Source organism: Lynx canadensis, chromosome A3 (assembly GCF_007474595.2).
Source record: "Lynx canadensis isolate LIC74 chromosome A3, mLynCan4.pri.v2, whole genome shotgun sequence".
NCBI classification, from domain to species: Eukaryota; Metazoa; Chordata; class Mammalia; order Carnivora; family Felidae; genus Lynx; species Lynx canadensis.
Window position 1 is genome coordinate 4,204,775 of NC_044305.1, and position 141,051 is coordinate 4,345,825.

Genomic DNA, 141,051 nt, shown 5'->3' on the forward strand with positions numbered 1-141,051 from the left:
CCGACCCCTGCCCGCCTCCCCTCTGGCGACCATCAGTGTGTTCTCTGTAGTCAGAGTCTGTTTCTTGCTTTGCATCTCTCTCTCTTTCTCTCCCTCTTTTCCCCCTTTGCTCCTTTGTTTTGTTCCATTTATTTATTTATTTTAGAGAGAGAGCGTGTGCGCGCAGGGGAGAGGGACAGAGGAAAAGAGAGTGGGAATCCCAAGCAGGCCCCACTCTCGGCTTGGAGCCTGACATGGGGCTTTATCCCACGACCCTGAGGTCACGACCTGAGCCAAAACCAAGAGTCAGACGTTCAACCAACCGAGCCACCCAGGCGCCCTCGCTTTTGCTTTTTAAATTCCACCCATGAGTGAAATCGTACGGTAATTGCCCTTCTCTGGCTTATTTTGCTTTCGCACGCTAATTACTAGCCCCATCCGTGTCCTTGCAAATGGCAAGCGTTCTTTCTTTTTTGTGGCTGAATGCTATCCCTGTGTGTTGGTGTGTGTGTGAACCACATCTTCTTTATCGATTCATCAGTCCATGGACATTGGGGCTGTTTGCATAATCTGCCAACTGTCGACAGTGCTGCTGTAAACCTGGAGGAGCACGTATTCCCTTGAACTAGCGTTTTCGTATCTGTTGTGTAAAAACCTAGCAGTGCCGTGCTGGATCATGGGGAAGTTCTCTTTTTAACTTTTTTGAGCCACCCCAGACTGTCTCCAGAGCAGCTGCCCCGCGTTGCCTTCCACCAACAGTGCAAGAGGGTCCCCGTTTCTCTGCATCCTCGCTGACACCTCATGTTTCTTGTGTTGTGTTTTTAAACTATAGAAAAAATTACTCTTAACAGATTTATGCAGAGGAACTACCAGAATACCGTGTTGATAAAAGACTAACCCCAAACTTGATATCAACAGTCCCCTTGAGCCTGCTTCACTGAGCCCCGTAACAGTGAAATACCATGTTAGGAAAGTACTTTGCCTTCCTCCAGAGGCGTGCTTCGTGAAGACGGGAGCCACATCTGCCTTGGTCACCGTGATCTGCTCTGGTTCTGGTCTAAAGGAGGCACTCACCAAGTTTGCGATTAGAAAACAGTTCCAAACAGTGTTTTGTCAATGGGCTGCATCACAGAGTTTATTTCCAATCTACCAATTTGGGGTGGTTTTTTAAATTAAGCGGGGTACCTGACTGGCTCAGTAGAGCATGTGACTCTTGACCTTGGGGTCGTGAGTTCGAGCCCCACGTTGGTCTTAGAGATTACTTAAGGAAATAAAAAAAAAATTATAAATAAAAAAAAAATAAAGTGTCTTGGGTCAGACTTTAAAATCGCAGGGTCTGGGGGCTCCTGAGTGGCTTAGTCGGTTAAGCATCCGACTTGGCTCAGGTCATGATCTCACGGTTCGTGAGTTTGAGCCCCATGTCAGGCTCTGTGCTGTCAGTGTGGAGCCTGGAGCCTGCTTCCGATTCTGTGTCTCCCTCTCTGCCCCTCCCTTGCTCGTGCTCTGCCTCTCTCTCAAAAATGAACGTATATGTGTGTGTATATATATATATATATATGTATATATGTGTGTGTGTGTGTATATATATATATAAACAATAATATATATAATATAAATATATTTTTTGCAAGTTCTGGAGCCTGACTGCCTGGATTTGAATCCTGAGTCTGCATTTTTGGCTGCGTGAACACAAACCAAAGAAATTGTTTGGCTTTTTTACTCCTCAGTTTCTTCATCTGTAAAACAGGATACGAATAGCCCCTTGCATTATTCCTTGAAAAACACCTAAACCAGGGTGGAGCAGGTAGCACAGTAGCTGTTACTGCAGTCACGGACCACTGATGTGCTCATGCAGTTCCTAGTCATAATTGTTTGCAATGACCGATTGTAACAGTAAAAGATTTAAAAATTTTAGGGGCGCCTGGGTGGCTCACTTGGTGAAGCGTCCAACCTCGGCTCAGGTCATGATCTCGCAGTTGGTGAGTTCGAGCCCCGCGTCGGGCTCTGTGCTGACAGCTCAGAGCCTTGAACCTGCTTCAGATTCTGTGTCTCCCTCTCCCTCTGCCCCTCCCCTGCTCACGCTCTGACTCTCTCTGTCTTTGAATGATAAATAAACGTTAAAAAAAAAAAAAGATTTAAACATTTTAATCTTGAAATTTAGGGGTTTTCATTTTTTTTGGAGATTTCTTGTTTTTTAAAAAATACTTGTGGGGTACCTGGGTGGCTCAGTCGGTTAAGCGTCCGACTTCAGCTCGGGTCACGATCTCGAGGTCCGTGAGTTCGAGCCCCGCGTCGGGCTCTGGGCTGATGGTTCAGAGCCTGGAGCCTGCTTCCGATTCTGTGTCTCCCTCTCTCTCTCTGCCCCTCCCCCGTTCATGCTCTGTCTCTCTCTGTCTCAAAAATAAATGAACGTTAAAAAAAATTTTTTTTAAATAAAAAATACTTGTTTTGAGAGCGAGAGAGTGAGTGGGGGTGGGGCAGAGAGAGGGAGACAGAGATCCCAAGCAGGCTCCATGCTGTCAACACAGAACCTGATGCGGGGCTCAAACTCACGAACCCTGAGATCATGACCTGAGCCAAAATCGAGAGTCAGACCCTTAACTGACTGAGCCACCCAGGTATCCCAAGGATTTTTCTTTTTAAATTTTTGGTTGAAATGTCAAGAATATACAGGATGACATGGGATTGTAATGTACAGCATGGTGAAGATAGTTTACTGTCCTGTATTGTGTGTTTGGAAGCTCCTGAGAGGGTAGGTCTTAAAAGTGGTCATCACAGGAAAAGAAAGGTTTTGTAACTATGAGTGGTGTTGGATGTTGACTAAACTTCCTCTGATGATGGTTTTGGGATATATATACATATATCAAATCATTATGTGGTGCACCTAAAACGAATTCAATGTTATGTCCGTGATAGCTAAGTAAACAAATTTAGAGAGAATAGTGTAACGAACCCCCATCCGCATCACTTGGTTTCAGCACATATCCAGTCCCAGCCCGTCCCGTTTCGCCTCTGCCCCCGTTGGTGACGTGCTGTAGCTGGGTCGCCCCGTCTGCCAAGATCTCCTCCCTTCCCAACTCCATGCTGGGGGGGGTGTACTACTGGGAGCGATGGGCGTGCTTACGTCTCGGAAATTGGCAAATACTTCAGACCAGGACTCCCCCCCCCCCCCCCCCCCGTGCCAGGGAGCCTACCATTGGGCCGTTACCGGCACGCCCTTGCTCCCTCTCCCACCCTGCCCTCCACCTGGCTAGATTATCTGGGAGCATCGTTATTTTCTTTCAGTGGGTACACCTAAAAGATTAGAATTCCTTCAGACCTTTAACTCTAATTCCCTGTCACATATAAAAGAGTTCGCATGGGGCGCCTGGGTGGCGCAGTCGGTTAAGCGTCCGACTTCAGCCAGGTCACGATCTCGCGGTCCGTGAGTTCGAGCCCCGCGTCAGGCTCTGGGCTGATGGCTCAGAGCCTGGAGCCTGTTTCCGATTCTGTGTCTCCCTCTCCCTCTGCCCCTCCCCCGTTCATGCTCTGTCTCTCTCTGTCGCAAAAATAAATAAACGTTGAAAAAAAAAATAAATAAAAGAGTTCGCAGAATTTTTTGTAGAATGTTTTTAATGTTTTATTTATTTTGAGAGAGACAGAGAGAGAGAGAGGGAGGGAGGGAGACAGAAAGACTGAGGATGAGCAGGGGAGGGGCAGAGAGACAGGGAGACACGGAATCCAAGGCAGGTTCCAGGCTCTGAGCTGTCAGCACAGAGCCCGACGTGGGGCTCGAACTCACCAACCGGGAGATCATGACCTGAGCTGAAGTCAGACGCTCAACCGACAGAGCCCCCCAGGCGCCCCAAGGACTTCCTTCTTTTTTAAGACTGAGTAGTATTCTGTTGTGCGTCGGTGCAACATTTTCTTTATCCGTTCATCTCTAGACAGACTTAGGTTGTTTCCTTGTCGTGGTTATTGTAACACCAGTGAACACGGGAGAGTAAATCTCTCTTCAAGATACTGATTACATTCCTTTTGGCTCTCTGCCTAGAAGTGGGGTTGCTGGATCATGAGTTCGTTCTGTTTTAATTTTTGAGGTTTTCCATAACGGCTGTACCAATTTACATTGCCATCAGCAGCGTACAAGGATTTCCTCTTCCACACATCCTCATCAACACTTACCTTTTTACCTTTTTGACAACAGCCGTTCTGATAGGTGTAAGGTGATGTCTTATGGAAGTTTTGATTTGCATTTCTCTGGTGATCAGTGATATTGAACACCTTTTATATACCTTTCGGTCATTTGTGTTTCTTCTTTTGAGAAATATCTATTCATGTCCTTTGTCTATTTTGTAATTGGGTTATTTGGGGTTTTTGCTATGCTTTTGGATATATATTTTGGGTATTAACCCCTTATCAGATGTATGGTTTGCACATACATTCTCCCATTCCATAGGTTGGTTGCCTTTTCACTCTGTTCATGGTTTCTGTTGCTATGCAGAAGGCTTTTAGTTTGATGTCATCCTATTTGTCTCTTTTGTGCTTTTGCTGCCTGTGCTTTTGGTGACATCCAAAAAATCATTGTCCAAACCAGTCTATAAGCTGTTCCACTATGTTTTCTTCCATTAATTAGAATTGCTCTTACATTTATGTCTTCAATCCATTTTAAGTTGATTTGTGTATATGGTGTGAGATAAGAGTCCAATTTCATTCTTTGGCATGTGGATATCCCGTTTTCCCTATACCCTTTAGTAAAGAGATTGTCCTGTTCTTCATTAGTACTCTTGTCAAAAATCAATTGACCATGGATGTGAGGATTTATTTTGGGGCTCTCTATTCTGTTCCATTGGTCTATATGTCCATTTTTATGTCAGCACCATAGTGTTTTGATTACTGTAGCTTTGTAATATGTTTTGAAATATATTTTAAAGTGTGATGCCTTTAGCGTTTTTCTTCTTATTCATGATAGCTTTGATTGTTTTGAAGTGTTTTGTTCCACAATAATTTTAGGACTTTTTTTCTATTTCTGTAAAAAATGCCTTTGGGATTTTGCTAGAGAGTACATTGAATTTGTAGATAATTTGGGGTAGTACAGACATTTTAACAATATTTATTTCCCAGTCCATGAACATGGGATGTCTTTCCATTCACCTGTGTTGTCTTTAATTTCCTTCATTAACATTTTATAATTTTAGTGTACCAGTCTTTCACCTCTTTGGTTAAGTTTATACATAAGTATTTTATTTTTTTTGTTGTTGCTGTTGTGAATGGGATTTCCTTCCTTCTTTTCTTCTTTCTTTCTTTCTTTCTTTCTTTCTTTCTTTCTTTCTTTCTTTTTTCTTTCTTTCTTTTTCCTCTTCTTTTTTCTTTTCTTTTTTGCCAATGTAACATTTTTAATACCCAACTTTTAATTTTTTTTTAATTTTTTTAATTTTTTATTTTTTTAATTAAATTTTTTTTTAACGTTTATTTATTTTTGAGACAGAGAGAGACAGAGCATGAATGGGGGAGGGTCAGAGAGAGGGAGACACAGAATCTGAAACAGGCTCCAGGCTCCAAGCTGTCAGCACAGAGCCCGATGCGGGGCTCGAACTCATGGACCACGAGATTATGACCTGAGCCGAAGTCGGCCGCCCAACTGACTGAGCCACCCAGGCACCCCTATACCCAACTTTTTAAACATAAGGCAAAATAGTCTTAGGCAGGCAACCACTGCAAAATTTTTAAATGTCCATGGTGATTACACAGGTACGGATCACATGTAGTATTTAGTGTATGGTCAAGCTAATTAAAAAGAAGTCAAAAACAAAGTTAAAGTTAAGAAACAATACTGCTTTGAAAAGCTTCTGATGTTAATTTACTTCTGGACAAATAAGTGGGAAAAGCCATCAGTAGGAACCTATTTTAATTTTAGTCTCTATCCTTAAAATTGCCTAAAAGTTCTTAGAACACAGAAAAACTAAATTTGAATGCATTTGTAATAGCTTAACAATTTATGTGCCTTATATTAAGATCCTTTAATTGAATGTTTTGAAATCAATCATAATTCACTGCAATGATAAATCAGAAAAAGGAAGCATTTTTAAACGGCATGTTACTATGGCCTCGCCAAAAGTAATTATCGATTAGTAACAACACATACAACAGATTGAGAAACTAAATGCTCTGCTATATACTTTTAAGTATTTTGTCAGACTTGAGAAATGTTTCTGTCAATAACATTCATTTCCCCACAAATGCAGTTCTTTTTTAAACAAGAAAACAGTTCTTTCTCTCCAGATTTTTTTGTTTATCAGTGCAAAGTGAAACAAAGCAATCTCAGTAGAAATGGCTTATTACAATGTTATTTTAGGGGCGCCTGGGTGGCGCAGTCGGTTAAGCGTCCGACTTCAGCCAGGTCACGATCTCGCGCTCCGTGAGTTCGAGCCCCGCGTCAGGCTCTGGGCTGACGGCTCAGAGCCTGGAGCCTGTTTCCGATTCTGTGTCTCCCTCTCTCTCTGCCCCTCCCCCGTTCATGCTCTGTCTCTCTCTGTCCCAAAATAAATAAAACAAACAAACAAACAAAAAACAATGTTATTTTAGAAAGGCTTATGCTTCAGAATGTACTGAAAGATACCCAGTCCAAATCGTGAGAATCATCACCTTGATGGCTTCTCTGCGGCCACCTTTGTCTCTCCCCGGCCTCCCAGGGGCTTGTCAAGAGAGGCCAGCCCCAGGGGCGCCTGGGTGGCTCAGTCGGTTAAGCAAGCGTCTGACTTCAGCTCAGGTCATGATCTCGCAGTCTATGAGTTCGAGCCCCGCGTCGAGCTCTGTGCCAGCAGCTCAGAGCCTGGAGCCCTGCTTTGGATTCTGCGTCTCCCTCTCTCTCTGCCCCTCCCCTGCTTGCACGCGCACGCTCTCTCTCTCTCTCTCAAAAATAAACATTAAAAAGAGAGAGAGAGGCCAGCCCCTCATTCATATCACTTGCAGAAGTTTCTCATCATGTCTTGTCAACTTGTTGAACATCTAGATTCTTAAATAGCTTGTTTCATCTTTTTTTCCCCCAACGCTTGTGTTCCTCTCTTCCGAGCAGCCTTTTTATGTTCATACTCCTTTTGATTTCCAGCGCAGAAAACGTCCTTAATTTGTTCCTCATCGACACTAGGAATGGGTTTCAGGAGATTCAGGAAAACGCCACCTGGTCTTCAACCAGCGTGCATTGTGGAAAGGCCGCCATTGAGGCGACTTCAGCGGTTTCCATCAGAAGTTCAGCTGACCCTTTGTTCCCCAGTCAGCCTCACTGCTTATCAGATCTCTCTTTGGTTTCTGCAACCTGAATGAAATTTCATCAGCCACTTTCTCTTGCAGATCGTCCTCTGCGATCTCCTACCGGCCTTGATAGTTCATTTCTAGTCTGTCCCCCAGGCTCTCTTTAGCAGGTTGTTTCTGTGTGAGATGACCTTGCCCATTTTCCTCTTCCTTTGATCCTCCCCCTTTTTTTTTGCCACCATGCATGTTTTCATCTACATGTTTGTCTAATTCTTTTGTGTATGTTCTTGAGATTTCCTCTTCAGTTTCTTAGCAAGCAAGTAGTTGTAGGTCTCTGATTGTCTGCCTCTGACAGTAGCAGTCTCCGTTCCCAAGATACCAAGTTCAGTGGCCACCGCATCTTGAGTCTATTCTTGTAGCACAGCACCCCCTGTGTTGTTAACCTTCTTTCCTCCAGGAACAGCTGGTTTCTGGCTTCTGAGGCCAAACTGAAAAGGCCTCTGGTGTGGGAGGAGAGTTAAAACATTTCTGTTGCTGGGGCGCCTGGGGGGCTCAGTCGGTTGAGCGACCGACTTCGGCTCAGGTCATGATCTCGCGGTTTGTGCGTTCGGGCCCCGCGTCGGGCTCTGTGCTGACAGCTCGGAGCCTGGAGCCGGCTTCCGATTCTGTGTCTCCCTCTCTGCCCCTCCCTTTCTCATGCTCTGTCTGTCTCTCTCTCTCTCTCTCTCTCTCTCTCTCTGTCAAAAATAAATAAACGGTAAAAAAATTGACAAAAAAATTAACTTCCTCTTTGGATAGTTTGTTGTTCATGTAGAGAAACGTGACTAATTTTTATGTGTTGATTTTTAATTTTGCAAGTTTGCTGAATTCATTTATTCTAACAGTTTTTGTTTTTGAGTCTTTAGAGTTTTCTACATACGTGAATCCAGTCACCTGCAAACAGAGATACGTCTGCTTCTTCCGTTCCGATTTGAATGACTTTTACTTCTTTTTCTTGTCTAATTGTTCTGCTACAGTTTCTAGTACTATGTTGAACAGAAGTGGCAAGAGTTAGCATTCTTGCCTTGCACTGGATCTTGGAGGACAAAGCTTTGAGTTTCCCCCCATTGATTATGGTATTAGCTGTGGACCTTTTTCATATTGACCTTCACCGGGTTGAGGTGAGTTCCTTCTGTACCTATTTTGTTGAGAGTTTTTATCGTGAGTGGATATTGAACTTTGTCAAATGTTTTTCTGCATCAGTTGAGATGCTTACGTAATTTTTTATCCTTCATTTTGTTAATGTATTGTATCACATTGATTGATTTGCATATATTGAATTATCTTTGCATCTTAAGGGGGTAAATCCCACTGGGTCATGGTGTATGATCCTTTTAATGTGCTGTTAAGTTTGGTTTGTTAGTATTTCACTGAGGATTTCTGCATCTGTGTTCATCAGAGATATTGGCCTGTAGTTTTCTTTTCTTGTGGTATCCTTATCTGGCTTTGGTGTCAGGGTGATACTAGATTCATAAAATGAGTTTGGATGTCTTCCCTCTTTCTCTGTTATTTTGGAAGAGTTTAAGAAGAATTGGTATTAAATCTTCTTTGAATCTTTGGTAGAATTCACCCATGAAGCCATCTGGTCCTGGGCTTTTCTTTGTTGGGAGAGTTTTGATTACTGATACAGTGTCCTTCATTGTTATTGGTTTGTTCAGGCTTTCTGTTTCTTCTTACTCAGTTTTGGTAGGTTATATGTTTCTAAGAGTTTATCTACTTCTGCGTTATCCAGTTTGTTGGCATAGAATTGTTCATAATATTCCCTTATAACTCTTATTTCTTTTTTTTTTTTAATTTTTTAATGTTTATTTTTGAGAGACCAGAGAGAGAGAGACAGAGCACGGGAGGGACAGAGAGAGGGGGAGACACAGAATCCGAAGCAGGCTCCAGGCTCCAGGCTCCGGGCTGTCAGCACAGAGCCGGACGCGGGGCTCGAACTCACGAATCACGAGATCATGACCTGAGCCGAAGTCGGACGCTTAACTGACTGAGCCACCCAGGTGCCCCCATTTCTGATTTTTTAAATTTGAGTCTTTTCTCTTTTTTAAAAAACAAAATTATTTTTAAGCAATTTCTGCACTCAAGTTGGGACTCAAACCCAGGACCTCGATCAGAAGTCCCTTGCTCCACAGACTGAGCCAGCCACATGCTCCGAGTCTTCTCCCTTTTTTTCTTAGTCTGGCTAAGGGTTTGTTGCTTTCGTTTATCTTCTCAAAGAACCAACTTCTGGGGTTTCTTTCCTGTTGTTTTTATATTTGATATATGTCTGCCCATATCTTATTATTTCCTTTCTTTTGCTAGCTTTATGCTTAGTTTGTTTTCTCTAGTTCCTTGAGGTGTAAAGTTAGGTTGTTTATTTTGAGATCTTTCCTCTTATTTAATGTAGGTGTTGATCACTATAAACGTCCCCCTTAGTACTCTGTTCGCTGCATCCCTTAGGTTTTGGTGTGTTGTGTCTTCATTTTTGTCTGTCTCAAGGTACTTCTGAAATTCCCCTCGGGGTGCCTGGCTGGCTCAGTTGGTGGAGCACGTGACTCTTGATCTCAGGGTTGTGGGTTTGAGCTCCGTGTTGAGTGTAGAGGTTACTTAAAAAGAAAATCTGGGCCACCTGACCTGGGTGGCTCAGTTGGCTAGGCGTCCAACTCTTGGTTCTGGTACAGGTCATGATCTCGCAGTTTCGTGGGTTTGGCCCCCACATCGGGCTCTGGGCTGGCAGCGTGGAGCCTGCTTGGGGTTCTCTGTCTCCTCCTCTCTCTGTCCCTCCCCCACTTGCACTGTCTCTGTCTCTCCCAAAACAAATCAATAAACCTAAAAAAATTTTTTAAAACAAACAATAAATAAAAATCTTAAAATTCCTTTTAATTTCCTCTTTGACCCCAAAGTCATTCAAGAATGTATTGTTTAGTTTCTACATATTTGAATTTTCTCATTTCTTACTGTTACTTAGTGATTTCTAGTTTTATTTCATTTTGGATGGGAAAGACACTTAGAATAATTTTGGTCTTCTTAAATTTGTTAAGATTTGTTTTGTGACCTAACATTGATTTATCCTGTTCCTGCTCAGAAGAAAGTTCTGTATATATCTGTTAGGTCCAGTTGGTCGATAGTATTGTTCATGTCAGCTGTTTATTGACTTCCTGTCTGGATGTTCTATCTATTGTTGAAAGACTACTGATTTTTCATGTTGATCTCATAAACCTGTTCTTTACTACATTCTTACTTTTTAGTAATTTTTCTGTGGATTTTTTTGGGGGACTCATGATACTTACATCATTTGCAGTGAAAGATAAAAATAGAAGTTTTACTTCTTTCTTTCGAGTTCTCAAGCCTTTAATTGCTTTCTTTTGTCTAATTGAATTAGTGTGTATTTCCAATACAATGATAAATAGTATGGCAATATGGCATCCTTGCCTTTTTTGTTTCTTGTTCCTGACATTAGAGGTTCCTGCTTGTTCCTGCTTTTAGAGGTTTCTCATTAAGTAAAATGTTGGTTTGGGGAGAAAAAAATTTTATAGATATTTAATATGTCTATAGTAATTGGTTGCATAATCAATTATTAATATAAATAATATATTTAAATATAATTAATATATTTATAATATTTAGTATGTTATATAAAACATGTAGGAGATAAAGTATGTTTTAGGTACTATATATGCACATATACGGTGTACTATGTATATTATACAGAGATATATATATATAGTATACATGTAGTCATTACATTAAGAAGGCACCCATTGATTACTGTTTTATTGGATTTCCAAAAATATAAATGGGTATTAAATTTTGGCACATATTGCTGTTCTGCTAATATTGAACCAACCTTGCATTTGTAGAGTACATCTCCCCTAGGCATGATGTCTTATTATTTTTTTTTAATTTTTTTACGTTTATTTTTGATAGAGACAGAGCATAAGTGGGGGAGGGGCAGAGAGAGAAGGAGACACAGAATCCAAAGCAGGCTCCAGGCTCTGAGCTGTCAGCACAGAGCCTGACGTGGGGCTTGAACTCACAAACCATGAGATCGTGACCTGAGCCAAAGTCGGACGCCCGACTGAGACACCCAGGCGTCCCAGGATGTATTATTTTTTAAGTGCAATACTGGATTCTGTTTGCTTCTATTTTAAGATTTTCACACTGATACCATAAGTGAGATTGGTCTATAATTTTATTTTCGGATGCAGTGTTTGGCATGTTTTAGAATCCATGTTATACTTGCTTTACAATAATAACTTTGAAATTTTCCTTTGGTTATACTCTGGAATAATTTAAGCAGCATTAGAATTATTTGATCTTTAACAGTTTCGTAGAATTCTCTGCGAAACGACCTGGGTCTGGTGCCTTCTTCCTTTCTCTCATTTCAAAGTATACATTTGTTAAGTATGCAGACTGAAATCTGCATGAATCATAGGTGTATAGCTCAATAAATTTTCTCACAGTTGTTTAATCAGCAGTTAGGTCTAGAAACAGATGCCCCCAAAGCCTCCCTTATGTTTCCTTCCACTCACTGCCTCCCCACTCCAGCAAGAGCCCCGAGCCTTCTTGTCATGGTGCTTCACTAGGCTCTGTATTATGGTAACTGATTTGCTTAGAATTTATTTATTTATTTATTTATTTAGTCTCCCCTGGGGTCAGTTTTGAGATACAGTGTTTTTTCTGGACAACCGTCTATTTCATCTAGGCTTTCAAACTGATTTACATAGAATTCTACAAATTAATCTCTTATGATTTGAAAGTTTCTTCCTGTCTTCTTCCCCAATCCTTAAAAACTGCAGGAACTCGATATCTTTCTAGATGTTCCTTCAAGGTCTGTGCCACAGAAAATTATCAATCGTGTGTGTGTGTGTGTGTGTGTGTGTGTGAGATATTGTTATTAAATATATATTTTTCTGTCTGCCCAGCTACCTAGCTACTTATCTAGTCATCTAACTATCTTGCTCTCCAGGCATCTGTGTGTATTTCACATGGTGGAGAAAATGGAAGGGCAGCTACAAAGCATTTGCGTTCCTGATTAAAGAGGGAGTTGGCTGGACTGTCTGTCCCTGTCCTCTCTGCCTTGGGCTAAGATGTGATACCGTCTTGTGAGCCTGAGAGAGAAGCCAAGAGAATCGTGGAGGCCTTGGCCTGCCATTGATGAGCTGCTTAAATAACATCAGAAACCACCCTCAGAATTCTTCAGGATTCTTGTGAAGCGAGTTACAAGCCTCTTTTCATCTGTGCCACTCCAGGTCAGGGGTCTGTTATGTGCAGCCGGACACATTCTTAACCGATACAGAGGATAAATGGGACAAAACCAGAAAACTTGAGTTGTTCATAGTATATGAGTGTTTAATTAAGCACAGAAAGATGATCACAGAGACACCAAATCCCCTAACTCGAAAATAGGAACCTGGGTAGCAATCCCTCAAATTAAGTGCTTACTGCAGTGACGTTTTTAGTGTAACTGTTGTTAAAGGAATAATTTGCATAAATTATTCAAAGTGTTTTAGATACCGCTTTTCACAATTTTGTACAGTGGGGTACAGATTGGGTACATCTTGTACAGATGATAGGACGCATCCTCAAAGGGTTTCAAAGAGATTAAATGAGATAGTCCACAAAAAGGGCCTAGGACAGCACTTAATCCCATGGGTAAGTAACCCATAAGAATTAATTATAATGTGTGTTTTTTTTAGTTTTTTATTTATTTAAATAATCGCTACACCCAATATGGGCTTGAACTCATGACCCCCAGGTCAAGAAATGCATGCTCCACCGACTGAGCCAGCCAGATGCCCCAATTATAATGCTTTAATAATCAATATTAATAAAAAATACTGATGTTAGCTACTCATATATGGATGGCTAGCCCCTTCTCATCTTTTGCATTCCCATAAGAAAAGTCACCTCCCTCGAGAGGCCCTCTCTGGCTATTCTACCTCAAGTGGAATCCCTCCCTAAATACTTCCCATTCCCCATTTGCCCCAGTCTTGTCGTTAGCTCAGAGATGTTGTCACCATCTGGAATTCTTTTGATTATTTATTTAGTAAATGTATGCCTCCCCTGATAGAATAGAAACCCCACGAGAGCAAAACTCTCAGTGGCTGGCTGAGGTCCCACACGGGATCCCCATACATTTGTTGTATAAAGAGATGACCAGATGTCCAAGAAACCATTAGAAGAGAATGCCATTTGACATAGAAGGGTTTTGCAGTGGTGATCATTTTGGGGGTGTGATTTTGCCCACATTTAAATAAAAATGAAGATGGATAAAGATCACGCTCGGGGCGCCTGGGTGGCTCAGTCGGTTGAGCGTCCGACTTCGGCTCAAGTCGTGATCTTGCGGTTCGGGAGTTCGAGCCCCGCGTCGGGCTCTGTGCTGAAGGCTCAGAGCCTGGAGCCTGTTCGGGTTCTGTGTCTCCCTCTCTCTCTGCCCCTCCCCCATTCATGCTCTGTCTCTCTCTGTCTCAAAAATAAATAAAACGTTAAAAAAATAAAAGAAAGATTATGCTCAATTCTAGACCCTCCTCATATTAGGCCTCATTGAGGGCTTGGTGGTTTATTACTATGTTTTTATTTATTCTCTAAAAGGTCTGTAGTTATATATAGTCTATGTACCTTTGGAAAGTGGTATCTAAAACACCGTGAATAACAAAAGTGATACCTAAAACATTGTGATTAACAAACTGTTACCTGTAGAAAAATAGTTTGTTCTGCATTCAAACAGATGTAAAATTCAGCTGAAATTTTAAAAATGAATGGCTACTTGTAATCGAAGATTTAAATGAAATTCTTCATAATTATTGGCTTTCTGAAGATCTTAGATTTTAAAGTAGCCCTCTACAAGTTATGTTTGGGGCCAGCTCAGAGGGAAAACAGAAATGGGAATGTTTTAAGTAGAAGGAGTAAGTCCTGAGGAATAGAAGGAACCCTCAGACACATTTGAGTGACTGACAGTGGCCCCACAGCAAACCTCTGAACTGGTGGGAGGGCAGGAGTATGTCCAACGCCACTCTCTGAGGGAACAGGACCCCCTCCCTGCTCCATCACCAACCCATCTGTCCCATGACCACCTGACTGGCTCTGGAATCCAGGAGAGCCCTGCAGGATTTCCCTTTGGGGTCACAAGTCATGGACTCCTGACAGCTGGCATCCTGGAAAGAACAAAGGAGACCTTTCCCTCTTTTTTCTGTATCTTCTAGAAGGACAGTATGGTGTGGTAGTCAAGCAGTGGGGTTTGGCTACCCGAGTTTGAAGCCCATTTTCCCTGTTTACTAGCCATGTTTCTTGTAGCAAGGTGCTTTGGCCTCTCTAGGCCTCTGTTGACTCCTTGGTAAAATGGTGGTGATGGCCAAAACAAGCTCATTGGGCAGTGGTTGGCACATAACAGGTACTGGATAATTGTGACTTTTATGACCCTCCCTCTGGAGGTCATTATAAAGTGTCTGCCAGTGTGGACCAGCGAGGGGGGTAGGGTTCTGGGGTATCATGTTTTTGGTGTAATTGCTCTATGGCCTGAGGATTTGTTTGCTAATTTTGATGGATCTGTGGCTAGTGTTACGGTAATCTTATGTGGATTATTCAGAGAAGGTTCTGGGATTTCTACGGAGGGGGCATACAGGCAGCCATTTTGGAAGAGTCGGTCATCTTGGTGGGATGTGGTCTTGATGGCTGGTACACAGGTTTTAGTTATGTATTTGGAGTACTTTGGAGGATGATGGGGATTGGTGGGCTGGTTTTTGGCCATATTTGCATAATCTCTTACGTAGATTGCTGTTAATTTGGGGGAGTGTGTACTAATTTGGGGGGGCTTTTGAGGGTTGTTTTGCGATTATATCTGCATAGCATACACACAGTTTTTATGTGGATGGAGTATGACATAGGAAGCTTTCGAAGGGTTTATGGAAATAGGTTATTTGCTACTTTCTCTGCCCTCCTTGGGGCTTATATTTTGCTCACTTCTGATGAGCTATGTATGCTAGAGGATTAATTTGGTTCGGATTAACTTTACCTGGAAAATAAGTGGAGTTTTGGTCTGATTTACAGAATCAACTTAATATTTCATTTGACCAGTTTCAGAGGGTGCAGTGGTTGGTGGTGCACTTCTTCCCGCTGCTCCAGGAAGCAGTGCCGGGGGGACCACAAGCTTAAGGGATGAGCCCGGGGATGAAGATCAAGGGGGCTCCAGTGGACCCCAGGTTCAAGCCACGGTTCATTATAGCTTTAATGAGTTTCATGTGGGGGCCTATGAAGGCTGACCACCCCCACCCCCAACAACGCAACTTTGTCGTGCATTAGGAGACTCCCCGTTTTTCCTGATGTTAATTGTGTCTTCTTTTTTAAACTGTATGTTCGCATACTTTGCATTTCTACGACTGTTGATTAGCTTTTAAGAGGATTGTGCTTATTAGGGAAATCAACTCTTTGTTAGAGATCTTCACCCAGTCTCCACCCCATTCATATTTTGTTTCGTGTGATCTTCGTATCGTATAGTCCACCCCACCCCCGTGGCTTTTGGATATTAGGTCATGCTTAGGCCTTCTACAAACCAGTATTTTAACTGTAAAAATATCCTTTTTCAAGTACTTGTTCATAAAATTCCGGCTTAAGTTTCCCCCCAAATGTTTAACCATTTGTTTCAAAACCGTTTCTTTCTATTCGATGGCTCCCGTTCCATCGTGTCCCCAGCTTCGAGGGATAACCGACAGAATCGTTAAGATACGTAAAGTGCACGACGGGGTGATTGGCTCCGGGCCCACGTCGCACACCGTCTCACGAGTAACCCCACCTTCCCTCGTGCATTGGCAACACTGACTCCCTCCCATCTCCCCCCACATAACTGAGTCCATATCCTCCAGCTAGCCGGGGAGCCCCAGACCTGACACCCATTTCGGGGAGACTCCAGGTCCAACAGGCACACTGTGAAGACATGTACGAGGGAGGTTGATCGAACGGAGAAGGCGGCCATCGATGGTCAATGCCGAATTCTTTACACTGGCTAATGGTTTTGTGTGGGGCCCGGGCTTGGGTCCAGGGCAGGGGTGGACTTTATCTGCAAATTGTTTTCAGAAACCCACGTTAGGTTAACGACTTCTGATACGTGGTTAAGACCACGAACGAGGGGGCTTTTGCTCGAAACCGTAAATAACTGGCAGGACTCACATCCTTTTGCTCACATTTAATTTTTATTTTGAATTTTTTTAATGCTGCACAAGACAATATTTATTTATTTCATTTATTTCTTTTATTTCATTTATTTCTTTTATTTCATTATTTCTGTTTGCTGCTGTTATTTTATTTACTGAAAGAGAGAGGGAACTTTTGTGGCCTTTGTTTTTTTTTCTTTTTCTCTGTAGGCCGCCTTAAGCTTTCTAAATTTGGAATATTTAAGCAAGCTGAAGGGAAGAGGGGGTTTCGCAAAATCACTTGGGGGGAAAAGGAAAGGCTGCGTTGTTAATCATGCCCTATGGTGGGTGATCAACTGCGTGTACAATTACGTTTCACTCTTAATTGTGCTTAAGGCTTGACTTAAATTTGGGTGTTCCCTTCTTAGAGCAGCTCGTACTGACGAAGGTGCATGCGCTGAATGATGTCACGGCAGTCGTTGAACACACGGCGGATGTTCTCGGTGTCCACGGCGCAAGTGAAGTGGGGATAGCAGTAGTGACGCCCGTCTCCACTGGCAGTGCTGATTCTCTGTGGCACAAACACAAGACGACACGGTCAGACCACACCGTCCCCACCGTCGCCCGCGGGGCACCTACTACAGACTATCGACCGGCTACCGAGGTTCCGCTAAAGTTCACACCGGTCCTTGTTGAAACCAAAGGGAACTGGAGAGGTCAGTCCCCACGTTTAAGTCAGTCAATTCACACCGCTGAGAAAAAGAACGAGAGAGAACCAGAGAAGGGTCTCTACTCACCAGAAATTCGTCGCGGATGAAGTACTTGGCCCGGGTCACGCGTGGGTCCTCTCCGGGCTCGGGAGTAGCTACAAAGAACAGAAAAATCGGGGTAAGGTCATTCAGCGAGCAGAGCCAGAGAGCTGGCATCACCGGGGCCCCTTCATTTCTCCATAGGCAAATAGGCAGAAAGAAGCTTCTCTTGCTTCCCTACAAGCTCCCTTAGAGTCTGGGGGCGGGAACGCAGAGAGGCTTCCTTTCTTCCAGAGGTTGTTCATTGAGGGGACTCTTAAACTCCACTGGCATGAAAACCCTCCGGGAACGGACACATCCGGCATATTCAGGAGCATACAGGCCCCGTGAACCCGAGAAGGGCCCGGCCCTCGGCAGGAGGTCGTACGTACCATCCTCGGGAGTAGTGTAGCGAGCAAATTCTGGAAAGTAGTCCTCAATTTTCGATTTTCCAGCGAGGACTTTCTCAGCGAGCAGGTCTTGCTTGTTGAGGAACAGGATCACGGAGATGGTGCGCAGCCATCTGGCAGAGAGGGTGCAGGTTTAAGGTCCAGGAAAAGGACGCACTAAGGGGTTGACGCACTTGCACGGGGCCTGGAGATCGGGGACAGGACCCCGGGGTGAGAGAACTGGGAGAAGCCGGGGGGCGGGGCACCACACACCTGTTGTTCCAGATGCTCTTGAAGAGGTTCAGAGCCTCCTGCAGGCGGTTGGTCTGATTGTCCTCCCGAATGACCATGTTGTAGCTGCTGCTGGCCACCACGAAGATAATGGCAGTCACATCTGCGGCCCAAGAAAGCAGAAGCAGTGTGGGTTAGAGGCGAGAATGACCTTTAACAGTCAAGAGAGCGGAGTGTCCCCAGAGCAGAGCTCCTCGCGGCCTGCGTACCGTTGAAGCACTGGATCCATTTGCGGCGCTCGTCACGCTGGCCACCCACGTCGAACATGCTGCGGGAGACAGAGGACACCCGGTCACCCCACAGGGCTGACACCGTCCCGCCACTCTGCTGCTGGCAGGACAGAAGGAAACGCGTCCGTTCTGAGAAGGGGATCGTTCACTTACTGGAAGTTGACTTTGTCCACCTGGAACTTGGTCTCAAAGATTCCAGAAGTCAGGACGCGGCAGCGAAGCAGATCCTAAAAACAAAACCCGGGTCAGTGGATCTCACCAAATCCCACTGGAATATTAACAACCGCCCACTGGGCGCAGAGATCCTGACGAGCTTGGAAAGGGGGCTCCAAGTCCTCTGATTCTGAGAACTCTGCATACCTGGTCACTGGGCACGTAGTCAGCCTGCTTGATGACATCGATCTTGTCCAGGAAGCTGGGAGGAAAAGACAGACACACCGGCGTGTTCCAAGAGCTCATGCCGCATTTGCCCGCAATTCCCGCCTCGCTGTACTGTTAGTTGAGCTCAATGGAAACGGCGGTGTCGTAGTTAGGCGCAGGAAGTCAGTGGGGGCTTTGTCGTTCACGCTTAGGCCTCGACGCCTATGAGGGGTTAGTGCAGGCAGCGTTTAAGGTCAACCTATCTGGCTGGTAGATCTAGGGACCAGGAAAATGGACTCTCGCTGAGGGGGGCCCCGGCCTACAGGGAGAGCACGGGACGAGCGCAGGGCTGGCTCTGGTCTCAGTTCTGCGCCCGGCAACCGGCAGAGGGCCCGAAATCAGGCCTATCTGAGCTTGTGCCGTTGAGAAGGACTAAAAATTTAAAATTTTCAAGTTATCTGGCCTTGACTAAAATGACAAGTAATTCAAAAACTGTATGCTGCCCCACTTCATTCCACTTTTTTTGGGTAAAGAGTAAAATGGCACACTTAAAAGCAGCAAGGATTTTCCCCTCCAGGGACTCATGAAAATGAGATTGTTTGAATTACTCAGAATGGGTATCCCTTCCTCCTACTTTTTAAGAATCTCGCTTATTAAAAGAGAACAAAGGAGGCGGACACAAAGGGCCCCTTTCTGCCCTAACCACACCGAACAGGAAATAAGCACACAGTGCCCTTCCGTTCTGTTGGGTCCATGAAATACAACACTCCAGATAGGGGACTTTGCGTTTTTCAGAAACCTCACAGCCATCCAGGTTATGGATCTTCCCATGGCAAGGGTCCTGCACAGCAGAGGGGCTCAGAGCCCCAGAGCCCATCATGCACGCTAAGGAGGCTCTCCGTGAGGAGCAGGCAGTAGCCACAACTTTCTTCCCAAAGCAAGGATGGTCCTGCCCGTGTTGCTTCACTGGGCACACCATTAGGAAAACTAACTGTGGAAAGATTGGGGTCATTGAATTAATATGGAAAATTAAGTTTAAAACCAGGGGGTTATTTTTGGGGGGGGGGAGAGGGAAGGGGGCTTGGAATTTGTTTTAAAAGTGGGCTAATCAGAAAAGAAAATCCCCGAGAGAGAAAAATCTACTTAACAAAATTCTGTAAGTTTTCCCCCCCCCCCTTCCTTTTTACCACTTTAGAGTTAGTCTGGCTTAGAGGATATACTAACTTGCCCAATCAGTCCTACATTAGAGCACCAGTCCAGAAATAGCTCCCCAGCCGCCCTGGCCTCCAGCACGTTGCCATGGCAACAGAACCACAGTTCTATAAATAGATCATCAGCACCAAATCTTGTGAGAGAGACATCTGGAGCCGGGCCAGCCAAACCCCAGCTCAACAAATAAAAATAGGCAGCTTAAGAAATAGTCAAGGTACCCGTATGGCAACCTGAACATAAAGGCAGTTCAACCAGAAACATGCTGGTCAGTGTGCACAGAGGGCTGTTCCAATCATCCCGCCAGGGAAGACATTTTAAAAGTTTTAAGCCATGTTCATTCCACAACCCCCCCCCCCCCACCAGTTTCCTTAAAACTTTCCATAAACGGTGCAAATGTTGCCATTTTCTGATAAACTTGCAGGAGCAGTTTAACGTTGCTTTAAAAGAAAACTTTTAAATGGTGTGAAATAGAAACAAAACAAAACAAAATGCTGGCTAAATGACTGTTAATGAAACTGTCACGCCCTCCCCCTTCCAGAACACTGAAAGCTGGGAGGGTTAAACCCTCCTAATGTTGTACCTGTACTTCTGACTTGGATCCAAAATACAAAACGCAAACAATTCCAGGATTTCCATTTGTTTTGAGTTACTATAATTAGCACTTCCAGCTTTCAGTTCAAACTTTTGAGAAAATCAGGGACTTTGTTGCAGAAGTGGTAGGGGGTTGGGGTCACAGGGACTGGCCAAGATGGACTGTTTTTCTGTCCTTGAGAAAATACACAGATTTGCCTGCATACCCAGCCATGAAATAGCCCTCTATGTGACAAGTGGAAATAATCCACTGTGCACTTCCTATGGGAAGGCGGGACCAGGGAAAGATAAATTGATAGGTTTCACAGACCCTACCAAATGCCTCTGTGATTTGCAGATAACAGGATTCTAGGGAACTTGCTGTTTGTTTGCTGCTACCTCTTCCTGCCTCCTATTTATTCAACTGGTATTCACAATAAATTCCTCAGTAATGCAATTTCAGCTTCTGGTGAGCCAGCCTGGAACCCTGGTCCTGAGTACTTAGTATTTTCTACATAACAGCAAAGCCATTTCTGAGTTTCAGCTACCTATAGAAGAAAGGTTGAAACCCCACAAATGCCTTTTGCCTCCCCCACCCCCCACCTGCCCGGTCACAAGACACTCCAGCTTCCGAATATTTTAACTGCGACCCCTTAGCATGTTTGTGCGACGGCAGCCAACAAGCAATGTTAAGAATTTTTTTTACGGCTCTGACCATCACGTATTCGCTATCTAACATTTACAGGATGAGGGAGGTGGTAAGCTATTTAAAAGGCAACTTTCCAGGTATGTGTTATCATGTCCACTGGAAGGGGGGACAGAGAAGCACCCCCCCCATAGGGGGAAGCATCCTTGAATCGAAGCCCAGTGTGGATGGATAAGGATAGGACATGGAATTCAACACAAAACCTAACTCGACTAACTGTAGTCACTTAACCTGATGGCAGAAATAGCAAGGCAACCGCTAGCTACCGAGGAGGGGGGAGGTATGTTTTTGTCCTCACCATTTCCCTAGGTTTTTAAATTATAGCAATAAAATACAGCATTTTTACATTATTCAAAGTACGAGAGCTGCCTGCTCTTTCTAAAAGCTTGGAGGTCAATCCAATTAATTACCTCAAGCTAATTAATTCCGAGCGTCACCTTTTTGCAAGTAATTATCATTTTGCTCTAAAAGGCACTAATTGTTTATATAAAATAATGTCGCTGCACTAAAAAAGTGTAATTAAGGGCTTTATAGAATAAATGACTCCAACTAGAACTTTCTAAGTGCAGGTGAGAATGACTGGCTGGCCTCTGTGAACGCAACTCTTCCGCAAAGAACTTGACAAGCGGGAGTAGAGGCTTCTAGCACTTTCTTAAGGCGTGCCCGTCCCGTGTGCGGAGGCAGGAGAGAGGTTACTCACTACTGGGCGCAGTCAATCAGCTGGTACTCGTTGGAGCGCTCATAGCAGGCACGCACTCCTTCGTCCTCCCACAGAGCCTTGGCGTGCTCGTAGAACTCCTGAGACACACGAGAGAGAGCACCGATGAGCTTGTGCCCAGGCCGTCACCGCGCCACCCCCCTAACCCCCACGCCACAGTCCACAGTCCACTGTGTGACCAGCACGGGGTGGGATTCCCAGTTGAGAGCCAAGTTAACGACTTCATGCTCAAAAGGATTTTCACTCAATTTGCGAAACGTAATTAAAAGCCAGAGTAATTAATTCCTGCTGTCTCTTCTTGTGAATTACGGGTCTTGGGTAGTTCTCCTAGGTGTGGTTTTTTTTTGGGGGGCGGGGGGGGGGTGGTGCGGGACATAGTCACCTACCGAATAATTTTGCTTCTTTACACAATTGCTTATATGGGAAAGATATACATTAATCTGCATTAGGAGAATATGCCAAGAAATGATTCAGTGTTGTGAAAACAAGATATTTCATTTGTAAGATGTGCTTGGGATGAAGTTCCCTTCCAGGAAAATTTGAATTTTACCAAAAAAGTAATATGGTTGGGAACCACTGGCAAACGTGGCCCTGTCAGTGCCTGTCCTTTGGGAAGGGTCCTAATGGGAACAAAGGAGCAAATAAACTGTGTCGTTTTAAATTGCAATCGGTTATGATTCACGTGTCATTTGAACACATTTTTAATTCTATGGGGGCAGTCTTCCCTTACAAGGCAAGAGAGGGTTTTTCTTCAGTGTGAATTCAGCCAAGAGAAGGATTAAAAGTAGGTAGGGGACACAAAGTTCAGATGTCGGCACGACTGATAAAAGGTTACTGTTCTGGTGCATTTTCAATAGGCTGCCATTTTCCCCTCTATTAGAAACACGCATTATGTATGTTGTTCTTATTGCTGGAGTTTTCTTCAAACACGCTATTTAAAAAAAAAAAAATTCACCTAGCCATACTTATTAATACTGCTTCCCTGCTAGCGTAAGTTTGCAGCCAAGCCCATTTAAAATACACAAACACAAATTCCCAGGAAAGCCTGACAAAAGGCAACAATAACTCATTGTTCTAACTGTAGACAAGTCTTTTCCTTCTGGGCCTTATAAACTGGTGCATCTTCCCATCTTGTTTCCCGTCCCCCTCTTATAAACTACTCTTCCCCTACAGAGGGGTCAAAACGTATGTTTGGGTATGGCTCCTTCTGTGTTCCCTAAAAATAGTTCTTTATGGAACAGAGAACCTTTGTAAACAGGGTCCTGCACATCAACCAGGATGGGCAGAAGAAACTCTCCCAAGTTATAATTTAGGTGAAAGTCCTTTCTTTTCTTTTTTTCAAAGGAAAAAAAAAAAAAATGAAAAGGTTTCATCTGCCCCAAGGCAAGCAGATTTTAGAGAAAAATAAAAAGAAAAAAAAACCTTAATAAAGGTCAAATAGTAGACTGTTTAAAAAGGAGAATGTCTTCCATTTATAAAACCCAGGGCTCGCACTTCACTTCTGCATTCCTTGGTATCTTTGGATACTTTCATTTAACTGGACAATTAGCATTTGTGTGCCATATTTAACATACAGTTTTGTTTGTCACAAGACGTGTACGAGGGAATAATTAAGGCTGCCACAGCTCACGACATTTTCCTTTATAAAAACCTACAATCCAAAAATAAATAAAAACGTTGAAAAAAAAATTAAAAAAATAAAAACCTACAATCTAACGTCGTGAGAATAAAGTGTGATGCTTACTTGTGGGGGGGGGAGGGAAGATTTACAAGGGGTGACAGAATTCCACTCACCCATCTTGAGCAAAGCCCTAATGATGATTAGGATTTTGAGCCCTAACGGAATTCACTTTTTTTAAGAATCAGCATCACAGAAATGTGTTCGGCCCGAACTGTGGCTCTGACACAGGTGTGCCGATTTGCGATGCACAGGTGACCGGTCACCAGAGCTCATCACCCTGTGCTGCCCACTGTACAGGGGAGGGGGCAAAGGAATGATTCAAGAGCTTAGCTTACGGGAGGGAAATCAAAGTCGGGCACGTTCATCACGCTCAGAATGTAGTCCACTCTGAACTGGTTCTCAGGGTTGGCCAGCTCCACGGGGGGGACCAGGTTGCTCATGGCGGCCACGATGGTCTGAAAATGATTTAGCAAAGCAGTCAGGGGACAGCACTATCTGAAAGGGGAGCTAAGAGAAGAACGAGACAAAGGACCCAAACACATACTTCGATGGCCTCTTTCAGGTTGTTTTTGATGTCCTGCACTTTGGTTGCCTTCTCACTACAGTGGGATTGAAAAGAAAAAGAAATCATATTGCATCACGTTGGCAAACAGCATCTCTTTAGTCAAGATATTCCAACTAAAAGCATAGTATTCTGTTCTTGAAAGACCTGCGGATTCAGATCTGTACAGAGCGGAGGTTCCTGAATAAAGGTGGTTTCAAATTATAACCTCCCAAATGTGTCCCGAGGACACGCCCGATTGGGGCAGATTAGCAGATTGGCATCGAGACAAGAATCAAGGCTACTGTACCAGAAGTCAGACCTGGTTCATGGACTATTTCAGATGTGGTTCCAGTTTTTTTTTTTGAAGCCCCCATTGCACACCAACACTTCCTAAAAGGCTCCTCCTGGCCCTTAACATCCCTGTGTGTGTGTGCGCGTGTGTAGGGGGGAAGAGGGTGATGTCAATCACATACTAGGGAGAAAAAGTTTCATGGTTCTTCTTGGGGCTTACTTGGTCACTGGCTTAGTATACAGAGAACCAGTGAATGCAGATGGTGAGATTACAGATTCTGAGGCTTTGAGGCCATTTTTATTAAGTCATCATGTCAGTCAGCTGGCAACGACATTCCTAGGTGATAATATACATTGGTCCCTCAATGTAAATAGGGATAAAATGAGATTCTGCCCCCAGAAGTCTGTATGGTCTGGGACTCGTGTGCTGGGGTGGGGGGTTGGAGGTTAGAGGTTTAGTGGCCTTTTAATTATGACCCGAATGTAAGTCATATAGGACATGGTGATCTTTATTCAGGGTCACTGGGACCATAAGTAAAGGTCACACCCTTTGGCTTCTGGGGTCCCCTGGAGGAATGTTTACACCCAGTTACATCAACTCAAGTGCTGTAGGGGTCTTCCGGCAACTGTCCTTCATTGGAGACACGACCAAAGAACATTCTAGAGTTTGTGTCTTCAGGGGATAAAAAGGACCTCTTGCTTGGGGTATAAATCTTAATACACCCATTGCCTCAACCTTGTGGTGTTGGGTGGGGGGCGTGGAACCAATATTCAGGACATACCTACGGTGTACTGAGCCCCGGGACAAGACAGCACGGTCACGGGGAGGTTAAGGTGCTCCCCCCCTCCCAGAGGAAACTGAGGCTGAAAAGTGCGCCAGAGGCAGGAGAGGGGACGGGGCTCACTTTTCCTTGCTGTGTATAATTTTTAAAGAAAATGTCAAAATTCCTCATTTTTGACGCTTTCACTTGGTTGATTCACCAGGAGTCCCAGCATGGAGGTAGAAATTAAACCCGTGGCCCCTCAGGAGCAGAACGCGACAGTGTGTTAGTGTAGGGAAGACGCGGAGGGGGAGTGACAGCAACCGCAGCCTGGCAGCATGGTTAGGAGTGCGGAGTGGAGAAGAGAGCTCTCGAAGGGGGAGGGGGGCGGCCGTGTGCTCGCCTGCCAACAGCTCTGCCCCCGCCTCCGAAGATCCCGCTCGTGACTTTTTTCAAGGAGCTGTAATAGCTAGCATTAAGTATTTCATTCTTACCAAAATAAAGATCTGCCTATTGATCTGAGGGGTGGGTCCGCACTTCCTGATTTCATTTCCCCCGTTTCCCAGGCAGGGTCAGCCCGCTTTCTGTTAAACTGGCTTTGGAGCAACTGCTTTTAACGTCAGACTAAAAAGCTGGTTTACAGGTGTTCTTATCAGTGGGGGAGGCTGGGGGTAAAAGACCGTGCCAGGAACCCCCTCACGGCCACTTACAAGTGCTGGGAGTCAGGAGAATTTGAGGAACAGGCAGGACAGCAACAGGGGTCCTGCAAACCGCGAGCATGGCATCCATGACCCGATGACAAGGGTGCCCCTGGCCCCCAGACTCCTGCTTACTGCGGCCACCCTCCATGGAAGGGGACGGGAGCCCTGAGCCCTGTGGGACCTTTCTGCTCGTGTGTGTGCACCCCTGAAGCTCATTTCTGAAATCAGGAACCATGTCCAGACTTGGTGCTAGAGTCTGAGTCGGTTACGTAGACGTCAGAAATGTTGAAAGGATGCGTGTTTGCCCCTAATGTTCGCACACAGGCCCAGGTTTACCTAGAACCCCACAGGACAAATCCCATTCATTAAAAACGGGCTCCATTTCCATGGTAATGAGAGCCATTACGTCACCCTAGCTTTCAAGGTCCCACAGTGGTTAAAATTAGAGATGTCCGGGTATTAACTACCCAGATGTACATGGAGCAAGAGGAAAGTACTTCCAGAAAGGAGGTTCTTTCATTCAGTTTGATATTTTGGTCTAAGTAGTAGTATGATAATTGGAAAACTTCCAGTCTTAAATACGGATATTTTGAGAACGTGTTCAGTATTCATCTACGTATGTGAATAGGTGTGGGAGTAGATCAAGTATAAAACAGCTAAAAGAGAAATCTAAAATCTAATTCGGGTGTGTAATACTAAAACATAAAATTCTTCCATTGAAGCAATTACTATGTAGATGGAGACATTATACTGGGACTGGCAGGTTTATCATCATTTTTACTATCGCTTAATGAATTTAACGTTGATTGTGAAATTCAGAGAGAATTCCTCAGATGTCTCTAAACTACTTAACAAAGCCAAGTTATGTATCAACCGCTACAGTTTTGATCTGATGGATTAAAACACTGGGTGGGGCTGGAAATGCTTTGGGGACGTGGCCCCCTCCCTCCCCCATGTCCATGAAGCCTGTCGCCTGGGGTTTTATTTTAAAAGTCCCTTCCCTCCCCCCCTTCAGCTAACCAAGTGGTGGGGGAAGGCTATGCTATATTAAGTTTCTTTTGGTCCTACACCTTTCTCTTTGTGCATTTGTGGGAAAGGACAGACAAAAGAAGACAGAAGACAGACGCAGGATACAGGGATTGCTGAAACATGCAGAGAATTTTTATTTATCACGTATGTTAATACTTCTATTTACTTGCAGAACAGAGTCACAGATAGAAGTGCAGGCAGGTGTTAGTAGGGTTCAGGGGTCTAGCACAGCATCTAGTACAGAGTCGGGGGGTCAATATGGGCTTGTCATAGTTCTCAGATGCCAACTTTTGGTACAGTAAACTGTCAATTAGTCGCTTTTATGTAGATGCCTTTTTTTGATTGCTGTTACAACACTACATTTTTGCCAATTAAGGATTTCATTCCATTTTTTTTTTTTGTGGTTTTGTGGGGTTTTTTTTTTTGTTTTGTTTTGTTTTGTTTTGTTTTGAGTTATCTTTAGAGGTTAGGTGGTAGGGCCCCATTCCCCTCCCCCCCACAACAGAATAGTATTCTTATTAGAGGTTCCTAAGACCAGGCAATTCCAGCATGCAAAGTGGGATAGCATAGCCGGGAAGAGGAGAAACTGTAGCCACCATCTAGGGATAATACATTCTAAAAGAAACAGATGAACAGACATGTGTAAGTCACTTTGTCCACCCCGGTATCCTTTGCCCCGCCCCACCCCGGCCACAGAAGCTATTTCTTTGAGATGCCCTAGGCTGGGTCAGTCGGCTCTGCGTGTTCTCATGAGAAATAGCTGAGCTGCGATGGCTACCTGGCATGCGTGTGCATGTCGGCGTGTGATGGGCAGCGGGGATGTAGGAAGTGAAGAAAAACAAAACTGATAATGAATGGGGAAAAAAAAAATAAAAAGCGGATGCCATCATGAATTACCTATCCACTGGCTAATGCAAAGTGCCTCTGGTTAACATACATTTGAGAAGTTTTAAAAGATCAGAGGCTTTTCGAGACCATTCTTAACAATGACCTCCTCAAGGTGCCGAGGTGTTTTTTCCCCCCTCCCCAAATTATAGACGGTGCAGCACCATGTATCTTAATAGAGGAAAAAGATTTTTTTTTTCCTCTCCGAAAAGTCTGAAATTTTAACATCAGACCAAGCAGCGGGTGGATGGAATTTAGTCTAGTTTTAAAAACGAGTAGCCAATTCAAATGGAGAGCTGGGGGGTGGGGTGGGTGGAGAAACAGAAACCATATGGAAAAACACCAATACTCGAAATCTTAAACTGATCGTCTAAAGCTGAAATCTGTTAACTTTCCCCCACCTGGATTTAATTACATTTAAAGGATGGCCAGAAAAAAAAAAATTATGTTTTGCACTGCACTTGCTCCGAAATGTGAAGAGATTATGTGTCATGTGCAAACATGTATACCAAGATGGCTGATGGCCCTGAGATGAGTTTTGTTTTCTCCCCGGGGCTCTGCCCTCAGTTTCCCAGGATGATCTTCATGTTTGTTTGTTTGTTACAAAGTTGTTGTGGTTTTGAATGTGCCTACCCATCGCTGTTGCTCCTGGCAGCCTGCGGGTCCTCTTCGCCGCCCCTTTTAAAGAGAGATTGAAAGCTCACCTAATCTGCAAGGCACCGCAATTTCCCAAAAACCCCACACAGCCTCTCTACATTCCTAAACAAACGGTCACCATCCTCCCGTTAATTCTTAGCCGCCTTTCTGGCTAAGTTGCAATGTCCACTGAGACTGCAGGCCGTGGAGGAAAGAACACCACACCTCTGCCGCAGATTAGCCGAGCCCTCTGGAGACTCTCCGGTAGGGTATACAGAAGGGACGGATAATTATTTTCTTGTGCTTTCACTAAATGTACATGCATCAGGGAGATAAAGCAGTGATTTATCTCACAATTCTTTGGAGAACAGAGCCGCGCATAAGGCTCCTGGATTCTCCCAGATCTCAATCTTTCACCATGTTGTATCTGAACACACAAAGGCAGAGATACGGGTGATTTTTGCCCATGATTTCCTGGTGCAGTATTAATTTCCTCCCTTCTTGAGGTCAGGGAAACTACCTAGGAAATGTTTTTATTTATATAGACTCGTTCCTGATAACTGTCATCAATTAAAACTATGTCTGAACTGTGAGACAAAAAAAAAAAAAAAAAAAAAAAAGAAAAGAAAAGAAAAAAAGAAAAAAAAAGTAAAAGAACAAAACTCACTACACCTCCAAAAACCAAACAGAACCCAACAAAACAAAACAAAACCCAATCTTCATAAGTGGTAGGAATTTCTCCTTGAAGGTAGGAAGGGCAGGACGGCTAAGCGTTCTACAGAGTTTTTTAATTGATTAGCTTATTAGCTCAACCAGTGTTAATGGCACTCCTTCCCCCCGCCCCCCCCCCCTGCCCTGGCACTAAATGTAAGGAAGAGTTAGCTTTGAGTTAGGAAAATCCGCACTTGACCTCTGTATTTCTGAAGGTCAGATTAATAGTACACCTTACTCTCAAAATGTAACCAGCACGGCAGTCTGCGGATAGTTAAGGCAAATCTCATAGCTTAGCCCAGCCCTAACAAAGCGCACATTTACGGGAGCGAGGAGGAGAAGGCCCCTGCACCACGCAGAACACCCTTTAGTGGATGGATGTCACCATTTCATAGGGAATTCCTAGTGAAGAAGGAAACCGCTTTTGTTGCAATACCGCAGTGAGGAAAAAGAAAAAAGGAGGCTCAGTTGAAGGAGATAAAAATAAGGTTTCTAGACTCACACGAAGAATTCCCCTGTATGTCACTTCCACGGGCTAAATTTAACGTCCTCAGAGATTACCTATGGCTTCCTCTACAAGGCAGGCAAACTGGGAATGTCGCTTCCTCTTTTTAAAAAGAAAATAGAAAAGAGAAGTTCTGGTTTAAATGCCTCATGTGCATTACAGACTGGCTCGCTAAGGGAGGAGAATCCTTGCTCTAAAAATTAAAAAACCGTAGGGCAGTCTGTAGAGTAATAAAACCTTAAGTAAATTATTGCAAGGATGTCCTATCTTCTACTGGACTCGAGCTAAGGTAAACAGTGGCTGCTGCATCCTTTTAAAAATGCTAGCTAGCCATGTCCAGTTTTAATCAAAATATTTATCTAGAGGGTACATGGTCAAATCATTTTTGCTTAACTAGCCTCATGAAGAAGCACTCCCCGGCAAGAATCAAGGGAAATAATTATGCAAGGTTTTTCTTTAAATTACAAATTCACATAGCTAAAAAGTCGGTTTCTGGCTTTTTGTTTATCAACCGATGGCAATCTCTGGAAAGAGGGCTTTATTGAAGGGTGTGTCAGGAATTAAGAGCTGCGAGCGAGCTATTCAATTAACCGCCTGTATATCCATATTGATAACGAGCCATTCATAAAACTGGTAAAACAGCCCATCCTTCTGAATTCGAGGTTCAAGGATAAAGAGCATCCTAAACGAAACCTTCCATTTGTATGTGTGACATCATCCTTAGCCCCGATTATGTGACCTAAGAAATTCTAGAATGTTCCATAAAGAGCCGCCTTCAGGCGCAGTCCTTGTACCTCTGAAAGGTGAGAAAATTCATCTTTGTTTGCCTGGTGCTTGGTGCATAGTAGGTGTCAGTAACTGCCTCTTTATTGGTTTGTTCTGGGGGCTTTTGGCGCATAACTGAATTAAACTATGCGACCTTGACTCAATGCCCCCCCCCCCCCATGAAACCAAACTGAGACAAGTTTTCAACTGAATCCAGGTTTAAGAAAGGGAATGGGATTGCTAAGCAGCTAGTAATTGTAAACTAGTGTCTTCAGGTGTTTGTAAGGTTAACCGCTGTCATCCAGTGAGAACAGAGGCGGGCAGATTTAGCTCCTTCTGTTTCACATGGGAAGGGCCCATCTGGGGTCCGGGCAGAAAAAGCAAATTCTGAGGGTATTGAACGCTCCCTTCTGTTTGCATGTTTTTCATGGCAAGCGTGACCCCCCCCCCCATTCCTTACAACCCTAGTACACGCACTCTCTTTTCATCTTTATTCTCACTGTGGTATTGTCACATTGTCCTGTACCAAGATGCCTCGAAGGACTTTTCAAAGGCAAAAATGCCCCTTGACCCAGCCGGAATACCTAACTCCCAGTCTCCATCTTCTTTCTCTAGGCAAGACTACTGATTTTTAGAAAGGGAAACAATGATTTGCCCATAATGTTAATTTCCGGGGGGGGGGGGGCGGGGCGGGGGGGAGGACGGTGAGGGAATGAGGAATTATTAACAAGGGCTGTTTCCTTCAACTTTGTTTTCATGTGAGAATATTACTGAAACAATGTCCTCCCTAATAGTTTAATACATCCCGCAATGGCGCATTGCGCTGAAATCTGCTGGGGGGGGGGGGGGCGCTTCTCTGCAGTGGTCAGGTTGCCTGAAAAGGGGGGTGGTCACAGCAGGTGTCAGCTATGTCAGAGACCCACTGCACCAAAATTTGGGCAGGTCTGCAGCAGACCTGTCATGGGGCCAGCCAGGTGCTCTCTCCCTGGTGGTGGTGGGGGTGGGGGGGGATAGTTTTACAACAACACTGGTGCTTTATTATTACTTTGATTATTTATTGCTGCACCAAAGAGTCTAAGGGGGGGGGGAATCTCCAAAGAGCTCTTCCCTGGATTTTCTCCTATGTAGGCTGAAAAAATTAAGTGAAAATTGGCTGCCCAGCCCCCAAAATCTACCTAAACTTCCTAAAGGTTAGTATAAAACGTGTTAATCTCATTGTGCCCCAGCACAGAGTTGACACTTACTCTCCATTAAACCCATTAACATGCAGAATCCTCATTTGCTTCACAATGGTGCTTTTACCAGATTCTCCAGCACCTAGAAAATGAAAGTAAGTCTCAGGTTATGAGGGAGGCATTTTACACACTTTGGGCAGGGAAGAGGGCTGCCGCGTTTTCCACAGAAGCAGCACGCAAAAAAACAAACAACACAACAACAGGAAACACAAAAACACCAAACAAACAAAACAACAGACTTGCAATCTTCCTTGACATTTTGACGCAGAGAAAACGAAGTAACACGTCCAACTCTGTGTCTACCTGCAGTGTTTTCGCCATCACAGTGACAAGAATTAAAGGGCTTGCTGTTTTCAGGGTTTTGTTTTCTTTTGGTTGTTTTCAAATTTGTGGGATGGGAAAGCAAGGGGGGGGGGGCCAAGACAGGATGACGCAATTTTGTCATTTGAGGGGGTGGGGGGAGAAACTTGGAAGTCAAAACTGAAACTGAATAGCATTCACTGGTGAAACATACACATACATGTAGATAGCCACAGAATTCCCGGTTTGTCAGAGGTTTCATGGTTAAAACACCCAGGATTCACAAACAATGCCCAGACACCGCTGTCTTCAGCTCACGGACTGACGCAGCATTTCCCTCCCGCAAATTTTCACAATTCAGCTTCTTTAATGGACAGCTTTTCTCCCCTCGGGCTACTCAAAAATCAACCCCAACCCGCAATTTTCCATTTATCCTCCTTTTCCGCAAAGGGTATCTTCCTAAAGATAAATTCTCTTTGGATACAACCACCATGTTGCGGGGGGTGGGGGGGGGTGGAAAATGGAAGACCATCCAGTTTATGTCATCTTCTCGAAAAATACATTTTGGTATCAAATATAGTGCTTGAAAACGACCACATTCGCATGCAGCACCAACTATGAAAAGTGCTGTTTAAAGGACATGACTTTAATCATGAGGGAGCCACTGGATTTTCAGATTCCTCGAGCCCTTCTCAACTAAACAGTAAAAAGGAGCACATGCCTCCATTTTAAATCACCTTTCATTTGTAAACATATATTTTATGGAAAAAGCACAGTTCCACCCAGCAAGAAGGAGGATTGCTATTTTTTTCATTCTTTTTTTTTTTGCAAACGTATACTCTCTTGAACAAGTACTGTGTATGTGAAAAATTTTTTGCCCTCCTCCCACACAAATCTGTTTGGTTTTTTTTTTTTACCCCCCCCTTTTTCAGTTTTAATTTTATTAATTGTTTTTGTTTTACTGCCCAGAGGGCAAAGCATTCCTCCTTCTCTTGCTTTTTCACAAGGCTGTAATCAATATCTGTAAAAGTTAAAATTAGTTTCCACAGAAACATTGATTTCAAAGCAAACACTCTATCTTAATGAGCCCAAGTCTAATAAATTAAAATATTAAAGGCACTATTAAGAGATTCCGTGCAGAGAATACAAGGCATTAATCAGAACCTCCAAATTCTTCTGTCAGAAGTGTTAAAATGTGCACCACCTCTCTCTTACAGGCACAGATTTGTGCCTCAGTTTCCACATTTATGTCATTAAGATGCATTTTGGGCATCATGAGGTTTCCTCTGGGGGGGGGGCTTATTAGTTTGGTTGCAGACCCCCCCCCCTGCCAGAGGCTATCAATCAATCATGGTAATATGTAGCCATATAGACTAGGACACCTGGGGAAAATGAGCCCACAGGGATGTAAAAGGTGTATTCAGAGTAACAGTCTCAAATTAAGTGGAGACTGTTCACAGAGCAAAGGTGTTAGAAATTTAAGGCACTGTTAAGTGTCACACTTGTTTCTAATTAGTATTCAGGTAACAAGATGGCATTCCCAGGAAAAGATTCTAGACTTTTCCAAGCCGATACTTTGAAATCAAGTTATATGCATATTAATATTCACATAGCATAATTCTACCTTCAGAAGCTGTAGGCAAGACTTCAACATATGTATCATTTAATTATTGAAATTGCAAATGCAGAGAACACCAGACTTGTTTCCACTTAATTAATTTTCTGCTTTATATAAATCTGGACCCAGGAGAACAAAGAGGTGACCCATCCAGAAACAGCAAACCAAGCACCACCACAAAGGAAAAAATCGGCCTTTTACGTTTTTATTCTTTATAGTCAAACTGTTTTTGAAGTGCGACCATGAACTAGGGTTTAACCTCGCAAATTCACAAATTAACTCAGATAGCCAAATTACTAAGGAAGTGGAAAACTTCCATGCTAATTAATGTTTGTGTCATTCTTGTGGTCATTTCAACAATTTCTTTTGTGCTTATGTTTCACTTTGCCTCCCCCCACCCCCATCAGCACCTTTAAGAAAAAAGGAGAGGCCATGTCCTTATAGTTAACAACCCCCACCTCCCCGCCTTTTTTTTTTTTTTTTTTTTGGCCAAAGAGGAAAAACCGCAATCAAGAGAAAACCCAAAACCAAACAACCAAATGTCACTTGACAAACAACTAATTAACGTCTGCCCATCTCCTTCCACCTGGAAAAAAAGTCTTCTCCTTAAAGCGCTCTCAATGCCCCCTCCCACCTTGGGAAGGACAAAAAACCAAAACAAACACAAAAAAACAAACAAAAAAAACCCCCACGCCATTTCCAGACCAAGAAGCCATTTACAGACAAATGTCATTTTCCAGTTCTGATTTATGAATGTCTTTTTTTTTTTCTTTTTCACAAAGCACTCTCAATGTGGCCAACCAACAGGAAAATGTGTGTGTGCGCGTGTTAATGGTGTGTGTGTGTGTGTGTGTGTGTGTGTCGTGGGGGGGGCGGGAGGGGGCTGTGCTACAATTAATTCTCTTTGCTTTTCAAAAAGCCTGCATGTCTGGAAGGGGAAAAAAAGGTCATACTGTAAAAATGACGTGTCATTTGGTTTCACTGGGCACTTAGCGTACTAACTCCTTTTTTTTTTTTTTTTTTTTTTTTTTTTGGGTCTCATTTTATTTGATTCTCCTTCTCTTCCTTCCACGGCCGGCCCCGGCCCGGGACACGTCTGCTCCGCGCACACAGTGTGTCCTGCCCGAAACGCACCGAGTCGCGCCCAGCGGCCGCCGCGCTCCCTCCTCCCCGCCCCCCCCCCCCACTCCGGCGCCACGACTCGCCCGCGCCCCCTCCCCCTCACTGCACCACCTTTACCACTCCGATCCCTTCCGAGGGGCTGATGTCACCCGCCCCCCCCCCCACTCTCCTCGGCCACTTCCCTCGCCACAGCCTCCCCTCGGCGAGGTCCCCTCCGCCACCGCGGCGCCCCCCCCTCACGTCACCCCCTCCTCTATGGCCCCTCTTTTCTTCTCCCTCTCCCAACAAATCACACACCCCACGGAGGCGGGTCCCCCTCCCTCTGCCCGCCACCCCATTTCCTGTCCCCGAAACCCTCTTTTTGTCGCAGTCTCCCGAGCCCTGTGGGGCTCCCCCTCCCCCTCCCCCTCCCCAACATGCACCCAAACCCCCGGCGTCGTGTAGGCCTCGCGGAAAACAGAGAGAGGAAAAAGAGCAAGGGGGAGGGCGAGAGAGAGAGAAACAGAGACGGAGAACGGGCGGGCCGGGGGAGGGGGCCCCGCGCCCGCGCCGCCGCGGCCCCCCGCCCCATTTTGAGCCCCCCCCCCGCCCCCCCCGCCCGGCCGAATCTGCGCCCCGGGGTCCCCCTTCCGGCCTCGCCCCCCAGAGACAGAGCCCGCGAGCGGGCGGCGGGCTCGGGAGCGCGCGCCCGGGGCGGGGGGCGGGCTCGGCGCGCGCGGCCTGCGGGGCGCCCCGAGGGGCCCCCGGGCCGGGCCGGGGCCGGCGCCCCCCGCCCCGCCCTTACCCAGCAGCAGCAGGCGGTGCGTGGCCCGGTAGACCTGCTTGTCCTTCTGCAGCTGTTTCTCGATCTTTTTGTTGGCCTCGCGCTGCGCCTTCTCCTCGTTGCGCTGGTCCTCGGTCTTACTGTTTCCGAGGCAGCCCATGGCGGCGGCGGCGGCGGGGCGCGGGGCGCGGCCGGGCTGCTGCGGCGGCGGCGGCGGCGGCGGCGGGGCCGGGCGCGGGCGGCCTCACGCGGGGCCGGGAGGGCCGGGGCAGCGCCGGGCGGGCGGGCCGGGCGCGGGCTCGGCTCCTCGGGGAGGAGCGCGCGGGGCGGTCTACGGGGCGCGGGCCGCGGAGCGCGCGGGGAGGGTGGTGGCGGTCGGACCGAGGGGAGCGCGTCGCTCCCCGCCCCTCGAGCCGAGGCCGAGGGGGCTGATGGCCGCCGCCGGGCCGAGGCGGACCAGAGCAGGAGCTGCGGGAGCTGCTGCCGCCGCTGCCGCCGCCGCCGCTCTTATTGCCTCGGCCCGGGCCCGCCGCCGCCCCGACCCAAAGCTTTGCAGCGGGCGGGGGGAGGCGGGGGGAGGAGGAGGAGGCGGCGGCGGCGAGGGGGGTGGAAGGAGGAGGAGGAGGAGGAGGAGGAGGGATGAGGAGCAGCCGCGGCAGCGGCCGCGGCGGCGGGGAGGGCGGGAGCTGGCGGAGGGAGGCGTCCCCCCCCCCACTCCCCGGGTGCCCGGGAAGGGGGGGTCCCTCCGCCCGCGCCCGGCCCGGGACGGGCCGGGGAGCCGCCCCCCCTGCCCCCCTCCCCGGCTCGGGCCCCCGGGAGGGCCCGGCCACGGGAAAGGGGGGGGGAGAGGGGGCGGCCCCGAGCCAGTGACGACCCCTCGCACGACGCCAACGCTCCACCCCCCGGGCCGCGTAGCCCTTGCGGCCCCCAAGGCCGAGCCCCCCCCCCCCCTCCTCCCGCGGGCGCCGCCGAGGGGCCGGGGTGGGCGGAAGGGGAGGGAGCGCCAGCCCGAGCCCGGACTTCGGAAAATTTTCGAAAAGAGAGAGACACAGAGAGACACAGAGAGAACCAGAGAGCAGGGAGTGTGGAAAAAGCGAGGCGAGCACGAACCAAAGGACAGAGCAACCGAAAAGGAAAATGTGTCCAAACACATACACAAATACTGAATAAAAATCCACACGACACAGCGATGGTGGTTTCTGGTGGGGGCGGCGGTGGCGGGGGGCGGGGGGCGGGGGTCTGACTAGATGAGCCGCTCGTCGCGCCCCCGGCGCCGGGCGCCACTGCCCGGGCCGAAGGCGCCGCTGGCCCCCGAGCGCCCGCGGCCTCTGCGCTTGGCGCGGCCGCCCAAGTAGGAGAAGAAGGCGCAGCCCAGGAACACTCGGAAGCAGCAGGTCGCGCCGAACACGAAGCCGCAGCCGCGGCCCTGCTCCGTGCGCTTCTGCAGCAGGAAGTTGAGCACCCACGAGGGGCTGCGCACCGAGAAGACCAGGAAGACCACGAGCGGCAGGTGGGCGCTCAGCGCGCCGGCCTTCAGCGGCCCGGGCCGCCACACGACGCCCCCCACGCGCGGCGCCGTGTAGTAGGCGTCGTCCTCGTCGCCCGAGTCCGTGTCCCACGCGGCCCAGGCCCTACTCGTGCCCCCGCCGCCGGCGCCCTCGCCGACCCCGCCGGCGCCCTCCGCGGCGCCCTCGTCGGCGGCGGCGGCGGCGGCAGCGGCGGCGGCCTCCGGGCCTCGGGCCTCCTCCCGGGCTTCGGGCGCCGTCTTCTTCTTCTTCTTCTGCATCTTCTCCAGCTTCTTCCTCTCCTTCTCCTTCTTCTTCTCCTCTTTTCTTCGCTGCTCCAGCAGCTTCTTCTCCATCTTCCTGCGCTCCTTTTCGGTCAGGAACTTCTCGGGGGGCGCCTCCCGCGCCGCACTCTTTGGGGTCCTCTCGGAGTCCCCGCTCTTCCGCGGCGCGAGCGGCTCTCTCGGCTCGGCCAGCGCCGCAGCCGCCGCCGCAGCTTCGGCAGCCACCTCGGCCGCAGCCGCCGCCGTCTTCTTCTCGCTCTCCGCCGCTCGGGCTTTGATCTTCATGGCCATCTTCAGCATGGTGGCTCGGCCACCTCGGGGTGCCGGGCTCGCGCCTGGCCCGGGCGCCCTGCTTGCCCCCGGCCTCGGCCTGGCCGGACCCCGTGCGCCCCGTGTCGGGGGGGAGTCGGCTGCGATCCCCGCCGCTGCGCTGCCCCCGGGGCCGCGGAGCGCGGCTGGCCCGGGCTTCGGGCTGCTGGGCTGGCTGCCTAAGAGTTAGCGCCAAAAAGGATGAGCAAACAAAAAAAAGGGGTGAGAACAAACCAAAAAGCACCCAACAACAGCGAGAAACCAAAAAGCACCGAGAAATGTCAAACAACTCAAAAAAGAAAAGTGCAGAGGCGCGATGGCACGAGTTTGCTGTTACCCTCAGGCGCTCCTCGGTTTGGCTCTTGGGCACGCCAATGGAGAGGAGAAAAGAGAAAAGAGAGAATTGGGGGGTGCCCGGCAGGCGCGGGGCAGGGCGGCGGCGCCGGGGCGCCCCTGCCCCGTCCCGGCCCCGGCGGCTCTTGCCCCGCGCCGGGCGACTCGCACTTCCGCGGGAGGCCACGGTGCACCCGGACTTACATGTGAGTGAGATGCACTCACACGCAAGGCAGTGCCTGCCTGCCTGCCTGCCGGCCGGCCGCCCGCCGCCGCCCCGCGCCGGGACAGGGGTTCGCTCCAGCCGGCGCCGCAGCCCCGAGCCGGAGAGCCGGCGAGCGAGCGGGCGAGCGCCGCGCCGGGCCAGCCACCTGACGCAGCCCGCTCCGCGGTGCCGACGCGACTGAGTGTCCCCGCCGAAGACCGGCGCTCCTAACCAGCCCGATGACGCCCCAGCCTCTTCAGAGGACGGACCCACAGGGGCGGCCCCTATAAAGCGAAGGGGAAGCCGAAAAATCGGCCCGCCGGGGACGCGCCCAAACGGGCCGCCGCGCACCCAGGGGGTGCGGGCCACCGTGCGGGTGGTGCGGGTGTGGGCGGGGGGCGCGGGGGGCGCGGCGGCGCTGGGCGCGGGGCCGCCCAAGGCGGTGGGCGCCGGACCCCGCCTCCCAGACCTGCCTCCCAATTTTCGGTGAGTGGTGTAGCCCTGGGCGGCGTACAAAGTGTGCGACGGCGGCGCTTACCCCTGTTGCGCGCCTCCTTACCTCCAGTTTCCCGGTTAGCGCGCGCGGGGACCGCCACCCCACCCCTCCCTTCCCCAGCGGCGCGTGCCCGTGGAGCTAGGTGTCGGCAAGACTAATTAATCGCGACGCCTGGAAAGGGTTTCGCTCTTGCGGTGAGAGGCGCTGTGCGAGCGCAAAGCCAGCCCTACCGCCAAGGAGCAGGAGGCGGGCGGCGCGCCGGCGACGAGCGCGCGAGAGCCTGAGCGGCGGTGGCCGGAGGCCGCAGAGTTGGTGCGCGGCGGCGGCGTCCTCCCAGGCCGGAGGGGTGGAGGGCCGAGGGGTGTCCTGGAGGCCAGCGGCCCGGCCCGGGCACTGCGGGGGAGCCCCTGCAACAGACGGAGAAGTAGTTTATTGACCACGAATTTGTTGGAAAACTCTCAAGTGTCCCCACCCCAGGACGTGGTAGGAGCGCACTGGGGTTCAGGGCGGCGACGCTAAAGTTCCTCAGAGCCGTCGCTCACTTTTCCTGGGACCCTGGATGAGTCACTTGCTGCCACATGGGTGTCTGCTTGGGTACAGTTCATTCTTTCATTCATTCATTCATCCATTCAACAGGTGGTCGGGCCATGTGGCCCACCTGGCGCCCAGGTGATAAGGCTAATAAGACTCGGCGACTGCCTTGGGTGCGTGGCCGGCCTACCTGCCAGGAAACCCAGACGGGCAAAGTGGTCACGAAACTCTCTCCCTTACTTTTGGCCTTATCTGACTTTCTCAACAGTCAGGAAAGCGTGGGGTGGCTAGGGAAAAAGGAAGGAAGGAAGCCCACCTGTAAACGGAAACACGCTTAACATACCTAGGGGTACCGGGAGGGGTGGGGGCTGTGGATCCTTCCAGAGGCCTTGAGTACACTGTCTGTAACATTCCAAGTTTTCTTTGAAAGCAGAAGGACACTGTTAACCATTCAACTGAACTACTGAAATCCCCCTTTGCCGAAAAGTAAGAAGAGGTGGAGAGAAGGAGAGGTTACCTATTATTTCTCTTGGCCCCGTCAGGTAACACCTCTATCCCTGCTCTACAAGGCCCCCCCCCCCTTTTTTTTTTTTGGCTCTGAAAGACAACGGAGGGCAACGCAAAGTCGCTAAAGACCCTGGGCACGAAGAACAGGAAGCAAAAGCCGCTCCGGACCCTCATAACCTGCAGCTGCTAGGCCTCCGAGGGCCTCCGACCTTCTCCAACCTCCGCGAACTGCTGAGCGCGCCTTCCCACCGCACACGCACGCAGACGGAGCCACGTCTCCCATCACACTTCCGGCTGTGGCCTGGCCTCCCTTCCACCCCAAAATGCACCTTCTTCTGAAAAGAGCTCCAAAGAGATATGTTGGAGGTTAATGCTTTTCCCCTAAACCCAAGTGGATGAAGATGGTAAAGGGATAGACCCAAATGCGCCTAGAGGCCGCTTGGACGGGAAGGCCTCACGGGCCAGGATTCCGCGGCTTTTTGAAGGGGTCACGGCTCACTCACAATCATTCACCGACTAGCCCCGAAATGACTGGTTATCTTCCCCTATTCAATAAAAACTTCTTGATTGAATTCGACGAACTGATCGTCATTTTTGAAAACTGGCAAAGACGGATAAGGAGGAGGAACAGGCCAGAAGTTTCTGTTACGCTCCATTTGTTCAAAAGCATCTTCCTTCCTGCTTCGGATGTGGCAAAACACAAATACACTGTATTTAAGAGGAACAAGCTAAAGGGTAACCAATACAGACGGCCTCCATACTTCTGCCAGTGGCTACACATCACTGGGGTGACTCTACTGCTGAGTCTCCTTATTTGGAAATCCTGGAGCTGGGTTACCGTCTCCCCCCTTCTCGATAAACATCACACCTGAACTCTGAAAGGGGTGAAGCTGTCCCATGTCACACACAGACACATATTCCAGGCAAAGGCACAATGGGGGCTATTGTCCCAGAAACGTATCCAGCAAGGTCAGGGCTTCACTCATTTCGACTTCTAACCCAGCAGGCCACCCTCCAGGGGTTTTTGTTTTGTTTCGGCATAGGCTTCACCTATATGGCGTTGTGGCCGCTGGCGGACACACAAGGCATTTACTTTGTAAATAAATGACAGCAGGTGGAATCAAGGGTTTACAGGTAAGCAAACGGCACCGAGCGCCCTGAAACACAAGCTCGTTGTGGTCTGTCCGGCTTTCTGTTTTCACCCAACACAAACGGAAAGACGAGATTTTACTTAATTGGTGTGGTGAGCTGACACCGGCTATAGTTTTCCGTCTTGCATTTGACCTACCCCTGGCCTTAAAAGTTTTAATTTTTAAAAAGGGCTTTCACATTTGGAGGCCACCATGCGTGACCTTTTCATATGAATTAGTAATTTATTCTAATAGTTCGTTGCCATTTTAAGGACCTGGTTTACGCTTTGAAAGTACAAGCCATCCATTAGCATGATTCTTGGAACAGCTCAGACTAGAGTTTTGTTTTGTTTTGTTTTGTTTTAATGGAGGGGGCCTCTCGTGTGGCTCAGGGAGAGATGGAGGTCGTGGAAACTTCAGGCTCCAGAGAGGAGCAAAGGGCCAGAATGTCCTGGGCATCAAACGTCCAGGGAGGGCACAGGTCCCTGGCTCAGGTGACCTGCTTCCTTCCAAAGCCAGCAAATTGGGATGACGCACCCTTAACCTAAAACACGAGGTCTCCTAATGATACAACTGGGTGAGACAGACGCTGTCACATGCTACCCAGAGCGACGGCCTAGCGACAGGTCCTTCCAACGCCACATTTGACGGCGAATTCACGTGTCCGAGTTTGAGTTTTGTGGTCTTGTAAGCTTCGTATTTACGGATGGATGTGTTCCTTGGCTCTTTTACATTTTCCTGTCCGAGCAAGAATGCCTTGTCTGCTTTTAGAAGCAACAGACTCACTATAGCTCGGAATCGTGAAAATATTGTTACACTTAATGATGTAATTCAGTTTTTGGACAAGGGTGTTCTTGGCCTTTCGTCAGCTGGGGTCATGGAAAGAGCCCAGAGAAAATATAATAATATTTTAATAGCCTAGGAAACAATAAATAGGTTTCCACTGAAACAGAAACCTCAGCTATAAGATTTTAATAGCATTTAATGCCTCCACACAGTGTTTTCGGTCTTTAAGGCACCTTCTGCGCTTTATTTAAGTAGAATCAAATTGTTGCAAACGGATGTGACATGAAGCCTGTGCCGTACAGATGTTGAAAGTGCCGCACAAGACCCAGGGAATCCCTGCTAAAGAGGTTCTATCGCTTATGGCCACAAAGTTCTTAAAATCTAACCTAGCGATGACCCAGGGCATTTTTTCTTGTCATATTCCCTAGTTAGTGACTTCAATCACAGTGTACCTCTCAACTTGCGTTCTAGATGACACATGATGTTCAAGTTAGTAAAACTTCACCTCAGAAGATTCGAAGTCAAAGAATTAACTACCTGCCACATGAACACTTTCCCTCTTTAGTTTCCGTTGACTAATTCCAAAACAATCTGTTTCAAATTTAAAACACAGCTAATCCAAACGGACTGTGGGGAACACCCTGGCCAAAGTGTTTGGACCCAATTCCTCGAGCCAGTGCGTTAAGACGCCATTCAAGCATCTATGGTAGACCACGGTGCACAACTGTGAAGGCACCTGGGATTTTCTGCACCTTCATGGAACTTTTTGGACTCTTGATGAGTGGGGCCCCATTTACGAGGGGAGCTTTCTGGTCTCCACGGATGCCCAGTCGCCAAGGCTGTTAGTGCCTTCCTCCCAACATCCCCAAGAGTCCCAGAGTGGTTGGGAGTAGACTTTTAACAAAGCCACCACCGACCTTAAAAGGCGGAACCGGTCAAAAGGAGACTATATGCTTTACTTAAGTTTATTTATTTATTTTGAGAGGGAGAGAGAGAGATATCAAGCATGAGCAAGGGAGAGGCAGACAGTGAGCCACGGAGCACCACATGGGACTTGATCCCGCGAACTGCGAGATATGACCTGAGCTGGAATGACGCCCCCCCCTCCTCTGTTCCTTTTAAAACTTAAATCTAGGGGGCTCCTGGGTGGCTCAGTCGGTTAAGCACCGGACTTCAGCTCAGGTCATGATCTCACTGTTGGTGGGTTCAAGCCCTGCGTCGGGCTCTGTGCTGACAGCCCCGAGCCTGGAGCCTGCTTCGGACTCTGTGTCTCCCTCTTTCTCTGCCCCTCCCCCACTCGTGCTCTCTCTCTCTCTCTCTCTCTCAAATAAATAAACATTAAAAAAAATTTTATTTTTTATTTTTATTTATTTTTTTTTCAACGTTTATTTATTTTTGGGACAGAGAGAGACAGAGCATGAACGGGGGAGGGGCAGAGAGAGAGGGAGACACAGAATCGGAAACAGGCTCCAGGCTCCGAGCCATCAGCCCAGAGCCCGACGCGGGGCTCAAACTCACGGACCGCGAGATCGTGACCTGGCTGAAGTCGGACGCTTAACCGACTGCGCCACCCAGGCGCCCCTAAAAAACATTTTAAACTTATATCTAAATAAAATGATACCCATGGTAGCCTTGACTGAAGATTCTAGAGGGACACGCTTTGGACTTGGGGCACAATGACATCAAACAGAGACCCATGGATCCACTGACTGGAGTTTGTCATTGGGTTTAAAGAAAAAAAAAAAAGAGCTGTACAAGTGTTAACTGCTTGAGAGCAGGAAAATTAATTCCCCTAAACATAAAATATTTTTAACTCCCCGCGGGGGGGAGTTTTTTCTTGAGGGCCAAGGTAATGGCAACGCCTGTGGCTTAGAGCTTTTGCGTTGGCCATGAGGATGGAGACTCATCCAGGATGGGGAGTGACGGAAGGAGGGCCGGCTAACTTCTGTTTTCATTTTCGAGGTGCCTTATTTAAGTGACATTTTGATCCAACATCTTACTGAACAAGTATCGACAGGAAGAAACAAAACGCCAGTTGGCCCAATCGATAGAGTGGCATCCTAATAAGACCTCCTCAGATTTTAAAGATTTTAGGTTTTTGCCATCACGTTCAATTCTTCAAATTTAGCCCCCTATAATTAAGAGTTTAGATAGTCAAACGCTCTGGCTTCACCGGGTAATAAGTTTCCTTTCATTAAATGCTGCTTTGGCTTTTTTTTTTTTTTTTTTTAATTTTTTTTTTTCAACGTTTATTTATTTTTGCGACAGAGAGAGACAGAGCATGAACGGGGGAGGGGCAGAGAGAGAGGGAGACACAGAATCGGAAACAGGCTCCGGGCTCTGAGCCATCAGCCCAGAGCCCGACGCGGGGCTCGAACTCACGGACCGCGAGATCGTGACCTGGCTGAAGTCGGACGCTTAACCGACTGCGCCACCCAGGCACCCCTGCTTTGGCTTTACCTACGTACCAATGCAACGACTTCGAGATACAAGTTTTCCATCTCGGGTTTTACTTGATCGACCTACCAACGGAACGTCGGCGACCCCTTTCAAACAGCCTTGCAACTACCGACCAGCCTGTGTTTCAGATGCCCGAGGTTCTGGCCAGGCCTGGGCACTGGCCTTCCCCGCTGGAACCCCTCCCGAGGCTCACTTCTACCTGCTGTTGGTAAACCCTGAATTAAGCAATTAATGGCACATAATTAGTCACGTGTCTACTTCATCTAGGAATGGGTCTACCTTTTCATCTTCTTGCGTTTGCCCACACACGTTGAGACTGAATTAGAAAAAAATGCGTAATTATACTTCAGGTCCACCTATCTGCCCGGGTTTTTATTTTGAGGGGGCACAAACAGCCTGGCTCCCAGACGGGGAAGGCGGCCTTCTGCTCTGCACTGAGGCTCCAAGCAAGCCCCAGCTCTCCTCCCAGCCGCCCCCCTCCCCTTCCCCCCAGTCTCCATTCAGCCACCATTTGGTGAGATGCCCAGGCTGCACCCCCGCCCTGACACCCTCCCTCGGGTGCCGGGGTCTGCAGGGGTGCACCGCGCCCCGCCGGCCTGGCGGGAGCCCGCTCAACAGCAGCACAGCCCTATTGGCACGGTGGCTTCCCCAGGTCTTTGCCGACCACTGAAAGTTAGGAGGAGAAAACCGTTTGGCCAAAGCATCGGCCATTTGCCCCCGGTCTGGGGATCAGATGAAAAGGAGAGGTTTCCACGAGCTCCAGACCTCAGTTCTACCCGCAGCCGAGTCTCGGGGGTCTCTGCACGCCGCCCGGGCTGTGAAAGCTGCTGGGCAGCTTTCTTGAACATTCCTGCCTCTCCGTTGCCTGAGTCCCTACTACCTTCTCAGATTACGGGCCCCTTTTGTGCTAATTACACTGAAAAAATTGAAAGAATGTCGCTGACTTTACAAAGAACACAAAGCAGGATTGCCTTAAAACCTAAATATAGCCGATTTCTTTCAGGAGGCGCACAACTAAGCTTTCACGACTTGTACCGCGTGGATTAATTGCAGATGGCCCGTTCATTTATTAAGACCCAGGTGACAGAAGGGCCCAGCGATCGGGAGGACAAACTGCTTTGGGGGTCCATTTACATAAAATGAGAAGATCGGATTATTGATGAACCCCCCCCCCCACACTTCCTTAATTGTAAATTATGACTTGCCAACGATGGCAGGCTAATGGAAGCGACCGCGGAAAGAAAAGAAGTTGGCCACCTGGAGAAAGCAATACCTGTACTATGCAGGTAAAGGCATCGATGAAATGAAAGTCTAACTTCTCCCCCCTCCCCACCCCGGGGGAAGGCGGTGGCTGCAGCACAGCAAGAGGATGCGGGTTCCACTGCCCCTGTTCTCTCCTATGTGGGAAGCGACTTGTACAAGCCAGCATTGGGAAGGACGAGCTATCCCTGCAAAGCCAAGGGAGCTATGGGTTAGACCGCCCCCGCCCCCCCGCTCTGAAATCCCCTAAGGGTTAATAGGTGAACAGTAGCAGCTTGGAATGATTTATTTTTCTAAGGAACATTAAATACTGAATTGCTCAGGCTGAAATAATGCCACAGCTGTGCCCCGCAGGGCTGGATTTTGGACACCGGCTCGAGTGACAGGTGTACTTAATGAATGCCCAGCTTGGCTGAAGTGGTGCCCCACTCAGATTTTCCCCACCGATTAATTGGTAGGGGAGTCTGGAGCCAGCCAGGAAAGTGCCTTTCGCCACAGACACAGAAGACCATGTGTGCTCAGCCATCAACAAAAACGCCAGCCTCGGGGTGGCGGGGGGGGGTGGCGCGCGGAAAATGGAGGCATTGCTCCCTGAACATAAAACAAGAAAATCCGGACCCTGGAAGGTGGGGAAAAGACAAGGTGGGGGCCGAGAGAACTGATCAGGACCAAACCCTTCCAGGTTTTCAAGCAAACAGGTCTGTCCTATAACCGCCTCTTGGGAGGGTTTTAGCAACCGAAGCGAGCCCGGGATTCTAGGAGACGTGTCACCAAAATTGGTATTATTAGAGCAAGTGGCACCAAGCTAGAAACACGGAGTCTAATCTGCAACATACTAATTATACCTATTTTTACCCCAGGGTTGCAGTGACCTAACGCCAAGAAATGAAATCTCTAGAAAACTAGCCCTTCACGTGTACGAGACGCAAACACCTTGGGGGTGGGGGCCGCGGGGCATCGGCTCCACGGAGTCCGTGGGTCCCCTCTGGGGTGAGAAGTCAGCAGTCACCTGCGAAGGCAGCGGATTTTCATGGGAACTTGGCAGCAGTGGAGGAAGCCAAGTAAGGCTCTAGACCAAACCTTGGGCGTCCTGGTCAGCATGCTGGTTAGAGGGCCACTCTGGAATGTCAGTCTGGCCTGGGCACAGGTGACTACTCCCACGGGGTGTCCCGGTCTACAGAGGGAAGGAAGGCGGCCAGGCTTTTTGTCGAGCCGACATGGATCCTTCACAAGGCTTTCCTTGGTCCGTCCCCCGTGTGCACTGGGCCCCTGTCTCTTGGCAAGATGGGGCTGATGGTAGGGGACCAGCTCCAGATGCTGTCACTTTGGAGACTGGTTCTAGTAACGCTGCTTCTAAGAAGATGGTGGAAGGTGTCGAGCGGCTGAAAGCAGTGTCAGGCTTTTTCGCTTCCTACCCTTCACAGGTAATCTCTGCCTCGTGAGCACCGGGATTCCCTTCATAATTGGCTCCCCAGAGCTGGATCCCACAGAGCAGAGCCGTGAAAGAACTTTTCCAAGGAAGCTGATATAAAACTTAGTTGGGACCCAAAGACCTCTAATCCGCAAGTTAAATGGGCACTTCGTTTACTCACAGCCACTAAAAGCATCCCCAAGTCTAGGAAAACCTAACTGACCCCCAATTCCTACTATGATGTTATTAACCCAGTGCCTCAGGGGGGCGCCCCAGAGCAGGGTAACTGAAAATCATTCTCAGCCTTCAAAGAGAGTCTCTTAGATGGTTTGCTATTAATTAGGTCAGCAAGCACTCTAAACACATCATTTCAATGAGCTGGCTGAATGCAAAATGTGGGAAAACCAAATTGTTGACTGACGTGATCCCCAAGGACACTTAATGTTGGAATCTTAGATATAAAATACCTGTGTATTCCCTTTACCTTACACGTTCTTAAATGTGCTAAATAAACGTGTTTTCCTCAACCTGGCGTAACGTCACCACGTTATCTGCGAGATTTACTGACGGTACAGAAAGCAGAGAGGGGACTCGGTAAAAAGAAAGGAAAAAGGACCAAAGGAGGGAAGCCTGCCGCAAAAATTCTCGTCTCTAAAATGGATGCCAAAGGCAGGAGATTTGGGGAGACAAAACACGCGTCGCTTCTAAAACATGTAAAGCCAAATAGCACGTCTTGCAAATGAAAAAATTTTTAAAAGCTATAGCGGCACGCAAACCCCAGGGAAACAAACGAGAAAAATCACTCTCATTTATCGTAATTGAACCCGTGCTTAACCTTCCTTCCAATACCTGGTAATTCTGTGAAATCACCCAGCTGTCACTCTCTTCCTTTCAGAAACGTGACATTGATTTGTCCGGCAAACACCCATTATTAGAATTCTGAGGTCTGCCTAATGGGGCTACTAATAAATCTAAGTCATCAATTTTTGACCTTTTTCTCCTGAAATTTGCGGTATGTGGTAAACTGCTGAAAACACATTTTCAAGGTTCTGTAACTCTGACATAAAAATAAAGGATCAAGGCTGGGTGGTTCTGGGGGTTTGAGCACATCTGTCCTGCGCGCACCCCGGAGGGAAAGGAAGAAAGACGGGTTAGAGACAGTATCTGGGGGTAATAGCAATGCTCCGCTCTGGGCTGAGCTGTCTGCAAATAGAAATGAAATCCACAAGGCTGCAGCACACAAGGGAGGTGTGACAAGGCAGCCGGTACCCTTCCCCTGCCTCTCCTCATCCCCTTCCTCCTCCACCTGCCTGGCTGTTTACCGCATTGAAAGATCCGGGGGGGGGGGGGGAAGACAACAACGTAGCCTGGAGAGTCTAAATTTGCTATCCACAGGAGAAAGAAAGAAAAGGAGAGAAGATTGATGATCTTGTTCTGGTTTGGGGGACCGTGAGATAAAAGGAGGGGGGGGTGTCAGCTTTTTTGAGAAACTGAATCATGGACATTTTTTTCTTTTTCCATAAAAGCTACATTTCTCATCCTTATTATTATTTTTTTTTTCCTGGTGGGACTGAGCTGGTTGTAACCTAAGGCAAAACAAGGGCAGGCGTGACTTCAGCTTCCTCTAAATTCTAAGATGGCTGCAGGCACCAGACAAATCTTGACCTCGATGATGATGTTGCCGAGAGCCAAGTCATAAAGATGTCTCTTGCACCAGCCTGCCTCCCCGAGCCGGGCTGTAAGGACCGGCTTGCCACTGCACCCCCAGCGTCCCTCTGCAGACTTCAGATGGCCACGGCAGAGAAAGCAGGACCCTCCAACACCTTGTTCATGCCCCGTCTTCCTCATCCCTCAGAACGCAGCCTCGCTTCTACGGTCTCTTCCCTCTGGTTCCAAAAAATAAGTTGATCTACGGCATTTGGGATGTGTTGGGGTGAAGTCAGGGTAGGTGGTTGGATGAGCTGTTCCCCTGAAATATTCAGGCAAACTGGCTGTCTGTAGACGAAACAGCCAGATGCCTTTTCACAATTCCATTTTTGACCAAATCCTTTGGACGCTTCAGTGTGAAGAAGACAAAAACTCAAGTCAAGAAGGTCACCAGAAGAGACATTTGGGGGCAATAAGAAGTCATAGGATGGTGGAAGGCGTTCCATTTTCCTAGCAATGAAAATCCGAGTTTTCAGATTGTGGTGAGTGACTCAGAATTTGCCAGAACAGAGCCATAGCAGAAAGAATGGATGTTTTTAAGGCTTACATTGTTCCTGTTTATTTGGTGTTGCTGTGGCCAGAAAGTGGCTCGAGCCCTCCTTTTTAGCACTGTATAAAGTGTAAATGGTCTAAATTAAGAAGCCATCTAATCCCAACCAATATTGATTCTGACGTGAAAAACGAGACCAATTCTCCAGATAGGATTATGACCACCATGGCTTGACATTAACCGATCACTTCACTGTGTTTCTCAAAAGAATGGGATGTTTTCCTTTTCCGAAGGGCCCATTTCTTTCAAAGAGGGGATGAAATCCTCACTATGTCTCTCTTCTGACGTTGGAAAGGCACAGTCTCCCACAGTGGGCTAGCCTGGACCCCCCCCCCCCCCCCGCCAGCTTCTGTATCTTATCTGTTTTCTTTTTCTCTTCCAAGCTATAAAATAAAATATCAAACTACCCCAAGGTTTGTAAGTCAAGATACTGTCCTGGAATGTTTCTCCTTGCAGACGAAACTGCCGGCTCCTAATATTATTTTCCAAGCAAAAAAGGGAGGGGAATGGGTTTCAGCATATTTTTCTAACGTTCTCCCCTCAACTGGCCCATTGAAATCAGCAGGATCATGGCGCCTCCACGATCCACCTCTGCAGCGGGCAGAACCGCCGCGTGTCTAGCTAGAGCAAGGATTTGCATCTCGGCTTGGGGAGACTGCGCTTGTTCTAGGGGAAGGAGGCATCTCAGCCCAGCCTGCAGTACCGCCTCACCATTTCCAGACCGCTGGCCCCTCCTCTAAGATTCTGCACATGTTGCATTTCGCTTGTTAATCCTCTTGTTAAGTGCAAGAAATAAAGTGGGGTTACTTGTAAATGTCCATAATTCATCCACCACAAAGCCCTAAGTCCGCGTGTTTCATTATCTGCTGCCCGTTAATAATCGTCAACATCGGAAGTGTCTCCAGCAGCATGCCAGTTTTTAGTGAGGGGGATAAGGAGCCCAGAAAAATCACAAATTGTTTGGGGGACGTCACCGCAGAGGGTGCCTCCTGGGAGGGAAATAATGCCCATCGGTGTTTAATTCAAGGCCGAGGGGCGCTTTCGGCAGCGACATCACTTTGAGCAGAGACACTGTGTAATTCAGTTACACAAAAGCAGCCTAGATGAGCAGGTTCAAATCATCTCTCCTGTTCTGTGTGATTCTGTGCTGGAGGCTCAGGAAGCTGTCTGCTGTGTACGTTGCAGGGCATGAAAGAGCCCTAAAAGGAAGGAGGGAGGTGAGAGGTGGCAGGAAATCATGCACCTTCCGGGTCTGTTTTCTCTTTCCTCTGCTCCCTTCATCCCTGGGGACCCCGCAGCTAACCTGGATGTGTTTTGCTCTTCTCTAGCCTACGTCCTCATTCACAGGAGCCGAGGCCATATGCAGCTGAGAGAGTCTCCTTTTCACTTTTGTTTCTCTCTAAACGCTGCCAGACTGGAGTCCCAGGGCCACCTTCAGGGGGTGCAGCAACCCGCTTGCGGGGGGGCTCCCTATGGGTTCAATGCCTAAGGTCAGGGCGGGGATTACAGACAAGCCCAGGAGGGTGGGAGGGGGGGAAACGGGGCTCCTTCCCTGATTCTTGCCTGAGCCAAATGAGGGCCAACACCTGCTTTGCTGACTCTCTCCTCACTCCAAAACACGGCCTCTCTGCCCATCAGAGAGCATCGGTCCCCGGCCCTCCCTGCGGCGCCAAGGCCCTTGCTCGTCCATCCGAGTCACGCACCTGACTTTAAAGAAAAACATTATTTTCAGCAATGGGGTGTGTGACCGCTCAAAATCCCTCCCCGGCTTTCAAAGCCGGTGGAGAAGACAGGCTCCTCGGGGTGAAAGTCACAGCTCACCCGCATGGAAGGGAAGGCAGAGGCCACCCCCCAGCAGCTTGCTGAGCTCTGTCCTGTGGGCCCTTCCTATTCACACTTCACAGCAAGGCGTGACCGGGGGGGGGGGGGGGGGGGCTGGGGAGGGGCCCGGGGGCCAAGGGCAGTGGGGCGCTCCCCCTCCCGGAGCATCCATCACTGGGTGACAGGCTCTGCAGCCGGCACCCTTCCCTTCCCCCCGCCCCCAGCCTCCTCTGTAAAAACCAAAAACCATCTTGTTCTTTCATCATAATTAAAGTGCTGTCAGGGAAAATGGCATGGCTGATTTTTGCCGCAGTTGAAATGACCCCCTCATTTCTCTTCTCTCATTTGCTAAAGTGGTCCTTTCTCCGCCAGAAATCAGACCCTTCGGGGATGGAAATTTTAGCCGGAAGCAGAGAGTTCGAAGCAGAATCCTAACCTTGGGGGGGTGGGGGGGAGAGAATCGATGTTTGGAGCGGCCTCTCTCTGCGGCAAGGTGCTGGCGAAGCCATCTTAACGGGCAGGACTGGCGGCCGAGGCTACCTCTGGGCTCCCATCCACGCGGGCTCCCTAATTACCAGTCATTGTCAGGGTGCACAAGCCAGCCGCATTTGGAGGCTAATTCTCCCCGTTGACTTATCTAAGGGGCAGGAGGAAGCTGTTTGGGAGGAAGGTAATAGGTTCTGGATCTGGGAAGATAAAATCCAAATGCCTTTCACGCTCACAGGGAAAGCGTGACTGCGTATTTAATACCGTCCTCGGCCTGCGTGTTTGTGTTTGAAATAAAGCTGTAACTTACACGCATAATTAAATGCCCTCCTCCTCCTAGCCGAGCGCCACTGAGCCGCTGGGTGACACTCCTTGCCTGTCACGGACACTGCAGTGTTTAGGGCTCTTGCTAAAGTCCTGGCAATGGCGTCTCATGTCATTTTGTGAGAATGTCACTCTGATCCCGTCGGCCCTCACAGAACTTTCCGAAAAGAGCATTTCAGGTAGGGTATGCGTCGGCGTGTGAGAAAACAAAAGAGGGCAAAGAAGGAAACAATGAGGAAGACCAGAAAAAAGGAAAAAGAAGCCAGAAGAGAGAACCCACGGCCCTGAGTAGCTTTGAGCTCTGCCGTTGGAATCCATGACATATGTTCAAATATGTGTTACGTGAGGAAATCATAATATTCATCCTAGCCTTCAACTACTTTCATTTTAAGGAAACTCTTATGTCAGGAGCTTTCAAAATGAGCTTAATTTCCTTTTCCTAAAGATCACACATCTTGGAAGGGCCCCTTTTGAGTTACACTGGGGAGCTTAACTGGCAGGCTTCCGGGTTTCTATGAGGGTATGCTAATATCTGGCAAGTCAAAATGGCAATCCAGGCCTCCCTCCGTTGAATCATTAGTTGTTAATGCATCTCTGAGTAACTGGAAGCTAAGGTGTGAAATCAACCCGAGTGTCACTAAGCACCAGTTTTTCCCGAGGCTGTAACGCAGGACAGTTGGGGGGGCTGTTGATGTCGCATCTCGGCAACAAGGCTGGTTCGGCAGCCGGGTTATTGTCCTGGTCTGGCCTCCTGCCTCTTTGCTCCTCTTCCCCGCCACCCCCGACATTTTTTCTCCCCCTTCTTTTTTAAAGAAAGGAAAACAACCATATAGCACTCGAGCCTTTTATTTCCTGACTGTTCTGTGTGTCATAGCCGTGGACGCTAGAGGAAAAAACACGGGCTTGTTCTTATCGATCTGAGCTGAAATGAGTCAGGCACCTGAAGGCTTCAATCTGGACCTGACTGCCACTCAGATGCCCCCCGCCCCGCGTGCACCCTCCCCCCCCCAGCTGCCAAGCGGAAACCAGCAAGGTCGCGTGGTTGTACCTGGCGAGCTGGGAGGGGAGAGGGACCCCCAAGTCCTAGAGGGTCACAGGGGAAAAAGCCAATTCAGTGAATCCACTGCATTGGGGGTGCTGGGCTGGGGAGAATGGGGGTACAACCGGGACAAGGAGTGAGGAGGGAAGCCCACTGTCCAAGAGCCCCCTCCCCTAGCCTTTCCCAATGCCTCCAGTTAGAATTCTACTTTTCGGGGCTCCATCATTAAAAATGTGGCTCTCTGGGGGCGCCTGGGTGGCTCAGTCGGTTAGGCGTCCGACTTCGGCTCAGGTCACGATCTCACGGTTCGTGAGTTCGAGCCCTGTGTCGGGCGGGCTCTGTGCTGACAGCTCGGAGCCTGCAGCCTGCTTCGGATTCTGTGTCTCCCTCTCTCTCTGCCCCTCCCCCGCTCATGCTCTGTCTCTGTCTCTCTCTCAAAAATAAATAAACATTAAAAAAAAATGTGGCTCTCTGCTTTTTGGGCCTCAGAGAGCTCTTTATTAAAATGCAAATTTCCCTTAAGGGTAGCCCTGTAAGCCTTTGCCAGCTAATGGGATTAACTGAACCGAACACAGCCACCTGCAGGGAGGTAAGGGGGCTTGGGGTCAAATCTCGCGTCTCAAATTTGTCTTTGTCGCAGGCTCATCTTAGGGCGCCCAGAACGCAAAACACAGGCACCCATCCCTGCTTCAGGTCTCTCTGAAAGGGGACTCTGAAACCAGGGCCCAAGTCCCAGCTGTAGGATCAGGGGCTCACTGAAAGTCTCTGGGCCTTGGCGTCCTCCTCTCTTTCAATCAATTCCCTGAGGACAGACGCCGCTTTGCAAGTATCCCGACAGCTCGGTCGGGATTAGCAGAGTAGCATCAGGCTGGCAGTGGGAAAGCAATTGCACAGAACTAATTCATTTATGGAGGCGGCCTCTTGTAATAAAGGACGCTTTCAAAGGAACTTGGGCGACTGATTTTTCTGATCTGGCAAACAAGCTTCGGTTTATGTCCTGAAAACAAGTTTTTGGTCGCGTTGATGGCTCAGTGAGCCCCCCGGGTGCAAACAAGGTCGGGCGGGGCAGGGGTGGGGTAGGGGGGCTGAAACTTAATTCTGTAAACCTGAAATGCACGCATGGAACAAATCCAATCTGTCATCCGGGAGCTCCTTCAGTCCGGTGGTCTTCACTAAAGCGTTTCCCTGGCCTTAGATCTAAAGAAAAGCATCTCTATCTGCAGATACCCACATATTAAAAACAAAACAGAACATTTTTTTTTTCTTTATAGAAAGATCACGTACGTGGTGAGCATTACAGGAAGCCTATGGGTAAGACACTATTCCAAGGGTAATGAATAGATAAAGGTATTTGTTAAAAGAAGGCTGGAAATTAATTCTGGAATTCAAGGTGTGTTTTCCTTCCACAATGACTGGGAATTAATTATACTACTTGACTATAGAGTATTTCCATCTGCATCAGAGAACAGAGAGAAGAGGCGCAAAGTCAGGGTCCAAGATGGAGGCCTGGACCTAAGAAGATGGAGGTCTGGAGCTAACATAAAGGGCAGCCTAGAAGCTAAAATGAAAGCACTCCACTGTCCATCAGGACCTGTGGCAGCACACTCCGAGCACTTTTCCCAGCCCGCTCTCAGAGAGGAATCTCAAAGAGGACTCTAAGGTTGGGTGAAACACTTTGGGCCCATCCCCTAAGAGAGTTTTCAGTCCTAGAAGATTCTGGAAGGCACAGCTTGGTTCCAGACAGAGCAGAAAAGAGAGAGAGGCTGACTAGGGGCATTTCCCTGCACCAGCCCCAGCCAGGCCTCTGCAGCCCTTGAGAAAGCAAGCCTGTCCCCCCAGCACGCCAGCCGCCCCCTGGTTACACCTGGGGAGGAAGGCCTTGTTTCAGAACCAGGGAGGATGCCCCATCACCCATGGGGCCCGCACTGTGACCCACCATAGAAGGCTCCATCCCTGCCAGGGTACAAAGTTTCAGCCTCAGCCTGAAATCCCAGTGGTGGTGCCTGTCCAACATGGAGACTCCGTTGTTTGTTTTGACCCAAGCAGACCTTGCAGGTTCCCTGCGTTTTAGTTAGCGGTAATTTACGTGAGCCCCGGTTAGGTTTGCTCAACCAGCTTGGAGAAGGTTTCTGAAGTCAGTGTTTTGAGTCTTTCCATCTGATCTTAACTGTTCTATCCGTGCACCCTTTAATTCGTCAGGAGAGACTTCTTGGCTTTGTTCTGCTTCTAAGACCAGCAAAGGAGCCGCAGTCTTATACCTTTGTCTTCCCCATGGGGAAGGGCACACCTTAGGCACTCAATACACGTGTATCGAACAACTGAATGAATGAATGAACGAATGAATGAAAATGCCCAAATTAAGGCAAACTCACCGACCCGGCAAGGAGTTCATCCTTCTGAGAGGCTTGGCAGACACACCCTCGGCTACTGCAAGCTAAGAGATGCTACTAGAAAGGCAAAAAGGAAACAAAGCTGTTTCAACATTCAAGTTAACCCTCAAATTAGGAGATAACTTATCAGCGAGGGAAAATGGGTACATCTGCCCCACGAACCAGGCAACATTCCATGTTCTTTGCCAAGTTGGACACAATCTGCCTATGAGGTAAACCTCAGATCTGCCAATAGTCAAGAATTTGAAAAATTAATTTGTGACAACTGTTTTCATTTGGAACCACGATCTTCTCCAACCGGGCATATCAGTTTGTGCTCAATTCCCATTAAACATTTCCCAGCCACCCTTCTCTTTTTCTGAAGAACAACCACGACCCCCTTCTCCCCCCAACAATTCCTAAATGTCATAGAAGGCCCATTTTATAAACATATTCGTGGCGAGTCCCTTTTCTTGGCCATTAGAACAGCAATTGTCCCCCGCCCCCCCACTGGCCCCTAATCGACCATTTGCTGAGTCTCAAAGCAATACAAATTTAGGTCAAATCAATTAGTAACACATTTCTAACTCTTGGCACTTGGGAAGAGTGTGAACTTTTCCTGATGGAGAGAAGCTAACCCTTGAGAGCAGACTCAAGCAAGGTCAACCCAGCAAATGCCTTCTGCCTCCGTGGGCTGTGCTTTAAAAAAAAAAAAAAAAAGGCAAAAACTTAGGACACTGGGGTCCCGCTACAACAGATTAGGACAAGACTTTGATTTTTTTTTTTTTTTCACTTGAGTTAATGAATAAAGCCCAGGATAGAGAGGCAGCTGACAGAATATTTTCCCCACCAACTCCAGGAAGCTGAAGTTCTGTTGCTCCTCGGTACGGCCAGAGAGATGAGCACCTGGGTGTGGTGGTCACTCTTGACCGCCCCAGACAGAGCCATCAATCTTGTGAGTCTCCTGTAGCACACAGCCCTGCTCCCCCCTTCCTCCCCCCATTCTTCCTTACTGAATAGAATGTCTCCCCTCTCTAATGAACATACCCAGGAGAATAAAACTTGTTTTTCCAAAGGGGGGGGGTGGCGGGAAGAAAGGAAGGAAGGGAGGAAGGAAGGAAAAAAAAAAAGAAAACAATGCCTATACTCGGTCTGGCTGAAGCCAAATTCTCGAGGACAGCAACCTGTAAACTTCTAAGGATTTCCTCAACATCCGAGACGTATACGTAACGTACAGGGCGTTTGCTTTTAACTTATGATTTGCTTTGTTTCGCTTTGACTAATTATCGAATCGAAGAACTCGTGAAGACTGGATTTTTTGGAAGGACAAAAAGGTCCACCGTGCGCCAGATTTCTTAAAGCAAAACCAAGCCACTGGGTGGGGTAGGCATGTGAAAAACGGCTTGGAAAATCAGGTTGTGTTAGAAGGGGCTTGTTACTAATTAAAAAAAAAAATCCAAAAATTGGACAATCACCATAGGATGGGGAAAGGAAACTGGGGAGGCGGAAAGGGCCTACTGTGTGCAATGGAGGTGAGGGTCAGAGTCGCTGTCCCTGGCCTGCTCACGCAGGTACACACACACACACACACACACACACACACACACACACACATACACACACACACACCCAGCCCCTGTTTCTCTCAGTGAGCTCCTGGCACCAATGTGGGACCCTGGGGGTGCAGAGGGACGGGGAGTGATGGTGCCTCCCCACTCCTGCCCCGGGTCAGGCCCTCAGCTCTGCTGGCCACTCCTGGGGGTTGGCCGCCTTCCATCCACTCTGCCTGCTGGCACAGCCCGCACTTGGAATCAGATCTTCCCTTCTCCGCCCTTCTCGACTAGAAGTTCCCAGAGGGCAGGGACCCCGTCTGTCTGAGGCTTAGAGCTAAATTTAGGAGAGGTGCCTTTTCTCTTTCTCGCTTTTTAAAAAAATGTCATTTAGTCTCTGTATTTGACCCTTAACTTCCTTCTGCCCCTTCTTTTTTTCTCTCGCTCTTTCAACAGTAAAGATCAGGCTAAGGGGAGTTGGGTTTTTAACTGGTGAGTAGTTCACAAGCATTCTGGGATTTTACAAGTTCAGAGGAGTAAACACAAAGGAAGGGAGTTCAGATTCCTTTTCCCCTTTTCCCACCCCGGAGAAAGGACTAGAAGGACTAGGCGAGCAGAAGATGTGGAAAGTGCAATGGAGAACGTGGGGAAACATCTGAGGAAATCAGTGTGTGTGTGTGTGTGTGTGTGTGTGTGTGTGTGTGTTGGGGGGGTGAACAGACACAGAATGGTTTGTATACTGTGCTTAATACTCTCTCTAGAAATATCCATACATTTGGCTGAAGAACAGGAGATAAAGATAAAGTAAAATCATGGCAGGATAAGGGCGGGGTAGGGGGATTTCCTGGAACATTATAATGTCATTTTTACAGTAAATACAACCCTCTGGAAGAGAAAGGGAAAGGGGCCAGGGAAAGTATGGGGTGCAGATTCCCAGTCCTGTGGGCAACCCAAGTGGGCAGCGTGGTCACATGGGGAGGCTCTGAGCTCTAGAGGGCGAGGTCCCCTATAAGGAAAAGGGGTGTCTGTGTGTGTATGTAGTGGGGGGGGGGCTGCACACACTGGCAAAGAAACCCACCAAATGAACAGACCAGAGCCCCCTGTTCCCCTCAAAGCACAGAACGGCGGGATCGGCGTTGACACTGATCCCCCCAGGGACCCAGGACAGAATGAGACCCCAACCTAAGATATCCCTGAAAGGTGGGGCTTTTTTGCGTCTGGGCTTCCTACATTCCATCTAGAGAATTCTAAGTGATCCCACTTCCTGCCAGCGGGCTTAGCCATTCTGAGCTCTTTGCTGACCTCTGGTGGGAGAGGAGCTCTCACGGCCCAGAAAAGGTGTTTCCCAACAGGGGCAGCCCACCTGTCCTGTTCCCCAGGACCCCCACCATCCGGGGTAACACCCCCAGGGGTGACCGTGGTCACTAGCCCTGGCCAAGGTTCAGGGCTAGAAGTTGGGAGGTGTGGGGAGCGAACTGAGCAAACAAGGCTTTAAAGAAGGTCCCAGAAGATTATGGGCTTAAGGCAGGAATGTTAGAACCAAGTTTGTTAACTGAGAAGAATTTTAATAGCAGGGTGGGGGAAGCTTATGCCTGAAATTAATACATTTTGTTCAGTTCCTCTGACTTTTCAACGATAAAAGAGTGAGGGAAAGCATCCAGGCACGTGTGCAGAGGATAAGTTTCGTTGGAAAGGAACGAATTCCCATTACAAGACTTCGTAAGCCCTCGCGTGAGAAGCTCACATGGCCCTTCTCAAACGGATGACCTCATGATTTTATAGCCGCTGCGGGCAGGGAGGGAAGGGGGGGGGGACGGAAAGAACTGGCCAAAGGGTGCCTGTTCTTTTTGGAACCAGGAAACCTGGCCCCAGATGCTGTCAGGGCCAGCTTCCCCTCCATGGAATCTTGGCCGGAAGAAGGCAGACAGGGCCTGCCCCACATCCTGAAGTAGAAGATGGGGTCCCATCCCGAGGCAGGAAAGCCTCAGTCAATAAGAATGCCCTCGGTGCCTTGTGGGTTTGTGGCACTGAGGAGGAGAGAGGGGCTGAAATGAAAAAATTAAAACTGGCCCTGAAATCTCAGAGACTCTGAAAACCCCGGTGACTCCCCGGCGACTGAAAGAACAGTGGGAATTCACCCTCAGCCAACACCTTCTCTCGTAAGAGAGACAATATTGAATCTTCCTATACTGTCTCAAACGCTAACTCCTCCAGGAAGGATCCCTGGGTTTCCCTGCTAGAAAAGGGACTCTGCCCACCTCCGAATCTCTTCTCTAGCCCTCGACCGGGGTGGGAAAGATACGCCACTCACCCCTGCTTCCTGCAAAGATTCTCCTAGCAATGGGTACCCAGACGTTGCTAATTATTTACCGAAGGACAACGGATTGGCCTAAACTTTCCTGTACCATCTGCCATTTTGGAAAGGACACTTTGGGGGGGGGGGGAGGCAGCATACCTGTTCTAGTGAAACTTTTTACAAGAGAAATAAAGTTTCACTGTGAGGAGGACACACGTCTAATTGTTCAGATGAGGAAAACTGGGACCCAGAAGATAAAGCCATTTGCCCAAGGTCTCAGAGCCCGTGCCTAGAAGAACCAGGGCACATGTGGGGGCTGGGAATGTGGAGGTCACGGTGATAGTGGTTTTTTCCGGCCCTTGGCTCAGGTCTCCGGAGCCGCTAGTTGAAAGTGACAGGAATTTGTCCTCAGATACCAACTGTCCAGCTGAAAAAGTCTCGACGACTATCCCTAGGCCCTGAGAAAGAGGATTAGGGAAGGGGTCACAGAGGCCCGCCTGAGGCAGAGCACACGGGGAGTTTCGAAAAGCCAGGCTCCCAACAGTAAAAGCCGAGTGCCATCTGCCGGCCAGCTCTGAACAGTTTTGCTCCATTTTACTGTTCATTGTACTTCCCAGCCCCAAATACTGGGGGTTCTCACCTCTTTCCCTCAAAGCCAGCTCTCTGCTGCTCAGAAACGCCCCTACAACAAGAATCTAATGTTTTAAGAAATTGCAAAAGAGAGGAGAAGTAAAAGGAAAGCAAGAAAGCAGTAAGAGAATCTCCCCAGAAGGCTGATTTCTGCTCCCATTTCTGAGCTGGGCAGATCGGGGGGGGGGGGGGTGGTGGGAAACAGGATTAGCCCTGATGGTCTTTTCTTGACCCCTTCCTCCTCCAGGATGAAAGGTCAGCTCCCAGTTTTGAGCCTGCCCTCATCTGTGAAGTCAGACCCCATCTCTGGGGAGTCAAGGTTTCAGGGCCAGAAAGAAAAAGAAAAGAGAGCCCTCCGCCCCCTGTCAGCTCAACTCTCAGGTGAAGACGTCTGCAAGGGTTCTGATGTCCTCTACCCAGAATCCTTTTCCCCAGCCCTGCCCACCTCCCCCCCTCGTTACACATAAAATGAACCCAGAGATACCGCCTGGTTTTCTCTTGGACAACCCGTCAAACTTAAGTCCCTCCCTTGACCATGGCAGGACCCCAGGACTACTAGGCAGAATCATCACAAAACGAAGGCTTGTCAACACTTTTCAGAATCAGACTTTGGCCCTTTCTGGATGTCACTTGGCAAATTCATGGAATCCTGGAATAGAGCGCTAGAAACAACCAAGGTCCCAGGAATGAGAATCTCCTAACGCCTAAGCCAGTGCTCTCTTTCCACTCTCCTAGGGCCCTCCAAGAAAAGTTGAGGATCCTCTGCCCACCCCCTCCCCCATCAGATCAGACTCCCTCCCCCATCAGAGCAACGCGCAAAGAACCATCACCGATGCCAAACCGCCCCACGATAAATGATTTCCTAAGAGTGCTCTGAAACGACTGGATCCCATCAGGAAAAGTTCCCAAAACTCCCACTCGGAAAGGGGAAACCCTCCTGCCAGTGCCCATCTTAAAACCAGCCCCGGCCATTTGTGTGTAAAACAAAATGATCTAATACTCTTCCCTTTTAGCAGCTAAAAAGGAAGACGTGAAATCACAGAAATGTTTAATTATAAATAGCTATTAGTTTTCTGGCAGCCCAACTTTTAAAAATTTTCCCCTAATGTCTGGCATTTGTTTCTGGGTTCTGCCCGGAGCCTTCTAAGCATTTCCTTGGAAAGATATTGTACTTGGTCCCAGGCAAGATGTCAAGATCAACATTCAAAAAACACGCCTTGGATAATATTTCGAGGATTCTGTAACAAGGATGTGTTAGTTAGGGGAGCCCTTCACTTAGCTAAACTCGAAATATCTAAAAAAAGGATATCTTTAAATTTACATGTCCAATATATAATTTATCAAACTACCAATCACTTTCCGCCCCTCCCCCAAAAGTAATCCTTATACTAAAGGCAAAAGTGTTTCAATTCGTACAGACGTCTGTGGGGGGAGAGTAGTTATTCTCTTACTCCCCCCCCCCTTCTGGACTTTGCAACTAACTTAAAGACCACAAATTCCAAACACTCTAAGAAAAAAAAAAAAGAAAAAAACCACTTTGCTTAAGAAAAATTAAGTTTCTGATGAATCTGTAACATCTAAAAGTTCTGTCAAAAGACCAGACCGGGGCAAGAATGTAAATGCGTTGGGCTCAAAATATAATAAAGAAGCAATAAAGTCTTCTTCCATTACAACTACCTGGGGGAGAGGCTGTTTAGGTGCAAGGTAGTGGGGGAGGGGGGTGTCGGGCCGCTGTTCAAAAATAAAATTATGATTTAGTCTTGTTACGATTATTACAAGAGATACTGCTTATAGAACCTGCCCTAGCATGGCCCAGGGGGCGTCAACCGTCTTATCAAAGACCAAGTACAAGACTCTCCATCAGGAAACGTCCTTGGGTTATCATTTCTATTGGCACAAGTACGTTTTACTTCTAGAAGATCCTATCTTACCTTCCTTAGGGAGTCATTCAGAGGCATTTCTTCCACTGCCCCCCAGCTCCCTGCAAAGGTAACTTCCTGCCTTGAAGTATCAGTGGCTAAAGGTTATGGGTCACCTCCGTGCGGTGGGCTGGCTCCCTGTGGACCCGGGACTGAGGCGACCCAGCTGACTGAGTCTACATTCTCGTGTGTGCGTGCGCACTCCCAGTTTAAGATTCCATTAATGTTCTGCAGGAGTCATACGCAACGTGGGGCCCAGCCATCCCAGCGCGGATATATTAACTGCCTTCTGAGTACCAGTCCCGATTACCCTGGCATCCTTCTCTAGGCTGCAGAGGGAGTTAATTTCGTAGACACAAGACAGAGGGAGAATTCCCAGCCTGTGACAGACAGAGGCCCCCGAAAGAACCTCTGAGCGGCAGGAGTGATCATGGAAGGGTTAAAATCTATTTAAGCCTTGATTTATCCCAGCCCATTGATTAGCCATGGGACTGACCTCGTTAATCAGAGTCTTAGACCAATTCATTACTTTCTTCCCTGGAATCATTCCCTTTCCTGTTCTGTGTCGGGTCATCTGGGTCACCTTCTTTTCTGAGATTTTTTGGAAATGACTTCCATCCAAGAATGCTGGATTGCTACCATTGCAGTAAACATTTCGGGCTGGTTATTAGTAACTGAAGTCAACAACCTTTTCCCTGAAGGTATCTTCTCTTTTTAAGGTGTTCAGGTTATGATATGTATGATCTCTGTCTTCCCCAGAATTGGATATTGATAACGTTAGGGCAGTCTGTTGTCAACTGGGGATGATATTGTCCCCCAGAGGACATTGGCAATGACTGGAGACAGTTCTGATTGTCACAATGTGTCCGTATGTAGTGGGGTTGGGGGGTTGGTGTGCGTGGGTGTGTGTGCGTGGGTGTGAGAGAGAGAAAGACAGAGAGAGACAGAGACAGAGAGAGGTGGGCATCCAGTAGGCAGAGGTCAGGGATGCTGCTAGACATCCTACGGTCCCTCTAACAGGCAGCCTTCGTGACAGAATATCAATACGACTGCTATGAGGGCCCTCCGGTAAGACACGGCCCCTAAAATGCTCGGAAAACCCTAGGGCAGAGCCAACAGGGAGATGTCACAGCTTAAAAACAAAAGGCCGGGTTTGACCGAAGCTTTGGGGCCTATTAGATGTGGCTTTGTCGGGTGGGGGTGAGAGCAGAGCAGGACCCTCCCCCATCCCCCGCAGCCTGTCCCCTTCCCCTCTCATTTAATCATAGATGTGACACCTTTCTTCTGCCTTACGCCGCCTCACCATCTAGTGGCCACCTGAAATATCAACTCACCTTCGCCATCTCTGGGCCCTACTAAAGTCACTCGTTGAAAAACTCATCCCTGTGGGGGCAGTGGACAGAAAGACCCCTGAATGACGGATGTGATTTCGTTCATATGTTAATTAAGCACCTTGCAGGCCTGAGGTACCTATACAGACAGGGCTGTAAGGAATTAAAATGGACACTTTCTAAGATTCGAGAAGCCCAAGGCCAAAAAGCTCAGGGACTGATGACAAATGTCTGACTCGTTATAAACGAGGACCTCAGAGACTTTTGCTTAAGTCCTTTGGACACTCAGGAGTGACCATAGACAAGAAGATGACACCTGGGGAGAACAACGTGTTCACGTGCCCAGGAATCTCAATACCCATTATCCTTCCTGAGTAATGCCATCTACTCTGGACAGGTTGGGGTTTTTATTTCCCTTTTGCAATTGGGCCAAGGCCGGTGAAACAGGCCGCCTCGGCCTCGGCCTCCATCATACCGCCTGGCTTTAGTTTTGGGCTATCAACATAAGCGTTATTGCTTCTTTGCAAAAATCCTGCAAACTTACCTGAATCTGGGCTCCCTGTAAAAAAAAATCTCACAGTCATCTACACGCTAGCAATCAGTTTGATGAAAGGAAAAATTGTTCAAAATGGAACGAGGAGGGAGGCTACAAGGTTTGTCGGCTGGGGGGAGGCAAGGGCCGTGGTAATCAAGGGCGAGCCTCTCGCCCCGATGACCTCCCGGGGAGACGCGACTGTGGTCTCCTGGTGACACGGGGCTGGACCATGGCACTCCTTAGAGAGTGGGTACAAGACATTTTCCTTCCCTTTTTCAACGCACTGAAGGAAGCTTCAGGTACTTAACTCTGTCCCACACACCAAATGTGTGAGATGTGGGAAACGCTGACTGACTCATAATAAATTGGGGATCAGATAACAATTTATACCTTTACACCTCTTTCCTCGCCCCAAATTGAATCATTAGGAAGCATTTAGTAAGATCTAATGTTCAAGTTCTGTGGGCAGAGCTCCACAAGTCAAAGGCTCCCGAATTCTCCTGAGGTTTAACAAATTACTCTACAAAGCAATTTGGGATTTTCCCTCTAAGAGAGTACGAGAGAGGCACACTTTCTCTTCATCTTCACTGCTCTGTCACAGATCGGTTCCTGAACATTCTGCCTGTGCCACAGCCCCCCGCTTTCCACGGGGGGGCAACTGTAATTCTAACTTGCAGGGGGAGCACCTGGGTGCCGTTTGTCGGGGACCAGAGAGCATCCTACGTCTCAATGGAGTGTGCGTTGATCGACAAGAATTAAAAGTCAAACATTGCTTTTTCTTGTGGTTCCTACCTCATTGTCGGAGGTCTCTTCTTCAATCCCCACTGGCCGGCCTGCTTCACCATCTGGCTGTCGGGAAGGAAAACTAAAAACAATCTTTTTTTTTTTTTTTTTTTTGCATGTATGGTAAACATAGAACAATCTGTGCTCAGGTCCCTGGGTTCAACCACAGTCTGGAGTTGGTTTATAGAGAGGAGGATAATATAAATAATAAAAAGAGAAGGGTGGGGGGGGTGGGGGAAACTTTTTCAGGACAAGCAAAAAAAAAAAAAAAAAAATCTCCCCTCATCTTTTGGCCAGGTCACTCGCCTGAGAGTGACTTCACGCAGTCATAAATTTGGCAGGTGTCGTCTGTCTCCTGCTTGAGTTGACCTTTACTTATAAAATGTGGACAAAGAGCGTACTCTGAAAGGTAGAGACAGAAAGGATGGGCGCCTAGTACTTTTAGAACTTACAAGTAGCCGTCTCGTGGGGAGTATAGAAAACAGAACCCCCTCCCCCCCAAAAAAAATCTTACCTGGAGTAGGGAGAGAAAAGTCTGAGAAGTAAATTTCTAAAAACAATGGTTACCATTTATTGGGCACTTACATGTGGCACTGGGTTGAGAATTTCTAGAGGGAAAACTTCACTTGTAGTATCTGGTTCTCTCTTTAGAAGAATCCAGGAAGAATAACGTCTCTTCCTCGGCTTCTGGAAATGGCCCTCTCCTCCCTCATTCCGAGGCTCCCTGGCCTCCGTGGTAGTTTGTATCTGGGGTACCCCACCTCTCCTCTTCATTTTGGGAAAGGTCACTGAGGATTTGCTGACTCTCCGGTAGGAGAATCTCTCCAAAGAGGGACAGACTCAGGCTGAGTCTCCTTCCCTGAAGAGGTCAGGGTCTCCTGCCCAAGGTGACCACAGGCCAGAATAGGAACTTGATGGGACAAAGTCCCTTTTGGTATAACCCAATGAAGTCTGTTAAAGGAGAGCACAGCAGGGCCACGGTCTCAGAGTTCCTGTTACTGCGGGACCACCAGGGCTGGAGAGGGTTAATGAGGCTGACCCGGGCTTGACTGTTTCACTTGGTAGGGGGCGACCCTCTCTTACCAATTGGCCCTGCCCCTCCTATTTTGAAAATTCCTAATCTTCCTGCAAAAGGGGACTTTGAAATGGACAAATGGCATGTTAATTTCACATTCCACCAGGAACCCCAGGAGGCATGAGGTGGGTCTGGAAAGACCCCCTTTGCCACCAGTTAAAGAAACCAAGTGTAGAAACCAACTTTAATTCTGTTGAGTGAGGGGCTGTCTCTGTACCTCCTGAAAGTTACTTTAGGTAGAGGCATGGGAAGTGACACAGCTTTGCTGGGGGTGAGGGTCAGTTTTATTTGGTGGGAAAATTGACTCTGAAAAGAAAGAGAGGCATGACGGTATGAGAAGTCTAGGCAATTAGGCTACCTTCTCTTAAAAAAGGTATACATATATTTATTTACTTTTTGCTTAATACCAGCATTCCTGCATAAAAGTCAAAGGTGATCATTCTAAGGCTATGTACTGACTCTTGGTAAGTAGGAATTAGCCCCAACTAAAAGTAAGGACTACTTAAAAAAAAAAATCACTAGGAAGACTATTAAACAAGAATTATTGTAATAGGGTTATTAGATCCAGGCCAAGATGATTTTAAACAGTCTGTTAGTCTAACACTAAAAATGTAGGGCACCTATGCATAAAAGTACATCTATTGTTGTTGTATTATTATTATTATTGGAACTCTGAGTAAGAAGGAAAGCTTTAGACCCCAGTGAAGGAAACCACAGAGGATTTAAACAAGATTCCTAAGAAAACCTGCAGTGAAAACAGAAAAAAAAAAAAAAAAAAAGCCCAACAAACAAAGACTGCAGTGTTGGCAGATGAGTTAAAGCAAATGTGGAAACCAAAGATCACCATAGCGATGACAGGTTATCTCAGAAATGGGGGAGCTCACGGTTCACGTACACTCAATGGACATTTATAACCCAGGATCTGTCCGGCTTGGCTACACTTCAGAAAGCAGACCTACTAGGCACCTGTCCTTTGACAAGGGATTTGAAGAGCAGACAGCACTCTTAACAATCATGCTTTATCATTTACACAAGGCGTTATCGCTTATGACCACAGCTTGTGTTAAGCACTGTCTTATCCGAACTAGGAACTTTTGCTTCCTTTACTTACCTTGCAGTCTTTGAGCAAAAGTCCCTGACATTTTAATCTCTGAGCTTTTGGTTTATTTGCCTATGAAATGGGGTCCTATCACATTTGTATTGCCCAAGGCTGTTTCAAAGGGCAAATGTGACTTAGATGAAAGGCTTTTAAAAATACAGAAAGAAGGTGGTATCATGGCTATGTGATCATTACTATTACTGCTTACTAATACCCGAAGGCAGGGAGGCTATCCTTTCAGGTCAGGAGGGGGTATGCAAAAGGCCCAGGAACCCTGCTTTTCTTTGCCTGATTCCAGGTTCCCACGATACACATGATGTGGGCAAATTATAAAGAGGAACCTACCTGTATAGAAAATTTTTTTTTTTTTTTTTTTTTTTTTTTTGCAAGAAGCCTATGGGAAATTGGATTTTGAAAGGCAAGGAAGAATTTTGGCCTCTGAGAAGCATGAAATATTAGTGGGAGACAGAGAAAATTGTAAGTCTCTCTCAATTCTACAGATTTGGTGGCCTGATAAGCTATGTCCTTCCCACTGCACCAAAGAGTTCAGTGGAGGCATTCTGAATCCAGAAAAATGGCTGTGCTGGGGGCGAGGTGGGGGGCAGGCACTCCTGCATGATGGGACGCAATGTAGCCTTGTTGCACCTGGTGCCATAAATTATCATACAATTAATTGAGATTCACCGTATAAATAAAGTGTCATGGCAGGATGGCCATTATTATATACAGCATTTACCCAAACACTTTTAATAAACGTAGCAGATACTACAAAATTCTCATCTACAAGCCCCTCAATTCTTAAAAAATGGGGGATTCATACCCAAGTTGGGTTTCCAAAAACATGGAAATAGTCTATTATTGAATACTGTCAGATAAGAAAAAAGCCTCCTCTCTTACGTATTCTAGAATTTTAGTCATGTTATTGATGTACCTACCTACCTATCTCCTCTAAAAAGTTCCCTGTAATGTGGTTAAAGTGTTTGGGCAGGAAAAATGGAAATGGTATCTATACACACACACACACACACACACACACACACACACACACACAATTGTTAAGCACGTCACAAGTCAGGACCCATATGAAAGGATGGTCTTTTGACCTGCATTTTCAGTGGCAGGACTATATGGATGGCTTGTTTTAGGTTAGGATGCTAGGATTTGACTGTTAGTGAGAACTCTTGTCCTAAAGGTAAGGAAGTCCTCATCCTTCCTCCCCCACCCTCCTCCTCACCCAGATGGGGGACCTCTCTCGTCACTTTGGCCGAATGAAGCCTGGCGGGAAATGAGCCTGGTTGGACAAATGGCATTTACTGCAGCAGGTGACCCTGGCTGCCTAGTTCAGGCTCATGTCTGATGTAGCCTGAGGTCAGGGCTTCTGGACCCGTGGCACCCCGAGAGCAGAGTCAGGGCAATCGTAGGATGACCCCAGCAAATTTCTTTTCGTTAAGGTGAATTTTTCACCCTGGATACAAAACAAGGGTGAGCAAATTAAGCTTCTAATATTCTTAAGACCTGGCCCCAGACATGGACGGTTTGCGGCAGGACTGGCATTTGCATAATCTGTGGTTGAAGCCAACAGTCCTGGTTTGAGGGGACTGTGCTGACACCCCCACCCCCCACCCCGCCCCCAGAATAGGGGTCTCCACACATGGAGGTCTGCTGGGAAAGCTTCACTGCACAAACAAGGCAACTGAGGCCCCAGCGTGTCAGGGACGCGCCAACTAGGGGTCAGGTGGACACGGTCACCTGGCTTCCCGTCTGTACCCCCTTGTGTCCCCTCCTCACCAGAGGCCAGCTTCTCGGGGCTATGCTTGGAATACTGCAATGAGACTGTGATGGCAAAACCAGTCGTCCGCAGAAACACAGAGCCTTGTCGTTTAAGGGCTCTGTGTGTGGCTTCAGCGGAGTTGGGACATCCCACATTTAAAGCTGCTTCCCTTCTATTGGTGTTTGGGAAAATGATGATGTCGTGATATCCCTGGGTGGGCACAGCTAATGACCACTGCATTTAAAACTGTGATGTGTGAAAGGCACACGTGTCACAAAAGCAAACACTCACGTGCCTGATGTCATTACTAAAAAACCATCACACGTTATATGATAGGTAACAAACAAATGGAGCACGGCTTTAGAGATTGTGATCTTCAAATCCCTTGAAAGGTCTTAGAGAACACAATAAAGAAATTCAGACTGTGAGCTTCACTTGGGAAATTTTCATTCAAGCCACACATGCAGACCACTGCTAACGACTGCTCTAATGACTGGTGTGACCCGAGAAGCCCATGTCTCAGATGGGAGCTGAGGTGAGGCTGGAAGAGGGGAAGGAGAGGAGGGGAGGGGAAGGGGGAGGGGGGGAGGGCAAGGGAGGGAGGGAGGTGGGGGGGAGGGCCCTAGAGAGGGGAGGGGGCGCGGAGAGGTGGCAAAGATGAAGAGAAGGAGAGGAAGGTGGAGGGTGGCGGGACATACCCGATGTGCTTAAAGAACACAAGACCTTTTTACATTTCTTGGTATCCCAAGTCCATTGGCAGAGGATGTTACCTTTGATCCTCTTTGCCCCCAGCTAAAGCTGCTTGGAAAGATTCACATTTACATATTTCACGAGTCATATTCACAGTTTTTACCACACTTCGTCCACATGCTTAAAATACAGTCGAAGCATTTAAAAACAATTTTTTTTTATTTTAATTGCATTTCAGAGACAAGACAACATTTCACTCCCAACGCCTAATACTCTTTTTAAACCAAGCCCCTCCTACTGTGCTTTGTAAAAGCGTAAATGATTGGCTTACCTCGGGCTCTTCCCTAGGAAAAAAAAATCATTTCATATTTTTTAAACACAGCCACGCCCACCCTCTTGGAACCAGCCCCGTGTACGTTTGGATCCAGACCTGCCTTTAGCAGATTAAGTGGGGGTTTTGGTTGTTGTTTGTTGGTTGGTTTCTTTTCTTCCCCCTCCTCCCCCCATCCCCCCCCCCACCCCGGGTGAGCTGAGTGTGTGCAGAATATCGAACTTAATGTGTGTCGCCCCCGACGCCCCAGATACCTGAGTGTCTGGTTTTTCAACCGTAAAGGCGGGAGGGTTTGGCGAACGAATGAGAAGTGAGGAAACGCTTAGCGCAAAGGGAAAAAAGAGAGAAAGACACACAGAAAAAAGGTTATGGAGGCCGGCGAGAGGCGGCCCCCTCTCCCCCGCGCCAGGGGCCCAACTCATTCCCCGAGATGCCCCACCACCTTCTCCTCCGCATTCTTCGCGCCGCCCGCCGCAGAGCGCCAGCGCTCAGGTACCTCCAGAGTGTGTGCAAACACGGAAAGTTTTTGCCCGCGCCATGGCGCAAAACACGAGACAGCCCGTTCCCCAGTACAAGTACACGGTCGGCGGGTAATTTGGGGGTGCCAGCGATGGGAACTGGGGGACACTTGAGCATATCATGCACAGGCGGACACAATATGGACACCAACAGACACCAACGACAAGCTGTCTGCGTCCAAGCAGCAGGGCCAGGCGAGGCAGGGGCGCACCCTTCCCCAACGACCCCAGCCCCCCCCCCCGCCCCCCCGCCCGCGGCCCCAAACCGGCTCAGCCCGGGGGACCCCGGGGCCCCTCCCCGGCAGTTCCTGGCTCACCTGAAGCCCCCGCCTTCCTTGCCGGCCCCCACCCCAGGACTCGGGGGCATCTTACGGTCGCTGGCGCTGGCTTGTCCAGCCGGAAACGACCCTCAGTGTTGCTCGGCACCACTTTTCTCCCTGGAGGGCACATACTTCGACCACCCACACCCAGCCGAGGCCCCCTCCCGCTCCCAGGGCAAAGTTCGGGCCCCTCGCTGGAACTTTCTAGCAGTCTCTTCCCGCCTCGGCCTGGACACCCCCCCTCCTCCCGCTGCCAGGCCCCGAGCCCCACCGGGCAGCCCTGCTCCCCGCGGGCAGAGTCCGCCGCATTACCTAGAAGCAGCAGGCGGTGCGTACACATGTACCCCATCTTTTCTTCCTGGAGTTGTTTGTCGATGAGCTGGCTGCGTTTCTTCTCTGCGCGCTTCTGGGCGCGCTTCTCCAGGGCTTCCTTGCGCATCTGTCTGCGCTTCTCCGCCAGGGGAATCTTCTTGACCTTGGGGCTGGGGGCGGCTTTGGGCTGGGGGCTCTCGGATCGGCCGAAGCAGCCCCCGAAGGCCTGCATGAGGAACTTGCGGAGCAAGTTGCGCCGGGGCTTTCGGCGGCGGCGATTTCGCCGGGGCTGCAGCCAGCGGCGGCATCCGGAGGTCCCATCGTCGGATTCATCGCTGCTGTGGTCGTCGTCGCTGCTGACCGACCTCTCGTCGTCGTCGCGGCCGCGGCCAGACCTGCCCCGCCAGGCAAATGCGCGAGTAGGCTGCGGAGTAGGCGGATCGGCAGCCTGGATCTCGGGGCTGGGGGGTCGGAGGAAGCGGAGCTTGGGTCGGGCTCCAGACGCAGGGGCGGCAGGGGCTGCCCGGGCGGCAGGAGCTGCCCCGGCGGCCGGAGCGGCAGGGGCGGCAGGAGCTGCCCTGGCGGCCGGAGCTGCCCCGGCGGCCGGAGCGGCAGGGGCGGCAGCGGCTGCCCCGGCGGCCGGAGCGGCAGGGGCGGCTGGGGCTGCCCCGGCGGCTGGAGAAGCAGGGTCGGCCCCGGCCGCTGGGGCTCCGTCCCCGGGAGAGGGGACTTTTCCTCTCCCCGCAGCAGAGGCGGCGGCTGAGCCTCCTTCCATCTCGGCTGCTTCTCCCTCAACTGGGGGTCTCTCTCCCTCTGCTCGCTCTCTCTTAACTGGGGCTCCGGAGACCTCGATGGGCGGGCCGTCAAGCGCGATTGGGGGGCTGTCCATGTTGACGGGAGCGTCGTCGACCCCAACGGGGGCGCTGCCAATCTCGAGCGGGGGTCCGGAGATCTCCATCGGGGGGCTGTCGCCCGCGAAGTGTGGAGGAGATCTGACAGCCTCTCGGGACGGGCTGCCGATGGCGCCGGGGACCCAGAGGGGGGGCTCGTTCGCGGCGGGAGCGAGGAGGACCGCACTCGGGACCGCGACTGCCGCGGGCTGGCCGATGCTGCCGCCGTCGATTTGTGGGATAGCTCGGGGGAGCCCGGGGGGTGGGCTGTCGTCAAATGGCATAGCCTCCTCAGGGGGAGGACTGCGGTCTCCTCTGAAGCCTGTGGTGGCAGGCTTGAGGGCTCCGGGCTCCTGGGGAGGAGTGCTGAAGACCCCTGCACCTGGGCCTCCTGGAGCGAGGTCTGAGACCTGCAGGAGAGGCTGGCTGCAACCTCCCTGTGCAGGCTGCTCAAACTCAAAGGGCATGGCTTCTTCAGGTGGAGGGCTGTAGCCTCCCAGGCCGGGTCTGGCATCATCGAAGGCTCCGGGCTCCATGACCGCTGGGCTGAAGACCTCAGGGCCTGCACGGGCCCCAGTGGTGTCTCCGGGCTGCTCCAGGGTAGGCCAGAAGCCTCCTGGGCTGGGCTGCTCGACCTCGAAGGGCATGGCTTCCTCAGGAGGTGGGCTGTAGCCTCCGAGGGCTCTGGTTTCCTCGATGGCCTGGCCCAGGTCCTGGCAGTTGGGTCCGGAGACCTCGGGGGGTCCACAGGCCTCGCCTTCAATCTCGAGGGGGACGGGCTCGCTGTGAGGCGGTTCGGTCTCCATCTCTTCGGCTGCGCCAGGCCCAGGACTGGGGGCAGCTGCCCCTGGGGCCTCCAAAGGTGGTTGCTCGGGCTGTTCCCCGAGTTCAAGGGGGATATCGCGTTGTCCTGACATATTATTGCCGTCGAGGCAGTTGCGCACGCCCATAACACGGTGGCGGACTCTTAAAATAAACTTGGGGCCCCGTGAGACGGAGCACCCAACCGAACTAGGGTGAAAAAAATATCTTCGAAAAAATTCAAAGTATCAGCTAGAAAGTTCTTCCAACCTCACTTTCCAACCCTCTTGAGGTCTGGGGCTTGAGGGCCTCAAACCCAAGACCAAAGCGGAAGCAAGTCTATTGTTGCCGGTGCAGTTTTGGCTCCTTCCTGGCCACTTTTTATCCCCTCAGGCTGCCCCTCGGCGCCCCTCTTGGCCTGCCCTTGTCCCCTCCTCTCTCTCTCTTTCTCTCTCTCTCTCTTTCTGTCTCTCTGCTCCAGGCCAGCCCCGCCTGCTTGGATCTGAGGAGCGTGCCGATTCGGTCCGAAAATCGCTCGTAGTGCTCTCTCTCTGCCACCAGAGGACGCCGGCCCCGGTGCCAAGGCGGCTCCGGGAGCCGGATCCTGGCGCCGGCAGCCCCGGACTTTGGGTAAGGGGGCCGATGAGCGCAGGCCTCGCAGGGATGTTTTGGCTCCTTCCACTCCTCTCCCTGACTGATTTGGAGTCTTTCTCCTCTCTTATCCCCTGGCCAGAGAGAGAGAGAGCTCTCCTGCGTTGCGGGACACGTGACGCAAGACGTGGGCCCGGGCTGCTTGAGCGCAGGAGCTGAAAACCCTCCCTCCCAGACCCAAATGACTCTCCTCGGGGGAGGGGGGAGCCGCAGGAGGGTTTCATCACCCCAGGATACCCCTGAACCCCTGAGCCGCAGCCCCCAGACCTGGGCAGCCTCCAATCTTGAGCTCCAAGTCCGGAGTACGAGGCTTTGGGCGCGTGGGAAGGGGGCGCGGGCGCGCGCGGGGATGCGACAGGTGGTCGCAAGCCCACCGGCAGAGTGGAGAGAGGCGAGGGGCGAGGGGCTGCCGCGTGTGCGCCCACAGTTCGTTTTTAAAACGCCTTAGGGTACTTTCCACCGCTTCTGCAGCGTTTGTTTGCCGGTTTGCCCAGGCTGGCTCCTGTAAAAACACTCAATGTCCCCCATCCCCATCACACTCTGGGGGTCCCTGCGGTAGTCTAGAGTGGCGCAGGCAGGGTTTTCCCCCCGATTATTTGGACGATGATGCAGGGGAATAAGAGGGTCTTGGGCGCGCACCACGGAGACCCTCTAAGCGGTAGTTGCCGCGGCACGGAACGTGGGGGGGGGGGCGCGGGACACACGCGGAGACCCCCATCCGGTGCAGGCCTCAGAGTTCCGGGGGTTCCTACTGTTCTGGGGAAGGGTTAGCGGGATTTGTGTTGGGACCTGCGGCTGGCTTAGCGTGGTCTCGGAGACTGGACAACCCCGTGCGCACAGAACCCAAAGATACACACTGTGCCGCGCCGGCAGCAGCGGCTGTGATGTGCCGCTCTCGGCCGCGGGCGCCGGCTGCAGGGTCGGTCGGTCCGCCGCCCCAGTTCCTCTCCAGCCCCTCGCCAGCCCCCCTCCGGCCCCTCTCCTTTCGCTATGGGTATCCCAGGGCAGTCGCTTTACTTTTCCACTGCTAGAGCCCCCAGAGGCGCGGCATTAAGCCCGGCCACAAGTGTAGCGGTCGCCTGGCTGCGCTCCTGTCGCCGAAGCTCGTGTGGGTTTGGAGCCGGCTGGGGTAAATACCCGCACCGGCGGGGTGGGCTTGGCGCGTGCACGCGCACTGCTCTGGGTCTAGGGTCCGGTGTCTGCGGAAGGATTTGAGTCGCGGGGGGGCGGGCGGGAATTGCTGCTTGCGGGTCACGTACGACCCGGGACGTGGGCATGAGGGCTGTCTCGCCAGCGGGTGACACGGACCTGCCAGCTACCTTTAGGTGCAAGGCAGCTGGGCATGAGGCAGGTGGTCGCCTGGCGTGCGGGCGGGGGAGAGATGGCAGGAAGAGTTTCACGAGGGGTGGGCGGCGGCGAGCGGGAACACCGCTTGGGTGGCTGTATCTACGAGCCGCAGGCGGGTGAACCACGCACGGTCCAATCTCGTTAAGTCCAACGCATCCCTCTTAGAACGATGGGACCACAGCCACGGCGCACCACTGTCCCGCATCCGCCACCCACGTGGCCGTGCTGCGGGAGAAAGCTGACCAAGTCGGACTCTGGGCAACGTGTGGGGCTCCCCAAAGGCGTGACAGGTCAGCTCCATGGGTCTACACACTTGGAAATGCCAACACTGAACTTTGGCTCAAACTTTGTCCAACTATCCCCGTGAGCGACGGCTCAACCCTCTGAGCATCCAACCGAATGGGCCAACTGGGTCGCGACCGTCCACTCACTCCCCTCCGACCCCAGTGCCGGGTCAGCCATTGGGCTGGGGTCACGCCAATCAAGGTTGCCTGGCGAATGAGCAGGGGGCGTCCGACCGGAAACCGGATATGAATGGGAGGTCCAATAGGGGGCGCCGCGTTGGAACGCCCTAAGAGGTTGTGCTGCTGGGGTGGTTGGAAGCGGTTGGTGGGCGGGCGTATGGCGGCCAGGCCTGGGACGCCTCGAGGCCGGCTGGCGCCGTGGGGTCACTCTTCCTGATGCCACAAGTCACAAAGGCTGGAAGGGAAGGTTGGGGGCTGACAGGGGTCAACCCTAGGTCTCGCAGGTGGCGGTGGGCAAACCCTCCCGTCCGGGGGAACCGCTGCTGAGACCAGGCGAGAAGGAGGAAAATGTCCAGGGCCTGGAGGTAGAGGGCCAGGACCCTGAGGAGGGAGAGGGCTCACTGCCCCGATGCAGAGGAGCAGTCCCAGACGGAAAAGGAGTTGAGGCCCCAGGGATGCTGCGCCCTGCCGAAGTAGAAGGTCAGTAGACACTGGGGTTTGGAGCCCCAAAGGGACGGGTTGCTCCCGTTCCGGGCCTTGCTTCCCCAAAGCACTATTCATCAAGGAATGGGTACAGGGTCTCTTTGTTTGACATCCTCAGGGGCGTCTGGGACCCTCTTTGTTCAGCACTCTTTGGTGTCTTTGGTTCTTTGCCTGGGGAGCCCATACACTGAGGGGATAAAGGCCGGGTAGATACCAACACTCCATCCTAAAGGATAAGCAACATAAAAATGAGAGGAAAGACCTCTACTGGTGGTGGGGGGGGGGGGACTCGAAAGTGTTGGTGGGGAAAGTGGCGTTTCAAATGGGCCTCGGTGGATGGCTGGGGGGGGGGGGGGCGGGTGGAATGATAGGTGTGGGCCCACCAGGAGCAAAAGGGGGAAGCTGGGTAAAGAGGACAGGCCACAGCGCAGAGTCTTGGAGGCGCAGTGGGAGTAAAGAGGGACGAATGAGGTAAGATCTCTCTGAGGATACCAGGAAGTTTCAGGGCAAGCACTCTTGAGGCTGTTCTGGTAGGAAATGGAGATGATGAATGCTAATTGTGCTGCAAGGGAGGCTTTGCGCTTAGTTTTAGTAAAGATGGAGGGAGTGTGGAGGATGGTCCCACCGGAGCGAACAAAGCGAACAAAGGACGCTGGCCTTGACCTTTAAGGTGGGGAGACCCACATGCAGTGAAGGAAGCAGCAGGGCTGAATGAGGGGACTCAAGAGGGATCCCAAAGGGCCCTCGAGCATCTCCTGTGCTCCCAAGGCACAAAAGGTGGAGAAGCCAAAGTGTGGCGCCTGGACGGTGGGACACAGGTGACACAGGGAAGTGGGGAGGATCTTGGGGAGGGGTGGCATGGTGGCGGAGCCAATTTGGGTTTGGACTTGGCAGAGGTGAGGGAAGGATGGGAGTCGCAGTGGAGTTTTTCACGGCCTGTTAATTAAGAGCGTGGGCCTGAAGTTTCGAAGGAAGCGCGAGACCTCAAGTTCAAAGTGACAACCATCCTTATAGGATATGGAATCAGTGGGTCAGATACCACCCTCAAGGGGAGGAATATATCTGGTGACAGAATCTTGAGCACTTAGCGCACTAGAGGAGAAGAAAAGCTGCCTCAGGAGAGAGCAGTGGGCTAGGAAGGACTGGCGGGGGTACACGGGAGGGGAGGATCTAAGAAGCGCCACGTACCTAATCAGGATTGTGGTTTCTTAGCCTCTGTGCTGTAGACATCGGGGCCAGATCATTCTCTGCTGTGGACTGTCCTGGGCACTGTAGGGTGTTAGCAGCATCCCTGGCCTCTACCCACTAGATGCCAGTAGCAGCCCCTTAGTTGTAGCAACCAAAAATCTGTTAGATTTTGCCAAATGTCCTCTGGGAGGCAAAATATCGCCCCCGGATGAAACCACTGCTGTAGGCTGAGAAAGGACCCTCAGATTGGAGTAGGAATCATTGTAATTGAAAGGTAAATTAGGACCAGGGAGAAAACATTACGCCGTTTAACTGCGATGCTCCCTATCGTCTACTCTTACTATTTTTTTTCTTCCGTAGGGACTGGCCACCAGAATCTGAAACCTCAAATCACTCACGTGAGGGGGTTCAAAGCTGAAAGCATCACAGATCAGCAGTGGGACTTGAGACGCCTCAGAAGTGCGTCCAGATGTTTGAGGAGCTGGCCAACGTGAACGGCAGCTGGCGGGCCTGGCCACGGGGACCTGAGGACCCCGCTATGGTAAGAGCTGGGGGCGAGTAGCTGGTGGGTTGACTGGGGGCGGGTGGGGGGAGGTGCTGTCTGGTGAGCATACTCTAGACTGGTGAGCTTTCTGGCTCAAGACAGAAATGGGGCCTGGCCCTGGATGCAGATTGGCCAGTGACAGGTGGTAGTGGGTAGCCTAGGCCACGTTGCCAATTCTGGATGGATTTCTATCAGAGAAAGGGGTCTGTATCTGGTAGGAATAAGCAGGAACAAGGAAGGAAGGTCAGTGAATGAGTTCCCACCGATGACGAAGAGGAAGGCAAGATAGGCTAGTCACAGGGTGCCCGAGAGAAGGGGGTGCTGGGGTCAAGGGCAAAAACTGTGTGCCAGGGTCTGGGCCCTGTCCCCACAGGGAGCGAGCGGGAGCAAAGGCGTGCAGTGAGACGGGTGTATCCATCAGAGAAGGAAAGGGCGGGCTGTCAAGTCCAGGTGAAGGTCTGTGGGAAACCGCGTATCCTTAAAAAGATCCTTAAAACTGCTACTTAAAAAGAATATAGATTGTCTACACTCCACGAGTCAAGAGACGAAACACTGCTTATGTTTCAGTTAACCCGCATTTCTGAGGAAAGTCCGCCCGTTCACCAAAAGGCCCAGGTCCCTCAGGTAGGCTCGGCTCTTTGTAAGCGAGTAACCCCCAGCGGAAAGCACGTATTTCTTCACTCTTGGCTCTCTGAACAGCACCGTCGCCGTCTGTAGGGACATGGCCCCCTGCCTCGGTGACCCTGTGTGGCGCCCCGGGCTTCCCAAACTCCCATCTTCCTGCTGTATTGACACCCGCACCAGCACACGTCACGCTCCGCAAAGGGCCGTTAGTACGCTTACATTGGGGGGGTTCTTACTCGTTGCCAAAAGCACAAGGCGCATCCAAAGTTTAAGCAGCCGCCTGTCAGCGTTCTCATTTCATCCCCGTATCCAAGAAAGAGAAAGCAAAGCAGGCAGACGAGGAGGTGGTCGAGAGGGAAAGGAGCAGAAACCAGGCAAAGTGATCTTTTCTTTTTTGGCAGTGGTATTTCCTCCTAGCCTAGCGTTTGGGGTGGGGGCCGTCTGCAGAAGAGCACTCTGTTCTGTTTTTCCACCTCCCGGTGACCAGTGTTTTCTGAGTGCGAGAAGACTTTGAAGCCATTCGGTTAATCACCGTTCAGTGAAGACCTGCCGTGCTCATCTCTCTCCGTTCTAGCATCTCCTCTGCCAGCCTCGGCCGGTGGAGGCAGCAGCCTCCTGTCTGCAGAAGGGTCCGCGTGACCAGGCTGTTTCAGGCAAACGCCAGCCAGAGAGAAAACGCCTCAGATGGAGGTCAGGGGCAGGTGCACGGCTGAGATTACAGATGGGCCGAACCAGACTTAGGGGAGACACTTGATCTGCTCAGATTAACAAACCCCGTGCTGCAGCCCCAGGGGCGGAGGGTCTCCTCCCAGGAATTCAGACCCCTTCATTCAGCTCACTAGCTAAACTCAGCAGCCCTCGACCTGGAAGGGTTACCCATTTCTGCTGCGGCAAGGCACATGGCCGTCCTCTGACGGCCTGTGCTAGCGCGGTGGGCCCGCACATTCTCGACAGTCGCTTGAACTGGGCCGTGGGTTCCTTCTCCAGGCTAGCTGATGATGCAGCAGAGAACGTGGAGGGGAGAAAAGATGAACAGTGCCCCGGGAAGGGGACTAAGAAAGGGGTAAAAGTGGGGACTAGAAGGGCAAGAGGGAATCCCAGAAGATAAATCTGGCTTTAGAGGGAGCTCTGTTTAAAATTCCGGGAAATCATGGCAGAACTTCCAGGCACTCTGGGAGCATCTGGGCACCGTAACCGCATTTAAGAGGAGTGGTGGGTCTCATGTTAGCGCAGAGCCTCAATTTCCCAGGGTGCGTTCTCCTCTTGAACTCTAATGGAGACAGCAACATAAGCCAGAGTATTCAGCAACCGGCTCTCGCCTGGGGGAGGAGAAACTTGTCTTCAGCTGGCCGCCGTCCTTGGCCAGTGTGAGAGTCGGGGCCTCTCCCTGAACTGAGATCCAAGATTTAGGACTTGAGCTATAAAACGACATTTCCTAGGTTGTAAATCTTTCATTTTGGTTGAAGCCACTGAGGCACGTGTACAAAAACTCCCCTGTACCTATGGAATTGAGACCGTAGAGACCCTCCAGGGAGAGGTGACCTTAAGGGTACCTAAGCTGCGAGCCCCAGGGTGGCCCTCCACCGCTATGCCTGGCTATTAAAAATGCTGTTCCTGACGCTGCCTCTGCTGCCACCAGATTTGAAGACGGCCACGGAGTTGCCCCTGAATCTCTTCGTCCCTGAATCTCCCCTTATTTGTGCGCGCTAGTCTTTATAGCTCTAACACGGACGGGCTTTGTGATTCCTGTCTCCAAATCTTCTCTTCTGTTCCTTCCCTACTGTTCGTGTCTCCCACTACCTTCCAGTTTTTTCCGTGATCCCCCAACACCTTCCTTTCCCTTTGTTGTTCGCAAACCTTCCCGCACGTTAACAGGCACCACTACCTTCTGTGCACGCTGACCCCCTCCCCCGCCCCGTTACTTTGCAGCGTGCCTACCCTAAAATAAGCTCATAGAATAAAAATAGGCCGTGTCCACATGCAAAGCCAGGAAAGCGGCCCCCCCAATTCTACCTTGCAGTGGGGAGTCTGCTGGCAGGCGGGGGCTGTGGCGCCAGCTCCTCTTGGATCTTGGATGCCCTGCCTTTACTGGCTGAGCGTTGTCAACAGGTGACAGGGGCCCTGCGCTGCAGACTCTCGGCCTTGGGAGAACTAAGTCACTAGGCTGTTTATTCTGGCTTCTCTGCTATGTGAATCGACTGGGCACCGGCACCAGGATAGGTACCAGGGGTTCGGGGCGGGGGGGGGGGGGGGGGGAAGATGTGAGATTTTTTTAAAAAGGGAAAACCAAACATTAGTAAGATTTATCTTATATGTAAGCCTTGTAATGTGCAGCCAAAAAAAAAAAAAAAACCAAACAAAAACACCAAAACTGGGATGTTCAACCATTACTTTTTTTTTTTTCTTTTTAACTCCATTTTCTCCGCTAGCCCGTGCATTTGCCATGGAGGAAAATTGGTTTAGGGGGAAGTGCAAAAAAAAAAAAAATCTTAGCCATTACAGGGTCCTGCAGTATAGAAACAGATATACAGTACATTTCTATAACTATGGTATTAAAATTTCATGGGAGAGAAGCAATTAAGGAAAAAAAAAGTCTGAAAAAGCTCTTGGGAGGGAAGGATAATAAAAACAAACACAGGAGCTAAGGAAATGGGTTTATCCTAACTAGCTGCAGCCTCGGAGCTGCGTTGGCAGGTCTGGCCTAATCAGGACACTTACGAGTGACTGAATAATACATTCAAGCACTCGTGGTCACTTGACACGAGTCATTGCTGTCAGACCGCTCTCTCCCAGAGCAGGTAGCATCATCTCCAGGCTGCAGTAACGCTGGCTTCAGGCCCCCTGCTCCCACTCGGAAAAGCTTGTTTTCACAGACGAAGATCGGGGAGAGCAGGTGAGGGGACCAAGCAGGCACAAGACAAACACTTAAAGATCTGCTCCGAAGGATGGCCATTTTTCCCCCTCAGGCTAGTGACAGGACCCAGTGGGATTCTGTATTCCCTAACTTGCCTGTTGCACCGTTTTTTTTGCCACCCATTCAAAAACAGATCAGATAAAATCAAAATGAGAACAACGCAAAACAGATTCCTTCACAACTGGTGCTTTTTATTTGGTCACCCTTGAACAACTTTTTTTTTTTTTTTTTTGGCTCCGTTAGCGTTAAAGTCACGGACGGAGTGAAACTGGGCAAGCCTGGGCTTTTTCGGCCTGCACGCGTTTGGAGCTGAAGGGGATACTGTGAACATCTCATTCAGTTCCTTCTATTGTCCGTGTGAGGAAACTGAGGCAGTGAGGTGCTGGGGCTGGCCCAGGCCTAGAGGTCCTTGGGGCTTACAGGTCCTGCTGTCCACTCGTGGGGCAGCAAGATTCAGGAAATGGTCATGAATGTCAAAACCCCGAAGGGAGGGCGAGGTGTCCCATCCCTCATTCTGGAACTGGGGGGTTAAAGATATAACGCGAGAGCCTGATCCCTCTTGCTGGGCAATTTCTAAGAGCAGGGCAGCACTTGAGCCGGCGTCTCACCTCTGGAAGCTTAATTTGATTTTAGTAATTTGTTTTTTGTTGTTGTTGTTACAGATACATGCTTTTCCCTACACCATGGTTTCTGCTCAGTTTCCTCTCAATAGCTTCCGTCTGCAGGAAGAGCGGTGATAACACAGGTAAATTAAGTAAACTCCATTCAGATTATTTAAAAAAAAAAAAAAGACCTTATTCTTACCCACATGGAAGTTTCAGCTTCCTCATGAAATCTTCCATCCCAGCTGCTAAAAGTGAGGGCTAAAGAGCGAAACGGCTGTAAGCAGTTCCAGGGGGCGAAAACCAGCTTCGAGTGCATTAAAGAAACATCCTCTTAAAACAATTCCAAACTTTACACTTCCCTGTTCTTGAATTCTGATAAACATAAATGAAAAGTTTTGTTTGCCAAACTTTCGAGGTCAACCTGGGCCAGATGGCTGGACAGCACACAGCATGTGAACACTGCTCTAATTTTCCAACTCAGAAAGTTGAGTTTTAAGAGGACCTCTGTCCAAGAAAAAGCAAATTTCTATTAAGTAAATGATTCACGGAGCAAAGGAAAATCTTAATGCCAGAGCAGACCATCACATTTAAGTAGCTTTATTCCCCCCCCCCCCCGAGAAATAACTACAACTGACTAGTAATTCACTTACGGGGTCAGCTAGCAGGGGTTTTTTTTTTTGAGCAAATTTCCTCACCAGACACACCCCACCTAAACTGAAAGAGCCAAGTGAGCCCATTCAAATGCTAACCCCAGTTCTACTGGGTGAGACAAAGGGCCAATTTGGAGCCTAGTGAGTCGGGAATGCTTGGGAGAACTTGCCAGAAATGCCTCTGGGGAAAAGAAAAAGGTAGTGGAGCCCCAGTGTCTCAGGTAGTTAGAGGGTTTGAAGTGTCTGTAGGGCAAAATCTCTTCCTTGGGGGGGGTCCAGGGCACTTCCTCTGGGGGGGGGGGGGTCTGGCATATTTCTCAGCTGTTCTGGATCGTCTCTGATGGCTGTTCCACCCTGACACAGGGCTGGAGGGGTGGGGGTGGGGGAGGTTGGGAGGGGTGGAGGGTGGGGGAAGGGAGCTGAGTGGGGGAGGGGCGTGTGGGTGGGTCACAGGCTTTCACAACCGGAGGCACTTTATGAAAGAGGGCAGCCTATCTGTGTGTTCCTAGACGGGGACTTCCACCCCCCCAATAATGAGCTTGATGTGTATTGCTGACAGTCAGGAAAGCAAGTGTCTCAACATCCAGGCTTTTGCTCAAAAACAGACCAAGACAGAGGTGAACGTTGTGGGCTTGGGCACTGAGGACTTCCTAAAAACCTCGTGTATTCTCCCTGCGACACAGCAACATGCTAATTCCTCCAATGAAAAACCTAGCTCTGCAGGCCGAGCGGACCCCCCCCCCCCCACTACCCGGTCTGGGAAGACAGCTCCCGCACGGAAAAGCACACCAAAACCAGCCAAGCAAACCCTGGCTTCTTGTGCAGATTCACCAAAGACGTCGTACTTGGTGAATGCAGGCTGCTAAGACGTTACCACAGGAAAAAAATAACACGTAATGCCACAGAAAGGAGCCATATGCCCACTGGTGACCTGAAGTAGAAATTTCAACTTCGGAGAGCTCCATGTCACTTAGGCAATTTCACACCGGTAAGCCAAAGGCAGCGCGCGCCTGGCCCTGCTGCGCCACCTCCTCGGCAGCCTCCGGACCCCTGACCCCTCCCCGCGGCCCAGGGAAGCCCCCTGCTACCAAACCGCCCTCCGGGTCCATACTAATGAAGACACACAGGCATCCAGCAGCCATTTGCGCGGCAGCCAGCATAACTAAGTTCTGGGGTGCCGCGACGCCTTTCCCAGAGAAGAGACCTGGAAGGAGGACCAAGAAAAGTGTGTTCCTTCCGGCCTCATCCTTCCCCTAGGAGTTTAAGAACCCGACTGATCCTTTCCTTTCGAGCCTAAAAACGGTTCACTCCCCCCTCCCCCCAAATCATTCTCCGCAGACTAGCCCAAACCCGCGCAAAGCGAGACGCACGCGCGCACCAAGAAAACATCAATTTCCATATCGGGTGAGGTTTTGTAAAATACATTTCATTTGTCAGTCTTTTCCTCCAGGATTGGCAGGTAAGACACACTTTACGCACCGAAGACGCGTTACCGGATTGCAGCCGTTTTTGTGCTCGGACACCAGGGCGGTTTCACCTCCAGGTTACGGATTCCAAACTTAGCTCCACCCGAGCCGAAAATGGCCGGTGCGCCGCCTCCCCTCCCCGAGGCTGCCGAAGCCGCCGCCGGCCCCTGCCCCCTCTTGACCGATCCCCCAAGGACTTGCGTCGGATCGGATCCAACACCTTTCCCCGGCGCGGTAGTGCCGTGCTCTTTGGGGACGCATTGTAGAGTACCCCGATGAAAGACGCGATCCCCTCTCCAGCCCCGTTCCTTGTGCCGCTTTACCTTTCCGCTCGGCACCGCTTCGCGGGCCTCTTAGCCCCTCTCTTCTATCCCCAGGTCCGTGCGCAAACAGCCCCAGACCTCTCCAGCCAGGCTGCACCCGGCCCCGCCGCCAGATCAGCTGCGCCAAAAGGTTAGCGATGCCCCGACGTGACCAAGCCCGCGCCACTAACCCTGGTAGCCGGTAGGGGCATCCCCTAAGACTCCCGGACCTTCTCTGCCAGCCCTCCAAGTACGCGTGATTCGTGGGGAACCGCGGGCGGTCCCGAGGAGGTCGGCTCTGGAGCGCGCGGGCAGGTGCGCACGCTCTTTGCAGCGGACTCCCGCCCCGTGAGCGCCCGGAGAGGGGTGGTGGCGGCCAGGACTAGCGCACAGCCGCGGGGAGCCCTGGCGCCGAGGTCCCGCGGCTCCAAATTGGCAGCGCTGGGACCTGGGCTCCAGGCTCGGAGTGTCTTAAAGCGCCGCGCGCGACTTCTCCCGGCGCCGGCAGTCTCCGGAGTTCTCGCCCAATCCCGGTGTGATTACTTTTCGCACATTGCAACAGTGTCGCTACAGCGCGGCCGCTCTCGCACGGTGAAAGTTGTTGGCGCGCGCACCTCCGAACCCCGTTTCGGGCGCCTGCCAAGGCCAACCGGTTTGAGGCCAGTGTTTAAGAGGGGGAAAAGAGCGCATGAAACAAGTGACTTACCCATGCCTTTTCGGTGTGCAGCTGGAAACCTGGGGCGCGCCGGGGATTCTGGGCGCGCGTCCTGGACACCAGCTCGGAGACCTCAGGCTGTCTCCAGCCCGGCGCCAGGAGCGCACCGTCGTGCAACAAGCCTTTGGCCACCTGGGCGCCCCCGGCGCCGTCCCGGCGCCCAGGGGAGCCTTTCCCAGCCTGCCGGCGGCACCCCCACCCACCTCCCGGGCTGGCTAGCTGAGCCTGCTATCTTCCCGCCTTCCTCCTAACCTGCCTCTCCTTCTGCCTCCTCTCCTCCCGCGGGCTCCCACACCGACCCCAGGCTTCCCCAGTTTAGCGGTGGACAACTAACCTGAGTCAAAGAAAACAAGGAGAATCTGGACGGCGTCCTCCATTAGTGACGCCGGATGGGGATGGGTCCCCTTTTGGAAGGGGACTCCGGGGATGGGTCGCGGCGGGTGGGCTTCTTCGGCTTGCAGCGGCGCTGCTGCTTCTTCTCCTCCTCCTTTGGCTCCTCGGACTCCTCGGGGTCCCTCGGATCCTTGTCCTCGGGCTCGGGCTCGGGCTCCTCCCCCTGCCTGGGGTTCTGGGGCTCCTGAGTGCTGGGCTGCGCGCGACTCGGGGAGGCGTCGGGGCTCCGCAGTCTCAGAGCGTGCAGACGCTCGGTGAGAGATTGGCCGAAGGTGGTGTGCTTGGGCACCACGGGGCCGCGCTCGTCCTCGGGCTCGGTCTCGGGCTCAGTGGCGGGGGCGGTCTCAGGCTCGGTCTCGAAGTCGGTCTCGGATTCGATTTCAGACTCGGTCTCGGTCTCGCTCTCGGATTCGTAGTCAAACTCTTCCTCGTACTCTAGGCACTCGGGGAGGGACAGCTCGAGGTCTGCCTCCTCGTGCTCGTGGTCAGATTCGGGGGGCTCGGGGAACACCTGGGCGCCGGAGCGGTGGTGGGCGTTAAGGAAGCTCCGGCGCTGCTGGGCGGCCGCGCGCTGCTGGGCGCGGGCGTTGGAGGTGGCAAGGGCGCGGAGGAGCGCGATGGAGCAGGAGAGCCAGAGGAGCGCGGTGGCTGCCCGGCGGCCGATAGGTGGGCACAGATCGTTGTAGTTGTGGCGAGCTCGGCGCCACTGCTGAGCCCGGGACCTACGATCCATTCTCTTAGGCGCACACCGAGAAGCCCACCCGCCCTCTGGCTCTGCAGAGAGCGGCTCCGATGCGCATCGGCTGCTGGAGCCGAAAAAGGTGCACCCCACGAGGTGAGAAGCTGGGTCCGGAGGTCCCAGCCCCACCTCAGTGTGAGGGGGGAAAAGGGAAGCACCTACCTTCCTGACCACTCAACTTTCTAAAGCTCCGCGCCTCCGCTCGCCTCTCTGAGCAAGAAGAAGGGATGGGAAAAAGGGGAAGAGAGAGTCTGTCTCCTCCCAGGCTCCTCTCTCTAAGTCTCAGACTCTGCGGTCTAAGACCCGGGAGAGGTGCCTCCGCTGGTCCTCTCGCCTGGGAGAGGAATGAGGAGACTGAGGCGGGGAGGGACGCCGCGGAGAGGTTCTGCAAAGTTGCGCGCCCGGACTTCAGCCGGGCATGTGCAGTAAGGAGGCGGGGGCGCCTCCCCGCGAGCTGCGCTGTGGCGCCGAGCCCGTGGCGCAGACCCTAGTGGGCCGGCAGGTGGCAGGAGGGAACCTTGTTTGGAAGGATTGGGGCGAAGCGAGGGGCGGGGGCCCTGGCGGGTGCCAAGGAGCAAAACGAGTGAGCGAGCTAGCCACAGGTTAGGGTGGGTATGGGTTCTCCGAGGGGTCCATACCCCTCCTCGGCTGCAGCATCCTCGGTAAAATAAAGCTGAAAACCAGACCGCTGAGTTGCAGATACTCCCCGGAATGAAATGAGGGTCTATGCGTGGGTATTAATGATCCAGCCACAGGCGATTTCCAAGGGCTTAATAGTTTGAGGATGGTAACCTCAGGCAGTCATTAATCAGGAAACCACCTTTGGCGGATCTGTTACAGAGACTGTAATTAAGAGCGTTTGGGAAAAATACTCGCCCCCCGCCCCCCGCCCCCCAGTCTCAACTGGTTAATTACCTCATGGACAAACAAGCATCTTTCCAAGGAAGGGCCCCACAGGCGGGGTGATGGGTTGCAAGTCCACAAACCCATCAGTGGACCGCCATGAGCTCTGGCTGAGATCGGGCGCTGGAAGACAGACTTTAATTAGCTGGAACCACTAGTTAAGAGAAGTCGTTCCGAGCTGATATTCAGCAGGTCTAGTCAGTTCTCTGCCCCTGTGGGGCGCTGCAGGCTGGTCAGCTATCAAGCAGATCTCATGGGGTACCCCTTAAAGCTCTTTCGTTTCATACAGAGATAGGTTTTCAACAAAGCTAATTCATTCGGCGAATATTTATTGACTGCCTAGCATGCGCCAGGCTCTGCTCCAGGTGCTGGAGTTAAAAAAAAAAAAAAAAAGAAAAGAAAGAAAGAAAAACGAAAACTTACATTAATTAAGGAAAGGCTAGTTAGGACTAATCTGCTGGTAATCAGAACGTTAAACGACTCAGAATCCCTCCTTGCCCACCAATGCTTGATCCAGCTCGGGTTCTGCAGGAGAAAACTATCGGGTAATCAGAGTCTTGGGGCTAGGTGGTGGCTACCCACCCCAGACCCTGTTGAACCCCGAAGGCTAAAAGGTTGGAGGAAATGAATACATCTCTTTTTCAGCCCTGCAAGACCAAATGCGTCCTCCTGAAGGGGGATCCCTGGAGTTATTATATCTTTGCTCAGGAAAGGATGGTCCTCCGGAAGCTTTTGAGTTCCCTCTGTGAGCCGACCGCTTCTTCTGGGTTGTGCACGTTGCCTTCCCTGGTGAGGTGTGGACCACAGTGGTGTGATTCAGAGCCAAATCGTCTTCCTAGAGGCCCCGGATGTGTCAACAAAGTTGCTCTGCCTGGGACAGGTGGGGTTTTGCTGGTTTGTTTTGTTTTTGTCTTTGACTCTATATGGGGGAGCTTTGGGGAGGCATGACCTCTCATTAATTCTGGTTTCCCTTTCGAGCTGGTCTACCAGGCTTTCCCTCGTGGTGCTCCCTTCTTGGTGTCTAAAGAGCCCTGCCTCTCTCTACAGCGGTTAGGCGGCCTGGTGGAACTCATCCTCATATCGCCAGCACCATGCCCACATACAGCTGTCAAATCCAGGGTATAGACCTTAGCAAGATTCTAGCCACCGCTTGTGCCATGTTGAGGTTTTTTTGTTTGTTTCTGCATCTTAGCTGGGGACATTCTAGAATGTTCCTGACCTGGCTTCTTGGCTGTGTCTCTCTTGCATCTTGTGTTCTTCGAGTTAGTTTGTGGCATTCAAGTACTGATTGGTCTAATCAAGTGGCATTGATTTGGCAAACCCCGTACAAGGACACGTGTCTGTGGTCTAGCTGTGCCCCACTCTCACACTCTGCAGAGAAACTGAAAGCGTTTTACTGTCACAAGTGCCTGGCTCCCACCATCATGTGGAAATTAGTGTGGGACGCCGGACGGGCTGTTTGGAGCCGCCCAGCTCAAATCCTTCTCGCTCAGCCCCCGGTGAGGAGGGACGGCTCTAAAGGTTTTACTCACGTTGACCCACCTGCTTTTATTCGTTTCAATTAGCGCAACCTCCCTGACGGCGTAAGGAACATAAAGACATCGTTCAAGTGGTTTTTCAAGGCACACTGGGAAAAAAAAAAAAAAATCAGGAATATGTGGGTGCTGGTGAATGCCCTGTCAATGGAGACGGATGCCAGCTGTCAGCAACGAGGTGGATTATGATTCTTTAGGGTTCATAAGAAAGTACTCCGTTTTTCAGAAGGAGTGCTCTATGCCTGTAATGGAGATGGCAGCCGCGAGCCGATCCACTAATACAGATACACGGAGATTGCCTGCGTTATTAACAAATGTGCGTTACACAATACGTATTTTTGGACTAGATTCTGCATTAGTGATGCACTTTCTTTGCAAGATGCATTTTAATCGGCAAATGAACATTCAACAAAACACTGCATTTTGGAGCCCCGGTCCCGTACGGTTGCAAATACGCTTCGGTACGCGTTCCGCACGGGCTCCTGGAGCAGCGGGACCGCACTGAAATACTGTTCCATCTCGCACTTAGGGCCGAGGTCGAGCAAATGGATCTGGGCAGAAAATGCTGTTTAAAATGCGTTACGTGCATGACTTTAAAAAGTGCTTGCTGCAGAGCGAATTTCAAAAAGGAGCAAGCCAGTGACGAACGACCTCGTGTTGTCAGCAGGCTAAGGAGCGAGGGGCTCTGTCTGTCTGCCGGTAAATAAAGTGTGGTCATATGTCACCTTCGCGCTCCGCCGGAGGGAGGCTCCTCAACCTGTCGGACAGGAAAGCGCGGTTCCCGGGCCATCAGAGCATCATACAATAAGGTTCTGATTGGGATGAATTGCGGAGAACATTGTCTTCAGCCCCTTAAAGGATTGTCCTGTGGAACGGGCACTGAGATGTATTTTATGTGGCTCCAGAGGGCAAAATTATAAGCTATGGGTAGTAGTTACAACAGGCAGATTTCAGCTCAACCCCAGGAAGAATATGCTAACAATTAGGGCCCTGAAATGGAACGGCTGTCAGGAAGCAGTTGGCTCTTTGTCAGAAGCGGTGTTAAATCAAAGGACAGACGAGCACATATTGGAGATGTTTTCCATGGGACTCATGAGCCGGGCAGAGTTGGAACTTGACGCGTGCCAAAGTTCTTTTCAACTCGGATTCTGATTCCATGAGAGGCATTTGGAGACCTTGGGAGAGGGGCTGGGGGCTCTGCTGATGGACATGCCCTTCCGAGTCTGCTTCTATTTTAGAAGCATTTGAAAGTGCGTGCGGCTCAGTGACAGGAAGGAATGTTCGGGTGGCAGTTTCGGGACATGAGCAAACAGGTGTATGCGATGGAAGCGGCTGTCCGCTGTGCACAGCTTTCATAGCCGGGTCCGGGCTCTGAGGCGCTTGGCTCCACAACTCACTTGTCGGAGCAAAGAAATGAGTGAAGTCTATTAACTGTACTCCTCCTCTGCCTCCCAGAGCCGTCCCGGAAATTAGGAATGAAATTGACTCTTCAGCCATGAGGAGTTGAGTCACTTCCGTGAGCGGGATGCTGTCGCAGGCACCGTGGGGGGGCGGGGGGGGGGGAGACAGTAGTAATCGAGGATGAGCCGCGGTCTCACCCCCCCCAACACGCGTGCAGCGCGAGGTGCCCCCAAATTCTAAAAAGGGGGCTGCCAACAGGTGCCGAAATAACAAATCCTACACGAGGTACATAAGCTGCTGAGGGAAGAGGCTGAGGAAGTGTTTATGCGAGCAGAGGGGGGAGTTCATCTGGTGGGTTTCTGAAAAAGGTGGGGTTTTTTTTTTCCCCCCTCGTCTGACTTTGGAGATTTTCTTGTTTTTTAAGAAGCCGTGAGAGGCTTGCTCTCAGTCCATCTGTTCTGTGTGCCTACCGTGCACGAGCTGTCGCTCTGGGGGAGACCGAGATGGAGTACGGGGGTTCTCAAAAGGCTTGACAGGCTATTGTCACGGGCCCCCTAGACACCAACACAGCTTCCGAGATGAGACAGGAGGTAAAAGATTGGTTCTCTTCTGCCAGGGGAGCGGGTATAGTCACGCTTGAACGTGTTGTGTGGTTTTTTTTGTTTTTGTTTTGTTTTGTTTTTTTTTTTGGACAACCGTTGGAAAGGACTGCTTGTCAAGATGGAGAGCTTTACAAACTTTCTTTTGGGTAGAAATGAATTCAGGGAGTTTAAAGTATCCCCTACCCCTGCCCCGTGGCAGTGAGCCCCAGAGGCTCAGGCCCGCTGAGAATGTGGTGCTGCCCCTCCCACCTGGCCCCCGAAGAGGTCTGGGTACCGTACAGAAGCATTTGGCTCATGTCTCTGGGGCGCTGTTTCGCTGTTATTCAGACCTGCAGCGGTGTCGATGGGCTCTCACCAGTAGAAGCCGTGACAGCCCCAAGCTCCTGATTTTGTGATTTGGGGGGAATGCCATCTGGAGCTTCAAGCAAATGACAGGGGGAAAATAACCTTCTTTTTGACCCGTCGGGCTCGTGTCCGGGCCATCGTTGGGGTTATGGCACCCTATGTATGTCCTTTGTTTTTACAGGGAGCCAGGATCAGAAGTGAACCCTGTTGCCGTGTACAGAGCCGTTAGGAGGTGTCTTCCCAGAGTGGCCTTGCCGTCCCTTGGGTTTGTGCTCTACCAAGGTTCTCCCGCCAATCCAACACCCACCCACCAGCCTCCCTGCCCACCCTCCTCCGCCACAGGAGCAATTTCTAGGCTCCTGATGCAACGGGAAGGGTCTGGAAGCTCCCTCACGGAGACAGAGCATAAGCTTGGGCCTGCACGTTCTTGTTGGTCATGGTGCCTGCCTTGCCCTGCTTTGGCCCTAGCTCTCCGCTTCCATATGGTCCCTGGTTCGCACTCTGGACTCTGGCCATTTGCCTGGCCTTCGTCCTGTCGAAATCGGGTCGGGTTCTGCCCATCTGCCCGCCCCCAGCTGACACTGTAGCTCGTCTGGTTCTTTCCCACGGCCGGCTGACACCTCAGTGTCCCAAGTCGCCCGCAGTCCGGGTGGTGCTAGTCTCAGACGTGCCCCCTGCCCTGCACACCAGGCTCGTCCTGTGGCTGGTGGGCTGCTGCTTGCAGAGGACTGGGCCACCCGGAACGTCCTGCGGTGCGTGGTTTTACCTTGCGTCCCGCTCTCCTGGCCACCCCACCTCTTCCTCCAGCCAGCAGCACTGACACGGAGCCTCAACGTTGTTTTTCTCCCATCCGCCGAGACTCTGACTCACCCCTTCAGACTTGGTGGGGGAGTGAGCAAGCGAGCAGCGAGCCCAGAGGAGAGAAACTCTTAGTTGGTGTCGTGGTTCAGGCTCACGCTCATAGAAGCCCTTTCCGCTCGAGCTCTTCAAAATATGATTAGACCAATTTTACACATCTAGTCACTGAGGCTCTGGCAGATTGGGACTGTTTCTATACGTGCGAAGTGAAGTGGGGAATTGAGGCAATTATCTTCAGGCAAATGGCTCTGGGCTCTGTAATCAGGCCGTCCTGGTAACGGGGGGAATCAGCCTCATTCACTGTAGCGCTGCTTTGAGTTCAAGAGGATTCGAGGCATTGTTTGTTGTTTGAGCCGGGCTTTGTTTCTCCAAAAGGCGATCGGCCGGTCTGGTGAAGCTGCATCCGGCCCGGCACAAGTGTCGGGGTGTGTGGCTCCCTTTGGTTTTGCGGGGCGCCGTGGCCCAGGCGGACGTGGGGGAGAGTGATGCGGCGCTGCATGCAATCAACAGCGCCCACCTCCGCTTCCGGTGGGGGCGGCCCTGGGTTCGCCTTGTCTTTTCTCCCCGGCCCTTCCCTCCTCCCGAGACGCGCGGCCCCGGCGATCTCCAGGCCCGTCCCCGTGCGGGGACCGTACAGATTCCAGCGGGGCCCACAGTTGGGACACCACGCCGCACGTGCTAAAGGCAATGTCCTGAAACTCGGGAGAATAACACAGCGGAAGTGAGCAAAATCAGAAACGAAAACTCCTAGCCCGGCCGTGGCTTCTCCCCCTTCCACTCATGGTTTTGGCTGCAAATCATTGTCCGTTGGGAGTTTTTCCCTTTGCTGGTCTAGACGCGGCCTCACGGCCAGCCGTCTCTTCCCTCACGGAACGAGAGAGAGAAGACTCGTGTTTTTCCAACGCGCAGGGGTCCCTTTTGCTTTGAGGCCAGTGCAGCCTTCAATCCCAATTGCCCTTGAGAACAGTCCTTGTCATTAGGAAGCTAACCAGCAGGTAACCCGGGCCGCGTGGGGCCTGCTGGGTGACACGGGGCGCAGGGCCCTGGCCAGGGAGCCCGGCCGGAAGATCCGTGTCCGTCCGCCTCTCGCATCTGCCTCACCCACACTCGTGCTTAGAGTCCGACAAGAGGATGTCATTAATAAACACGCCAGCAAGGAGACAGTGGGGCTTGAGATGGCCGTGGGAAAACACAGAGGAAGCAGAAAGGTGTTTTGTTTTTCTTTTTCCGATTGTCGGAAACCTTCATCTTTGTCGCTTTGAAATTTCCTGATGTTGCTTAATTAGTTAAACCTAAAACTTCCTGTCCACGCTTGAGATAAGAGGGTTTTGAAAAACATCCAGCCAGCCTATTGTGGCATAATGTGGCTTGTGTATTTTTTTTTTTTTTTTTTTTTTTTTTTTTTTTTTTTAGAGCTGATAGCTAGTTTATTCCTGCTCCGTTTGTTAGATCGTAACATCTTTCCCCAGTGTTTTGCTGTGATTGGTTTACAGCCTTAATGATCATCGTTTTATACTGTGTTTTAAGATCTGCTGGGGCAAATGCCTTCTTATGGCATACTATCTCAGAACCCTCTGATCGTTTTGCCCATTTATTTTCCTCTAGAATTTAAGAACCATTTTTATCAAGTTCTGTAATGACCTTGGTGATATTTTGACTGGAATTGCATTCAGTCTATAAATTAAGTTGGGGAAGACTGTCATCTTTTCTGCATTTAGCTTTAGGCCCCAGTATGACCTCACTCTTCATTTACTTGAGTTTCTGTCTCTCTCATTAAGGATTTGTGTTTTCTTGACATGATTCTGGTACATCACATGTAGAGTCTGAGATGTGAAAATATATCCTGTATTTCCCAAGCATTTGCTACTTGTGTTGCCATTGTGAAAGGGCTCTCTTTTTTTATTATATTTTCGGGCTGTTTATTATGTGTTTATAGGAACAGTATTGATTTGGGGGCGTTTTTCTCAGATTCGGCGACTTTTAGAATTGGTTGTTTTATGAGGCAGCCAGCAGCCTGCTCAAGCAAACCCTCAGTGAAGGGTGCAGAGGATTTTGTCGAAGGGATTCCTGCGTGAGGGAGAGAGGTGAAGTCAGTGATCCTTCCTTCCTTCCTTCCTTCCTTCCTTCCATCCATCCATCCATCCATCCATCCAAGATTTTAAGGAATCTCTACACCCAAAGTGGGGCTTGAACTCACACCCCAAGATCAAGAATCCCACGCTTCCTGACTGAGCCAGCCAGGCCCCCCCCCCCAGACTGTTCTTGATAATGGAATCTACATAAGCTTCCTTCCTCTTAGTATTTCACTGTCCTCTCTTCTTGAATCACGATAGATAGTAATTTGAGTTTTTTGTTTTAAGATTTTTGAGAGTTTTTTAGGCTTTTTCCCAAAATTTTGTTTTCATTTCATTTTTTTAAACGATTTTACTTAACATTAAAAAAATAAGTTGGCAACCCCAGGTTGGCAGCTCACATTTCTTTGAAATTTTAGCATTGTCTGAAATCTCTAAATCAGGAACTTCCAGCCCATGTCCTCTTGGACTGTATAGTTTGTAATATTTGGTCATTCTGGGCTTTTTTTTTAAAAGGTCTTTTAAAACGTGTATTATTTTTGAGAGAGAGAGGGAGGGAGGGAGGGGCAGGCTCCCGAAGCAGGCTCCAGGCTCTGAGCTGTCAGCACAGAGCCCGATGCGGGGCTCGAAGCCAGGAACCGTGAGATCATGACCTGAGCCAAAGTCAGGCGCTCAACCGACTGAGCCACCCAGGCGCCCCTGGGCTTCTGTTTTTATTTAAAAATAAATTTGGTGGGGCGCCTGGGTGGCGCAGTCGGTTAAGCGTCCGACTTCAGCCAGGTCACGATCTCGCGGTCCGTGGGTTCGAGCCCCGCGTCGGGCTCTGGGCTGATGTCTCGGAGCCTGGAGCCTGTTTCCGATTCTGTGTCTCCCTCTCTCTCTGCCCCTCCCCCGTTCATGCTCTGTCTCTCTCTGTCCCAAAAATAAATAAACGTTGAAAAAAAAAAATTAAAAATAAATAAATAAATAAATAAATTTGGTGTATTCTTCTGGTTAGTCATGTCATTTCGTCAGGTTGATGTTTTAGGTCTTCTCACCCTCCCTAGTGCCTCTCCGTGCTCTCTGATGGCAGAGTAGAGTCCTTACTCCTTTATTAAAGAGGGGACGGGATGGGGACATCCTCATGGTGTTTCTTTTTTTAAAGGGGTTTTCTCTCAATGTCCTTTCTTTGACAGTATTTAGGTGACTTTTAAGAGGAAACAAGGTGGCATCTCCTGAGAGGGCCCCAACAGAGAGGTGGAGAGGGGTAAGAGGTGAGAAACCAGACTGGGGACCAGATGGCCCTGGATGTGCGTCTTGTACCCTTTGCTTCATAGCTGACCAGTGGCATTAACCTGTCTGGCTTTCGGTCTCCTCAATTGCAAAAATGGCCTTTTAAAGGTCCCCAAACCCCTGCCTTCCAGGGTTACAGAGAGGATCAATGAGGAAAGAGACAGAGAGTGCCTAGCAGTGGTCTGTAACGAGCAAACTCCGAACCAGCGGTTTGACTGGTGGCAGCTGTCACTGACGGTGGTGGCCGGGATGATGGTGGTGGCGAAGGTGGTGGCAAAGGCCAGTAGGCAGGAGAACGATGGTAAAGATGGGAAGGAGCCCAGTGAGAAAGCACCTGCTGGAAAGTTGGAGAGGCCAGTCACGTCAGGTTTTGTCCGTATACGTTTCCAGTTCCCCTGTGGTGGCTTCTGTACCTGGTTTGAGTCCAGAAAGGCACCGAGGACCCGCTACGGACGCGTTGGGCACCAGGAATATGCTGGTGAGCTGGATCAGACTCGTTCTCTCCACTTGGTGCATTCAGTGGGGGATCTGGAAATAATGAATCATCATATTAAGGAGAGTGTTGTTGCAGCCCAAGCTAAGGGCACTGGAAAAGAAACGTGTTTTCTTTTTTCAGAGTGTACGGGAGAGGAAGCTGTCCTAGATTTGGGCATGTCAGGGAATACTTCCCTGAGAAAATGATACGTGCACACTTGAGCTGTGAACTGAAGGATGAGCATGTGGCGGCAGGGGGGGTGGGGGGGTGCAGTTCCAGGGCAGGAATAGCGTGTCCGCGGGCCCTCTGCTGGGAGGGACCGAACGTGTGAGGGGAACCTGCAGAAGGTCAGCGTGAACATGGGGTACAGAGTGAAGTGAGTCTGGGGGGATGGACGGGGGCCGCCATGTCGGGCCTCTGGCCCGCCAGGACGACGTGTAGTCTTGTGTGTTGAACGCCCTTAGGATGGTGGAAAACCCTTGTCCTGATGGCTGGGAGGCGCCACAGTCAAGCCGTCTATTTCAAAAAACTCTCTGGCCATGGGCTCGGGGGCTGGAATTTGAAGGAAGCTAGAGATGATGGGAGTAGTTGGGTCTACGGAAGGTCAATGGTTCTATAAATGCATAAAACCAGTGGTAGTGAGAGTGGCCTTGAGAGTCACCTGGGAAGTTGACTAGCAAGGTTTGGCAGCCGCATGGATTCAGGGAGTCCGCCTGACCAGAACCAGAGGGAAGCCCGTGCCTTTCACTGAAGGGGCAGGGGTGGGGAGTGGGGTGAGTTCTGTCCCTGGCTCGTTGAGTTAGAAGTGCACCGCACGACCTGTGAGGAGGAATCCACCAGGCAGAAGGATGGGGCGGGTCTAGAGCCCGGGGGAGGCGCTGGAGTGGGAGCGGAGGAGTCTAGTGGGAAGGGCAGTACAGGAGGGGCCCCCAAGTTGAGTTTCCAGCCAGAGTCGTTGTGGATAGAAGCTGTCCGGTGCTGCGAGGGACTGGAGATCGAGTCGTAGCCCCTTGGTCGTTCAGGTGAGGAAACGGAGGCTCGGAGAAGGCGGCCCTGCTGGTTTGTGGCAGAAGCCCTCCTAGACTGGATTCTTCACCGTCCTGCTTCGGTCCCCGTGCGGCACACCGAGTGGAGTATCTTCACGTAGACACAGAACGTGAACCGAGGGCTCGGATGTCCACCCCCTTGATAGCAGATCTATTTTTTGTTAGCATCCGAACGGACAGCTCACAGCTTCGCCTTCTCCTCTTGATCACTTTAGAACTGACATTCTGCCGGCTCCTTATTAAAGAAAGAGCAAAGCAAGAGCTGGCTGGGAGTGGTTTCAAAGCTCGAAATAGAACTATACCATGCCCTTAATTCTCAAGCCTGGCAAGGCCCACACGGCAGCCGGGAAGGACTCGGGCAAGGTTAAAGCTAAGATCATTTGGCGACACTCTTTTCCTGCTGGTTATTCAAAAATCCGGCCAAGTCCCAGAGCACCGGTTATTACTTAAAGCTGGTCCCCAGAATATGGGGATTACGTACAAGAAAGGCAAATCCGTCGTTCTCAGGACCCTTTTTCAAGATGCCTCCTCTGTGAGACCGGTGAGGTGTTAGCAGCTTCTCCTGGCTGTTACTTAAAAAAAAAAAAATGCAGTGTTTAATTACACGTGGAGCATGTGGGTTCGGTGTATCATAAATAAGTTAATAATACAGACTGGGGCTAGGCCAGCGTCGGCTTTAATGGCCCCCACCAGCCATGGTCTCCGTACTCCACCTCTCAAATTCCCCCGAGGCTACCAGCTTCACGTAGAAAAATGCCTTGTTGCAAAAAACCCAAGTCACGTTTCTGTCACTTGGCAGAGTCAGCTTGGAGGCCCTTGGTTGGTTCACCCAGGATCTCCCTTGTTCTTTCCAGTCGTCACCCTGTCATCTCTGGTCCCAGTAGGAGACCGTCGACGGTCACTTCCCAATTGATGTCCACTTTGGCTTATTTCCACTCGGTCCCCTGTCCTGGCACATTCTTCTGCGCACACGTTTACAGGGGTTTCTCTAGGGTCAATCTTAAGCGGTAGGACTGGTGGCCCACAGGTAGACACGGAGCTTTGACTCAGTTTTCCCTTTAGTACAAGACTGCCAGTCTGTCCCCACCAGCAGTGTGTGTCTGTCCTCACACCACCCAGTTGCTCTGGCCAAGAGAGCAGTGACACGAGGTCTGTGGCCAGACCCCCTCCAATTTGGAGCCAGATCCTGGAGCTGTTTTCCTGAGGGCCATGACCTTGGCGGTTGAACTTCAGTGAGATAGATTTCCCAGACCTGCCACCAAGGGAGGTGGGGAGAGACCTCACTGAGGGAAATGAGGCGAGAGGCCGCCGAACAGGCTCTGCGCCCAGTTTCTTCGAGTTCTTACGAAGGGGACGGAGTTCTCTGAGACACAGCATTGACACACCGCTCTTGCCCGTGTCCCCTCGGGAACTCTGAGCAGTGCTCTGATCACGTGATCATTTTGGACCTGTTTGGTAGGCATCCTCCCCCGATCCCTGATCTAGACAGTGTAGATTGGGAATAACCACGATTGAAAGAATGCTCTCCAGCCAGCCTTTGAGATCGAGGACCCTGTCCCCCGCCCTCCTTCCTGCCCGGCTCGTTGCCGGCATAGACGAGGTAGTCACAGCGCATAACCAGAGTTCCCTTATGATTTATCATCCAACACAGACATTTTTGAGTGTGAAAAGCCGCGGTAACTGGAGGGGGTGCTGGGGTGACAGGGGTTAACCAGGGCTTTCCTGCAAACCGAGTTGTAGGGGCCTCTTAGCTTTTCTTAATAGTGATATTAGTATTGTTATTAATATGATAACATTGTTACATATATACATAAAATTAATGACATTAACATTGATATTACTTTTAGCATGTTTAAAAGAGTAACTTCCCATCTCCAACTAGTTTTAAAATAGGCTTCTCTCCGAAGAGAGGAAGGTCTGCCGTGGGAGCCCCTGTTAGTTAAACTGGTTGAACTCTCTGCATGAACAGGGAAATTTGCCCAACTGTGTTTCTGAAGTCACGGTGGAAACGCAAGGAAAAGAGCAAACTGGGGAGAAAGAAAACAGGAACTTTCTCTGAGACCTTTCCTGGGGTTTCTGACCGGAGAGCCGAGGTAAGTGACCACATGGTTGTTGGGGGCTTGGTTCGGCATCAGCGGCCAGGACTCTGGGCCCCTCCTCCCCACTCCCCTCCCCCCCCCCACCAACCCACGCACTCCATGCGGAGGGCCCAGTGTACCCTCTCTAGCAGGGCCATTGGAAGTGCCCAACACGTGGCTTGCCTGGAACAGAGAAGGTGGGAGGTGGCCTGGAGTGTGGAAGCAGTGGCCATTTTTAGGCAGAGAATGTAGGCAAAAACTTTCTGAGTTCGAAAGTACTATAGAAATTAGAAAAAAATCTATAGTCCTTTAGAAGTATTGAGATTCTTGCTCAAACTTCAGTTGTTTCCGTACTAGCTGAATGATTTTTGCCTTATTCCCGTTCTATAGCTACGCTTCACGGTGTTCTTTAAATCAACTTGCTGTATTTATGTAAATGAATTTAGTTTTAAAGGAAAATTATTCCAATATCACTTGGCTTCTGGCTAAGAATTTTTTAAATGCGCAAGGAGATAAATGCATAGCTCTTAAAATGGACAGCATTGGCTCTTGGCCCCTTGGAATCCCCTCGGCACCGCCTTCGTCCGGGGCGGCCCTGTCTTCCCCGCAGCACGCGGTGAGGGGCTGAGCCCGTTCATCCACCGGGGAGAATCCCCGACTGGACCCTAGCGAAGATAGCATGGCAGGTGGACTTCCTGTCTTGTGTGCCGTATTCTTGCCAACAGACATTTACCATCGAGGGGGACGGAGATTTCGACCCTGGTATCTAGGAAGGCAACTCCTGGCTGAGGAGGTGGTGGGAAGGAAGAATTCTGCTTCCAACCCGCTGAAGCCTGTGGAGCTCCGACAGGACTGAATTACTTGGGGCATATTTTCTTTCCATGACATTTGCCTTCTAATAATAAATCGACAGATGTAGTTGTCTTGATCTGCCTTTACCATGACATTTGCCGTCACCTCACGTGTTTTTGTTTGCAGACGCAGCCAAGAAACAGGCTTATCGGTGAGGCTTTAACCCATGCCCTTGGCCTCCGCAGAGCTCTGTCCCAAACAACGGGAGCGCGAGCCCAGGCACCTTCCACTTCCTGCCGACGTGCCTCGCAGGGGCCCACCCACTCCCCCGCTTTGTGCTGAGGCCTTTTCTCTCACGAGGGGCTTTTCCGGGGATTTGGGGCGGGGGGGGGGGGGAGGTGGCTCTTTTCTCCCATCATGTGCTTGGTTCTTGAGCGGATGCCAGAAAATGCCAGAAAAGAGCCTGTGCCTAAAAGTACAGATCCAGAAGTGGGGTAGGATACGCTTTTCAGACAGGTCAGAGGCAAGCGAAACTAGGCTAATACGTACACGATGAAAGGAACACGTTCGAGGCACGCGTGTGATAAACCGGAGATTTGTGGCTCTGCTCCTTTGGCACAGAAGGTGGGCGAGGGCGGGGGAGAAAGGCCGTCCAGTAGATGCGGTTCCCGGCTGTGTCTTGCTTGGGTTGGCTCATTGTGTGTTTGTAAGTCCTAAATTTAAAAAGTATGTGTTGAGACGGTCTCCATGGGTCAATGGAATGGGACAGTTGAAATGAATCCAGGGCATGCGGGGAGGGGACCCGTTGTGTCCCGGCCGAGGACGTGGTTTTCGGGCCAGGCTGTGACCGGCCGGCGCACCGGGGCTCCGCTCCCCGCCCGCCCTTTCTTTCATACCAAGTGGGAAGTATTCCTGGCACGTGCTAGGTTCTCAGCAGTTTGTTGGGGTTTTTTCCACACATGTGTTGTGAATATGTGTTGGGTATTTTTGAACGTCGAATTCAAATTTTGTTGCGTTTTGGTTGACTCTTTTCTCACGTGCGTATTTTTAAACTTGTCAGCCTGTCGTTACGGAGGTTTCCAAGCGTGCGGAGGTGGAGGTGAGACCCCGGGGCCCCGCACAGCTGCGGTAGCCTGTCAGCGACGGCTGCCTCCTTCACCCCTCCGTCGTCTTTGGGTGTCTTTTTAAGGCCTGGCCCGGAAATCCTACCGTTGCACCAGCTCTTTCTGGACTCTTCTGGGGTCTGGAAGCCAGTGTCTTCCCCGCAAGGAGAGCAAGTCAGGTAGCTGAGCCTGCTCCCCGGCCCCCCCACCCCCACCCCCACCCCCGAGGCACTCCATCCCTGCATGGATCTAGGGCACCCTCGCGAGGGGAGGAGACGCCAACCCCTGGAGCCCCAGGAACCTCCTGGAGCCACCGCCCCTCTCCTGGGTCCCCCGGTAGAGGCCCCCACATTGATCGCTGGACACTTTTCCGATTCCCAAAGTAGCGCAGACCCATTTTTGGTGACCAGGCAAATCCCGGCTCTGCTCTTTCTAAAAGAATGCACATTTGGAACATACAGAGCCCAAATCAGTGTGAGGTCAGTTGTCACTGTCCGTGTGGAAAGATTTTGCCACGGCCAGCTGCCGGGCCTCTTCGCGCTGTATTAATAGCAGGGCCGTGGGGCCCGATGGGGTCGGAAGCCAGGGAGAGGGGAGGGACAGCTGTGGCGGACATCACACCATGCTCCAGGCATGTGCTCCCGTGTCACGGGCACACAGATGGCCCACACCTTGCCCTGCCGCTCAAAGCCCCCCCAGGCCTGTGCCTGTCTTCTCCTTGTAGGGTCAGGAATGGGCTCCGGCGGACGGTGCACTTGACAGAGGAGCCAAATTAAGATGGGCACGATTGGAACAGAGGGTTCGGGTGGCCCCGTGTTGTTCTGGGTCAACTTACGCCTTTACTGGAAGCACAGGCATGTGCCGGCCGAACGAGGCGGTGGTATTTAAACAGCTGGGGGTATTGGGTTCTATATGCCAAGGCTGGACAGATATTTTTAAATGTCACAGGCCAAATGGAACCTCCGCTGGCACCGGCCAGAGGGGCAGGGGGATTTGGAGGACACCGCACCACCGTGGCTGGATATGGTCCGGAGAGCGGGGGGAGGATTAGTGCCTGGGAAGAAGCCCAGCGCGTGAGGTTCAGCGACGACAGAGCGGGAGGGTCATTTGAGTAAGCGGTAGGCGCCTGGCGGGTGGGGTCAGGGGCAGGTGGACGTGTGTGGAAACGCCAAGGACTCATCCAGAGCTGGGAGGTCAGCAGGGTGGAGACCCCGAGCTCACGGGGGAACGGGCCGGGGAGTCAACCCTGTGGTCAAGGTTCCTGGCTTTGGTGTCCTACAGAACTGAGCGCTGACCTCAGCACCCCAGTGCCCGCCCCACTCCCTTGGGGCAACTCATTGATCTGCCCGGGTGGTTTTCCCTCCGAGTCGGAGGGAAGGGACCAGGGCTCCTGGAGGATTAAGCTGGACGAGTTAGCTACCTGACGCTCAGGAGCAAGCCCCTAAATGGTGGCCGCTGTTGTTACTAGCAAACGCGAATCTGTGGAAAACCGCCATCGTGGAATGGCTTGGAAACCGCCCTCCAGGCCCATCCCACCCGGAGACATGTTGTGTTTCAACCGCACAGAGTATTGTCTTTGACGTCGGAGTTCTGGTAGCCGCCAACGTTTGGATACCGGGAGATGCTACCAAAACTTTTGGAGAGTTGACTTCTCCCGGCCTGTGGGAGCCTCGGGTCGGCCAGGACTCGTCCGCCGGCAGCCGTAACCGAGGGGCGGCTGCCCCCTGTCGGCGAGCTGCAGACCACGCCGGGCGCCACCTGGCCCCATCACTCACCTCTGAGCAGGGCCTGGCCTCTGTAGGCATTTGCACTTGCTGTCTCTGCAGTCAAGTGGAGCTATTATTATCTCAGAAGGGGCGAGGGCCATCAGAATTAGCCACTGACTTGCTGGCTGGGGCCTCCTTGACTTTGCCCTGACATTGGTCTTGGGAGACCTGGGCTCATGGAAGAGCACTTGGGTGGCCCGGCCTGAGACGGGGGAAGCAAAGGAAGGGGCGGCGGGCTTTCACGAAGGCCCCTGCCAGGCCCCCGGAGGCAGCTCGCTGCCCGCTTTTCTCCCCGTGGCCCCTTAGTAACCTGAGCAGAAACACAACAGGGTTAGGGCAGTTACTGTGGTGATGCCAACGCCCTTGTGGCCCTGGGCCTCTCGGTCACGAGGATGGGGCTTGGGAAGGCTCGAGGGGGCCAGGGTGGGTCTGGAACCTGGATGTGGCTTCTTAGCACCGGGAAGGAAGGCTAAGGGGGCGTTCGGTGGCGGGGGAGGGGGAGTCTTGGGGCCCTCAAGTTCATCCCTGTTGCTGTGCAGAATCTCTTGCTTGTCCCGTGCGGTTCAGACTCCCTCTTCCTTGTCCAGGCCCCTGGGAAGACCCCGTGGCACCAGTGACCCAGCTGGGCCTCCGGGGCCACCTGTATGAGGGCGTGGGGGACCTTCCTCTTCTGAGGAGTCTTCCCTGTGTACACACAGCCAGGCTCAGACTCGGAGAAGCCCTTCCTCCTGGTCTGTCTGCTCCTTCGCTGGACTTCCTCTTTCCCAGATGTTTGGGAAATACGTTGATTTCATCTTCACGGCGATTTTACAGGGAACCTGAGGTTCAGGGAGGTCAAATAACTTGTGCAAGGCCATCCAGCCGGACAGTAGTAGAGTCTGGGTCTGAACTCCAGAGTCCACCTTCTAAACCACTGCCTTTGAATGCTGCTTGGGAGATATGGGGGTGCCCCAGGGAGGAGTCTGGGATGACGCTTGGGCTGAGGCAGGAGCCCTCCCTGGAGCCAGTTGGGGGTAGGCCCTGGGTCGCGGAGAGCGGGCCATGGGCTCCAGGGACAGAGGGACGCCAGCCCGGCTGCAGGAGTTGAGAGGGAGGCGAGCGGGGGTGGGTGAGGGCGTGTGGAGTGCCGAGGAGTCTAAGCCGTGGTCTGAATCCACATCTTCTAATGCTTTTTTCTGCTACCCCATGGAAGCGGGGTTGGCAGAGGAGTGGCTGGGAGACCAGCTGGTCTCGAGGAGGCCCGGCTGGACCCGCCAGTGGTCACGATGAGTATGTTTGCGATGCATTTGGGAGGCTCGCGGCCCCGGCCTGTGGATGTGCCACAGGTCAAAGGTCACTCTAATTTGACCAGGGTCTGAGCTGGGTTAGCTGGGGCCTGCTTCCTGAGGTGACCCAATCTGGGGAAGGCTTTCCCTCTGAGGCCTCTCTCTCTCTCTCTCTGGTTCCTTCCAGCCTGGAGCGGACATGGCCTCAGGGCAAGGCAGCCTTGGAGAGCCGACGGGTGTGGGTGGTAGGGGGGATGTCATGGTTAGGAAGACGAGCCACAGGCCGGACGGACACCAGTGTGTGTGTGGTGACCCGATTTCCAGCAGTGCCTTCCCTCTCACCAGCACTTCTGGAAGGAGCAGTAGGACCTGTTGATACGGTGTCATAGGAGTTTTCTGATTGTAACTTTCTGGCGGACAGTGAGCCTTGAGAGGTCTGTGCCTGAAGCCCCTCCTCAGGCCCATGATGAAAATGGGCAGCTGGATTGGGTGTGTGGGTGGCCCGTGCTCCCTGTGGGTGCACCGTGAAGGGGTCTTGTGGACACCCCTAGGTTCTCCTGCAGCCCCGTCCTTGTCCTCTCTTTGGGTGAGGGACGTTTCTGGGGGCTCAGGGGGTGGCACAAAGTGCCCCAGTCCCTCACCACTAGGTGGCGCAGCTGCAGTGATGATGTTGACGGGGCTTTCGATGCCCCTTTCTCAGGAGAATCCCTGGGTAGGGGTTCCTGTGGTCCCCTTGGCCCTGGACGCTTCCAGGACCTGCTCTGGACCTGGCCGTGTGGTCTCGGGTAAGTGATGGCACCGGCATGGCTTTCCGGAACGACAGTTGGGTCCGGAGATGATGGGTTTCCACCAGCGCAGTCATTTCGCGGTGCGTGAGGCCCCAGGTCCAACCGCCTCATTCCCTCTGTTCCCCAGCCTCTGTCCCTGCTCTGTGGTGTCATCGGGACCGCCGTGGTTCTGTCTCCTTCCTAAAGGCTTCTGTGAGCTTGACTTCATGTGGTCTGCTCTTACCGGCCAAGGCTCTGAAGTCAACTCTGAGCCGGCGATTGGCCCAAGGTCCCACCAGAAGGCCTTGGAGATCGTGACTCCCAGCCGATCTCGTTAAGCGCCGGGTCTCTCTCATCAGAAGAGGGGCCACACTTCCAGAACCATTACTGCTTCTCTCAAGTCCACAACAGACAACAGTCCGAAGATGGCCCCTCAATAGGGGTTGCGCTGATGGCTGTTCTTTGGAAGAGCGACATCAAGCTGAAGAGCCACCCGAGTGTGGCCGTGGGGTGTCGTCGTGTGTGTGCACGCGTGTCCGTGTGTCTGGTTTGTTCGTCCTGTTAACCCTTCCTTCCCCCTCTTCTCATCCTTTCCGTCCCCAGCCTCTTTGTTTTCGGCTGTCCTCGGAGCCTCCAGCAGCCATGTCCCCGCTAAAGCTCTGGCAGCACTGTGTGTCGACGCTCCTTGAAGCTTCAGCCTCTTCTCGATGGGAGTTTAACCTTTGCTCTGAAGCGAGGTTTTGCTCAGAGACACGGGTCTGTACAAACGAGGTGAGATCAGCCTTCGCCTCTTACCAGAACCGTTGTTCGGAAGGGTTTCTGTGCCTCGTTGTCTGCAGATGTCACTTGGGAGTTGAGTCCTATTTAGCTTTGAGGAACGGCCCAGCAAGGGGGCCCCTCCCAAACACCTTGCCCGAGCTTACTTTGGGTTCACCCCCAGGCTTCTTGAAGATTAATTCACCGTGGCGGCTCCCCGCACCCCCCCCCCCGCCCCCCGCAACAGCCACCTGAGCTCAGAGGACTTTTACCCTGCCGGGTTACCCTCGAGCTGTATCAGGTGAAAGCGGGAACCTCCAGACCATCTGTTGTTAAAGAAAAATTAATAACGGAACACGTATAGAGCAAACACTTTGTACTGCTGCATAATAAATGTGGAATGCAGTGACCTTGGTTGAGGTAGCCACGGGCTTGTCGCCCACTCCCTGCTCGTCTGGGGCTCCAGGCGGTTAGGTTTGTAGTCTTCTGCCCTCCCCCAACCCCCCTCTCCCCCCAGGGAGGAGAACTCGGGAGCCCCAAGCCCCCGACAGGGCCCCTGTCCTGGCCACGCGGGGATGTCCTCTTCCAGCTCTGGCCACATTCAGAATTTTCTGTCTGCTCCGCGCCACGGCGAACATTCCAGGCGACACGTCCACTCCCGCTGGTGTTTCTCATCCGCCAGTGCCGTCAGGCCAGAACCTCCGGAGGCTGTCGGCCCCAGAGGAGGACACGGGAGGGTGCAGGCCGAGGGCAGAAGGCAGGCGGCGCTCCCGCGGTCTCCCACGGCCGAGAAGGACCAGCCTCGTGCTCGGCTCAGGAGCCAGCTGACAGCCCCTTTCTGATTTGCAGCTTTTGTTCAGAACTGGGCGGGAGCCCCCCATCGTCCTAGCACTCGAGTTAGGCAGTCGTTCACAGACTCTTCTCCTGGGGCCCCATGCACAACAGCACCATGGCGCGTGCCTGCCACTCAAACCAAGGTAGCGACAGAGCCTTCGGGGAGAAGCCTTCAGAAGATGAAATGTTGAGGCCGGCTGTCAGCGCGTGAGGCCACGACAGAGCTGTGATGAAGTTCTTTTCCGTGGTGCTCGGAGCCTGCCACCAAGGCCCCGGCAAACCCACGTTCGAAGGCCGTTGCTTCAAAGTAAACAGCGCTGCCTTTGAACCGGGAAGGGAAGCCGGCTGGAAGGCAGGTCCCCGTGTGCGTGTTTGAATGGGGTCCACGAGGAAAGGTGTCACGCGGGTCTTTGGCTTATGGGTCGCATAAGCCCTTGGGGTGCAGACAGGGGCCGCCGGGGTCCTGTGACATCTTTGTCCATCTGGGAGCACCCTAGGTTCCGACGTGGGGCAGGGTCGGGAGGAGGGGCGGCAGGAGCCCCCGGGGCCACGTCATGAAGTCAGGGAAGGGTGTGTGAGGCACAGCCCTGGGTGGGAGGTGATGATGCGGGTCCTTCCGGAGGGCCCCCCCCAATCCTGTTGTGCTCAATTCAGAGGGTTGGGTGGAGGCTTTCCTGAAAGGCTCGGAGGAGTGCTGCACCCACGGGCTGTGCGGTCAGGAGGCGAGACACGGGGAGCCACACAAGGGAAAGGCCACGCCGTCTGCCTGTCCCCCCTCCCCCCCCCCCACAGAGGCCCAACTCCACCGGCGGGTCCCCCACGTGGTGGCCAGAGGCCACTGACCGTGTTGTTGTTCTGCTCCAAGCCTCCGGTGGCTACTTGGAACACAACCCCGCTCTGAGCTTGGCCTTGACCACCTGCGTTTCCCCCACGTGCCCCACGTGCCCCACGTGCCGTTTGGCCCCAGCTGCCTGAAGACCCGGACCCGGGCCTGCTCCTCCTCTCCTTGGGGTCTGCCCCCCTGTCACCCTGGCTTCCCGCCTGCAGGGAGCACCCCCTGCCATCCAGCTGTCACCGGCATCACAGCCCCTGTTGTCTGTGTCCCTTTGCCAGTAATGTGTTTGCTCCCACCTCTTAGAGTCTGTGAGCTTGCAGGATGAGGGCTGTAGCTGCCCTGAGGATTATTACGTTCTCCAGCTTGGTCTCCTCCCGTGGTATGCAGTAGGTGCCTAATCAACGTGTGAAACTGAAGGGCGCCCGGGGGGCCCAGTCGGTTGAGTGTCCAACTTCGGCTCAGGTCATGATCTCAGTTTGTGAGATCAGACCCCGCTTTGGGCTCAGCGCTGACAGCACAGAGCCTGCTTGGGATTCTCTCTCTCCCTCTCTCTCTGTCCCTGCCCTGCCGATGCTCCGTCTCTCTCTGTCTCAAAAATAAATAAACATTTTTTAAAAAATTATCAAAAAAATAGATGTTTGAGAATGAGTAGGATGAACATCCTTCTCTGTGTCCGTTCTCCACAGAGCTCTGCTCTGCACCTGCTGGTGTCCTAGAGGCAGATGCGGGGCTGTGGCTCACCTGCCTTCCTCAGTTTCCCTTGGTTGCTGCTGGGGGGCTTCTCGGGAAGCACGATGCCCTGCCTCCACTCAGGCCAAACCAGGCCCCCCCCCCCCCCCCCCAATCTTCTCCCATTACAGTTTGCTCTTTGCCTCCATGGCATTTGCCAGAATGTGGAACTTAAAACTTATCCTCCTAATGCCTGGCTTCCCCGGCCGGCCGAACCCCAACGGGCAGGGCCTGTCTTTCTCACATACTTGGAACAGAGCAGGCATTTAGGTGATATAATTGCTGGCTGGCTGGATGGATGGACAGGGCAGAAAGATGAAAAAGGCAACTGAAGAAGATCCCTAGTGTAGAGTGGCTTCCTGACAGTTGAGGGGACACTCTGGGCGTGGGACATGCATGGGAGTGAGAGGTGGCCCAGAGCGTGCTGGGAGTCAGATGCCTCCTTCCCGGTAGAGGAAGTGCGTTCTGGTGAACAGACCTCGTTGAGAAGCTGACACCCATCCCCATCACAGCAGAGCCGATGTGGAGTCCTCTGGGCTTGAGGACACCCTGGAGCCCAGCTCTGCAGGGAGGCGCGAGGTGTGCATCAGCGTGGAATGGGGGGGGGGTGTCCTAGTGACAGACTCGGCCCCCGGGCTGCTCTGCCCCCCACCCCCGGTTATAACAGCCAGGATTGGGTGGCCCCCGCCAGTGAGGTACCAGGCAGAGAAGGGGGCCTAGGCAAATGGGACGAGGAGGCCCAGGGCGTGGCGGGAGGCCCCCCGGAGATGGGAGGGAGGGAAGAACGGGGCCTTTGCCACCAGACAGCACGTGCCGCGGGGAGGGCTCTAAGCCAGTGGCTTTGGAGACGGTCTGGGGGTGTGTGTACAGGGCGTCCTGGTCCAGCTCCGGCCCCCTCCCCTTCTGAGTGTTCCCCTGCACCCAGACGGTGGCACAGCCAGCATCCTCCCCGCCCCCGCCCTGCCCACCCCAGTGCGGCCGCTCGGTGTTCAAGGAGTAGCTCTGGATCAGTGTGCATCGTGGGCAAGTGCACATACACAGCTCCTTAGCTCTCTGTTCGGGGCCCTGGAAGCCCTAGGACAACAACTCCCCCAGCAGCAGGCGTGTCCCACCCTCAGACTTTGGTCTCTGACGCCTTTGTCCAGTAGAAGCAAGCAGCCTTCTTATTAACGAGAGCTTGGTGCTGGGCCTGCTGAGGCAAGGGCTGCGGACGAGCCGGGGAGAGTGTCGCGGCAGGAAGGTGAGGAAGTGCTCCAAAACCAAAATGGCGGCACGGCAAAGGACACGGGAGCCCCCGGAAGTGCTCCCAGTCGCCCCGAGTGGCAGAGTCTGACTCACAAGCTAGCCCTGGATTACGGTCCCGGTGTATACTATAAATACGCATGAGTCTACACGGTTGTCAATAACGGAAATCAGAGAAATGGGTACGAGAGACCAATCCCTTGTGTGGAGAATTCCAAAGAATTCAGGTAAATGCCCCTCAAGAAGCGGGGACGTAACTACACGTCCCTTTAGTCTGCAGAGTAGAACCTTGGCCACAGTGGGCACCACACACCCGCCGGGGCCAAGGCTCACGAGGTCTGTGACAGTCCCGTTGCCCGCACAGCCCCAGACAGAACGAGAAGACCTTCGCGTCTGTGAGCTTCCTCCCACATCCGTCACCCCAATACGAGCGTCAACCAAACATCAGGGACATTTTATAGAATACCTACCAGCACCCTTCAAAATGGTCGAGGTCATCAAAAACCGGAGAAATCTGAGAAACTCACAGCCAAGAGGAGTCGTAACAGCTGCGTGTAACGTGTCCCGGGTGGGATCCTGGAACAGAAAAAAAGGGCATTCGGTAAAAACCACCCATGATCCGAATAACACGTGGAGTTGAGATCAGTTAATAACGTGTCAATGTTGGTTCGTGAATTGTGACGAACGTCCACAGCAGCATAACGGTAGTAGAAACCGGGTGCTGAGCACACAGAAGCTCTGCCCCATCTTCATAACTTTTTTGTAAGTCTAATTAATTGTAAATTAATTAATTGTAAATTAATTAATTAATTGTAAATGTAATTAAAAACCTACTTACTTTTTAAAAACGTTTATTCCCTTTTGAGAGAGAGAGAGGGCATGCGCAAGTAGGGGAGGGGCAGAGAGGGAGACACAGAATCCGAAGGAGGCTCCAGGCTCCGAGCTGTCAGCACAGAGCCCGACGCGGGGCTCGAACCTACGAACCACGGGATCATGACCTGAGCGGAAGTCAGACGCTTAATGGACTGAGCCACCCAGGCGCACCGAAAGTTTATTTAAAATACAGGTGTGTGTGGCTCTGAGAAACAGAAAGCAAGGCCCCAGGCCCTCCTGTATGCAGCTCCGGGCTACCCAGAACTGAGGCCAAATGCGCCCTGACCGCACGCCCACGTAGGCCCTGGATCCCCACCCCCGCCCCCCATCCCGATCTTCTCTCTGTGCCGTGACTCCCAGCATGTGCGTGTTTACGATGTATGCGGTTCCTCTTCTGCCTGAATGCAGGCTGCATGGCGGGGGCTGCTCCCCTCTGCCTGCCGGGGTCGTCCCCGTCCTGGCCAGTGTCCAGGTTCACCCTCATGTGGGTGAAATGGACGGGAGGGAGGAGGTTGGCGGGCGGGACGCACGGTGAGGCAGGAGAGTTGGTGTCTGGGAGGCGCCCGGGGCCCTGGCTGTGACCACACAGGGTGTGGGCCAGAGGGGCAGTGTTGGGACGGAGGCAGGGCCCAGGAGGGCGGCTGGGCTTTCTTGCCCCGGAAGAGCCCCCGCCCCCAGTGTGTGCACCCGGGACCGCTTGGGCGAAAGGCCCGGGCCTCCTCGGGCTGGAACTGCTGGTTCCAGAGCCTCCCTGTCCCCGTGGCCCTGAGTGTCCGTGGGGCCCGGCCTGCCCAGCCGCTGGCAGTGGCTTGCCGAAGTTGAAGAAAACCCAGGGCGCTCTGTGGGCAGAAGGAGATACAGGGGAGGCCCCGTCTGCCCCCACATTATCTCTCCATACTCCCCTGACGTGGTTCATTTTCTCAAAAGGCAAGATGTTCTCATAATCTGAGGTGAATTGGGACCGATGCCATCTTCTCAGAAAGAGAACGTGCCCGCGTCCTGGGCATTCGCACTCCCCTGCGAACGGGGAGCCATCTGCGGCCTGGTCCTTCACAACGAGCTGTGATGCCTGTGGCCCGGGCCGGGGCTGTGAGGGCGGTGCCTGCCGTCCACTACCCAGACTGGGGAGCTTGTGGGGGGCACCCCCCCGCCCACCGCTTTCCTGAGGCCCAGCTTCCTTCTGGGAAGAGTTCTGAAAGGGGCTCGGACAGCAGCACCCACCCGCCAGCCCGAACTTCAGGCACCACAATGTACACTGTGGTCCTCTCTGCCTTTGATTAAACAGTTAGCTGTCCTCAGCCGCAGCCCATGTCCACAGCCACCGGGTGCCCTTTCTGCATGGGTGACTCACCAGAATTAACGTTCATTTGATTTTTACTATAAATTACGCCTCACATAATTTCTCCATTACGGGCGGAGGACGGCCCCTCGGAAAGGCTGGAGCGGGCCATTCGGTCTCTCGTGCCGGGGACACGCTGACTTGTTCCTCCTCCCACGTTCTGGATGGCGGACGGCCATCGCAGGTGGCTTAATGGACGTGCCCCCCCCCCCCCAGCCCACATGGGAGATGTTCACCTCGGGCCCCCAGGAGAGGTGGAGGGGGCAGGCAGAGAGCGAAGATATTCGCGAGCCGCTTGAATGTGGAAGGTTGGGATGTTAAAGGTAAGAAAAAAAAAAAAATGACGCTTTTAAAGATGGAGGGGTCTCCCCTCCCTCCTTCCCTTCGTCCTGCCTGCCTTCCTTCAAATGCTCACTGACTGTGCCCAGCGTTGTGTGAAACACTGACACTGGCAATACAGTACTGAGCAAAATTAGGGCCTCCGCCCTCAAAGCGCTTGTGGCCCAACAGGACTCATTGGATAAACACAGAAGCACATGTCAGATCGCCACCAACAACGATGTGCAACAGAGGGGCTGGTCCCTTCCTTCCCAGAGGACGCCACGTGGGGCCGAGGCCCAAAGGACCGGGAGGCATTACCAGGCAAAGAGGCGGGACTGCATGTGCAAAGGCCCTGTGGGAGGGGACCGAGGGAGCAGGCAGGACCCAAGGAAGGCCAGGTGAGCGGGGGGAAAGAGGAGTCCAGGCAGGGCTTGTGGGCCCTGGAAAGAATTGTGCTTGTTATCCTGAGGCCAGGGGGTCGCACTGATGTTTGAAGGAGTGGGGGTCATTCTGTGAAGCAGTCAGCGGCTCAGCCAAATCCCGCTGGGATGGGTGAGGGGGGGAGGGGCGCTTCCATCTGCAGACATGGCCCTGACCGCCCAGTGCTGGGCTCTGCATTTCCAGGACGAGGGGAGTGCGCGCAGAGGTGGGGGAAGGGCATGCGTGGGGGCGGGGAGAGCAAGGACCCAGAGGCTTTTCACCAGCGTCGAAACCATACGCTACTCTGTAAAAATCCGACTAGCCGAGGACTGTGACTCATCCACCCCAATTCCCCCGGCAGTGGAATAAACCAATTTGCTTAAACCTCCAACTGATCTCATACATTTGTCTTTTTTTTTTTTTTTTTAATATCTAAAGCTCAAAAGAAACCAAAGTTTACAAGAGAAGAAAAAACCTAGCACAGTAGATTGAAGCAGACGTGTGCTTATCTGTTTTCCAAAAGAATTGAATTAAAAACAAAGCCCACAAACAGAAGCTCACGACACTGTCTGCACCAGGCACCTGCTGCCCCTCTTGCCTCGGTGCCTGGAATAAATCACCCTGCAGCCGGCCTGTCCTCCCTGGGAAGGGGCCAACCTCCTTCCGGTCCGGGGGAGGTGGGGGGGGGGGTGTTCCTGCCGCAGGATGCACAGAGCTAGGTACACAGCGAGACCACCCAAAGGACAACTTTGGATGGAACCTTGGGGTCATTCCTGACACAAGCGCCCTATCGCTGTTTCTGTAGACGACAGAAAGGGAGGCGGGGAGAAGTCAAGTAATCTACCTGAAGCCCTGACCTCGTAAATATCAGGCTGGTCCAGACCTCCCCCACCCCCCACCCCTTTAATGCTAAATACCAGAGGACACAAAAGTCATAACCTTTTTTCTCTCCCTCCAAACATTGGGTATACACAGAGCTGTAGGTACATGATACCGTTTATCTCAGGGATTCTCAACCAGGCTCAGCCTTGCCCCCCCTCCCTCACCCCAGGGACATTGGGCCATGTCTGGGGACATTCTGGCTCTCACAGTTCAGGGGTGGGGAGATGCTCTTAGCATCTAATGGGTAGAGGCCAGGGATGCCGGGGAACACCCTTCAGTGCCCAGGACGGCCTCACGGCAGGGAATGATCCAGCCCCGAATGTCAGTGGCAGGTGGAGGCAGCCTGGAACAGGAGAAATGATGTGTGTAAAATGCGGGCACACCCTCCCGCAGACAGGGCTGGAAAGATAAGTATCAGAATGTCTACGTTTGTTTATCTCTTGGTGAAAGGATTTGGGTAATTTTTTATTTTTCTTCCTTATGTTTTTCTGTACTGTTTGAATTTTTTAAGGAACAATGTGCATGTATCATTTTTATAATCGGAAAAAGAAGGGCTGTTTTCATTTTGTAAAAATAAAAAAAAAAGGGATTCAGGACTTATCGATTCTGATGCAGTTCTCCCACTAACTAGCTGTCAGGAACAGCTCTCTGGAAAATATGTCTATCTGGAAAGTGAGAAGAGCAATCTTTCTTGCATTATATTATAGGAATATAAAGTAACGTTGTCCTGGAAAAGCTCTCTGAGCTCAGAGGAGAAAAATTGTTAAGAATACGGAGATACTGTTTCTCTCATATATTTCCCCTCTGAGCTGATGTGTACGTTTTTCGCAGCACAGACATTTAGGAGATGGGGGTGGGGTGCTCGGTGGGGGCCTTCTGGGTACCAAAGATTGGGAAACAGAAGCGGGTCCAGGATGCCTCCCGCCCTCAGGGGAGAGGACCAGATGCTTCCACCTTTCAAAGATAGCATTTGGTCCCCCGACCATCTTGATTTCGTCTCAGTGCCGGGGTGAGGCTAGCTTTCTCAAGCAAGGCACTATTGGTAATTGGGGCGGGGTAATTCTCTGTTGGGGGGGGCATTGTAGGGTGTATAGTGCTTCTCTGGCCTCTACCCAACAGGATGCTAATAGCTCCCCTCCTCCCCCCAAGTCTTGACGACCCGAAACGTCTCCAGTTAAGGCCAAAAGGCTCAGTGCGTGAGTCTCAAGACCGTGGGCTGTGCAGAACCCCTGCGTGGACATGCTTGGTGGCTTAACGTGACGGCCTCCTAGAGATGGTTCCGGCTTCTGAATCGGGGTGCAGACCTGCTGCATTTCTGAGTCACTGCCCATGTTTTCCATCTTCAAAAGTGTTCCCTTTGAGGGGCGCCTGGGTGGCTCAGTCGGTTGAGCGTCTGACTTCGGCTCAGGTCATGATCTGGCGGTTCGTGAGTTCGGGCCCCACGTCGAGCTCTGTGCGGATGGCTTGGAGCCTGGAGCCTGCTTCGGATCCTGTGTCTCCCTCTCTCTGCCCCTTCCCTGCTCACACTTTGTCTCTTAAAAATGAATAAACGTTAAAAATATATATTTATTTTTTAAAGTGTTTCCTTTGGGGCGCCTGGGTGGCGCAGTCGGTTAAGCGTCCGACTTCAGCCAGGTCACGATCTCGCGGTCTGTGAGTTCGAGCCCCGCGTCAGGCTCTGGGCTGATGGCTCGGAGCCTGGAGCCTGTTTCCGATTCTGTGTCTCCCTCTCTCTCTGCCCCTCCCCCGTTCATGCTCTGTCTCTCTCTGTCCCAAAAATAAATAAACGTTGAAAAAAAAAAATTAAAAAAAAAAAATAAAGTGTTTCCTTTGTGGCTACCCGGCTCAGGACAGCACCTCGCGACAGCAGGACCCCTGGGGGTCCAGGAGCCCCTGGGTCTTTTGGGCAACTCCAGCTCCCGCTAGGCCGTGGTGGGGCCTGAGGCGGGGGCTCCTGTTTTCCTACAAACAGCGACACGCAGGCAGGCTGTGTGCCCCAGCGGCCCCGTCAGCAGGAAGCACGGAGAGCTCGTGTTTCTCAGGAGCGCATAAACCCACCGGCCGATGGCGAGGAGGCCCCGAGACGTGCCCCGGATGCCGCTTCGCACGCCAGTGCCTCAAGCAGCAGCCGTGGCAGGTGAACTTCCAATGAAGTAAGATAAAACCAGTTTGGAAATTCAATATCTCACCGCCCTTCCCATCTTTTTAAAAATCCATAATTCACGGAGAACCCAGGCAGGGGGTGTGCAGCTCAGCTGAATTACCGGTTTTTGTTTTTTGGGTTGTTTTGTTTTCCCAAAGATCGAGACGGGGGAGAGGCATTTTCTTGAAACAGAGAAAATAGAACGCAACTCTTCGGAGCTCATGTCCCCTGACGTTGACCTTCTTGGCCCAGACCTCCATCCCCTTGGGACAGGAACATCACAAACACATGTGAACAGCATTCTAAAACCCTTGCTAATTGCACTGCCAGGAATTTATCCTTCCGATGTCCTGTACGGGGCCGGGGATGATGAATACACAGGTTTATTCATTGCCGAGTGGTTGGTAATAGAAACAGACTGGTAACAACGTAGATGCCTGCTGCGGACGGCTGGTTAAATAAGCCCCGTTCCTTCCTTGCAACGGAGTTACCGTGTGGCACTAAAAACAGAACCCGGAGGCTCATTGTGCAGCGAGAGGAGATGCGTCACCACATTGTTGAAGCCACGGCGGGGGAACAATGTTTATAGTGCATGCTACCATCTGTGTTTATAAAAAAAAAGGAAAAAATATACACGTATGCATCAGCTTGTATATACCTAGTGTGTCCCTAGGCTGGCTGGCTCCCAGGAGGGGGATGGGGAGGCCAGAGAGAGAGAGGGAGAGAGGGAGAGGCCACAGGACGCCTCCCTTGCACGCCCTTTTGTATGTTTTGGTTTTTGAACCAGGAATAAGCGCTCAGAAATAAATATATAAAATTACATTTCCTTTACGAGAAAACACAAACCAACCACACACCGTGCTAATTTGTTCTGAAAAACACATCACGGGGAAGGCATAGTGAATTGCTATGAGGGGCTCAAGCGTGTCGCCTTGGGGAGATCTAGGCCCCTCTCTGGACCTCGGAATTTTACCAAAATGTGCGATAGTTTTCTAAGGATTGTGTGTGTGTGTGTGTGTTGCTAATATTCTGTATTACTTTGGTGCCTTCCACACTGTAACACATCCACCAACACCGTCTAGTCGTGGGCTCTTGCCTCCGTGGTCCCCAGTTCCCTAAGCGAGCTGGTGAGAGTTTCTGTTATTACGTTTGATAAGGTACAGATGTGTCTTTATGTGTACTTCCTATTTGTGGGATGCGTTGTTCACGTTCTCCAGGGTCAATTAATGCCCGAAGTGCCACGATTCCTAAGCTGATAAGGGAAGCCTGATGAACCCCGGGGTTTGGCTGGATCAACCCCTGCCTGCAGCCATCTCAGATACGTTGCAGACAGCACCAGAAATGGGTCCTGGGATAAAACTCCCCTCAGAAGATGTATGGTCTAAAACTGGCTGATAGATGAGATGGGATACTGCTTTGCAGGGCACTTAACCAAAAGTGAGCTCTGAATTACGTTTCAGAAACGCACGGCAGTGGCTCCAGTGGAGAAGGGCATGATGATTGCTTCTGACTGGGGCAAAGAGAATCCTAGCAGAGCAGGCTGAGGGCCCGGGTGTAGTCACAGCTGCCCAGAGGCGGTATTTCACAGGTCCCTAGCTCTCCTATATCCAGAGTGCCTGCTATTTGGGACTGGTTATCTCCTGGGTTCCTGTGCGGGAGACCTCGTACACCTCCCGGGTTGTTATTTTCTCCTAGAAAGCCTAGTGAACCCTTCTGTCCAACTTTGATTAGGCCTGAGCTTGGGAAAGGCAAGAAGATGGCGATTCTTAACCCAGATCAGCACCTGTCTACGTGGGGACATCGAGGCAGCAGGAACGTATTCCCAGGGAGGCTATGAGGCCCCCTGTCACAATGGCGTGGGCCCAGTACACACAGGAAGGAGTGGGCACGGGGTGGAGGTCCGGGAGGCAGGCACCAGACTCAGTTGGCCGTGTGTACCGAAAGACGCCGTTTTATACAGCAGGGTCTAATGCAGGTTGCAGGTGAATGTGAATGGAGATAAGGAAACAATTATCCAAGCCGGGAAGCTCGGAGGCCCTGGAGGCTGTGATTTTGGTGCTAATGGAAATGTGGCAAAGGGGAGGGGTGGCCGGAAGCGAGGCCGCTCTCGTACTTTCCTGAACTTGAGGTTTCTGCTTCCCGAAAGTTCTCGTGGGGGAGATGAGATGCCGGTGTGGGGCTGTCGCAGCCTGCATCAGAAGCAGGCTCCCTCCTTTACTCCCAAGTGGGGGGCGCGGTGGGAAGGCGTGAACCTGGGATCCTGTTGGAACGTCCTGACTCCTCAGACCCAGAGGGGCTGGGCAAGAGGGGAGAAGGGCCCCAAAGGGATCCAGTCTTTCCACCCATCTTGCCCTGGTGGTCAGGTCCCCGAGTCCCCTCCTGTGGCTTCAGAAGAGGGGTTGGTCGGGGACGGGCCCAGGAGAGGACGGGCAGGGGCCGTCCAAAGACCAGAGTGCCCGAAACCCACACCAGGGTGGCCGGCTGGGTGGCCTGGAGGCCCTGGCTTCAGATACGACCTCTGGCCCCCCTCCCCTCACCCCCCCCCCCCGTCGGAGTCCCGCTGCCCTGCCCCCACACTCAGGTAAGATCCAGGATTGTTTTCGTGAGCGGAAGGGGCAACCACCAACAGATATCTGCCGCCCAGAGCTTTCAATTGCTCCCGGCTTCTTGGTGGTGCCCACCTATTGTTTCTGGAAACCTGACTGTCCATTTTGGTAAAGCTGCAGGGGGGAGATAAGACTGACCTTGACGTGCTGCAGGCCACAGCCTGGGTTCCACCCACCCAGTGTCCCCTGTCCCCTCCCCATTTCCTGGAAGCGGGGACAATCATGGAACCTGAGAGCTGGGGCCAGCCTGGTCAGGGGCCTGTGAAGCAACACAGACCTCAAAGTTGACTTGTCTCCAGGGCCCCCCCCCCCCATTTCTTGGGGGTCTGGATTGTGCTGCCAGAAAGGAAAGTCCGGCTTCTCACTGCTCCCGTAATTTCAGCCTTTGGGGTTCAGCCGTGGGTCTGGAGGTGACCCTGGGCAGGCCGTCCAACCTGCTAACGTCTGGCTAACCTGCCTAACTGAACGGGCGTGAGTGGGGAGAGCGGGGGGGGGGGGGGGGCTTAGCCACGCTGTTCACGGACCTTTAAAAAAAGTACAGGCTCCTGGGCCCCAACCCCAGACCTGCTGGTTCCGACTCTCCAGGGTCGGGGTCCCGGGTCCGCGTTCTCATTTAAAAACCCCTCTCCCCCAAGCCGACCTAGGAGACACCGGCCTAAAGATAATTCCAAAATGGATTCTTCATTGAAAAGGATTCAGGCTACAGTTGAGGATGACTGGCGAGCAAACCCACTTGATTTGCATGAGGGTCGGGGTTGGGAGAGGTTTCCACTTCCTTGAGATTTGCTCTCCGAACAGCTGGAGGCGGTAATTATCCATGCAAAGTGAAGCTAAAATTTCAGAGAAGTATCTGGAGAATTCAAGTCAGAAGAAGCACGCTCGTCTGAAATACCTAGATAATTAAAGAAAAAAATATATTCATTGCATAAATTGCTCATTAATTCACTCCTCTGTGGGGGCACACAGCTTAAAAGCAGGCGCTTTGATTAATCCAAGCTATATTAAATCCTCAAGATGCTTTTTTTTCCCCCCCTTCCTGTGCCTGGATCTTCATATTTCCTTCCTCCAAAGAATCATAAATAAAGTTGTCCCTTTGCAAAAAATGAATTTCAGGTTTGGCTTGGCAGAACAAGCCCTATGGAGTTGGGAGAATCAATTTGGTTGCACTTTTTCTTTCTTAAGTACACGTTTTGAAATCAGATGCATTCTTTCCCGTTCACTGGAAATGCTAATTTTTTTTCCATCACCGTTCGAAGTTACATTGTGTGTGGCTAAGCGAGTAACACCCAGAAAAATAGCACTTCAGAGAGACTGAGGAGGAACATGATCCCAATCAGAGTGAAAGCCAGACAAATGGTTAATTTCAAAGGCAGGCCACTGATTGGGGAGAAGAACCTATAGAATTATTTCCTTTCGGGGGGGAAGAAAAACCCCTGAAAATTCAAAAATCACTCGGAAAGAACAAGCGTCTAATCCTGACAGGTTGATTTTCAAGACCCTCTTTAATGAAATTTCAGCACATCTGTTCGCCACTCATTCTCCTGCCTGGCTACCCAGGGTACTTCGGGCCTGGCTCGCTTTTCATTCCTCCAGCTGTGTGATTCGGGTGCAATGGATTCCACTATTCCCCATCCCTCCGGGTCGGCCAACCCCACGCGGAACGCCTCCTTCCGGGGGGTTTGGGGGAGTGAACAAAAACATACGCCGAGTTTGTAGATTCCGTCGTGCAGCCTTCAAAACAAAGCAAAACAAAGCTAGCCTCTTCTCACTTGTTGGCTTGAGCCAAAGTGTCCTCTGTGTCTTCCTTGGAGTCAACGTGAAACGCTTTGCAGAGCCTTGGTTTTCCAGAGCTGGCGGAGGAGGGCGGAAACATCCTGTGTGGAAAAAACCTTTGGTAGTTTATAGGGGAGACGTAAATACGGGCCATTTCCAGGTGCTGCGCCGATACTCCGGTCCAGGCAATGAACACACTGAGAGATTGGTCTCCAGATTTGGGATTTGATAGGGCAGTGAAAAAAAAAAAAAAAAGAATAATTAGAGGGGAAATAGCCACTTTGTATGTTACCCAGAAAGGGCATTGGAAGGGAACCACCTTCTAAGGCGAAGTCTTGTGAAAGGAAGAGCATTTATTTATTTATTTTTTAAAGCTTATTTCTTTGGAGAGAGAGAGAGAGAGAAGGTGCAAGTAGGGTAGGGGCGGGGCGGGGGGGAGAGAGAGAGAGAGAGAGAGAGAGAGAGAGAGAATCCCAAGCAGGCTCCACACAGTCAGCGCAGTACCCAACTCAGGGCTAGAGCTCATGGAAGCTTGACCAACTGAGCCAACCAGGCGCCCCAGGAAGAGCTTTTAGACTTTCTAAGGGCAACACAGCCAAGAACGGAATGTTGGAGCTGATGATGTCGTGTATTCATTCAACCAACATGTGCTGAGCACCTCCCCTGGGTCAGCAGCAGTCTAGGCCCCCGGGACACGGGGGTAAACCAGGTCCTGCGGCAAACACCGCCCTTTGAATTCAGGGCGTCCAGGCTCGTGAGAACCTCACTCCCTGTCCCTTTCTGACCCTCCTTCCCCCCGGAGGTGCACCGAACTTGAAAGAGGCCATGCTACTCCCGCTGGCCCTTTGCCAAGCTAGTCTGTGTTTCCCCCTGAATTGGGAGGTCGCACCCCTTGTGTGGGTGTGGGGCACCTGTGCCATAGCTCCAACAACGGTCCCAGCCTTGGGTCCGACACAGCGGGCTGGATGGCCGGTGGCTGGTGTGTTCTACCAGAAGGGCGGCCAGTCAGCAAACATCTCAAGGACAGCTGAGTGGCAAGAAAGAGGCAGAGGAGGTGGCCCACTTAATCTGTCCTCCTGGACACCCCAAGAAAGCCACCACCCAGTTGGAGGCGTGTCCCCAGGGACCCAGCTAGTGCCGAGGGCAGGGTCTGGCATCACAAGGAGAGTTGCCTGTGACCTGCCATGGTGCCGGACCCCCTGGCCATCCGTCTCTGCCCCTTCCTCCTTCCGGGAAGCACCAAGAACGTCCTATGGGCCACACGGGACACCCGTGTCCTCTCCCGCCAGCTGCGAAGGGCCACTCAACGGTGAAGACCACTTCTGCCTTCCTCCTCTGTAGCACTGATGCTGGAGGCCCAAGGCTGAGGGTGCATCTGTCGTTTGGTCATCAGAGAAAGATGGGGACCTGCCCTCATTCCTTCCCTGACAACCGTTTTCTCAAAAAAAAACCCCACCTCCCAAACTGTTCACGCCTCATCCTGAGGGGGCTGCGGCAGGAATGGGGAGAAGGTGTGTATGGGGAGCAAGAGGAGGCCCCGCTGGGAGCTTGAGAGCAGTCATGGGCACACTATGACCCGCCCAGCTAGGGATGGTGGTTACATTTTTAAATGGTTTGAAAAAAAAAAAAAATCAGAAGAAGATTTTCCTTGACACGCGGAAATTATTTATGGGAACTGAAATGTGACTTTCCCGTAATGTTTTATTGGTGGTACAGCCTGTGTGTGTGTGTGTTGCCCGTGGCTGCCTTTGTTAAAGACATTTACTACCCGGACCTTTGCGGAAGAAGTTTGCTGAGCCCCGGGCTAAACCCAGGGATAGACGTTCAGAGCGTTCCATGACTTCCCTGGAATTGTTTGCAGAGTGGGGTCAGGGCACTTTTCCAGAAGGACCACGGCTTCTATCAAGCTCTCAAAGGGGCCCAGGTCTCCCCAACACAGGGCTGCCAGTAAGCAAACTCAAACACTGAACACCTGGTCACACTGGGGTTTCAGAGGAACAACGGACACTTTTAGAGTATAAGTCTGTCCCAAATATTTTGTGGGACAGAATTGTCCTAAAACAATTATCTTTGTTATCTGAAATTCCATGTATCTAAAATTCCTAGTATCTGAAATTCCGTGCATCGGAAATCCCATGTCATCTGAAATTCCATGTTATCTAAAATTCCATGCATATGAGATTCCATGTCATCTGAAATCCCATGTATATGAAATCCATGCATCTGAAATTCCATGTATCTGAATTTCCATATTATCAGAAAATTCCATGCATCTGAAATGCCATGTTACCAGAAATTCCATGCATCTGAAATTCCGTGTCATCAGAAATTCCATGTTACGTGAAAGTCCATGACCAGAAGAGTGAGATGGCCAGCTGGTGAGGGTCCCCTTCTCCTGCCCCACTCTTGCTCCCTAGCAGACCCTCCTTCCCTCCTTTGTTTCCCACACCCCCCCCCCCCGGCTCCTCCCTCCCGGGTTTCTTGAGTGGTGTAGTGGTTTAGCAAGAACGTGAAGTTACATTTATTCTCTCTACATCGATTTTTACATATTTTTATGGCATAAACTCTTGCGATTATAATAGAAATCCATGCTCATTGGAAGAAGCGAAATCCTTACAAATGAAGGCAAAGTACCCGCGATCTGGCCGCAGCCGCCACCCGCCTCCCGTAAACTGTGAGGGGCCGACGTCCTGTGTCTCCTTCTTGCCTGTGCCAAGGCCTGCGTCCGTCCGAGCGCATCTGCGGTGCTGGCCTCTCCGTGTCCTGATGGACATAGACGTCCTTCCACCTGGTTCCCTTTAGCTGCCGTGCCCCTCCCACTTGATGGCTTCACCATCGCGACCCTACAGACAAACCTGGGGTAAGCCATTCCAGAAGGAAGTGGAGTACTGCTCCAACGTTTTCTTTTTCAGCAAAGTAATGCATGCATGTGATCTTTTTAAAAAAAAATTTTTTTTTTTTTTACATTTATTTCTTTTTGAGAGACTGAGACAGAGCCCAAGTGGGGGCAGGGGCAGAGAGAGAAGGAGACACAGAATCCGAAGCAGGCTCCGGGCTCTGAGCTGTCAGCACACGGCCCGGCGTGGGGCTCGAACTCACAAACCGTGAGGTCATGACCTGAGTTGAAGTCGGATGGTCAACCGACTGAGCCACCCGGGCGCCCCGCACGTATGTGATCTTAAAGCCCAAGGCTTGTGAGCGCTTAGGAAGAGAAAGTCCTCTGTCTCTGTGCCCTTGGGCCCCTACGCTGCCGTTCCAGTGCTTTCCTCTCCTGGTGCTGAGCAACATGTCTCTGCGGCTGCTTCTGTCTGGGACGCTACTCACTGGGGTCCTCAGAGCCCAGCTCTTCTCCTGGAGGAGAGGGCCCCTCCTGGGACCCCATCTGCCCAGGGCCACCTCAGCCCCTCTCCCCTCCCTGCTGCGGCACCTCCCGCCCCTCTCGACGTGGACCTGAGACAGAGCTCACATCACGCCCCTACTGCTCCGTGCAACCTGCTTTTGTTCCAACAGTGCCCTTGTGTCTGCCGAGCGCCAGCACTGAAGGGGAAGCAGCAGCCCTGCCCTCGACCCGCCCTTGGCCTTGGCTGCTGCCTCTTCTGCAGGTGCCATTTGGGAGGGGGTCATCGAGCATCGTGGAGTCATTAGGCGACGCGGCCCAGGGAGTGGGGGGGGGGTAGCGTTTGGGGGTAAATTCAGGTCCTCCGGCCCCCGTTTACCGAGGAGCCTTCGGATGCCAACACGGAGGTGAGGCCCCTGCGCACAGGGCAGCGCGAGGGCTGGTCTCTCCCCTGCAGAGGCCGGACCCGCGATGGAACAGGCCCCCAGGGTGGACAGCGGGCAGACAGCCCAGGCACAGAGGCTCTAACAGAGGACAGAGAAGGGCTGTCGAAGGGTCAGCGGGGGACGGCCACGACACAGAAAACACGCGGCCAGCACCCACTGGGCTGTGGCCCCGTCCACGCGGTCCACATAACAAATGAATCCACATACATTCACCTGTTGAATCTCACAACAGCCCTCGAGATGAGGAAGGTGCCGCGCACACGGGGCAGGTAGCTCACCTGTCCCACGGCTGATAAATGGCGGAGTTGGGAGTTCAACACGCGGACACCGGGGGCCCGGCTCTTGGCCACATGTTGGGCCGGTTCGCCGTACTTAGCACAAAGTAGTCTGATAGTCACGCTGGCAGTAATGATAGGTCGATAATGCTAGTCTTGAGATGAGATTCCCGCCCCTCCCACAGGAGGAAGGTTCTGTCACGTCCCCCCCTCTGTGGAGGAGATGGAGGCTCAGTGATGTGAGGAAGGAGGTGAGGAGACAGCTCCCAGGGCAGGCAGAATGGTGGTTGGCCCTTCTGAGATGCGAGGAAAGATCTAGAAGGTGGGGAGGGTGGGTGGGAGGGGCGGGCACCAGGCTCCCCACACTCGCTGCACATCCCTCCCCTCAGGCTCAGCTGGGTGGACACAAGGTGTCATGTGTCTCCCGCTCCTGGGTGGCCCTGTCACCTCCAGGCTGAGTCCCAAGCTGGTGAGGCCCCCCTGGGACCACAGCCTCTTCTTCTTCCTCTTCCAGACAGGCCTCAGGACCTCCCCGGCCCGGAGAGCGTGGGTCCTGCGGGCAGCAATGTTGTCACCTGGATGAGGCCAGGCCCAAATAGCTGCTCGGTAGAAGCCAGCCCTGCACATGTGGCTCGGAGTCAGCCGTGGCTGTGCCCACTCTCTGGGGCACAGACTTAGGGGCCGCGCTGGGGGCAGGCCCACCGGTGCCTGGGTTCCATGGCGAGCCCTTCATCCCTGCCTCTCAAACACACGCGTGTGCGTGCACACACGCGCTCTCAACGCAGATACCCCCGGAAGGGCCAGAGAAACTCTTTGCCCATCTCCTCGGTTCGAGGTGGAAACATAGGCCCAGACGGACGGTGAGTTTGTGCAGTCACCGCACTATACTAGGGGGCTCCACAAGGCCACCTCCAAGTTCAGTCATCTGCTAGAAGTCCTGTCAGAACTCAGCAAGCCTTTAACCTCACGCTCTTGGTTTATCCCCTTGAAAGAGGCACAGGTGGTTCGGCAAAGGGGCAGGGCCGGGATGGCACCGGGCAGGAGCCTCAGCGGGGCTCTCCGCTGGGACCACGGACAGCGCCCGCTCCTATCCCCACATGCACGAGCCCTGCCCACTCGGGTGCCCCCCCACGCCTCCAACGCCCAGGGTATTTGGAGGAGCTTGGTCATGTGGACATGATTGACGGCCCATTGGCTGACCTCGGTCTCCAGGCGCTCTAGAGGTCAGGCTGATACTGGGTGGCCCGAGGCGCCCACACTAAATCATGTTGTCGGCACAGACTGCCTGGTGTGGCCCAAGGCCCCCAGGTAAACAAAGACACCCTATCAGGCAGGACATTCCTAAGGCTTAGAGGCCTCCTCCCAGAAGCCTGGGCAAAAGGCAGACCTCTCTTTGGACAGACGAACCCTACCTGCCCAGTTACCTGGCATGTCCCCAGTTTAGAATCTTATAACCCCCCCCCCCCAGTTGATGCAGGCTGGGGGGGTGGGCTTGAACCCACCTGGGCCATCCGTCCCTGGGAGGGATCCCAGAGGGGCACTGGGCTGACGGAGACTTGTGGCTCTGTGTCCACACAGGACCGGCGTCCCCGCCTGCCTCCATTTCTGGTTCACCTGCTGTCATGTCATGTCATTCGTTCAATGAGCCTTAATTAAGATCTGATGATACTGCAGACACTGGCCCAGGAGAAAGAGGGACGAGCGGGAAAGACATAGCCTCCTTTCGGGTTTTCTACCCGCAGACTGGGTTCCGGTGCCCTTCTGCGGGGAAACTGATGAACAATTAGGCGGCGGGCACCGAGGACAATAACCGAGACAGATGGGGTCTCAGTGTCTGACAGGGGAGACAGATGAGTAGCTGGATGGTGTCACATTACCACAGCAGGGAAAGGGCAGGGGGCCGTGGGAATGCACGTGGGAAGCCCCTGCCGTTGACCCTGGGGGCATAGTAGGGAAGAAAGGCCATCTAAGAAGGGTTTGGTCTGAGGCAGCGGCAGGGGAGGGCCCGTGGCGTGCCCTCGGCTATCTTCATGCCCCGCTCCGGGTCTGGTGCTCTACCCTCCAAGCAAAGGGCTGGTTGGAGCAGAGAAGGCTAAGCTAAAGGGGCCACATGTGGGGCCTCCGTGGCAGCATCTTGCGGCTTCCCGGTTGGCTTTCTGGGATGCAGCCTGCTGGGAATGATTGCACTCATCGGAACCAGCCACACAGAGTTCTGGAAGCTCCCCTCCATCCAGGCCTCAAATGGCCAGAGATTGTGAACCTTCTAATTCCGTAGCTGTCCTACTATACATTGGTCCTCCTGCTCTAACGCTGGGCCCCCCCATGGCCTGGGGTAAGTTGTCCCCTGAGTCATGGAACCGCCCGCTCCTACAGAGGAGAGCAAGCTGATGAGCAAATTCTCACTAAAGTGTGAATGACTGACAGTTGATTACTAGGTTTCTCCTCCCATGGCACTAACCAGAGAGGGTGTGATGGTTTAGAATACAGGATGAGAAGATGAAGGAGATGCGATAGGTGCTTTGGAATGTTTGAAGGCCTGTGGTGTGTCTGAGGCAGCGAGCTTGTCTCTGCTCAGCTCCAGGGAACAGAAGGAAGGTGGGAAGGTGTAAGGTACAAAGAGGCAAGTTTCAGTTTATTGTGCAAGAAACGGTAAGGAATTATAGCTGTTCACTGGTGGAGACCTAGGTCACTGAGCCTCAGCTGTGCCAGCCCTGTGATGTTGTGGCCTGCTCACAGAAGCTCATAGTGGTTTGGCCAGCCCTGATACTCAGTGGGGCCGGAGCCCCAGGGGAGCGAGGAGGGTAGGCTGCTTTGGTGGGAGGCGCAGGGCCAGAACTGGGTGCATGGCTGTCCCCAGAGTCCCTGCTCTGAAGTTCTGTCCGGATGGTGGAACTGGTGGCACAGGCCTGTCCGCATCTACGCAGCCCCCCTCCCCCCACACTGTTCTAGAGCAGCTCCGCCCAGTGAGCAGAACTCCCTGTGATGTTGGAGCAGCCGCTCTTTATCCGTCCCATGAGCACTTGAAATGTGGCTCATGCGACTGAAGAACAGATGTTTCATTTTACTTCATTAAAATGAACATTTTAAAACTAACACTTGGCTCAGTTATTGGACAACTGTGAAGTTTGTTTGGAACAACCCGGGTGCGTCTATCTGTGTTTTCGCCTTTACATTTTCCGAAATCTTCAATCCACATCAAGTACTTCCAAAGGCAAATTGAGCGTCCCAAACTGCGATGTGGCGTCGGAGCAAAACACACGCCAGCTTTCGCAAACTTGCGGAAGGCCAGAAAAATGGCAGATTATTTGCCACAGTTTTGCATGCTCCTTAGCTGCTGAGATTATCGTGTTTGGCGTGTTTCAAATAGCCACGCGTGGCTCACGGCCCCACCCCCATGGCAGAGAGCGGTCCCTGTCCCCCAGGGTGGAGCAGTGCTGCGATTTCCAGAAGGGACTCCTACTCAACGGTCCCGAGACCTCGGGGGCAGGATTTCCTGGGGGAGAGCCTCAATTTTGAACATTCCACTCTGTGGTCTCTTCCCGTGGTGGGGGGTGGGGAAGATGGCCAGTCTCACCCGTGGGCTTCCGGAGGCGGCCGGGATTCGCGAGTCACGCTTTCCTCCAGAATCAGGATAAGACCGGTGACGCCCCGCCCAGGGTCGCCGCGCAGGGATGGCGACCAGAGCCGCGGGCAGCGAGGAAGACCAAGTAAGACCTCCTCGGGAGGCACCTGCCACAGCAGCCACACGCTTTCTTCTCAAGTTGGCATCGTGAGGATAGTCCTAGCCACGATCAGTAACTGATCGGTCAGGTGCCGATTTTCAAGTGCTTTACCTGGTCGTCGTCCTCGTCCCGCAGATGAGGAAACTGAGGCAGGGAGGAGTCTCAGCCGTGATACGCCCGTGTTCGGCGGTGGTACAACCCAAATCCAAGCCCGGTCAGTGTGCTGTCTTCACAGCATGCTCTGCGGTCCCCTCAGCAGGAGGGAGGCGGGAAGCCTGCCGTAAAAATGGCCCCAAGTTGAGTTAAAACAAACCGCCGGGAGAATCCGAAGCTTGGAAAGCCAGGGTGGTGCGGGAGGACGGCCGGGCACCCAGCACTGTGCGCCGGGACCCCCCCCCCTCCCCCCCCGCCCCCCCCCCCCCCCCCCCCGCCAGCACTTGGCCCAGGGAGCTGAGCAGCGCTGGCCTCTCTGCACGAGGCCAAGTCGGTGGCCCAGACATCAAGCGCTGCCTCTCAGGACAAACGTGGGTGGGAATACTGGAGGAGCAGGTGCGGCGAGGGCTCACAGATGTGCTGGGGACAGATGTGCTGGGGACTACTTGGCAGGCTCTACCCGTCCTCAGATGGGAGGTGGGGCTCCCAGAAGCAAATAACTTGCCCAAGGTCACAAACCCAGCTTCCCCGGCCCCGACGAGAAGCTGTCCATCTCGGAAGGAACAGGGTGTGTCAATGATTGCCCACACCCGTCTCTCCAGGGTGATCGTAGCCCCGCTCACCTTGGCGGGACGGGCCCATCCTTTATCTTGTATCCGTGTCTGTGCACAGCCCCGTGACGGCGCTGAGCGCCCAGGCCCAGAGGAACCTCGGGACGGGTTTGTAATACACGAGAAAGGAAATCTGCCAACAGCCGGCCGTATTCCCCGAAGTGAGAGGGAGCCGCGGGGCTCCTCTGCGCTCCTGTCACTGCTCTGCCTGAGCGCTCTCCTCAGTTCATCTGCTCAGTGTCGAGACCGTCACTTTGGACTCAGCGATGCGTGGCTCCGCGATAGCTTCTGAGCCGCCCTGCATCTGTTTGCAGACCCTGGGAGTGCCGTGGCGGCCTCGCGGGCTCTCTGATCTCCCCACGGTGCCTAACAGGGTGCTTTGGACACGGGGCGTGTTGAATACTGGCTTGTTAATAACGCGGCGTGGTTTTCATTTCGCCGATAGCTCTAGGAGGCGAGCAAACGGAAGCATGTAATTAATGTACTATAGATGAACTCGAACTAATTTCTTCCCCCGCGAAGCCAGGCGAGGAGAAAACTGCCTTAGACCCGTCTCACCGCGTCGCCCGGGATGGAAAAGTTCGAAAAAAGCGGCTGCTGGATAGTTAACAAAAAAACCCCAATCAAACCGTGCTTGTCCGTGCCTCGAGGCAGTCTCCCAGAAGTTTCCTCTCTGCCCAGGAGCCATGAACCTGAGACCCCCCCTCCTGCTCCCCCCCTCCACCCCGTGATGGGCGTGGGGACCCCTCCCCGCACACTGGGACTCCTTCCACAATTCATCCCAATCAGAACCTTATTGTATGATGCTCTGATGGCCCGGGAACCGCGCTTTCCTGTCCGACAGGTTGAGGAGCCTCCCTCCGGCGGAGCGCGAAGGTGACATATGACCACACTTTATTTACCGGCAGACAGACAGAGCCCCTCGCTCCTTAGCCTGCTAACAACACGAGGTCGTTCATCACTGGCTTGCTCCTTTTTGAAATTCACCGAGCAGCGGGCGTCTCTTTAAACTCCTGCACGTAATGCATTTTAAAGAGCATTTTCTGCACAGATCCATTTGCTTGACCTCGGCCCTGAGCGCAAGATGGAAAGGTGTTTTAGCAGGCACCCCCCGCAGCCTGTTTGGAATGCACACACGGACGCGGACATGTGGCTCTGGGACTCTGGGGAGCAGAGGGGAGGCTGTTGTTAACACTTGGGCTGAGTGACGGCTCCGGGCAAGCCCCCGGGCGTGGGGTTGGGGGGCTATAGAGACCGCAGGGCTGGGTTTCTGTCCTCTGGAACTTAGCCTGCAGGGCAGGGGGTTGAAGCAGACTCCCTTCTGGTAAGGGGCGGCCCGTCCAGCTGGCTTTGGTCTTGCAAGGTAGTGGCCGGGCACCTCTGGGTCGGATGGATGCCGGCTGCCAGCTGGTTCACCCGGCCGGGCTTCTTGGAGGAAGCGCCTGACTTGAAGGATAGGTTTTGGGTCTCTACAGGCTGGATGGAGGCAGATGTGGGGGTGGGGGTGGGGAAGCTCATTCCTGGCTGGCGAAATTTCCCAGGCCACGTATGTAGGTTTTGGTGTGAGACGAGGGGCCCCCAGATTGAAAAACAACATCGGGTAAAGCGCGGGATGGAGACAGACTCTCCTGGGGGCCCTCAGACCTCACCTCCCCAAACCAGACTCCAGATGCCTCCTTCTTCCTGAATGTCCCGCCTCAGGGAATGGTGTTTCCCTCCAGCCATGTTTTGCAAACAGGTTCTCTGCCTCACCCTCAACTCGCGTCTATGCACACAAGGATGATTTTGCAGTGCCCTGATTTCTCTGGAACCTTCCATTTCCCTGTTCACTCCTCCACGTGGAGCCCACTCTTCCCACCCTCCCTGGACCTCTGCGGCGTGGCCCCCACTGCTCTGCCCGCACGCTCCCGTCCTTGCTGGGCTAGTCTCTGCACAGAAGCTACAGACGTTCTTTTCAGCAAGTCTCATCTCGCCCCCTGCCCCCTGCGCCCCGAAGGCCTTCAGGGGCTCCCCATTGCGCTTTGGGTCAAGACCGATATGCTCAACTTGGCATCCAGGACCCCACACGACCTCCCCTGTCTTACAACAGATGCTGTTCCTCCTTGCTTTCTGGGCGGGCGCCCCGGTTTCCTCCCTCAAGCCCCCGCCCCCCCAACCTTGCCCAGAGGCATGTTCAGGATCAGTTTTACTTCCCTCTGGACTCAGGCCTCACTATCCTGTCCTTCAGCTCCATTATCACCTTGCCCCGGAGGCTGCCTGGCCTTCCAGACCTCTCCGATCACAGCTGTAATTCCAGACTTGCTCTTGTGACCGACCCTCTAGTGTCCCTCTACTGCACTGTAGGCAGGCACAGGGGGCGGGGGGGTGTTTCTGTTCACTGTTGTATGTGCTTGAACGGATGGACAGACAAGAACTTCGAGCGACCAGGGAGTTTTCAGTGCCTCCGTGAAGACCACGGAGGGGCCCTGAATGCCACTGCCGTGGTGGCGGTGATGACGGAGACTCTCGGTGCTGAGGGTGGGGCTTGCCGGTGGCAGGGAGGGGGTCCTGTAATGCAGACACCTTAGGATTACTCTTCCAGGAGCACGATGAAGCATGAGTGAGACGGGACGGGAGAACGCAAGAGCAGCGAAGAGGCCATTGCAGTTCTTTGGGTTGAGGTCAAGTTCAGGGTGCCGGAAGGAAGGCGGGGGAGAAAACACGCAGAAAAGACTCGGGATTGGAAACAGGCTTTCAGAAACCACAAGTCTGACCGCGTGACCTCCCTTGGAGTTTGGAGTCTCCCGTGGAACTTGTACAAGTCGTCACCAGGTTGGCAGAAAACGGCCCTCCCTGCTGGCTTCTGCCATCTTGGTCTCATAGCTGGTGCTAGGAAGGCCACCATCCAGACAGCCCCCGAGCAGCCCTCCACGCCTGGCCAGGTGACGCCCTTCCTAGGCGGGAGCTGGCAGGACCTTCCCCTCCTGCACCGTGAAGGGCACCGGGGGCAAGGCTTGTGCCTGGGCACACCAGTTTTTCTGGGTGCTGGAAAAGAGCAAGCCATTCCCAGGCAGGATGCACGCACCCCGAGGGAGGCCTCCCACCTGTCCCGGCCCCTAGGCTCGTAGCAGCGCGAGAACCGGTAATTCCCAGGCCAACAACAGAAGCGGGAGGGGACCGTCTCTGGAGAGGACGGTCAGACTGGGGCTCGTGCTCAGCCCGCAGCACCCTGGGAGGCGGGGCCCGTCACCTGTGTCAGAGGGGTTCTGGATGGACACATGTGGGGGCACCGCGGCCGCCCCCCCCCGGAGAAGCCAGGTCACCGCCCACATTCTCTTGGGGAGTGTTCTTTGGGCAAGAAAAATCTGGGTTGGGGCTGCGACGCTCATGACTTCCTGTCCCAGTTTGGCGATTTTTAGGCTCCTAATGGTGGCGAGAACGATGACGCAAACCCGTGAGCCAAGCTCTGCCCTGGAGCCTTCAGAACATCCGCCTTCTTTCTCATCCCGTCCTCCCAAAGATGAAGCGAGCTCCTACATAGGTGCTATGAGGTGTGCCCATCCTGCCGGGGAGGAGACGGGGTTCTCAGGGCTTACGGACCGGGTCCACGAGTCGGGAGCCACGTCTGGCTGCATTAAAATCCACGCCCTTGACTGCTGCCTGAGAGCGGGGTTTGTGCACCTCAGTGCTGTCAGCATGTGGGCCAGATACTGCCCTGCTGGGGGCTCTCCTGCTTGCTGCGGGAAGCTGAGTGCCATCCCCGCCCCCCCCCCCCCCCCCCCCGCCACCAGATCAGGTGGCATCCCCCCCACCCCCCAGGGTGTCCCAGTTGTGACAGCTAAAAACGGCTCAGACATGGCCGCACCTTCCCCAGGGGGCAAAACAGCCAGGGGCTGAGAGTGTCTGTGCTACCCTTTTCTTTGCAGGCGAGGCTGGGACGACCCAAGGGTATGAGGGCAGTCCACACCCCCTCTCCTGCCCCCACCTCTTGTGGGGAAACAGGCATGGGATCCCGAAAAGCGCAGACACACACAGGATCACCGCCATTTTATCTGGTTCTCAGTGATTTCTTGGGACTGTCTCTGTCCAACCACGCTTCACGCCCTTGGAGGCCAGAGCTGATACGCCCACCTCTTCGGGGGTCCCTGTGACACTCAGCACAGGCGAGGCATACAGAAGGCACCCAATAACGGCCTCCTGCGTGACGCAATACCACGGACTACTTACAGGGACTTCCTGCAGCCGCACTGGGCTCTTGCAGCTCATTCATTTATTCTGGAATTATCTGCTGAGAACCTAGCAATGGCCAGGCGCTCTAGGAGGCTTCAGGAACAGTCCCCTCACGGCCGCCATGTTGGCTCAAGAGTACTGGCGAAAGGTGCCGCTGGGCCCGAGGACAGGCCCCCGGCAAGACTCCTCTTATTCCGAGGGAAGTTTGTGGGTGGGTGTCGAGGCCAAGGCCGGCCGGGCTTCTCTTGTCTGGTCACGGCAGGCGACTTTGAGCTGTGCAGCGGAGGGGAGACCTGTATGTGCTGCTGGGCCCACGGGCAGGTCACGGGCCCCACGTCCTCCGTCCTGCTGCTGTGGCCCAACGTGGCTCTTCTGCGGGGTCCACTGGCAGGGCACACGGCCACGCCCAGGGAGGCGGGGCTCATGGCTCCGGGCCACCTTGCCCTGAGGCACAGCTGTATCCTGGAGCTGATCCCCAGGGGGGCCGAGCAGCCCCTTCCGGCTTCCCGGAGCCGATCGCGGACGCTCCCTCGGGAAAGGCCGGGGTGCCTGGGGCTGGAGCCCCTTGTCGAGGCCTTCGGGTGAATTTGTGGGTGAGGGGAGAGTGAAGAGTTTCTGAGGGAGACCCAGGATGTTTGGGGCACCTCCGAACCTAGAGGTCGGGGGGGGGGGGCCTCTCTCGGCCACCGTGGGTGCGGCAGAGCCCGGGACTGCCTGCAGGGGGAAGGCACGGGCCCTTTCCGTTGTGTGCCCGGCTCTGGCACGTGGACTTATGTGGAGAGTTTCTGGGGTGCAGCCTGCTCAGACTCTGCTGACCGAGGCTGAGAAAAACCCCGACCCAGGACCTAGCGGTATCTTTATTTGTTCCTCTACCCCAGCTCCCCACTCCTCACCAGCTGCTTCGATGGCTGGCCTTGGGGACAGAGCCCCCTTGGGCTTTACCTCGCCACGCGGCCCCCGGGGGCAGCGGGGCTTCATGTTTAAGGAGGACGTGAGCCTTCGGTCCCGGCGCTTGGAGTGAAGGCTCAGGGAGGTGGAGGGTCCCCGGCACCCGTGATGAAGAATCCCACACGGGCTGGGGCTGCTCCGGCCGGGGCCCGAGGGCAGGCGGGGTCGCCTGGAGGCCTACCTGGGGTCAGATGTGCCTCCCGCTTGACCCTGTGGCTGGGATGGCCAAGTTTTCATCACCATTCAAAAGGAAAAAGGTCTTCTTGCGGGAAAGGGTCTTGCAGGTTGAGGGGGGGATCTCTGAGCAGGGGCTGGGCCTCAGTGGCTCACGTGGCTCCCCGGATGGTGGCTTCGAGAACGGGAGAGAGTCCTGGGACCCTGAGAGCTGAGGTCCTAGAACCCCCCGGTTCCCAAACAGCCTGCTCCAGATGAGCTCTGACTTTGGCAGAATGCAACACAACCCAAAGCGGGTTCCAGAGAGGGACCGCATCAGTGTGGGCTGCAGGGCGGCCTTGGGTTACAGAGTGACAGCTCCCGGTAGGCGTGGGAGAAGCTGGATGCGGAAACAGGGTCCTAGGAAGGCTCTGGGACGCCTGGTCCCCAAGGTGTGCGGTGAGAGGAGCGTGGGCCTCCGGGCGGCCTTGACCCGCAGGTGGGGAGCACCGCCCACGCCGACTGGCTGGGCTCCGACCTGGGTGGTCTGAATTGTCTGGGACACGCGGTGGGGCTGTGGGGCTCTGCGTGTCCCAGGGGAGCTGTTTCCAAGTCCCCCTCCACCCTGGATCCGAACCCCCCGCCCCCCCCAGCCGTGTCTCCCCCTCGAGTGCCAAGGTAGGGTCACCTCTCTGCCGGCACTCAGGGTGGGGATGGGGCCTGGGGATTTTCCACTGCAGACCAGACCACAGCGCCGGGGGGCTTGGGACGGTGAGGGGATCGGAGGCCTGGGGCTCGGCCTCGGCTGAGCCCCCCCCCCGCCCTCCAAATTCCTCGCCTACCATATGGGGAGGGGAGGGGCAGCGTGACCCCTCCAAGGTGACCTTCGTGGGCCCGGAGGGCTGTGGCTCGGGTGGTGTGACGCAGGTGCCCGCCAGGACATAGGCGGACGCGTCCTGGCCGGCCCCCGGGCCCCCCAGCAATGCCCCCTTCCCCTGGGCTCTGAGGGAAACAGAAGGCCGTCTCCACTGCTGGACTCGGCGACAGTTTGGAGACTCATGATTCATATCCCGGGGAGGCTGTGGGTGAGCAATGAAGTGACTGTTTGTTTCCCACTGCAGAGTCTCTGTGCATTTTCATTTTGGCTGCTGCTTCAGCAGCGGGGCCTGGAAAGGCAGATGCTGGCATGGGCCAAGGAAGCCGGAGAAGCAGGAGCGAGTCGTGAGGACCCTGGATGGCCTGCCTCCCGCCCGAGGAGCTTCAAAGGACATTTATGCGCATATTTTGAAGTTAATCATTCCTCCTGAGGATCCCAGAATCTCAGGGCAAGGTGAAGGATCTCCCAGGGCCCTCGTCCCGGCCTGCCTTCAGCCGGCGGCCCCCTCCCTCCCTAGCAGCTTGGGAAGGACACGCAGGGAGTGGTCCCAGGTGGCCCGGGTTCCTCCCAGAAGCTCCGGGCAGGGTCATCCGGGGTCACCATGCTGGTCATCCAGGCAGGTGCCCAGCATCAGGTGAGGGCTCTTCTGGTGCTGGGCTGTGTCCTTCAAGACTTTGGATCTGGAATTCTCTGGCCAAGAGTGGGATAGGACTCACGGCCCCCATCTTGAAAAGGGTGATTCCCTCGGGTGGTGGGGACGAGCAGGGGGTCTTTGGGGGAGGCCTTCTGACCCTTCGTTGTTCTGAGTCCAGTGTCCCACCCCCGAGTGCACTGTCTCCCCAGCCTTTGGGAAGGCAGCATGGCGGGGGGGGGGGGGGTCTCCAGCTGACCCCAGATGCCTGCGGTCCAATTCTCTCAGCACCCGAGACCCCCGGAGCCCCCTGGCTCCTGTCTGCGAGAGACGTGTGACCGCAGGCCATGCTAGCTCCTGTTGGAAGGGAACACGGTAGAAACCCCAAAGCAGCAGACATCATGGCTGGTTGCCCCAGGACATTGGTCCTGTCTTCAGGTGCCGGGAGGAGTGAGGGAGAGGCAAGGGAGCCAGAACTGGGGGGCCTGCCCGACTGCTCCCCCTCCCCCACTCTGGCACAGGGCCCTATGATGTCCTGGCGGGCGTTCCAGGCTCCTCCCTCGCGGGTCTCCTGGCCAAGGACTGGATCTATATCCACGTCGCCGTGTTTTTCATCATCAGCTTTGACGGCAAGGTGGCGGCGTGCGGACCGTCTCCGTCTCTCTCTTCCTGTCCTGCGTGGCCTGCCTCAGGTGCACCTGAGCCCCCAACCCCTGCTCTGCTTTCCCGTCCCTGTACCCCTGCCCGCAGCTGGCCCCCCACCTGCACACTGACTTCCGGCCCCAGCCAGGCTGTGCCCAGAGGGCAGCTCACCGCACATGTGGTTCATACCGACAGTTGCTCAGATAAGAGCCCGGCCCCAAACGGAGCGAGTCAGGGGCTCGTGTGTAGGCAGGGCTGGCTGATGCGTCCTGGCAGCGATAGCGTGAGGACGGAAGGGGGAGGAGACAGAAGTCCGTGTTAGACGCCGTGCAGGGAGCGGCGGGTCTCGGTTCGGTTCCGTACAGCAGCCTCCGGGGACCAGGCAGACGGAAGGTGAGGCCCCGTGACCTCAGGTCCTTCCCATCCCGACACTCTGGCTTTGTGGGCACCCTTGCCATTTGCACATCCCAGCGCTCGGGCCGGGGGGTGGGGGGGAGGGGGCCTGGAGAACCACAGAGCTAAGCAGGCCAGAGGCCGGCCCCACGCCTCCTCCACGCAGCCTGCCTTGGAGCACACTTCCCGTGGTGGCGAGCGCAGGGGGCTCCCACGGCGAGACAGGACCACGGAGGCCGTGTGCACTGATCGGTGAGGTCACACAGGCTGGCCCACGACTAGACACGTCAACTCTTCGCTCCAGGTGACCTGGCAGGTCTGACACCCAGGTCGAAAAGAGGGTGCATGTGCGAGAGACGCAGAGAGAGGGACCCGCCGCCAGTGGCTCGGTGAGCCGTCAGGACTCCTCACGCAAGGGCGTCGAGCTCTCTGGGTGCTGCCCTTCTCCGGCCCCCAGCTTTGTCTTTCTGCAGGTGACAGAGCTCAGGGCACCGACCCCTGACTTCACTTTGGGGCCTCATAAAGACTTGCTTAGCCTCTCATGTAAGAATGAGCTTGGGCTCCAGCCAGCGAGGACTGCTGTTGGAAAAGATGATTTTGCATAGGGAGTTTTTACTTCCAAACCTTCCCTTGGCCCTTCCGGCTGCTGCCGCTCCCACCCCGGCTGGCTCTGGTGCCTGTCCATTTCTGTAATCACTGCAGTACATTTATCAGGGAGCGTGTCTGAGCTGCAGATACACTCTAATTCATAGAGAAGCATCCTGGAGAATTTTCTGACGGCCACGGCCTCTTATTCAGTGGTGGGCCTGATCACTATCTACACTTAGCAGTTCCAAATCATTGCTGGATTCAACAAAAAATTAAAGTTTATTTATTTATTCTGAGGGGAGGGTGGGTAAAGGCTGAGAGAGAGAGAGAGAGAGAGAGAGAGAGAGGAGAGAGAGAGAATCCCAAGCAGGCTCCGCACTGTCAGCACAGAGCCTGACGTGGGGCTTGAACTCACAAACTGTGAGATCATGACCTGAGCCGAAACCAAGAGTCGGTCGCTTAACCGACTGAGCCCCCCGGGCGCCCCTATTGCTGGATTTGCAACCCAACTCTGGGGCTGTCTGAAGAGGAGTAAGAATTTGGGGTCTGGGGCTGGTGGGTGGGTAGCTCGTGTGCTAAAAGGCCCCAGTTCTGCCAGGATCCATGGCTTCTGGGGTCAGGGGATGATGTGCCACCAGGTAGAAGCCCGCAGAGGAAGTCGAGCCGTCACTTGCCAGGGCCCGTGTTTGCCGAAGGAGCTGCTCGTAGGCCGGCAGGGAACCCCAGAAGGCCTGCCGTCTCAGGCCTTGGGCAATTGTATGGGGCAGGGGCCCTTCTCGTTGGTTCTGTGCTCTCTGGACACCTCTGCAAAGCTCTTAGCGCCTCCAGGTCTGTGGAGGTGCCTCTGCCCATTCCATAGTTTCCGGGACAGACCCCGAGTCCAGGGAGGACAGAGCCACAAGTCCGGGGAGGGGGGAACTGCCCAAGTCCAGGGAGGGCGGAGCCACAAGTCCAGGGAGCGGGGGAGCCCACCAAGATTTTGCTGCCAGACCATTTCTGCTGCAACCTTGGGACTGTGTGGGACTCTCGCACCCCTCGATCTCAGCTGTGAGTCTGAGCTCGTCCCAGATGGCATTGTGAGCGTGCTTCCTTCTCAGGGTCACGTGCACCCACCAACCAAAGAACCCCTTTGGGCCCAAAGCCACACCGCGTTGCCCGTGGGAGCCACGCCTGGGTCCCTCCCTGTCAATACCATGTGGTTCTCGACAGAAGGGTTGAGGGGCCTCTCGAGGAAGGTGTCGCTGTCAGGTGCAACCCAGGTAGGGGCCTGCTCTTCAAGCCTCAAGGCTCTCTCCTTGACCCCAGGCCATGGGATGCGGGTCCCGAGTAATTGCACGGACTGTCACTGTTTGCTCCTGTCCTCTGCCTGCCGCCTCTCTGGGGGCTTGCGCCATCCACCTTCATTACGTTCAGGAACCACCAGTCTGCATAATATTCCCATTAAATGGAAGGGTACCGGTGTCCCTGGGGTAGTATTTGGAGATTCTGCTAATAGACTCAGAGACGGGCTCGGCCCAGGGGACGTGGGAATTAGATTTACTTTCCATCTGCTGAGTCATCCATTTGTAGGGGTTCTTTTGAAGTCGGCGGGGAAAGGTTAGGTTCGGAGTGTCTTTGCAGGGCCAGCGGCCCGAGCTGGGGGGACTTTCGTGTCCTCCCTGATGCCTCCGGGTCGGAGGCTCGCTGGCGCTCCGTTGAGTTGACGCTTTGCTTTCGCGGAGACCTCCTTTAGCCCCCGCGTGAGACCTGTGGGATGTTTTTACGTGCCCCAGGGTTTAGTTGTCTTAGTTGACCTTGTTTTCGTTTTACTTGTTTCCGTTTTTACCATTCCGGACCCTCAGCGAAGACACTGGCTGTGAAACTTGGCTCTTAAAGGTCTCCTAATTTTTTAGACGGAGTCATTAATACGTTAGAATATTTTGCAGAATTCTTCTCTTAAAAGGCCGCGTGTCGCCGAAGCGATTCATTTCATCGCCAAGACAAATGAAGCGGGCGGCTGTGGTCCTCCGAAGGCCCGGATCTGTCTTCCGGATCGCACTGCGCAAGCCCCTAGCAGGTTACATGAAAAAGTACACACAGTATTTTGTGTACTACCCACAGATTGATTCTTTTATTCCCCCGGGGTTGTAAAACATTCCTTTCTGTCAACATCGTGCGGTTTGTTTTTGGTTCGTGCTCAGCTCTGCTGGGATCCAAGGCGGGCTGTGGAAGCTCTAAAGAAACAGAGACGGGTCCCCCGGGGGCCGGGAAGCCACACCTGGGAGCCGCGGGGCGCCCTCCCCCCGCCTGCTCCCCGTCCCTGAAACGACGTGCACGGACACACACGGGCCGGGTCAGCCCGTGAGATGGTACGAAGGGGTGAAGGTTTTCAGAGGCGGTGGATGGTGTTGGGGACCAGGTTGCCATGGTAACGCCACGCGAGCACCAGCCCCCGTGGTACTGGCAACGGGAGCGCCCTGTGATCTGTATCCCCCGGCAACACGCAGGAAACCGACGTGCATCTCCTGGCAGACGTGAGGCTCTTCCTTAAAATTCTTCCTGCCGAGGGGCGCCCGGGTGGCTCCGTCGGTGGAGCGTCCGACTTCGGCGCAGGTCACGATCTCGCCTTTGGCGAGTTCGAGCCCCGCGTGGGGCTCGGTGCTGACAGCTCGGGGCCTGGAGCCGGCTTCGGATTCTGTGTCTCTCTCTCTCTCTCTCTCTCTCTCTCTCTCTGCCCCTCCCCCGCTCATGCTCTGTCTGTCTGTCTCTCTCTGTCAAAAATAAATAAACGCTAAAAAGAAAAAATAAATCAATAAAATTCCCCCTGCCGGGGGTCCTCGGCTGAGCACCTGAGCCCCGCGGCCGGTGCCCCAGATCAGCCGGCCCTCCCCGGTGCAATCGAGTGTTAATCTAGTTCTTTACAAAAATTCCAGCAGTGAATGAATGCCTATCGCTCGGGCCCCGGCGAAACAAATGATGCTATGTCTCAGCGGCGAGATATATACACTGATAGGGAATCAGCTTCAAGACAGAGTGCCGAGCAGAGAAAGCAAAGTGCCGAACACCGCTCGTGGAATGTGCTAGCATTTGTTTCAGGAAAAGATACATACGCACGCATGCTGACACATACACGGCCTATCTTTGCAAGAATTCACAAGAAGCTGGTCACGGGGTGGGAGATAGAGGTGGAAAGAATAGTTACTTTTCACCGTCCGCCCTTTCTGTACGTCTTGAGTTATGTTTCGACTGTGCGCACGCGTGGCCTAGCCAACATAATAAATGAACACGCTATTAAAAATCTGTTGGAGAGTTTGCTGTTTAAACAAATCCAAGAGGAAACAAATACTGTTATAAACGGAGGAGGCCCCCTCCCTCTCTCTCTTTCTCTCCCTGGCTCCAGGCGACGCTGTGGGAACTTCGGAAGCATTAAGAACTGAATCGGGAAGGCAAACGCTTCCTTCCAGCTTGACTCCTGCAGTCCGCTATGCCCGAGAAAAGCATTCGTGCGACGCTTACCAGTGTGGAACAGACCAGGCCACGCAGAGGACTTTTCCAATGACCAAGGCCTTGACTCTGCCCCCTCCTCATATTGCCTTGTGCCTTGGACCCATTTCGTGCCTGGGCTTCGATAAAACAGGCTCAGCAGTTGGGACTTGATTCCCTACGTTCAACTGCCTAAGGGTACTCTGCCTTTGGTTTTTAGCCTCGGACCTGGTGGGGGACGGGTGGGGGCCCAGGACTCTGCAGACAAAGCGAGCAGTGTGGTCCAGGATGAATGGGAACCAGGGAGGATGGAAACCTGGGGCGGGGGGAGGCATCAGCAGGTTAGAGATGCCGTTTCCCGCCAAGATCCTGCGTGATGCTGTCTGGGTTGCTCTCTGGTGTTGCCAAGAATCCTGGGCATATAGGCAAAGAGTTAACGCATTGGAAAAAGAATCCACCAAGCTCGTTGACCTGATTCTCTGATTCAACACGGCATCAGCATACTCTCACGTTTTGTGCAAACCGTCCCAGATGTGGGGTGGCTGGGAAGTCGTCCGCCTGCTGTGGCCCAAGCAGCCGTGTCTTCCTTCCCTCTCCAGATGGGGGACGGAGGGGGGGCAGTTCACATCAGCTGGACCCGCAAATTCAGGATGGTGGGTGAACGCCTCTGCACTTTCAATGAAAACATCATTCGTGAGCCCCCCCCCGGGTGGCTCAGTTGGTTAAGCGTCAGACTCTCGGTTTCAGCTCAGGTCATGATCCCTTGGTTCATGGAATCGAGCGCCCTGTCGGGCTCCACGCTGAATCCTGCTTGGGATTCCCTGTCTCCCTCTGTCTCTGCACCTCCTCCTCTCCTGCTGACACACACACTCTCTCTCTCTGTTGCTCTCTCTCAAAAATAACTACATAAATGTAAATAAAAATCGAGAAAAAAATAAAACACAATTTGCCAATTAAAAGTGGCAGAGGTTCCTGGAGTCCGTGTTACTTAGTTGGGGAACCAGCTGCTTACAGATGATTTGAGCCCATGCGTGTCTTTGATTTAGCTTGTGCTTGGGACCCAAAGAAGAAACGTAAGACGCTTACTACGGTGCCTGCCATATTCCAAGTGCTTCATACACGTCAGCACGCCGTGGGCCCTGTGCCAGATCCTACCCTCCTGTTTGTAGATAAAGCCACACTCATGTACCCACTGCCTGTGGCTGCTTTCTTGCCTCGAGAGCAGAGCCGAGCTGCGGGGCGCCTGGGTGGCTGAGTCGGTTAAGCGTCCCACTCGGGCTCAAGTCACGATCTCGCGGTTTGGGGGTTCGAGCCCCGCGTCGGGCTCTGTGCTGACAGCTCGGAGCCCGCTTCCGATTCTGTGTCTCCCTCTCTCTCTCTGCCCCTCCCCCGCTCGTGCTCTCTCTCTCAAAAAAAAAATTAAAAAAATTAAAAGAAAAAGAGTAGAGCTGAGTCGTGACAGAGCCTGGATGACCCCCGTGTCCACACTATGTGCCATGTGGCCTTTTGTAGAAACAGTTTGCTCACCCCCCTCTGGAGGGGGATGGGAGGGTTCACAGACATTTGGAACACGGCAGGACTGTGTTACGGCGGAGGGGATGGAAGGGCCGTGCCATAGGCAGTTAGTATTACCGGAACATAGCATCCTTTAAACAACACCACCACCACCCATTTTCTAGTTCCCCGTGCTTTGTTCTGGATCTCTCTCAAATGCAGAACCGGACCCCGCAGCATCCCCGGGGGCAGCTGGTTAAAGCCTTTCTCTCCCCCCCCCCCCAGAGGAGGGAACGAGTGATTGGGACTCAGCAGTCGGCAAGCTGCCGGCTGCTTTTCCGAAGCTTCTAGAAATGGTTAATGGAACTCAAGTGTTTCCGTGGCGCGGCTTGGAAACACACGTCATTAGATTCGCGTCCCCACAAGTCATCTGGCACACGCTGCGGGAGGCCTGTGGCCTTTCAGGAGGACCAGGTCCTGTCACGTCTGGGAGGCACAGAGTCAGGTTTTGAGGCCCGTGTTCCCTTTCTTCTGCATAGCATTGACCTCCTGTTATTGAGGGTCCGGTGGGTATGTTTTTAACTCCCATTTATTTCCCCCCTAATTCGAAACGCTCCGGTCACAGCCAGGGAGCAGAACCCAGCCAAGGGGCCCGCAGACTCCAACGCTTTGCCTTGTCGGTTTGTCTGATGAGTCCCCTGCGTCATGCCCTCCAGGTGGTGGCCCAGAGGAGCTCTGTCTGAGCTGGAGCACGGCTGGGTCTCAATTTTCCCAGCGTCTGGCTTCGTGGCGTCTTCTCGAAGGCGAGTTGCTGCGGGAACCACTAGAACACCGTGATCCGGGGAAAGAACGTCTGGCGTAATCTCTGCCGTTTCAGGGGTGACACTTGGGTAGGAGGGGCGCAAAGGACTCGCCCAAGAGCCACGTCCCGTCCATCCATTCCTTTCCCAAATGTTGGGGGGCTGGGCGCCCCCCTGCCCTGGCCCGTTGACAGGACGCGCAAGAGGGCGAGGTAGGAACAGAGACCACGTCGGGAGGGGAGGGGGCCGGGGTGGGGGCAGCTGTGGCCGCTGGCAGACTGTGTCCTGTCACCCCTCTGCAGCTCCAGCCCGGTCCAAGGCCCGGCGAGCCCGTAGGGGTGATGGAGCTGGAAGGGACTTTGAAAAGGTGGGCCCATTCCGCACAGGGGGCTCCTTCACTGGCCCTCCCCTCTAAGCTGGGGGAGGCAGACAGGCAGGACGCCTCGAGGACTTGCAAAGAAGAGCCGAGGTGCCCCAAGGGTCTTCCGGTCCGTCCACAGGGCACGGGGTTCTGCCTGGGTCAGCGCCAGAGGCCCTTCCCAGGCCATCTTGCAGCTTGGGTCCCTTCTGCGGCCCACGGATGGGCCGGACACCCCACCGAGTACCCTGGCACCATTTTCTGTCGACCCCACGGGGCAGCAGGTAAACAGGACACGCCCACT

The 141,051-nt window shown here is 52.4% G+C and overlaps 2 protein-coding genes and 1 pseudogene across 7 annotated transcripts; all 3 read right to left on the reverse strand.

Moving 5' to 3' along the window:
- Positions 1–6,901: 6,901 nt before the first annotated feature.
- On the reverse strand, positions 6,902–16,198 carry LOC115509827 (annotated as a pseudogene).
- A 381-nt stretch (positions 16,199–16,579) lies between these two features.
- GNAS (GNAS complex locus) lies at positions 16,580–71,679 on the reverse strand. 6 transcript variants are annotated; one of them, XM_030309294.1, is made up of 14 exons: positions 69,840–71,679; positions 69,525–69,644; positions 31,373–31,445; positions 28,145–28,189; positions 23,845–23,899; positions 23,636–23,755; positions 21,602–21,699; positions 18,414–18,468; positions 18,207–18,280; positions 18,033–18,091; positions 17,806–17,926; positions 17,536–17,666; positions 17,153–17,220; positions 16,580–16,926 (listed from the first exon to the last, which is right to left on the reverse strand). In XM_030309294.1, exons 1-14 carry the CDS (start codon positions 71,677–71,679, stop codon positions 16,780–16,782), a joined length of 3,006 nt encoding a protein of 1,001 aa, XP_030165154.1. In that variant the 3' UTR covers positions 16,580–16,779. The 6 variants fall into 6 exon arrangements, with proteins under 6 accessions (XP_030165154.1, XP_030165155.1, XP_030165157.1 ...); XM_030309295.1 differs by lacking the exon at positions 69,525–69,644; XM_030309297.1 differs by lacking the exons at positions 69,525–69,644; positions 69,840–71,679 and adding an exon at positions 35,188–35,365.
- Positions 71,680–83,821: 12,142 nt separating this feature from the next.
- On the reverse strand, positions 83,822–84,780 carry LOC115509608 (neuroendocrine secretory protein 55). The gene has a single exon (XM_030308944.1). The coding sequence runs from the start codon at positions 84,607–84,609 to the stop codon at positions 83,860–83,862; it is 750 nt and encodes a 249-aa protein (XP_030164804.1). The 5' UTR covers positions 84,610–84,780; the 3' UTR covers positions 83,822–83,859.
- Positions 84,781–141,051: the final 56,271 nt, after the last annotated feature.

Coding starts and splice junctions, on each gene's coding strand:
- GNAS (XM_030309294.1), bottom strand. CDS start 71,679: ATGGGCGTGCGCAACTGCCTCGACGGCAATAATATGTCAGGACAACGC. Junction 23,756..23,844: donor ACCTGAAAGAGGCCATCGAA/GTATGTGTTTGG, acceptor AATCATTTTCAG/ACCATCGTGGCCGCCATGAG. Junction 18,092..18,206: donor GTGGACAAAGTCAACTTCCA/GTAAGTGAACGA, acceptor TGTCTCCCGCAG/CATGTTCGACGTGGGTGGCC.
- LOC115509608 (XM_030308944.1), bottom strand. CDS start 84,609: ATGGATCGTAGGTCCCGGGCTCAGCAGTGGCGCCGAGCTCGCCACAAC.